The sequence below is a fragment of the Schistocerca nitens genome, chromosome 12, assembly GCF_023898315.1.
Source record: "Schistocerca nitens isolate TAMUIC-IGC-003100 chromosome 12, iqSchNite1.1, whole genome shotgun sequence".
NCBI classification, from domain to species: domain Eukaryota; kingdom Metazoa; phylum Arthropoda; class Insecta; order Orthoptera; family Acrididae; genus Schistocerca; species Schistocerca nitens.
Genome location: NC_064625.1, coordinates 106,725,793 through 106,869,971, shown reverse-complemented (window position 1 = coordinate 106,869,971; position 144,179 = coordinate 106,725,793). Strand labels below are relative to the sequence as shown.

Sequence of the window (144,179 nt, the reverse complement as noted above, 5' to 3'; positions counted from 1 at the left end):
ACACTCATATAAAGACATAGCTGGAGCATAAATATGGTTACAGTTGCTAATAAAACTAAATACATTGGAAACGCCACAGACTTTAAATAAAAGGCATCTAGAGTCCTCCATCAAAATGTCAGAAGCTTAATAAATAAAAAAAGATGAACATCTTATTACCATTCATGAAAATGAACAGAATGATCAGATTTCAACAGACTTCTTGTGCACTCTAGAACATCACAGGCACATTACTGAAATCAGATAGATTCACCTTGATGAATACAAACTAATACAGTAATGTGCTAATAAAAAGAAAGAGCAAGTATATATAAAAAAAGGAGATGAATATGTCCCAGGCCTTTCTGGTTGTGTCAAATAGCTTTCTGAGCTCCATGTTACAATAGTAGGCCTAGAAGCATTAAAGCTAGTAGTAATGACAATTTACAGACCAACAGCAGGAAATATTTCAAGCTTCATGTTGTGTAGAACTAACTAGAAAATTATAGTTTGTAAATACTTTAAATTGATTTTCTGTCAGATTATACTGACAGTTGGCCCCAAGAGTTTTCAGAGTGTTGCTTTGTGTTATTTTCCACAGTAAAATTCCCTACAAGACTTGGACACTGTCCAACAGCCATTGAAAACTTCTTCAACCTTCAATGCTTTAGCTGTAAACTCAATAGTTTATGATTTATCTAGCTGTGAGAGTCAAATGTTAACAATAAAATTTACTACCCATTAGGTAGGGCCTACAGATCACAGAAGAGTACTGCACTGCAAAAATCAAACAATTAAAGGAAGAATACAGGGAAGAAATTTATAAAGCAGATGGAAAATTTAACTCATTCTTAAACACACTCCTGCAACATTTTGAGTCTTCTTTTCCCTTGAAACAAGCAACAGCTAAACTGAATACAAGCAAGGATAAAGGCTGAATAACTTCTGGGATTAAAGTATCTTGTGCTAGGAAGAGAGAGCTCCACATAATTCAGAGAACAACCTGTAGTCGAGATCTGAAACTTCATTATCATCAGTAATGCCAGATCCACCACTCTGCAATTAAAAAAAAACACATACCACTACCATGCCATTAGAAAACATGTATAATACAAAATAAAGCAAAAACTATTTCATATATTATTAAACGAGCTAGTAAACTAGTAATACTATGGAGACTGAGCCATCCGCAAATAGTTCTGACAGAAATGGTGGCACTTTCAAATCATTGGCCACCAAATTCAATGATAATTCCTCATAAGGGCTGCAAACACTGCATGCAGCAATAAACAAGAATACAGATGTATCACATGTATTAGATTCACTTGTGCAGACACTGCAAGCACCATAATTTGACATTAGTATAAAAAATTCAATCAAGGAGATTACACAATTCATCAGGCCTCTAAAAAGTAGCAATTTTGCTGACCATGGTGGTGTTTTTAGCAGTATATTACAATCTTGTGCTTTCATAGGATTACTATTAAGCTATCATTTTAATTAATCGATGACTTGGGCATACTTACTGACAGACTTCGAATGGTATAGTAACACCCATCTATAAAACTGGAGATAGGGGAACTACCACTAATTACAAACTATTCCACTCCTTCCAGGCTTTACAAAAGCGTTTAAGAAAGTGACCTATGATAGAATACTGACTCACTTAACTAGTCAGAACTTGTTAACCAGCTCTCAGTTTAGGTTCTGTAAAGGACTTCCTGCAGAAATGGCAGTAAACAGTAACAAAACACTTAACAAAGAAATACACCATCACAACACTAGAAGTAGATAGAGAGACCCCACATCAACTCTCATAGAACAACACTTTATGAGAAAAGCCCTCACTATGCAGGCATAAAACTGCTGAATTGCTTCCATCCTAATATCTCCAAATTGCCCATTACAAAACTAAAAATGAAATTAAAATTATGGCTCCTAAAAAATCCTGTATATTCAATAGATGAGTTTCTAGATTTAGTACACTCATATGATGGAAGACCATCTATCTAAAAATATATGTAATCTCAGATCTTAGACTGTGTCACAGACTGTAAATATTTGAATCTCAGATCTGAATACTGTGTCACAAACTGTAGATTCCTTAATCTAAGTATTGCAGTAACAAATTGTTTTATGTATAGTCCATATATGTAACATTATTCTCTCAACTAAATTTAGAAAAAGTTGTGTAGATAAAAGTGCCAGGCAATAATATGTAACTCTAGTAAGTATGGCTCTGACTTATCCAGAAGACTGGAACAAAAAAATCCTTTTTTTGTAATCAGTTGATGTTGGATCAAAATAAAATAAATAAATAAGTAGTTGTTCTAAACCAAGAACAGTGTAAAGTCATTACACAAAACAGCATAAACATTTGAGAGACAAATGCACAACTAACTACTGTTGTATTTGCAGGCTGCGTGGTCTCTAGTGGTTGAATAGAGCACAGACTTCATACATGAGCTATGAAGTGGTGATAGTTACTGCACTCCTCTTCCTTTGCAAAGATGTGAGCACTGTGCTCAAACCCATTTCTCCTGCCATCAACACTGGTTCTTGAGTCATGTGACACACAACCACAGGTGCATAGGGTCGGAAGTGGCACGAGTGTGGAGAGCTGCAGCACCTGACCCCTGAGCAGGTGGCAGGACAGGTAACACTGTCACGGCTCCCATTTTGACATCTGAATCCAACCCTGGTCATGGAGGCCACAACATAGGAGGCTGAGCAGGCAGTGCCAGCTGCAACGGAGGTGGCAGTGGCAGAGGTGTCAGCTGTGACAACACGGGAGCAGGGCTCCTCCCTTTTCCCCTGACAGCTGAAGGGGGCACCAACATAAGATGGGACAGTTGTGAAGACATCAGCAGCAGTGGTGGAAATTGAGGGTAGCAGCTGCGATGTGGGAGATGGCCGGGCAGACAGAGAATGCCAGGGCGGTGGAGGTGCTCCTGGTGGGCAGCCACCCACATGAGGTCATGGCTCGTCAAAGTATTGTGAAGCCCTTCTGCCAGCAGTATGGATGACAGAGAGGTATCGGCCACAGTGACTCTCTATGACCGCCGACACCGATTACGGTCAGCAACCAAAACTGCAAGCCCAAACAGCTGTGCCAGAAGTGTTGTGACATCAGTGTCAGCAGATGTCCTGGCATGAGTCAAAGCAGAGTCCAGGACTGATGGCTGTGTGACAACTCTGTCAGACTCTTATCTCCAACAGTGCTAAACCTACAAGAATTGAGGAATCGGTCAAGAGCCACTTCCAGTGACAAATCCCAAACATATTTTTTCACCTGAGTCTTAAATGTTTGAGGGTAGAAAGGAGGAGTCATGACATGGTGAACATAACTTTTTTTACAAAAAGCTTCAAGTTCCTAAGATATGAACAGGAGGGCTAGTCTGTGACATATACACAAGAATTTCCGTTTCAAAAATTTTTGACAGAATCGAAATTGTTGTTGTCACAGATGGAGACAGACAACACACCACATAAAGAAACTTTGAATATTCATCAGCTACAACAAGTCAGTTGAAATCTACATGGATTCATTCCTAAGGCCACCGAGGGCTGGTCATAGTAACAAAGATGCAGGGGGCGAGGGGGTCAGGGGGGGGATGGGGGAGGGGGGAGGGGGGGGGTTTACATGATAGGTGGTATATTGTGGTCAGGCTGCTACAACTCATGCTATTTCCCCATCGACACCTGACCAAAAAACATGGCTCCGTGCTAACACTTTTGCGGGTGGTCCACATGTGGTAAATACATAATCTCATGCCGAAGGGTAGATGGGACTACAACCCAGGGAGCAGTGGGCTCTGTATCTAACAGCAGAACTCCATTGTAAACAAAAAGATGATTTTGTAATCTTTTTCTTAAAGGATCAGAAGCATGGCTTGGAGGTTTGTCCGGTCAGCCATGTTGCACAAAAGAACCAACTTTACTTAAAACAGGATTCATGCCTACTGCAGTTGCAATTTTAGTGCTAGTAATAGTTAAGCAGTAAACAACTTTTTGAGCTTCTGTGTCTGAATGAAAACAAAACAATTCCTCTTTATCAGACTCTGGATACGGACCAATTAGCAAACATGATAAGGCGTCAGCATTTGCATGTTGTGGTGTAGGTCAAAAACCACTGTCTCATAATTGATTGTGACAGGAAAGAAGCTTACCACTGAAAGCAATTTGTGGCAAGGATGCCATAGGGTTATAAAGAGACTCCAGTCGTTTGTGGTCTATGATCAGGTGAAACATAGACCCATACAGGAAAAACATGAATTATTTTTTAGAGTATACATCATTCCTAAAGTTTCTTTCCCCATATGAGGATAATGCTGTTGCACTGAACTTAAGGTTTTAGAGGTGTATGCAATAGGATGTTCTGATCTGTCTGCATGCTTGTGAGCAAGGACAGCAACGAGGCCAAGCTGAGATGTGTCTGCGGCCAACACAAAGTGCTGGCCTCACTAGAAAGTCATCAAACAAGGGGCCAACTGCAGCTTAGGTTTCAACAACTTGAAAGCCTGCTCACAAGCTGGGTCCATTAGAAAGGAACACCTTTATGTAATAATGCATGGAGAGATTGTGCCACAATAGTGGTGTCCGGTATGAATTTGTGATCATACACAATTTTACCTAGAAATGCCTGTAATTCCTTGATGGACCTGGGATGTAGCAACATGGCAATAACATCAATATGCTGGCACAATTATTTAATGCTAGCTAGTGACACTTCAAAACCCAAATAAATAATAGATGATTGAAAAAACTGTGTCATCTAATTGCACTTTAGCCGTGCAGACTGCAAAACAGAAAATAGAGCATGAAGGCTCTGCAAACATTCCGCTGTAGTGGCACCAGACTATACTATGTCATCTAAATAGTTGATGCAGCCTAGAACTGATGCAACGAGTTACTCTAAAAAGCATTCAAAAATAGCTAGTACATGTGCCACACCAAAGGCAAACACTGGTATTGCCCAAATGGTGTACTGATAACTAGAAAGTGTTGAGATTCCACATCCACTGGCAGTGGTGAGTATGCATTTGGTAAGTCAATCTTTGAAAAATAATGGCCCCTGATAATTTTGCTAACAGCTTGTTAGTATGCAGTAAGGTACAGGTATCAATGATAGACTGTGCTTTAACTGATCTTTTAAAATAACCACAGAGATGTAATTTACCTGTAGTTGTTTTTTTTTTTTAATTTTTATTTTTTTTTATTCTGTTACCAGTGGTATCAACCATTTACTGGAAAAAATAGGTTGAACAACCTCAAGGGATTGAAGGCAATATAATTCTGCTTTTACTTGATTGTATAAAGTTACTGTTACTGGGCGGGTCTAGAAAAAATGCAGGCGAGCATCATAATGTGAGCCTGAATTTCTGTTGCACAACCCAGTCCTGGAGAAAATAAAGGGGAAAATTTGACACCAAGAGCATCTAACTGTTGATATGGAACTTGATCAGCAAGCATTATCATCATTGATGGAGAATTGAAAAACCTTAAAAGCATCCAAACCAAACAGACTTTCAGTGCAAGTATTGTCCACAACTAAGAATGTTAATTAACAAACCACAGCCTTGTAAGTGACAGGTGTGGAAAAATGTCCCAATAATGGGAATCTCTGCTTGTGTCTGGATATGTGTGGATGGATATGTGTGTGTGTGCGAGTGTATACCTGTCCTTTTTTCCCCCTAAGGTAAGTCTTTCCGCTCCCGGGATTGGAATGACTCCTTACCCTCTCCCTTAAAACCCACATCCTTTCGTCTTTCCCTCTCCTTCCCCTCTTTCCTGATGAGGCAACAGATTGTTGTGAAAGCTTGAATTTTGTGTGTGTGTTTGTGTTTGTTTGTGTGTCTATCGACCGGCCAGCGCTTTTGTTCGGTAAGTCACATCATCTTTGTTTTTAGATATATTTTTCCCACGTGGAATGTTTCCCCCTATTATATTGAATCTGTTGTTTGTTATAATTCAACAGCCTCCCTGACAATGGAGCCAAAGGGGGATGACCCAAATCGATATAAGTTTTAGAATTCACCAAAGCTGCTGTTGCACCTGTGTCCACCTGTGTTTGTTAAACACACATACACTTCACTGTATAACTTGCTTGGAGACACCGTTACTGCTAACACACTGTTCACATCCACATTCATTTCATCCTCACTCAGGTTCAGCAATGTGTCCTTTTTTATGGCATCTATTAGATGTTGCCCAGGCCTTGAGACCTGCAGTCCATTCATATTGAATGAAACAGTATGGGCATGAAGGCAGCAGAGTAAAAGGCTGTTGTCATGATGCAGACTGTCGTTGTCATGAATGACAATTGCCTACACGATGCTGAGACATCTGTTTGTCTGCTGCAATATCTTATCTGTTCCCTTGTGAACTGACTGGAGATGGGAGGGGTGAGAGGAACTGATTTCCAAAACTTTGGACCAGGCTTCTATCTGACTACCTACAGCTAGTGAAACTTCAAATGACTGAGCTATGTTTAATACTTCTATAGTCTCCCTGTCAGAAGAAAGATGTAGGATTGTGTCTCGAACCATCTGATCTGCACAGAATTCCTTACGAACATATGTCACAAAATTATGATGATGACAAAGTCTGTGTAGTTCTGCTGCCCACACTGTGTATGACTATTTTGGACACTTTTGGCAACAGTAAAACTCCACATGAGCAGAAATAATGCGAGTACATTTGCATATATAGGTAGAAAGTAACTAACCCATCTGATCAAGAGAGAGATTTGAAGGTTCTTGTAAGGGGGCGAGCTGACACACCAACTGATACACTTGAGGTGAGATCTGTTACAGAAAAAGAGTCTTGTACAAGTTTGCAACTGTTACCCCAAATGCCTGTAAATGTTGTTGCAGGCATTTTTGTTGCCAAAGTGTTCAAACCCAAGAACACTGTAATGTCATTATGTGAAAACACAGAAACATATGAGAGACAAAGCACGGACAACACACAAGTGGCCGGCAGAGCCTTGTTCTCCGGCCTATATTAACCCCCAACTTCTGTAGTGCTAGCAGGGAAAGTGTCCTCTAGTGGCTGTATTGAGCACAGTATTCATGTGCAAGCTATGAAGGGATGTACACACAAATTTGGTGGTTACAGCAGTAATGATAGAGCTAAATAAGAAAAATTATCCTGTTGATATAGTCTGTGACCTTGCCAAAGCCTTTGATTGTGTGAATCACAAATTTGTACTTAACGAAGTAAAGTGTCCTGGCATTAATGGCCTCCCTCTTGCACCAATGGAATCTTATCTCCATAACAAAAAGCAGAGGCCTCACTAACAGACCCAAATCTCAGGCACGTACAATGTAATGAGTAAACATAATCCTCCACTATGTGTCGGAAGTTTTACACAATAGGTATAATGTCTTGGCATGCTTTCAGTTCAATGCAGTTTGCATGTGTGTGTGTGTGTGTGTGTGTGTGTGTGTGTGTGTGTGTGTGTGTGTGTGTGCCAAAATAAATAAATAAATAAATAAATAAATAAATTCTGCAGACATCACAAGCATACTAACCAATGACCTAGACTCAACCCTAGCTGGCAACTATATAATAGTTGAACAAGCCTGCAAGTAGTTCACAGCTAACAGTTTTAACTCACAGAAACTCACATTATGCAATTTCAAACAAACAGGAATTACTTTGAAACTTCCTGGCAGATTAAAACTGTGCGCCGGACTGAGACTCGAACTCGGGACCTTTGCCTTTCGCGGGCAAGTGCTCTACCAACTACCAAAGCACGACTCATGCCCTGTCCTCCCAGCTTTACTTCTGCCAGTATCTCATCTCCTACCTTCCAAACTTTACAGAAGCTCTCCTGCAAACCTTGCAAAAAAAATGGCTCTGAGCACTATGGGACTCAACATCTTAGGTCATAAGTCCCCTAGAACTTAGAACTACTTAAACCTAACTAACCTAAGGACATCACACACACCCATGCCCGAGGCAGGATTCGAACCTGCGACCGTAGCAGTCCTGCGGTTCCGGACTGCAGCGCCAGAACTGCTAGACCACCGCGGCCGGCTGCAAACCTTGCAGAACAAGCACTCCTGAAAGAAAGAATCTTGCGGAGACCTGGCTTAGCCACAGCCTGGGGGATGTTTCCAGAATGAGATTTTCACTCTGCGGCGGAGTGTGCACTGATATGAAACTTCCTGGCAGATTAAAACTGTGTGCAGAAATTATGGGGGCCGAACCGCACAATAACCGTGAAGGAGTGGTTTAGTGTGGGGCAGCAGAGGGGTGGACTGTGGTAGTCGTCATGGGGTTGTGGACCACTGTGGCTGCAACGGGGATGGAGCCTCCCCATTGTTTCTAGGCTCCCGATTAACATACAATACAATACACGATAACTGTGATCACGACGATGAAGTCCCATACTCCGTAACAGAGCGTAGGGGTCAATGCAGAGACCTGCACCACTGTACTAGGCAAGGTCCTAGTGGAGGTGGTTTGCCATTGCCTTCCTCCGACCATAATGGGGATGAATGATGATGATGAAGACGACACAACAACACCCAGTCATCTCGAAGCAAGTGAAAATCCCTGACCCCGCCGGGAATCGAAAACCAGGACCCCGGGCTCAGGAAGTGAGAACGCTACCACGAGACCACAAGGTGTGGACAAGATAACTGTATCATCTGTAAAAAGTATGAGGATACTATTAATATTGTCTACAGAGTCATTACAATACAACATGAACAGCAAGGGTCGCAACACACTTCCCTGGGTCACACACAAAGTTACTTCAATATTTGACAATGACTCCCCATCCAAGATATGCTGTGTCCTCCCTAGCAAAAAGTCCTCAGTCCTGTCACAAATTTCCCTTGATACCTGATATGATTGAACGTTTTACAGTAAGTGTAGGTGTGGCATTGAGACAAGTGATTTTTGGAAATCAAGGAATACTGCAGCTACCTGACTGCCTTGACCCAAAGCTTTCAGAATGTCAAGAAAAGTGCAAGTTGGGTTTCACATGACGATGTTCTTGGAAGCCTTGCATGTTGACATGGAGAAGTTTATTCTTTTCAAGGCACTTCATCACCTGAGAACATCATCTGATATTGCATAAATTATTCTTGGCAATTACAGTGTAGAAGAAGATGTTTCGAAGTTTTCCACACTGCCCACCAGTGTTAGTGAATACTCTAATATTATTAGCGATGTGATAAAATTGCTGCATGCCTCTGACAAAGGCAACCTTCCTCCAATGATTAGGAAATTTTCCTAGAACAGCAGATACAGCAAGTGTTTGATTGGTTGGTTGATTTGAGAGACGGGACCAAACAGCAAGTTCACCAGTCACAGCAAGTGATATGTGCAGAAAAACTGGACAGCATAACATCTTCCCAGTTTTGGAGACATGTGAACTGACTGACCCAAAAGACAAGTCAGACAGCATGTTTTGGATACTTTGGCTAAATAAGTTACCACCTTATATTCAACAGTGATGATTTCACATGAAAATGATACATGTATCTTCAGTCCTGAGACTGGTTTGATGCAGCTCTCCATGCTACTCTATCCTGTGCAAGCTTCTTCATCCCCCAGTACCTACTGCAGCCTACATCCTTCTGAATCTGCTTAGTGTATTGATCTCTTGCTCTCCCTCTATGATTTTTACCCTCCATGCTGCACTCCAGTACTAAATTGGTTATCCCTTGATGCCTCAGAACATGTCCTACCAACTGATCCCTTCTTCTAGTCAAGTTGTGCCACAAATTCTTCTTCTCCCCAATTCTATTCAATACCTCATCATTAGTTATGTGATGTACCATCTAATCTTCAGCATTCTTCTGTAGCACCACATTTCAAAAGCTTCTATTCTCTTCTTGTCCAAACTATTTATCGTCCACGTTTCACTCCCATACATGGCTACACTCCATACAAATACTTTCAGAAACGACTTCCTCACACTTAAATCTATACTCGATGTTAACAAATTTCTCTTCTTCAGAAACGCTTTCCTTGCCATTGCCAGTCTACATTTTATATCCTCTCTACTTCGACCATCATCAGTTATTTTGCTCCCCAAATAGCAACACTCCTTTACTACTTTAAGTGTTCATTTCCTAATCTAATTCCCTCAGCATCACCAGACTTAATTCGACTACATTCCATTATCCTCGTTTTGCTTTTGTTGATGTTCATCTTATACCCTCATTTCAAGACACTGTCCATTCCGTTCAACTGCTCTTCCAAGTCCTTTGCTGTCTCTGACAGAATTACAATGTCATCGGCGAACCTCAAAGTTTTTACTTCTTCTCCATGGATTTTAATACCTACTCTGAACTTTTCTTTTGTTTCCTTCACTGCTTGCTCAATATACAGATTGAATAGCATTGGGGAGAGGCTACAACCTTGTCTCACTCCTTTCCCAACCACTGCTTCCCTTTCATGTCCCTCGACTCTTATAACTGCCATCTGCTTTCTGTACAAATTATAAATAGCCTTTCACTCCCTGTATTTTACCCCTGCCATCTTCAGAATTTGAAAGGGAGTATTCCAGTCAACATTGTCAAAAGCTTTCTCTAAGTCTACAAATGCTAGAAATGTAAGTTTGCCTTTCCTTAATCTTTCTTCTAAGATAAGTCATAGGGTCAGTATTGCCTCACGTGTTCTAACATTTCTACGGAATCCAAACTGATCTTCCCCGAGGTCAGCTTCTACCAGTTTTTGCATTCGTTTGTAAAGAATTCACGTTAGTATTTTGCAGCTGTGACTAATTAAACTGATAGTTCAGTAATTTTCACATCTGTCAACACCTGCTTTCTTTGGGATTGGAATTATTATCTTCTTGAAGTCTAAGGGAATTTCACCTGTCTCATACATTTTGCTCACCAGATGGTAGAGTTTTGTCAGGATGGCTCTCCCAAGGCTGTCAGTAGTTCTAATGGAATGTTGTCTACTCCCGGGGCCTTGTTTCAACTCAGATCTTTCAGTGCTCTGTCAAACTCTTCACACAGTGTCATACCTCCTGTTTCATCTTCATCTACCTCCTCTTCCATTCCCATAATATTGTCCTCAAGAACATTGACCCTGTATAGAACCTCCTCCTTCCACCTTTCTGCTTTCCCTTCTTTGGTTAGAACTGGTTTTCCATCTGAGCTCTTGATATTCATGCAAGTGGTTCTCTTTTCTCCAAAGGTCTCTTTAATTTTCCTGTAGTATCTATCTTACCCCTTGCGGGATAAGCCTCTACATCCTTACATTTATCCCTTAGCCATCCCTGCTTAGCCATTTTGCACTTCCTGTCAATCTAATTTTTGAGATACATAGAAAGTCAAATTACAAATAGGGGATAGAATTTTTGCAATTCCACAGCAATGGCAGTAGTGCTGTGAAAGGGACAACAATAAACCATGACAGCAGTTTGAAGGTGACCATATACTCATGGAAATATATGACAGTGACAGCAGACTGAAACAACTAGGAGTACTAGTCACTAGCTGTTTGCACCAGACATACTCTAGCTGATGGTGCTAGGAATACTAGCTATGAGGAAGAAGAGAGAACATTGTGCTGATTTTGTACATCCTTCGAGAAATGAGGATGCAAATGTTCTGTGCCACGCAGTCTCCCAAAATGACAGTCAGAATCTGCAATAGGTGCTATGGCTCAAGGCACATCAGAAATGTGGCTCCAGTGCAGAAACAAGTTTAGGACAACCTACAAAGGATGGCTGCAGGTTTTATTACATCAAACCAGTATTTTCTTACTGACACCAGCTCAGAGATGAGCAGCTTCCTCAAAGAAGCATCTCAGATAGATATTTTGGATACTATTCTCCAGCTGTGTGCCACCAGTGACACACACATCAAACTATACAGAATATTCACATGCTCCGTGGAGCTCTGACTGTGCAAAACTTGGCATTTCACAGCTGTGAATGTAAATGAGCTGATACTGGGGGCAGATTTTTTAAAATAGTTCTACCTGTCTCCTGTCCTTTTCTTTTTTTTTTTTTTCTTTTTTTTTTTCATCAGTCTACTGACTGGTTTGATGCGGCCCACCACGAATTCCTTTCCTGTGCTAACCTCTTCATCTCAGAGTAGCACTTGCAACCTACGTCCTCAATTATTTGCTTGACGTATTCCAATCTCTGTCTTCCTCTACAGTTTTTGCCCTCTACAGCTCCCTCTAGTACCATGGAAGTCATTCCCTCATGTCTTAGCAGATGTCCTATCATCCTGTCCCTTCTCCTCATCAGTGTTTTCCACATATTCCTTTCCTCTCCGATTCTGCGTAGAACCTCCTCATTCCTTACCTTATCAGTCCACCTAATTTTCAACATTCGTCTATAGCACCACACCTCAAATGCTTCGATTCTCTTCTGTTCCGGTTTTCCCACAGTCCATGTTTCACTACCATACAATGCTGTACTCCAGACGTACATCCTCAGAAATTTCTTCCTCAAATTAAGGCCAGTATTTGATATTAGTAGACTTCTCTTGGCCAGAAATGCCTTTTTTGCCATAGCGAGTCTGCTTTTGATGTCCTCCTTGCTCGTCCGTCATTGGTCATTTTACTGCCTAGGTAGCAGAATTCCTTAATTTCATTGACTTCGTGACCATCAATCCTGATGTTAAGTTTCTCGCTGTTCTCATTTCTACTACTTCTCATTACCTTCGTCTTTATCCGATTTACTCTCAAACCATACTGTGTACTCATTAGACTGTTCATTCCGTTCAGCAGATCATTTAATTCTTCTTCACTTTCACTCAGGATAGCAATGTCATCAGCGAATCGTATCATTGATATCCTTTCAGCTTGTATTTTAATTCCACTCCTGAACCTTTCTTTTATTTACATCATTGCTTCCTCGATGTACAGATTGAAGAGTAGGGGCGAAAGGCTACAGCCTTGTCTTACACCCTTCTTAATACGAGCACTTAGTTCTTCATCGTCCACTCTTATTATTCCTTCTTAGTTGTTGTACATATTGTATATGACTCGTCTCTCCATATAGCTTACCCCTACTTTTTTTCAGAATCTCGAACAGCTTGCACCATTTTATATTGTCGAACGCTTTTTCCAGGTCGACAAATCCTATGAAAGTGTCTTGATTTTTCTTTAGCCTTGCTTCCATTATTAGCCGTAACGTCAGAATTGCCTCTCTCGTCTGTCCTAGAAGATGGCAAATTTCAGCACTCCAGTACTGGGGAGTCAGTGGCAGAAGTCATTGGCAGACCTTCTACACATACATGCATGCAGGTTAGTACTGCAAATGTAAACAACGGTGCACATGCTACTCCTGTCAGTGTTACCAGTGTTACAGTGTTCCTAGGACAGATATGTAATGTAGTATAAATACCATGCAAGATCCACCAATTTTTCGCAAGGCTCACTGGCTAACTCTGGAGCAGGCACAGTATGCCCTTCAGGTAGCCTGTGGACATCCCCCATACATTTAGAGATATAAAAAGATGGTTTGTACCTTGTAGTTGTGGATTATAGGGATCATAATTCCAGAGCAGTACCTCACTGTTATACAATACCTAATAGTCTATACGAGATTTGGCACATGTGTTAGCAGCTGCCTCCATATTGTATGTTTTGGACTGTCAGAAAGTTTATTTTCAGATCCCACTAGCCCATACAGACATACCAAAAGTGATGATAATTACACCATTTGGGCTGACTGCACCTTTTTTTTTTTTTTTTTTTTTTTTTTTTTTTTTTTTTTTTTTTTTTTTTTTAAAAAAAAAGTCCTAAGGATTACAAAACACTGCTCAGGCTTCGAAATGTTTTATAGATAAAATCCTCCATAAATTTCCGTTTTGTTTTTCTTACCTGGATGATATCCTAATATTTTTGACATCCATCCAAGAACATGAAAAGCACCTTTGCCTAATTTTCAAAGTCTTGGAACAATTTGGAGCAGTCGTGAATGAGGAAAAATGTCATCTACTTAAACAAGAAGTTATCTATCTGGGACGCTCTGTGACAAAGAAGATTATGACCACCAGCAAAATACAAACCATATCTGTCAGATGCCTTGTATGAACTGAAAAGCTTTCATGGTATGATTAATTTTTACCATCAACACGTACCTCAGTCTTTAGAAATGGAAGTGTCATTAACTGACACATTGGGAGTTATAACGTCAAGTTTAACAAATATATTTCAGAACGACACAACACGTATAAGTCACAGAGTGAGTTGACAAGCAAGACATGTGCACACATTAACATTCGAATGAGCACTGAGTCCCAGTCTAGCGGCCGCTGCTCGGCTGGCCACTTAGGTGGCGCAGCTGCTGCATGGCTGGCAGACAGCGCCGCACGTAGAGGACGCGCGTAATTGCACGGCAGCGCTTTGAATGATCGGCGAGTCACAACATTGGGGAGAAAAAGTGGTGACAGCAAACAATGTCATGGACCAGTAAAATACAGAATGCATTTGACCAAATAAAAATAGATTACACCAAGCCTTATCTAAAGTCTTCAGTGCCTTTATTGAGCACTATTAATGCTATCAAAACTGCTATAGGTGCACACACTGAATGTAGAACAATGAGAATTTTTACAGAGCATTGACTCCTGGACTCTATTCTTAACCCATGCAAGGACACGTCGATTCTGTCACCTCAATTTTATTGGTCAATTCTATGGATGTTTGGCATCTTAAGGGCACATACATTACCGTGGCTGATTTTCTCTGATACATAAATGCAGTAACAGTCAGCATCAACTATGAAGAGCTTGCTGAAGTGCTACAGAAAGACCATCAAGGAATTTCCACAAGATACTGCTACAGAACTTACATCAGAGTGAGTGATGATCCCTGGAACTGCTACACAATCATCGTGTGATGTCTCCCAAAACTGGTTATGTCCAGTAGACCTCCAACAATTTTGGAAGACCATTTTTGACAATCTACACATGTCTTGCACAGGGATTCAACCAACTACAAAATTAGTAATTTTGTCTCATGAAAAGTGACGACTAGTTATGAGTCATTAGTCCAAACTTGCGTTAGTTGCCAATGAAGTGAATTATGATGCCAGACATTCCCCAAGCACAGCAAATATTGAATATCAAAGGAGCAATGAGCTCACCAAACCATCAAGCCAAAAATTATTTGCCACCAGGAGCAATGGACAGGAATCTTACCACAGGTTCTCCCAGGTTTCAGAATAGCTTTCAAGGAACTTAAAAGTGCTATTAGCAGAAATCTTACACGGTGAAGGCCTCAGTCTTCTAGTAGAATTTATTATCCCTGTACCATTGCTGACAGCTAATGCGAGACCTATTTTGGTCCAGCAAGTTGAACAGCAAATCACATATTCACATACTCCACCTCTGCAGCCATGCAGTGAGCAATGTGTCTTCATACACAAAGCATTGGAAGATTTCAGATATGTTATGCTCGTGGATGACATGGTCCACACAGCATTACAACCTCCTTATACAGGACTGCATCCTGTCCTGAACAAGGAGAGTGTACCATTTCCAGCTTGCTACACAGGAAGCCTTCCATGGTCTCCTTACAATGATCAAAACCCTCCCAGTTCTTGTGGAATATGATAATGAAAGATATGAAAAATTCAGTACCTGTTCACCAATAGTTATAAGGGACACCGCAGTCCTGAGCCTCTGTCATCATAGGAGGTTGAAGAAAATCCATGACTTCCCAGACAGGAAGCCACTGACCACAACCATTGCTCAAGTTATGGATGGGTTCACAGCACTCTCCACTATCACTGTTAATGTGAGCTGGAGTAGGGGAACACCAAACTATCTTCTTATCTGTCAGGAATGGCCCAGCTGTTGTTCTGTGCACTACAAGTGGTCAGAAGAGGACATTGAAGAAATGATCCAATGTATCTCTGCTTTGCAACCAGCCACAACACTGCTAGTCACACTCAGGCAGCTGAGCCAAAGAGGAAATGGAGGCTCCAACGCCATCTGTGGGAACTTTGCCCTCTGATTGATAACCTATTGTGTACAAACTCAGTGTGTAATATTCATTGTCGGATGTTCTTCGGAGTGTTGCATGAGAGTTCAGTTTTGTTCTTAGCTGTTAAATAGTCTGAATGTCTTGTTCATGTGCCCCACAATAAATACTATAATTACCTTACCTGCAACAAGCGAGAGTATCATACCTGTTACTTACCTAGCTGGAACCCACATATGTAATATTACTTCAATAAATCTTTGCTGTAATATTTGTTACTTTAAATTATAATGTTTGACATTGGAAATGGAATAATACAAATTTATAAAAATCTGTACAAAGTTTTAACTGAACTATATACATGCCATTGAGTAACCTATTACAGTATTAACAACATCAGGAAAATACAGATTGCTACTCACGATAAAGATGACATGTTGAGTTGCAGATAGGAACACAACAAAAAGACAGTTACACGCGTAGCTTTGGCCAAAGCCCTTCAGAAAAGGAAACACACACACACATTTTGTCATGTGAGGATTATATGTGTGTGACGTGTGCTTGCTCATGTGAATGAATGTGTATGTGTTTCCTTTTCTGAAGAACGCTTTGGCTGAAAGCTAAATGTGTAGCTCCTATTTGATTGTGCCTGTGTCCAACTCAGCATGTTGGCCAAAAGCTGAATGTGTAACTTTATTTTTGTTGTGCCTGTCTGCAACTCACCCTGTCATCTTTATGGTGAGTAGCCATCTATCTTTTCCTTCTATTGTTGATGCACAAAGCTGGAGTTTCCATTGTTTGGTATTACAGTATTAAGTTTACTCTGGATATAATAACACTTTTTTGTACATGAGACATAATAGTATGCACATTAAATCATTGAATAGGGCCTGTGTTAAAAATTACAGCAACAACATGATTTAAGACCAGTTCTCTGCTACTAGAATTAATTAACCTCAAAAGCATTATCTGAAAATATAAAGGGTGTAACTTTTTTATATTACAGCAGTATTCTGCTTCACAGTATTTTGGATGTTCACTTATTGTTACGTCAAACACAGTGTTGCTTATGCCCACTCAAACATGTTTTTATACTGCTGTGTCATCATTAGTGAATTTTCACTGTTTATTCTTTTACATTGTCATGTAATGTGATGAGTATGTTCAGATTTTGTAATTCACATTTGTAGAACAACAGTATATTGTGTTACCGCATACTAGTGTTTGCCAAATTTAGACTGGGAAAGATTGTGATGATTCTCCTAAACAGTAAAATGGAAATTGAACACAGTTATACACACAAAAATTAAAAATGAGAAGGTGCCAATTATACCATGTAATGGTACACTGAACAAATAGGAAGAACTCACTGATGATGTCAGAATGGGTCAACACATGATTGGTAAACATAAACAGTACTGTGTTTTCTAAAAGTGAGATCCTATTTCCAAAATATTTCATATTAGAAATGTAAGAACTGTTTGTAATGTTACAGCTGTTCAGCATAATTCTATATTGACGAATATTCCTCAGGTTTCTGGCTGGGGGAAAGTGTTGAAAAAGTGTAATGTTTTATGAGTGATAGGTTTTCAAACACGTTTTCATAAAAAGTATACAATTTATTTCAGATAAGAAAATTATCTTTGCTTTGTGTACAAATACTCGATTTGATGGTGATATATACTGATAAGAATGTTCTTGAACTCCCAGCCACATTATACTGTAGCAGAATGGGACAGTAGGTAATGAGCAGACTGATGCCAAATATTTCGGAGATTGCGATACCATCACGCAATGTTATGTACATATAAAACTTTTAATTCTATTGTCCTACACTTACCATATTTATAAAAGCTGATTATCTTCTGACAAAATTAGGAATAATATGCAAATTTAAGTAACTAATGCAAATGTTGCTCAGAAAACAGTGTTATTGACATATGTAAATGAGGTGATGACTGTATTGGATCTGAATTAGGTGGTAATTTTGATGTAGAAATGAATGAGAGCTGTGAAATAACTGAGGTTGATAAGTCTGAGACTGGTAGCTTATTGCGAATAAATGTAGGCGAGGTAAGTGACTTTGATGGAGATGAGACCTGTGTCATTAATGATGTTGTTGATGAAGTAATTTTGGAAGAATACGATGATGATGATGATAGTGATGATGATGATGATGATGACAAGTATCAGGCATTTGTGGAGTTTAAGAATAATGAAGTTTCAGAGTTATTTGTTAATGATGTTGACAATACGGATAAGGTAAGTGATGTATGTGATGATGTAAGTGAGAGTTATGGTATACAAGTCCAGTCAAAGCAGTTTTTCATTAATATCATGCAAAGTAATTATCCAAACAGTAAAGGTGAGTTATCTGCCTAGAGAATAAAGGCGAAAACTTTTTGAAGTTTGTTTGGGACCATGGTAACATAGATAAATGTGCACTCTGGAATAAGTTAGCTGTGTATAGTCAAAATTTGTATCCAAATTGGTGGAAAGAAGTGAAAGAAGATCTAAGCTGGAAGTTTAATTTTGACAGTAATAAATTTTGTGTTCCTACTGTAATAAATGATGCTAATTGTGCTATGGAATCCATTCATTGTGTTCAATCTTTACCTGATGACATGAGTAACCAAAGTATTACTATGATACCAGAAAATTTGGTGGAACCATGTACAGATGGTGTGGACATAGCATTTGATGAAATTGAAAGTAATCTTTTACATGATGTGTCTAATAACAGAGATGATGATTCAGTTTTTGGGTGTCCTTACATTAACATTAAGCTTGATCAGTGGGAAGGGAACTGTTTTATTGATAGGTAGCCTGATTTCTGGTATATCTGAACAATTAAGACACAAGATCCAGTACAGTAAGAATTTTGTGGACTTGTCCATTGTATGTGTAAAGATAAGAGGAGCTACTGGTAAGCAAAGCAAGAATGTAAAATGTCATGTACTGTTAACATTTAGTATAGAGAACGAGATCTTTGAACATGGATGTATAATGATCCCTAGTCTAGAAGAAAATATAGACTATGTCTGCATATTCATAAGACTATATAATTGTGTTTTGTTTGTTATGAATTTAGTATGTAAGATGATGTGATTTCTGAGTTTCTGTCTCATCTATTTACTGATTTTAAATCTATTTTCAGATTCATAAGACTATATAAGTGTTTCAAAATTTTAAACATGGCTGAAGCAGCAACTGTTAAAAATCTTCATGGTGAATAGTTGCAGGATAAAGATTTATTGAAATCCTTGACCATGGTTTCAGTATATCTAAATATACCTTCATCAGAAGCAAAAATACTCCTGAACAGGAAAACACCTTCATTAGCAAAAAACTTAGCAACATGACTAAGATAGAAGAAAAAACAAATGCTTATAGCTTTAAGTAACCATGAAAATTATCAAAGAATTACAAGCACAAAAACTTATAGTCACTTACTAAAATCACATCCTGTAGTGGAGATGCATAAAACAATTATGCCAAAGGTGTCACCAGTAGTTAAAATTAAAATATCACTTCCATCTGTACAACATAATTATGAAGAGATGGTCAATGTGAACGCAGCATGCTGTCAGTACTTAGCCTGTGTACTAGCATGAAGAGGGTGTGGAAGCACTAGGGCAGACAGTTTCACCAAGAGAGGGCACTTGTGGTATGCACAAGACACTCACACACATTAAAACCTGGGATACACACTCATGTGCATCAAAAATGTTAAAGGTTGTGCCAATTCAAACCCTCTGTCTTAATAAATAAATCTTTATGATCGTTGTTCATGGTTTTCGACGTGTATGTGTAGTTTAAATGATTCTGTTATGTTTTTTATTTATGATGACAGATAGTTTCAATTTTCTACAACATTGTGTTCCTTTTCATTAGTATGCATCCTAGCCTTTAATTTTGCACGAGATTCTTGCACATAACACTAGTGCCCTCTCTCGATGGATATGTTCATTAGCGCAAGCTTCACCTGCTTGACACTAAGACACAGGCAAATTGGTGTTCATATTTTCTATTGTATGCAGGTGTTTTAAATGGTTCTGACATGTTTTATTTATTAGGACATCATAATTATGTTGTACAGATGGAAGTGAAATTTTAATTTTAACTACTGGTGACACCTTTGGCATGGTTGTTTTATGCATCTCCACTACAGGATGTGATTTTAGCAAGTGACTATAAGTTTTTGTGCTTGTAATACTTTGATAATTTTCATGGTTACTTAAAGCTATAAGCATTTGTTTTTTCTTCTATCTTAGTCATGTTGCTAAGTTTTTTGCTAATGAAGGTGTTTTCCTGTTCAGGAGTATTTTTGCTTCTGATGAAGGTATATTTAGATATACTGAAACTGTGGTCAAGGATTTCAATAAATATGTATCCTACAAGTGTTTGGCTGTTATCATTTACTGTGAAGGGTATATATGTGTGTTTTATCACGAATTTAGTATGTAAGATGATGTGATTTCTAAAGTTTTGTCTTGTCTATTGACAGAGTTAAAATCTGCAATACTCCATAATTATGTTTTGTAATAGATTTGTGCTTTAGAATTTGATACATATGTGCCATGAGACTAAATGAGTAGATCCTTTTACAATTTTTGAAATGGGGCAATGTTCATAAGTTGTACTGTAAAAATTAGGAATAGTATCTTAGTATATCTGTGTGTATCATCTTGTTAGTTCATTTCTTACATCGCATTTAACTCTGTTTATTAAAGTTTTTTATAAGACTGCTTTTAATCCTATCTGATATAAATCCTACATAATTGCTTTTGCAATATAAATAGGGAGAGCATATTCCATGTGATGTGAAGAAGGTCTAAAACAATGTTTCAGGATTTGCTATGAGTGACAGACTGGAAGTTACCTATCCATTGGAGCATGTGATGAGAACTCTAGGAAGGAAACAGAAATGTGGGTGGATACACTCCCACACTGCTGTATGGCTGTACCCTGCTGGACCAGTTGATTTACAAGACTTCATAGGTGCTGGGTAATGTACTGAAGCATCTGTCAGCTACCTCAGTGTTGTGACTGAGCTTTGTAAATTGTTAGCCAAGGCTGCCAAAGACAGTCTTATTCCACATAAATGTGTGTTTTTTTCAAGTAGGAGGACTGACCTCCAAATATATTATATAACTTTAAATCAGTATTTTTTTATCAACTTTAAATTAATCTTCTGGTCTCTATATATGTAGATTAGTTTGTACGGACAATCAGCAAATAGTGTGGAAGACATTTACTAGTACAGACAATATAACAAGATGTACACAAGTTTGCTTTCATACACTGATTTTGGTCCTCAAGTTACTTGAGCTGTTTATGATTCTGTTTATCTTTTATATTTATCCTGAGTACAGCAACATTCTATTTGACTGGAACTTGAATTGTGAGCAAACTTATGCTTAACTCTGTTTTGGGTATGCCTGGTCATTGCTATTGTGTGTGTGTGTACTCAAGGAGAGCATGCAACTATAGATTGAGGCTACATGCTTCTTGTAATTACTCTTCACATATGGTTGAACTTATTGATATGATCATGAACTTTATTCATTTTGTTGTGTCAAAACATTTTTTGCTGGTTTGTACTCGGCGTGGTTTGGATTCATGGGTCGGTCACCACATCATAAGCTTAGGCCCTAATATCTTTTCATCATTTTGTCCTTTCATGAGTCAACGTATCCTTAAATACTATGGTTTATGTGGCTGATTGATTTTGTGCTCATGATTGAGTATATTCTTCTAGTCTGTACCCAGCGTTGTGAGTTTTTTGAATCGGCTCGCTTGTCGTACAGTTAGGCTCTGAATTTCTTCTCTTCTCTTTTGAAGATTTTGAAGGTGTGGTTTAATGAATGTAAACTTACAATTTGTAATTCTAGTAATTTACATTGTCTCTGTAGTTTAGTGTTGCAATGTTGTAGTTTTGACTTTGTATCAATTGTCTTGCAATAGAATGTCCCACAGATCTGAAAATTTAAATGCTATGTTCTGACATATGTACAAATTATGACTTGTATAGTAGATACTTTTCTTATGTTTTCTGTAATTTGTTATGTATCAGATACTTCTATACATCTGTATTCTATTTTTGGCATCATTTTGCACACTGTTTGGCATACCTTATATATTGTCACAAAATATTGTAAATGCATTTTTTCCGAATTTTGTGCATGGTATATTGTAAAGGAACACTCTCTTCAACAGAAGTAGCACACACACACACACACACACACACACACACACACACACACACACACACACAACACACACACACACACAACACACACACACACACACACACACACACACACACACTCACTGATCATACCGGACTCGAGAGTCCATTACCGCAGCAACGTATTTTCACCATCTGTCCCTGTCTATGGCTATTTCCTTCCATTCACTTTCAATACCTAGGCTCCTCAAATCAGCCTTCACATTGTCCTCCCATCTACGCCTTGGTATCCCCACAGGACATTTTCCCTCTAAGTGCCCTACCAGTACTCTGCGCACTGCCCTGCCCTCATGAACAGAAGTAGGTGATACCAAAAAATATTTACGAATTGTTAAAGAGGATAATACTATCTCAACTATTTTTCTACAAGAATTGCATATGATTTTGTACACAATGTATTATATTGAAGGCTGAAATGTATAACAAGAAATTACTTTATTTTTGTTGTTACAATCGATGATTATTAAGGCTGTATGTACAGTTAAAATTACTTTTCTTTTAGAAACATTTGAAATTAAGAAATATCTGGCACACTTAATTCTTTTTTTTATTTTATTTTATTTTATTTTATTTTTTTTATTTTTATTTATTATTTTTTTTTTTTTTTTTATTGTGCGATCAGACGATATTTATTATCTTGACATCTGGATTCATTTATAAAATAGTGATACAAATTAGCGGAAATACATTTTTCAAAAATAATTTGTAATCTCTTTGGAATAATGTTAGTACCACATAATGGAGTTGCAGTGAGCAAGAATCTGATGTGATTGGACATGTTTTCGTGTTTGGCAATAACAAAGTAATTTTCGATTTTGAAGTGAAAATTGTAAAGACAGTATGATATAGAAAAATGTGAAAGAATAAAAATTACAGAAACAAAAATTACTACTTCTCAGGCAATTCTTTCAAAAGTGATCATGTCAATTGGAACCATGAGAAGCTATAACGTTTCAGCTTCAAGAATCAACACCTAAGTGTGAAGAACTGGAGCCAACTATGAGAAATGAAGATAAGTAAAAATTTTATTGTAAATCTTACACCTCTTGAAGCTCATCAAAAGAGTTAATTATGAGGTGAGTGACAATCAACAATGATGTGAGGGAGGGGTAGATTACAATAAGCCTGCAGATTGAGGTATGTTGATAACCATATGAACATCAGAATGAAACAGGAAGGATGGAATAACCACAATATTATGAAAATTATAGATTGGTACTCACCATATTGCAGAGATGTTAAGTCACAAACAGGCACAACAAAAAGACTGCTAAACAAGTAAGCTTTCAGCTATAAGGCCTTCTTCTGAATTTGACAACATACACACACATTCACACAAACATGACTTGTGTACGCGTGAGACAGTGGTCTCCTGTGTATGAGTTGTGCTACAAATGTGACTCATATGCATATAAGACAGTGGTCCTCTGTGTATTAGTTGTGTTTGCATGAATGCTTGAGTGTATGTTGTCTAATTCAGAAGGCCTTTTGGCCGAAAGTTTACTTGTTTAGCTATCATTTTGTAGTGCCTCTCTGTGCCTCAACATTTCCACTCTATGGTGAGTAGCAATCTATCCTTTTCATAATATTGCCTGTATAAAGCGTTTATTTAGCTAGATTGTAACATGTTGCAGGCTGATCTTGTGATATACTTCTGCTGAATTCTTCACTCTTTTTATCAATCCAAGACTGATTATAAGCAGCAGTCTACATATAGTCAGTTGCTTAAGACAGAAGGCTCTTTTCCCATCATAATCTGAATTCTCAGCTAGTAAAAATTGGTTCTGATCTGATAAAACATGCACTTTCATCTACCACATAAATTGCCAAAAATTATATGTCATGTTACCTGTATTTATTCTATCAGCTCTCATCATGTGATTCAAGATTTTTCTTTGTTTTGCCTTTTACAAATTATACCCAGTATCACTAATATTTATTGGAAATCAGAACCATGCTTTATTCACAGTGAAATAATAGATTTTGTATGTGTGGAGAGGTGAGAGTTGGGGATGGCTGTAGCTTCCTTGAATTCATCTTAGCAAGATAGATACAAGAGCACTGTTCAACTTATATTTTCAGCAAAAAAAAAAACTTTTGAAGCATGAGATAAAAATACCTTCATTCTGATAACTATGTTCACCTACAAATGTTGTTTTCATTGACATTATATAAAAAAACCAAAAATGCATTGATAACTTTCAAAATATTTTGTCTTGATAAAACACAACTCCTCTAATAAAATGTAGTCGTTTGATATACAAAACAACATTCCCTTCAATTTTTTATTTTGGCATTTTTGTACTGAGTTTTACTTTTTGTACACTTTCAGGCCTTCTGTGTCATGTCAGCCTGGATCAATCACATTCCATAAAAATTATTTGAGTGCAGACAGAAGCAGCAGAGCTTGTGAGGCTCTGATTTTTATTTTGTCCACTGAATCTTGTATTCAACTGGCCTTCAGCATAATTTGAAGTTATATAAAAGATAATTTGAGTCAAAAGACATTCTGTAATTATAAAGCACTCCGTCTTGAGGCCACAAGTGGCCCAGCGGGACCATCTGACTGCCGCGTCATCCTCAGCTGAGGATGTGGATAGGAGGGGCATGTGGTCAGCAAACTGCTCTCCCGATCGTTATGATGGATTTAATTGAGCAGAGCAGCTACTATTGGGTCGGGTAGAACAAATGGCATCGCGAGGTTGAGTGCACCCCGAAATGTCATGTGACTAGGGCCTCCCGTTGGGTAGACCGTTTGCTGGGTGCAAGTCTTTTGATTTGACACCACTGCGGTGACTTGCACGTCAATGGGGATGAAATAATGATGATTAGGACAACACAACACCCAGTGCCTGAGCGGAGAAAATCTCCGACCCCACCAGGAATCGAACCCGGGCCCTTAGGATTGACATTCTCTCGCGCTGACCACTCAGCTACCCGGGGCGGACTTGTAATTATAACCTACACCAATTCAAGCAATACAAATGACATCACAAGCCACTTTTACAAAAGAATCTGCCTGAGCAGAGAGTATTGGCAATGATGGGCTGCAGTGATCAGTCTGACAGCAAGTGTGAAACTTCAGGTGCCATTGTGGTGCTGTGTTAAGCAATGGTATGCTGGCAATACTCATGGCAACTATACTGGAGTGGTTCAAACATGTGTTTTTGTTTGTGTTGGAAATTAAGAATAAAAAACATTATGTAACTTATGGGATGAACACAGAAAAGTAACTTCTCACACAAAATACAGGCTTACATATGCGAATAATTTTCTCAAGATTCCTATATGTAAAGCTTATGACTATATTTTGACATAAAACCGTATGTTTAAAAAAAAATCTGTAATGTGGACTCTAAAGAAATGTCACCTACGAAATAACTCAGTGGACAGTTTCTTACAGATTTCTCTATTGTGGACTGGAATGTGAATGTGTTGTAGAACACATAATTATTTAGAAAATGAGTTTGTTTTCTGTTCTGTTACGTTAGTATGTGAAAATCTTAAATATTTTGCAAAAAATGTTAATAGCTGATCATTGTGTATTCTTAAGTACCAAAATGTTGTTATTCAGTCATGCCAAAAATCTGTTTGTTTGCTATATAAATGCCGTCACATTTGCAATATTTACATAATTTCAGACAAATGTAGGAACACTACATAAATCAGTCTGACATTAAATTGTGCCACAAATGTCAGTAATTAAAATAATTATATAATTAGTGTGATTCACAATTTGTCATATGTAATTGTTTATAAAATTTATTTTGTTGATTTTCATATTGAAATTAGTAAAACAGACTCTTACAATAGTTAATGTATCAATGAAAAGTATGAAATTTTGAAAATAATCAATTTTTCAATGAAAATAGCCTTACAAAAACTGTAATTATATCAAATATAAATGTGAAAGATGGAAAATATAATGTATCAGGACTAATGTGAACTTGTAATTTGAAATTATCAGTTCTGTAATCATTTAAATAGCGCTTTGAAAATCTTACATTGTTATATTCTTATTTTTACTATGACAGTTGCATTCACCAGTCAGTCATTATGACAGGGAGTTGTGATCCTTTAGTCTGTAAGTCAGCAGTCAATGTCAGTAGTCAAATAGTAAAAATTTTGTGAAAAATTATTTGCTTATCATCAAACTATAATCAGAATTGGAAGTATTGCTTATATTTTTTTATTAGAGTGCTGAATTTAGCTTCCACTGACTTGCACCCGGGGTGAGACAGACTACAGTGACCTGATTTAGACATGTGTTTTCTGTGTGATGATGAGCAGACAAGCTAAAGAATATTCTACAACTTCATAACATTCTACTATCCTCTCACAGAATTTGTGGTATGCTTTTTTGTGTGAAGGAAAGGATCAATTAATAAATAATTATAGTTCATAGAATTTTATTGGTAGCAAGGTAATTACAACCTGTAGATCTGGACAATAAGTATATAAACAGTTTTGGATTTGGGTATGTTCTAATATGGCCATATTACATGCCAGAAATCATACATATGTACGATAAAGTTACCCATTGCAGCCACTTCAGAGTGAGGCAATAGATAGTTCACCATGAGGACAATCAGGACAGTCAAAATCCCATTAACAACATAAATCAGATGTAGGTGCAGTATATTATTATACATCCCTGGAGATTAAAGCAGCTTTATAGTTGTATAAACATCAACATAAAGCACTACAGTAGAGTGCAATTGAACTGACCGCACGGAGACACCTGGAAACTCTGCTGAATATCCCGAGGGAAGGCTGACTTCCAGTTACTGGGCTATGCTGAAAAGAATTCATTTCACACATCTGGGATGGATGATCCTCCATTTCTCCCACGGGGTAGAGCAGATTCTGCAGATGATATGAAACTGGGTAACCTCAAAGCCAACGGCTGCAGGTGTGCAACTTTCCCTGCAATTGCCTGTCACTGGTGCTCTGTGAGAGGCTCAATCTCCAGTGCTAGAGTACGAGTGAGATATCGCATGACTCTCTGCTGGGAGCTGTCTCGCAGGCCCTGACAGGCAGTACCACAATTGATCACAATCACTTTGAGCAACCATCGGGTCAGACTGCTACCGAAGGCCCCTGGCATTTGAGACGTCAACCATCTCCTGGCAGTGTTCCGTGTCTTCACCCTCCTCCTCTCGCATGCGGTGGAAACCTAGCTCCTGGTGGCAGTACAGGCTTCGAGCCCAGAGGCTGAGGGCGAACACCTCCAGCAGTGTCAGCACATTCACCACCACTGCGGACAATACAGAGGAAAACATTGTAGAGTTGGAACAGACATAGTGTTTTTTATTTTTACACATCTAGTTCTATGTCACCAAATTGAGGAGCAAATCTCCAAGATCATGGAACGTGTCAGCACATGAAATCACAACATAAAATATAACAGATAAAATAGAATGCTTATGAATCCAAAAAAAGACAAGCCATAAGATTATGTAAATGCAACAAATTATGTAACACAGGAATAAGCTTTTTTCAAGGAACTCCTCGACAGAACAGAAGGAGTGACCCATGCCGAAACTCTTCAGTTTTGATTTGAAACCATGTGGATTACTGCCTAATTGAATTCTTGTGGTAGCTTATTGAAGAAGGATGCAGCAGTATACTGCACACCTTGTGATGAAGCAAGCTGGAACAATTTTAATTCCCCACTTGTTTTGCCATCTGCCTCCTTAAATTCATTTTGTTACTTTTAACTAATTATCATTAAATACATGAATATAATCTGCATTTCCATAAAAGAGAAAGAGAGGCCCTCATTTTTAAAGTAAATAATGCCAGATATAATTTTGTGCTTTGTTTTATTATTTTCAAATTTTTTTACTATTCCTAGTTAGTATCATTTGTTATAGGGTGAAATCGGTGATTGTTTCCTAGCTTAAATGCCATTGTTGACTTATAAACAAATATACATTCTGTAATAATTGTAAACAAAGTAATAGTAACCTTAATGTATCTATTTAGCTCTATTCAAAAACATGTTAACAAAACCAGCCATTCATTAATTCCAAAGTAATTAACAATTTTGTCAAAAGTATTGTTTATGTAACTATATTTGTTAATTTCACAATTTAGACAAATAATTTGATGTAACCCTTGAAGTAGAAGATACTGCTAAATAATACCATTTTATTGATGTATTCAGTTAATTTAATGAGTTAAGTTTAAATTGTAATTTCTGTAAATTAAACTTTGAACAATGTTTAGTTCCAGCACCTATTATTGTGATGATATATTGTATTGTATCTTAACTGGGGACCTAGAAATGACGGAGAGGCTCCATCCCCGCCGCAGCCGCAGTGGTCCACAACCCCACGACGACTACCGCAGTCCACTTCACCCCTCCGCCGCCCCACACCGAACCCAGGGTTATTGTGCAGTTCAGCCCCCAGTGCACCCCCCAGGGAATGTCTCACACCATACGAGTGTAACCCCTATGTTTGCATGGTAGAGTAATGGTGGTGTACATGTATGTGGAGAACTTGTTTGCTCAGCAATTGCTGACATAGTGAAACTGAGGCGGAATAAGGGGGACCAGCCCACATTCGCCGAGGCAGATGGAAAACCACTTAAAAACCATCCACAGACTGGCTGGTTCTCCGGACCTCGATACAAATCTGCCGGGCCGATTCGTGCCGGGGACCAGGTGCTCCTTCCCGCCCAGAAAGTCGTGTTTTAGACTGCACGGCCAACTGGGCGGGCATGATTATATATAAGGGCCCAATTTTTGGTCATGAGACAGTCAGTCCATGGCTGAGTTTCACACGAGTAACCTGTGGTGGTTACAACAACTAAAATACTTCAAAATAACTGTGGAATAAGTGTTAAACAATTAGGCCATGTGTAAAAACAGTGACAGTGTCTGCACCATATATACCTGATTATTCTTCAAGAACTGTGAACTTTGTGGTTAGGCTTTACTGTTGGTAGATGTTCAACAGTAAACTATTGTAGTAGTATGTGGAGTTTTGCCTGCAAACTATTCATGAGGCTTATCGCGAGTTAAACAATAGTGCACTGGCCATATAACTGCGTATTATTGGGGGGCTGTAAACAGTGAAATTAAAGTACTATGACACACAACTGTTCACCCGTGGCTACATAACTTGAAGTAGGCAGTGTCAGAAACTGCAACCCATTTTTTCAGCTAGTGTAGCAATGCAGTATGTCGACACCAAGGACAACAATCAACAAACAAAGAAATAAAAGCAGGTGGAACTGCCACAACCTTTCTGCACAAGAGTTAAAGAAGTGAAATCCAAATGCAGATTGGATTTCTGCCTAGTATTAACTGAGTGAACGTTGCTAATTCTTGGTAATAAGCTGATATTGTTAACAAGAAATGACAGTAAATAATGTATGTATTGAGAGGCCAATGTCAGAACATCCAGACTAATGAACAGGGGTCGACAAGAGGTTCGAACTTACACCACTTCTTGCCAAAACCACTCATTTCTGACCCAAAAATATCCCTTGAGAATGGAAAGACCTACCCTAAAACATAATCTCACATTTCATAAGCAAAAGAAAATAAGCAAAGGAGACCAATTTTTGTGTTGAAATATCACTTACTTCATATACCATTCAAATAGTGAAAATGGCAGCATTAAGTCTTTGAACAAGATCTTGAACATGGGCTTTCCACAACAGTTTACTATCTATCTGAACACCTAGAAATTTGAACTGTTCCATTTCACTAATCATGCAAGGTGTGTTCCATAAGTAATGCGACCAGATTCATAAAAAATCATATATTGAATACATTTGTACAAATAATGAAACATTTTCAAAATAGCACCCTCTTGCATTGATGTACTTCTGAAGGCAGTGTTTCCATGCCTGAAAGGCATCCTGGAATGTCTTTTCTGGAATGTCCTTTAGAGCTGATGTAACATGCGCCTGGATGCTTTCAATTGTGTCCAATGATTTCCTTTCATGACTCCTTTTAACCGAGGAAACAAAAAAATGTCAGCGGGAGCCAGGTCAGGACTGTAGGGAGGCTGGGGAACCAGTGGGGTCTTGGTCCTGGCCAGGAAGTCATTGACAATGAAGGCGCTGTGACTTCGCGCATTGTCGTGGTGAACTTTCCACATGTCCGTGATGTCGCTTCAGCAGTGCGAGACCCTCCTTTTCAGTCTTTTGAGCACTTCCAAGTGGAAAGCTGAGTTCACTGTAGTCCCAGTATGTATGACTTCGTGGTGCACAATGCCTCTGACTTCAAAGAAGACAATGAGCAAGACCATGAATTCTGGACTTGCTCATGCATGCCTTTTTGGGATGGGGTGACAAAGGGATGTGCCACTCTGCACTCTGCCTTTTTGTCTCAGGGTCATACTCAAAAATCCACAACTCATCACCAGTGATAACTGAGTTTAAAAAATGAGGATCATTTCCGACATTTCTCGGCGCCGAAGCACTCGCCTGTGTTTGTGTTCATGAGTCAACGCTTTTGGAACAAGTTTGGCACACACCTTTCTCATGTTCAAATCTTCAGTTACAATGCGGAAAATGGTTGTTTTTGACATGTTTAGAGTTTGTGTTATCAATTGAAAGCTCAGCCGTCTGTCATAGTTCAAACAATCATGCACACACGTCACATTTTCGTCGACTCGTGCGGTTGATGGCCGTCCACTACAAGGTTCGTCTCCTCTCGGCCCTCCATGAACGACTTGTGCCATTGGAAAACTTGTGATTTGGACAAGCAATCATTCCCAAAGGCATGCTGAAGTAATGGAATCGTTTTGGTGGTGGACTTCCCAAGTTTAATGCAAAATTTGATAGCTCTACAGAATGATCCATTGTGCCGTGTTATATAAACTCAAAATGGGGTTGATGGAAATGCACGTCCTGACTCTCTGGTAGCTTGCAGCTGAATGAGACAAAGAGTGTTTTGAAGCTTCCAGCCCCCTCCACTTAGCCCAGACGGTTACAACATGCTGTGGTTTACTGTTGCGTCAGGAAAAAATTGGTCGCCTTACTTATGGAACGCACTCTGTATGTCCATTCTATAAAATTAAAATGTCAGGTTTTTTTTTTTTTAATTGTGTGTTAGAAACCGTAAAAATTAAGTATTATTGTGAGTTAGCATTAGTTTATTTTCTACAAGCCATGAACTTATGTCTTGAACTGTACAACTTCAAACAGTGCCATTGTTGCACACAACATCCTTCACTACCAAGCTAGTGTCATCAGCAAACAGAAATATTTTAGGATCACCTGTAATACTAGAGAACATATCAGTTATATAAACAAGGAACAGGAGTGGCCCTAGCACTGTTTCTGGGGGCACCACCCATTTAACCATGCCCCACTCAGACCCCACATCATAGCCATTCTTGACACTGTGGAGAATGGCCTCCTGTCATCTGTTATTAATGTAATAGGTGAACCAATGGTGAGCTACTCCATAATGGTCCAACTTCTGGAGCAATATTTTGTGATCAACACAATCAAATGCATTAGTTAAATCAAAAAAGATGCCAAGCATTTGAAACCTTTTGTTTAATCCATCCAGTACATCATAGAGAAAGGCAATTATGAGAATCTCTTCCAAGGCACTAGGAAATGATGGAGTGAGCATTGGCATGATTAAGAACGTCGTAGACACTATTACTCCAGTTATCACAGACATCTTCAACCTGTCTCTTGTCAGTAGTACTTTCGCGAAACAGTCCCTCAAATACTCCTCAATGGTACCCAACTACCATACCAAAAAACAGTAAAAGACCTTGGAATAATCTTGGATGAAAACCTAAACTGGGAAGAACAAACAGTCACAGCTTGCCGGAAATCGCTCTCCTCCCTACATGCAATTCAAAAATTTAGAAAAATATTTCCAACCCATGTTAAACAAAAATTAGTCCAAACACTAGTCTTGCCTAATCTTTACTACTGCGATGTAGTTCAACACGGCACAAATAGTGAAAATTCTAGATGCTTCAAGCTAGTGATGAACGCTTGCGTTAGATATGTGTGCAATATACGGTTGTATGATCATATCAGTCCTTTATACTCCCAGCTAGGTTGGATACGCCCACATAAGGCACGCGATCTCCACACGATGTGCTTACTTCATCGATTTCTTAGCCACTGGTGCCCCCAATACTTATCTTCATTCCACAACCGCAATACCAGATTGGATACGTCTAGCATCTTGACTGTACCTTTACATAACACAAAATCTTTCTCCGTGTCATTCTCCATCTCAGCCATACGACTATGGAACGCGCTCCCCTGTGATCTGCGTCTTATCCGGAACCACTCAACATTCAAGAGGGAACTCAAGACTTACATATTAGGGACAGTACAGCCACCATTGTTGTGCCCCTCTCATCCCTTTCTTTCTCCTCTCCATCATAGCTTCGAATTTTACCATTCTATTTCTCTTCCTCTAACCTATCTACCTCTTCTATATCTCTTTCACTCCATTCTATCGTCTTATGTCTCTGCTCGATGAGAATAACTCACAAGCTGCAAGAATATAACGAGAAAATTCCCAACCAGCAATAGGACTGACATTCATAAAAGAAAAATATGTTTACTTTCATATACATAGTCATTACTATTATTATTATTATTATTGATTGTTATAATTATTTTTTTATTGTTATAATTATCATTGTACTATTGTTATAATCTCTACTTTTTTCTTTAACATTAATACTGTATAACATGTTATATGTCCTTAATGTTCTGTAGAAACTAAAATTTGTTCAATCTGAGTATGCGTGGTTAGGTGTAAGAGAGGGCCTGAAGGCCATAATCTTGCCAGGTAAAATAAATGCATAAATCAAATAAAATACGGCATTTTTAGTTGTTAAACCTATTCTAAAATCAAGCTGCACATTTTATCGAAAATTATGCAAAATAAAATGATCAATTACACTTACATACACAGCCTTTTCAACAACTTTAGCAAACTTTGATGCCATAGACATAGGTCTAAAATTGTCCACATTATCTCTTTTTATAATGCAGCTTTACTACTGAGTACTTAATGGTTCAAGAAATTGACGATTTTTAAAGGAAAAATTACAAATATGGCTAAGTATAGTGCTAACATGGGCGCACAGTACTTTCATATTCTGCTAGGTACTCCATCATATCCATGAGAGTCCGTGGTCTTCAGTGATTTACTTATTAACTCAGTCTCCCCCTTGCCAGTATCACAGAGGAGCATTTCAGGCATCAATATTGGGAAGGCATTTTCCAAGATAGTAATACGATTCTCTATAGAAACTAAGTTTTTATTTAATTTATGCTTAGAAAGTGATTGTTAAATACTGTACACATATATGAATTATCAGTACCAGGAACATTTTCGCTACAAACTGACTTTATATCATCGATCTTGTGCTGCTGACCAGACACTTCCTTCATGACTGACCTTATGGCTTTAATTTTATCCTGTGAATTACCCATTCTATTTGCATGCCACATACTCTTTGCCTTCCTAATAACATTTTTAAGCGCCTTTCAATACTGTTTGTGTTGAGCTTCTGTAGCTCTTTGTGGCTGCTTCTAATATTTCGATATAATGCCCACTTTGTTCTACATTATATCCTTAACCAACTAGTCAGCCACCCAGGCTGCCTTTTACTCCTAGTAGTCTGTTTAGAATGTTCTAATGGAAAGCAACTTTCAAAGAGCATGAGAAATGTGTTAAGGAATATTATGAAAAATGAAATGATTGTATGGCATTGTTGGCCGGGAGGCCCCATTTAGGGGAGTGCAGTCACTGTATTGCAAGTCCTTTTTAGGTGACGCCACATCAGTGACTTGCGGGTCAATGATGATGAAAAAGATGATGAAGGAAACACAACAGCCAGACCCCTGCCGGGAATCAAACCCGGGCACCCTGCATGGTAGGCCATAACACGACCGCTATGCTATCTACATCTACATTTACATCTACATGTATAGTCCGCAAGCCACCCAACGGTGTGTGGCGGAGGGCACTTTACGTGCCACTGTCATTACCTCCCTTTCCTGTTCCAGTCGCTTATGGTTCGCGGGAAGAACGACTGTCTGAAAGCCTCCGTGCGTGCTCTAGTCTCTCTAATTTTACATTCGTGATCTCCTCGGGAGGTATAAGTAGGGGGAAGCAATATATTCGATACCTCATCCAGAAATGCACCCTTCCGAAACCTGGTGAGCAAGCTACACCGCGATGCAGAGCGCCTCTCTTGCAGAGTCTGCCACTTGAGTTTGTTAAACATCTCCATAATGCTATCACGGTTACCAAATAACCCTGTGACGAAACGCGCCGCTCTTCTTTGGATCTTCTCTATCTCCTCCGTCAACCTGATCTGGTACGGATCCCACACTGATGAGCAATACTCAAGTATAGGTCGAACGAGTGCTATGCTATGCTATGGATGCAGACAAGGAATATTATATTAATTATATATACTACATTATATATTATATAATATTAAGAATTATATTTGGCATATATGTTGTCTTCACCCTTGTTCCTTAACGAGGTTTAAAACACTCTCTATTGCCATTGGATTAGCTTTCCTACATAGTTTGTAACTATAAATAACATTTGTTTGAGTACAACAACCTTTTAGTGTTCAAATTTGTGCACCATGGTCTGAAAGGCCATTCATTCTTTTACTAACACAATGCCCATCTAGTAATGAAGAATGAATAAAAATTTTGTCTATGCTTGTGCTAGTGTTACCTTGCACCCTGTTTGGAAAACACTCAGTCTACATCAGACAATATGAATTAGGAGATCTTCCAGCACCCTTTTTGTTACACAATCACATACAAAATTGATACTGAAGTCACCTCAAATAATTAATTTTTCATACCTTCTATCAAGTGAACCAAGAATCCTCTCTAGTTTGAGCAGAAATGCCCTGAAGTCAGAGTTAGGTGACCTATAAATAACAGTAACTAGAAGTTTAGTTTCATTAAATACAACTGCTCCTGCACAACATTCAAATACCTGTTCAGTGTATTGCTGTGATACGTCTACGGACTTGAATGGAATACTATTTTTTACATACATGGCTACTCCCCCAGTTCTCAAAGAACTCCTTAAAAACAGCCAGATAATCTGTATCCTGGTAAAGAAAGCCTCTGAACTGTCATATTATTTAAGTGGTGCTCCAGTATACAAAAAATGTCAGTCACCATCTATAAGCAGTTTGTTGTATGTTTTATGTTAGCCAGAGACCTAGAAACGACGGAGAAGCTCCATCTCCGCTGCAGCCACAGTGATCCACAATCCCACGATGACTACCACAGTCCACTTCACCCCTCTGCTGCCCCACACCAAATCCAGGGTTATTGTGGACCCCCCCCCCCCCCCCAGGGAACGTCTCACACCAGATGAGTGTAACCCCTATTTTTTTGTGGTAGAGTAATGATGGTGTACGCATATGTGGAGAACTTGTTTGCACAGCAGTTGTCGACATAATGTAGCTAAGGGAGAATAAGGGGAACCAGCCCACATTCGCCGAGGCAGATGGAAAACTGCCTAAAAACCATCCACATGCTGGCCGGCTCAGCGGACCTCGAAACAAGTCCGCTGGGCAGTTTCGTGCCGGGGACCAGGCGCTCCTTCCCACTCTGGAAAGCCATGCATTAGACTGCTCGGCTTTATCTATAATGCCTCTTATATTTTGATGAAATATGCTAATTCCTTCACTACTTGGATACCTGGTATCCTTTGAAGGAATCTTCCAAGTGGTAGAGGTGATCTTGGGGATCATGAGCAACAAAGAAAAACATTTTATTAAAAGAATTTATGTTAGATTGGTGCATAAGTTTGTAGCACTTTTCCATATTTAATAAACACAACAGAAAATAATAGAGTCTTTAGTCATCAGTGAAATATTCTCCTTTTTTGTAGGAAAAGACAGATTGCTACTCACCATAAAGATAATGCACTAAGTTGCAGATAGGCACAGTTACACATAAGCTTTCAGCCCCAGCCTTTATCAGAAAAAGAGAAACACACACCATTCATTCACACAGAAAGCATACCTCACACACACATGTTCGTCAACTCTGGCGTCTTGGGCCAGTATTCTGATATACTGTTGATATTGCTACCTGGAGTTTCCATTGTTTGATATATTCTCCTCACTATTTACAACAATCTAGCAACATTAGAGTAACTTTTTGATTCTGCAAAGGTAGAAATCACTTTTTTTTGTTTTTTTTTATTTTTTTTTTTTTGAAGAAAAACTCATTGAGACATGCTCGAAGCGCATTTACATCTGGAGAGGAAGATCCTGGAAGGTTGTCCCATAAACAATGGAAAAGGAGAAAATCTGAGGGTGAGAGATAAGATGAATAAGGTGGGTGTGGAATGACTTCCCAATGTAAGTCCTACATAGTGTTTTCTGTCAGCCAAGCAGAATGCAAACAGGTGTTATCACGGAGTAGCATCACTTCACCCAGTCTTCCTGGCATTTTTTCTGGACTGCATGTGCTAAATGTCTCATTTGTTGACAATAAATGTCAGCAGTGATGATTACACCTCAGGGAAGCAATTTGTGGTACACCATACTTCGCTGTCCCATCAGATGCATTATCTATTGTGGATGAGCAGAGGTATGTACGGGGAGTTGCTGATTTATTTGGGCTCAACCATTCCCTTCTTTCCTGTATTTTAACAAAACAACATTATATCTCTTCACCAATTATGATACAGGATTAGAACAATTCATTTTGTTTATGACCCAAATGATGACAAGCAAGCAGACATGCATAAAAAGCCACCTGCCGATTTTTGCGAGTTCAGCTTAGATCATGCACTACCCATATACTGGATTTTTTAACCTTCTCCATTGCATTCAATTGTCACATAATGGTGGCATGAGCACAGTTCATCACATTTGCCAATTCTCAAGTACAATGATGTTGATCATTGTGGATTAATGTGTTTAAACAATCTTCAGCAAACCCCAAAGGTCTTCCTGAATGTGGAAAGTCACTAAAGTCAAAATCATCACCCTTAAAACGAGAAAACCATTTTCTTGGCATGCTGTGTCCAGTGGCTTTATCCCCATACATGGCACAAATGTTTCTGGCTGCCTCCGCTGCTGTCACTTCTCTATTGAACTCAAACAGAAGAATATGTCAGAACTATTAATCAAATTGCATGCATATGGAGTATCGTCTCAGTTGTATAACTGGATTCATGATTTCCTCTCAGAGAGGTCAGAGTTCGTAGTGATAGATGGTAAATCATCAATTAGAATGAAGTGATATCTGGCATTCTGCATGGTAGTGTCATGGGCCCTCTGTTGTTTCTGATTTACATAAATAATCTAGGTAATAATCTGAGCAGCCCCCTCAGATTGTTTGCCGATGATGCTGTAATTTACCGTCTAGTAAAATCATCAGATGATCAATTCCAGTTACAAAATGATCTAGAGAGAATTTCTGTATGGTGCAAAAAATGGCAATTGGCACTAAACAAAGAAAAGTGCAAGGCCATCCACATGGGTACTAAAAGAAATCTGATAAAATTTGGGTTTACGATAAATTGCACATATCTAAGGGCTGTCAATTCAACTAAATACCTAGGAATTACCATTCCAAGCAACTTAAATTGAAAAGACCACATAGATAATATTGTGGGGAAGGCGAAAGAAAGACTTTGTTTGCAGAACACTTAGAAGATGCGACAAACCCACTAAAGAGACAGCCTACATTACACTTGTCCGTCCTCTACTGGAATACTGCTGCGCGGTATGGGATCCTTACCAGGTAGGACTGACGGAGGACACTGAAAAAGTGGAAATAAGGGCAGCTCGTTTCGTGTTATCGCGCAATAGGGGTGAGAGTGTCACTGATATGATACGTGAGTTGGGTTGCAGTCACTGAAACAAAGGCAGTTTTCTTCACAGCGATATCTACACTCCTGTAAATTGAAATAAGAACACAGAATTCATTGTCCCAGGAAGGGGAAACTTTATTGACACATTCCTGGGGTCAGATACATCACATGATCACACTGACAGAACCACAGGCACATAGACACAGGCAACAGAGCATGCACAATGTCGGCACTAGTACAGTGTATATCCACCTTTCGCAGCAATGCAGGCTGCTATTCTCCCATGGAGACGATCGTAGAGATGCTGGATGTACTCCTGTGGAACGGCTTGCCATGCCATTTCCACCTGGCGCCTCAGTTGGACCAGCGTTCGTGCTGGACGTGCAGACCGCGTGAGACGACGCTTCATCCAGTCCCAAACATGCTCAATGGGGGACAGATCCGGAGATCTTGTTGGCCAGGGTAGTTGACTTATACCTTCTAGAGCACGTTGGGTGGCACGGGATACATGCGGACGTGCATTGTCCTGTTGGAACAGCAAGTTCCCTTGCCGGTCTAGGAATGGTAGAAAGATGGGTTCGATGACGGTTTGGATGTACCGTGCACTATTCAGTGTCCTCTCGACGATCAACAGTGGTGTACGGCCAGTGTAGGAGATCGCTCCCCACACCATGATGCCGGGTGTTGGCCCTGTGTGCCTCGGTCGTATGCAGTCCTGATTGTGGCGCTCACCTGCACGGCGCCAAACACGCATACGACCATCATTGGCACCAAGGCAGAAGCGACTCTCATCGCTGAAGACGACACGTCTCCATTCGTCCCTCCATTCACGCCTGTCGCGACACCACTGGAGGCGGGCTGCACGATGTTGGGGCGTGAGCGGAAGACGGCCTAACGGTGTGCGGGACCGTAGCCCAGCTTCATGGAGACGGTTGCGAATGGTCCTCGCCGATACCCCAGGAGCAACAGTGTCCCTAATTTGCTGGGAAGTGGCGGTGCGGTCCCCTACAGCACTGCGTAGGATCCTACGGCCTCGGCGTGCATCCGTGCGTCGCTGCGGTCCGGTCCCAGGTCGACGGGCACGTGCACCTTCCGCCGACCACTGGCGACAACATCGATGTACTGTGGAGACCGCACGCCCCACGTGTTGAGCAATTCGGCGGTACGTCCACCCGGCCTCCCGCATGCCCACTATACGCCCTCACTCAAAGTCCGTCAACTGCACATACGGTTCACGTCCATGCTGTCGCGGCATGCTACAAGTGTTAAAGACTGCGATGGAGCTCTGTATGCCACGGCAAACTGGCTGACACTGACGGCGGCGGTGCACAAATGCTGCGCAGCTAGCGCCATTCGACGGCCAACACCGCGGTTCCTGGTGTGTCCGCTGTGCCGTGCGTGTGATCATTGCATGTACAGCCCTCTCACAGTGTCCGGAGCAAGTATGGTGGGTCTGACACACCGGTGTCAATGTGTTCTTTTTTCCATTTCCAGGAGTGTATTTACGAAATTTCAATCACCAACATTGTCTTCCAAATGCGAAAATATTATGTTGACACCCACCTACATAGGGAGGAATGATCATCATAATAAAATAAGAGGAATCAGAGCTAAAACGGAGAGATTTAGGTGTTCCTTTTTCCCATGCGCCACTCGAGAGTGGAATGGTAGAGAAGTAGTATGAAAATGGTTCGACAAACCCTCTGCCAGGCACTTAAGTGTGACTTGCAGAGTAACCATGTAGATGTGGATGTAGAACATTCCTATTTCTCCAATTGGTACTCCATTTTCTAGTGTTCACAGACCCACTCACTGTCACCAAATGACAAAATGACAATATGGAAACTCATATAAACAACAATTGATAAATAAATAAACCTGTAGCTACCAGAATATTAACATGCAAAACAAAAACACTACAAACTTACACCTCAACATAATGTATTTACACATAAATTTCCAAATTTCTGAGCTAACTTTTGGAGACTAAAATATTATGAAATGTAAGAGTCTCAAAAATTGCATGGAATTTGCAATGAAATTCATCAGTGCTGCATTCTCACTGTTTATTAAACCACGTGATACATTATTTTAATATACTCGTACAACATGATACATTAATTTTTTCATTTACAGTTACTTTTTACATCTATATTTATGACCTGCGTATAATTTACAGCCTGTTACAATAAGAAGAGTTAATTCTGAGAGGGGTACAGGGACCAGGGTAAGCAAGCTCTGCCTATTGACGCCCAGCACATAGGCTGCTGAGGGGGAGGGGTAGTGCGGAGGAAACGAGCTACACTAATGTCGCACAGTGCTGCCAACATAGTTGCATCTACATACAGTTTGTGCTCCAAGCAGTGCTAATGATGCCATTTATTGGCCACTGCCATAACACCTGTCAACTGCTGTATACTGCGCATCTACAAAAGGAAAAATGGGGACGGAAGTGTAATAAAAGTTTACAGGATTTGTGAAATTGAAGTAGATAGTTTCATGTTGAATGATGGAACTTGTGGCTACTAATTCCTTATCAGTTATCATAGACTGTTTGGAATTAAAAAGAACCAGTGGCAAAGAATGCATTGTGCCAATAAAAAGATAATGCGTAACAACATTTTGAACATTTATTCATATATACTGTATGTATGTAGACAGTACAACCTTCTTTTTAGCAGTGGAAGAACTTTGTATGTTTTCTATCAGAAGTGTGGGCTACACTGGTGTGCAAAAGTCATGGGACAGCGATCTGCACATGTACCGATGGCAATAGCATCGCGTATGCAAGGTACAAAGGGCAGTGCTTTGGCGGAGCTGTCATTTGTGCACAGGTGATTGATATAGAAGGTCTACGAAGCGATTATCCCAGCAGGAGGGTAGATGCATGGGTGACTCCATTTCGGAAATTGTCAGGGAATTCAGTATTCCGAGATCCACGGTGTCAAGAGCGTGCCGAGAATACGAAATCTGAGGCATTACTTTTCACCATGTACAACGCAGTGGCCGACGACCTTCACTTAACGACCGGGACTGGCGTTTTCTAAGAGGTTTCAGAGCTGATAGACAAGCAGCACTACATGGAATAACCACAGAAATGAATGAGGGATGTACGACGAAAGTATCTGTTACGACAGTGCAGTATTGATCACGTGCCTTTGATAACAGCAGGACATTGTCCACAGCGCCTCTCCTGGGTTTGTGGCCACATCAGTTGGACCATAGGCCAAGGAAGGAACCAGTATAGCAGTGAGCTGACAGTGTACGCAGCCCTCAACACTGGACTCATACTCGCTCTGTTTCCAAGCTCTAATGCGCGGTGGACTGACTGTTGCTCCAGAAAAGCGGTGTGAAGGGGCTTGTGACCACATCAGTTGGACCATAGGTCACTGGAAAACTGTGGCCTGGGCAGATTCCAAGAAGCCCACGTTGTCAACAAGGCATTGTGCAAGCTGGCAGTTGCTCCACAATACTGTGGCTGTGTTATCGTAAAATACATTGAGTCCTTGTTATGTTCTGCTAGTTGGAGAACAATTGAAGCCATTCATGGACTTCATGTTCCCAAACAATGATGCAATTTTTATGGACGACAATTCACCATGTCACTGGGCCACAATTGTTTGCGATTGGTTTGAAGAACATTCTGGATAATTCGAGAGAATGTTTTGGCCATCCAAATCGCCTGAAATGAATTCTGTCGAATATTTATTGGACACAATCGAAAGGTCAGTTCGTGCACAATCCTGCACTGGCAACACTTTCGCGATTCTGGATGGCTATAGAGACAACATGGCTCAAGATTTCTGCAGGCCAACAACTTGTTGAGCTCACGCCACGTAGGGCTACTGCACTGCGCTAGTCAAAAGGAGGACCAACACGATGTTATGATGCATCCTACGACGTTTGTCATATCAGTGTACGCTACAATACTTTTCTTAAGCATTGGAGGGACGTTGTATGTATTCCATTTGAAGTGTGGATTACAGTATCGAACTATCTCCAGACCGGCCGTAGTGGCCGAGCGGTTCTAGGCGCCTCAGTCCAGAACAGTGCTGTTGCTACGGTTGCAGGTTTGAATCCTGCCTCGGGCATGGATGTGTGTGATGTCCTTAGGTTAGTTATGTTTAAGAAGTTCAAAGTCTAGGGGACTGATGACCCCAGATGTTAAGTCCCATAGTTCTTACAGCCATTTGAACCATTTTTCTGAAAACAAACTCCTAATCTGGAAAAAATTGGTTTTCAATGGTCAGTTATTTTGCTTGAAGTCATCATCCTCATTGCTTTCTTTTGTAACAAAAGCACATTGTTGCAGCCTGCAGAATGGTCCCACAGTAACAGCCCATAGCTGATGTGACCGTGGAACATTGCACAGTATACTGTTAATAGGTACTGGTGTAGCATGACACGTGAGAGTTTGGTCGAATGTATTTTTATGTAGTGGATGTAGGAGATGGACAGAGACAGGGGAGAGAAGGAGATTAGGAACTAATCCAATTCCTAAGCATATACTATCGGAGATATGTGATTAGGAACATTTACAGGTTTTATTTCTTTAAAATATCAAATTTCCGAAAATTCTTCACGGATTGCTTTGAAATATTGAAACAATATTGCATTTGAATATTCACGTGTTTTTGTATACCTACTGTAACGCCATCTGGTAGATATGTAATAGATATGTAATAAAACTAAAAAGACAGTAAACGAGACAACTAAAGTGACAGTAAACGGTAGCAAATTAAGGAGCTGGAACTTTAATAACTCAAGACCCACAGTTTTTCGATAATCTTAATGGTACCGTAAGGCAACGACTGACTGAAACAGAGGAAGGAATCCACTACAATACCAATGGATATCTTTGAGATAAGAAATGGTGAATACAGCAGAGGATGTGAATGGGAAACAGGTACATTAGAAATCGTTTGATAAAACGTTATATATTAAATTCAATTGACAGCTGGGGAAAATATAAAAATGCAGCAAATGAAATAGGCCATGGGGAATAGAAATGTCTAAAAATGACGTTGACAGAGAGTCCAAAATCGTAACGCGATCTTGCACTTTGAAAACATAGGAGAATTAAAATGAGAAAGAAGAAAGAAAAACTTTGTTCAAAGGAGAAGCAACTATCACGAACTCATTTGGCAAGCCAGAACTAAACAAATAAGAGATGTCTAGAAAGTGGAAGGAATATGTAGAGAGGAGAGGGGGCGGGGCTACACCAATTAACATGAGCACAATGTTAGATTCCTGTGAAATGTCTGAACACGCAAGGCACTACTGATCCTACCACTTAGCTAAGTAGACAGACTGAAAAACTGCAAAACTGTTTGTAACATTTGCATGTTTAGAGAAAGGTTTTAACAATCTTAATTGAAAAACATTCTTTGAAGTTCTGGAGGTATCAGCGATAAAACACAGAGATACAAGATTAACTACAACTTGTACAGAGTTGGCCGCTGTGGCCGAGCAGCTCTAGGCGCTCAGTCTGGAACCGCGCTGTTGCTACATTCCTCGCGAGATATTCACTTCTAAACGCTTACCACGCCTTCACTGCAGAAGCTACGGAAATCTCACAAGTACACAAGTCGCCACTAGGAAATGATCTCCCGCGACCACACGCAAAGCTAGAGCGCTCACGCCATGGCTTCATACCAACGCACAGTCACACAAACATGATGAAACATATTCGAAATACTGGATTTACATTTAAATACCTTGAAATTAAATAAATATTCCTACGGTTGGACCGTAAACACACTCTAACACACATTATTAAATACATAAACAAATTAAATAAACATATATCAAAGGAACAGCAACAAAAGGTAGGTGCTTCTAAACACAGTAAATATTTAACCAGTTTCTTCATGAATAGTATATATCGGATATAAACAAAGACATATATGAATAAATATAATTATAAGCATGCAGCTACTGTTTTATCGTGTAACTGTGGAGTACTTACGGCCTGACACGATCGATAGTTGGTTCAAATGGCCCTGAGCACTATGGGACCCAACCTCTTAGGTCATCAGTCCCCTAGAACTTAGAACTACTTAAACCTAACTAACCTAAGGACATCACACACATCCATGCCCGAGGCAGGATTCGAACCTGCGACCGTAGCAGTCCCGCGGTTCCGGACTGCAGCGCCCAGAACAGCACGGCCACCGCGGCCGGCCGATCGATAGTAATTGGCCACTTTGACCTCCAATAACTCATATACTATTCAAGTTACATGCCCGTAATTCATACCAATTTAGGTTTACACTAATAGCTTTCTAAAGAGACGGCGATTCACAAAATGGGATGAAGCGTTTATAATTTGGAAATTCGTTGCTGGGTGTTACTTGTATAATTTACAATCAGATACTAAACTTTAAACAAGTAAAGATATTGAAAACCTGATTGCACCATCAGAATTGTCCTGCAGATAATAGTACATCTACATCTACATCTACATTTATACTCTGCAAGCCACCCAACGGTGTGTGGTGGAGGGCACTTTACGTGCCACGGTCATTACCTCCCTTTTCTGTTCCAGTCGCGTATGGTTCGCGGGAAGAACGACTGTCTGAAAGCCTCCGTACGGGCTCGAATCCCTCTAATTTTACATTCGTGATCTCCTCGGGAGGTATAAGTAGGGGGAAGCAATATATTCGATACCTCATCCAGAAACGCACCCTCTCGAAACCTGGCGAGCAAACTACACCGCGATGCAGAGCGCCTCTCTTGCAGAGTCGGTCACTTGAGTTTGCTAAACATCTCCGTAACGCTATCACGGTTACCAAATAACCATGTGACGAAACGCGCCGCTCTTCTTTGGAACTTCTCTATCTCCTCCGTCAAATGGCTCTGAGCACTATGGGACTCAACATCTGAGGTCATCAGTCCCCTAGAACTTAGAACTATTAAAACCTAACTAACCTAAGGACATCACACACATCCATGCCCGAGGCAGGATTCGAACCTGCGACCGTAGCGGCCGCGCGGTTCCAGACTGTAGCGCCTAGAACCGCTCGGCCTCTCCTCCGTCAACCGGGTCTGGTACGGATCCACACTGATGAGCAATACTCAAGTATAGGTCGAACGGGTGTTTTGTAAGCCACCTCCTCTGTTGATCGACTACATTTTCTAAGGACTCTCCCAATGAATCTCAACCTGGCACCCGCCTTACCAACAATTAATTTTATATGATCATTCCACTTCAAATCGTTCCGCACGCATACTCCCAGATATTTTACAGAAGTAACTGCTACCAGTGTTTGTTCCGCTATCATGTAATCATACAATAAAGGATCCTTCTTTCTATGTATTCGCAATACATTACATTTGTCTATGTTAAGGGTCAGTTGCCACTCCCTGCACCAAGTGCCTATCCGCTGCAGATATTCCTGCATTTCGCTACAATTTTCTAATGCTGCAACTTCTCTGTATACTACAGCATCATCCGCGAAAAGCCGCATGGAACTTCCGACACTATCTACTAGGTCATTTATATATATTGTGAAAAGCAATGGTCCCATAACACTCCCCTGTGTCACGCCAGAGGTTACTTTAACGTCTGTAGACGTCTCCCCATTGATAACAACATGCTGTGTTCTGTTTGCTAAAAACTCTTCAATCCAGCCACACAGCTGGTCTGATATTCCGTAGGCTCTTACTTTGTTTATCAGGCGACAGTGCGGAACTGTATCGAAAGCCTTCCGGAAGTCAAGGAAAATAGCATCTACCTGGGAGCCTGTATCTAATATTTTCTGGGTCTCATGAACAAATAAAGCGAGTTGGGTCTCACACGATCGCTGTTTTCGGAACCCATGTTGATACCTACAGAGTAGATTCTGGGTTTCCAAAAACGACATGATACGCGAGCAAAAAACATGTTCTAAAATTCTACAACAGATCGACGTCAGAGATCTTCTTGAAGACTGGGACTACCTGTGCTCTTTTCCAATCATTTGGAACCTTCCGTTCCTCTAGAGACTTCCGGTACACGGCTGTTAGATGGGGGGCAAGTTCTTTCGCGTACTCTGTGTAGAATCGAATTGGTATCCCGTCAGGTCCAGTGGACTTTCCTCTGTTGAGTGATTCCAATTGCTTTTCTATTCCTTGGACACTTATTTCGATGTCAGCCATTTTTTCGTTTGTGCGAGGATTTAGAGAAGGAACTGCAGCGCGGTCTTCCTCTGTGAAACAGCTTTGGAAAAAGGTGTTTAGTATTTCAGCTTTACGCGTGTCATCCTCTGTTTCAATGCCATCATCATCTCGTAGTGTCTGGATATGCTGTTTCGAGCCACTTACTGATTTAACGTAAGACCAGAACTTTCTAGGATTTTCTGTCAAGTCGGTACATAGAATTTTACTTTCGAATTCACTGAACGCTTCACGCATAGCCCTCCTTACGCTAACTTTGACATCGTTTAGCTTCTGTTTGTCTGAGAGGTTTTGGCTGCGTTTACACTTTGAGTGAACCTCTCTTTGCTTTCGCAATAGTTTCCTAACTTTGTTGTTGAACCACGGTGGTTTTTCCCGTCCCTCACAGTTTTACTCTGCACGTACCTGTCTAAAACGCATTTTACGATTGCCTTTTTCCATAAACACTCAAGATTGTCAGTGTCGGAACAGAAATTTTCGTTTTGATCTGTTAGGTAGTCTGAAATCTGCCATCTATTACTCTTTCTAAACAGATAAACCTTCCTCTCTTTTTTTATATTCCTATTAACTTCCATATTCAGGGATGCTGCAACGGCCTTATGATCACTGATTCCCTGTTCTGCACTTACAGAGTCGAAAAGTTCGGGTCTGTTTGTTATCAGTAGGTCCAAGATATACCATCTGACTTTCGGAAAAGCATCATCCACACAATTCCGAAGACGGCAAGAGCTGACAAGTGCGAGAATTATCGCACAATCAGCTTAACAGCTCATGCATCGAAGCTGTTTACAAGAATAATATACAGAAGAATGGAAAAGAAAATTGAGAATGCGCTAGGTGACGATCAGTTTGGCTTTAGGAAAAGTAAAGGGACGAGAGAGGCAATTCTGACGTAACGGCTAATAATGGAAGCAAGGCTAAAGAAAAATCAAGACACTTTCATAGGATTTGTCGACCTGGAAAAAGCGTTCGACAATATAAAATGGTGCAAGCTGTTCGAGATTCTGAAAAAAGTAGGGGTAAGCTATAGGGAGAGACGGGTCATATACAATATGTACAACAACCAAGAGGGAATAATAAGAGTGGACGATCAAGAACGAAGTACTCGTATTAAGAAGGGTGTAAGACAAGGCTGTAGCCTTTCGCCCCTACTCTTCAATCTGTACATCGAGGAAGCAATGATAGAAATAAAAGAAAGGTTCAGGAGTGGAATTAAAATGCAAGGTGAAAGGATATCAATGATAGGATTCGCTGATGACATTGCTATCCTGAGTGAAAGTGAAGAAGAATTAAATTATCTGCTGAACGGAATGAACAGTCTAATGAGTACACAGTATGGTTTGAGAGTAAATCGGAGAAAGACGAAGGTAATGAGAAGTAGTAGAAATGAGAACAGCGAGAAACTTAACATCAGGATTGATGGTCACGAAGTCAATGAAGTTAAGGAATTCTGCTACCTAGGCAGTAAAATAACCAATAACGGACGGAGCAAGGAGGACATCAAAAGCAGACTCGCTATGGCAAAAAAGGCATTTCTGGCCAAGAGAAGTCTACTAATATCAAATACCGGCCTTAATTTGAGGAAGAAATTTCTGAGGATGTACGTCTGGAGTATAGCATTGTATGGTAGTGAAACATGGACTGTGGGAAAACCGGAACAGAAGAGAATCGAAGCATTTGAGATGTGGTGCTATAGACGAATGTTGAAAATTAGGTGGACTGATAAGGTAAGGAATGAGGAGGTTCTACGCAGAATCGGAGAGGAAAGGAATATGTGGAAAACACTGATAAGGAGAAGGGACAGGATGATAGGACATCTGCTAAGACATGAGGGAATGACTTCCATGGTACTAGAGGGAGCTGTAGAGGGCAAAAACTGTAGGGGAAGACAGAGATTGGAATACGTCAAGCAAATGATTGAGGATGTAGGTTGCAAGTGCTACTCTGAGATGAAGAGGTTAGCACAGGAAAGGAATTCGTGGCGGGCAGCATCAAACCAGTCAGTAGACTGATGACAAAAAAAAAAAGGTCCAAGATGTTATCTCCACGAGTCGGTTCTCTGTTTAATTGCTCGAGGTAATTTTCGGATTGTGCACTCAGTATAATGTCACTCGATGCTATGTCCCTACCACCCGTCCTAAACATTTGAGTGTCCCAGTCTATATCTGGTAAATTGAAATCTCCACCTAAGACTATAACATGCTGAGAAAATTTATGTGAAATGTATTCCAAATTTACTCTCAGTTGTTCTGCCACTAATGCTGCTGAGTCGGGAGGTCGGTAAAAGGAGCCAACTATTAACCTAGCTCGGTTGTTGAGTGTAACCTCCACCCATAATAATTCACAGGAACTATCCACTTCTACTTCACTACAGGATAAACTACTACTAACAGCGACAAACACGCCACCACCAGTTGCATGCAATCTATCCTTTCTAAACACCGTCTGTGCCTTTGTAAAAATTTCGGGAGAATTTATCTCTGGCTTCAGCCAGCTTTCTGTACCGATAACGATTAATGTACATGTTTCTTTTTGAGGCATCATGATTCATCTGGCTACTATTAATTTCTATAGGAACTGTGAAATGTCTGCCATTAAGGTTTGACAAAGTCCGCCATCTTTGGCACTGCCGGAATAGACATGTCCTTCATCGACACAAAGCACCATCCTCGTCACAGCGGAATTCCCAGCCTTACGGCTGGACCATGCGCTTGGACTACCCTTCTCGTGTTCGCCACCACGTGTTTGCTGCCGGGCCCCGGCTTTGACGAGCGTCCTGTGCGGCCACCCCAACTCCGAACATAAAATACTTCCAGGGCTTCACAACTCGCCCGTTGCCTCACCTGACATCACTTCTCCTATTATGGAGCAAATTTGCAACTATATAGTCTGCACAACACAATTTATTTTCGTGTTATATCCTCCAGGCCGGCCGCTGTGGGCGAGCGGTTTTAGGCGCTTCAGGCCAGAACTGTGCTGCTGCTACGGTCGCAGGTTGGAATCCTGCCTCAGGCATGGATGTGTGGTGTCCTCAGGTTAGTTAGGTTTAAGTCTAGGGTACGAGAGTTGAGGGGCATGAAAGGGAAGCAGTTGTTGGTATGGGAGTGAGACAGGGTTGTAGCCTCTCCCCGATGTTATTCATTCTGTATATTGAGCAAGCAGTGAAGGAAACAAAAGAAAAATTCGAAGTAGGTATTAAAATCCATGGAGAAGAAATAAAAACTTTGAAGTTCGCCGATGACATTGTAATTCTGTCAGAGACAGCAAAGGACTTGTAAGAGCAGTTGAACGAAATGGACAGTGTCTTGATAGGGGGGGATAAGATGAACATCAACAAAAGCAAAACGAGGATAATGGAATGTAGTCGTTTTAAATCGGGTGATGCTGTGGGAATTAGATTAGGAAATGAGACACTTAAAGTAGTAAAGGAGTTTTGCTATTTGGGCAGCAAAATAACTGATGATGGTCAAAGTAGAGAGGATATAAAATGTAGACTGGCAATGGGAAGGAAAGTGTTTGTGAAGAAGAGAAATTTGTTAACATCGAGTATTGATTTAAGTGTCAGGAAGTCGTTTCTGAAAGTATTTGTATGGAGTGTAGCCATGTATGGAAGTGAAACATGGACGATAAATAGTTTAGACAAGAAAAGAATAGAAGCTTTCGAAATGTGGTGCTACGAAGAATGCTGAAGGTTAGATGGGTAGATCACATAACTAAAGGGGGTATTGAATAGAATTGGGGAGAAGAGGAGTTTGTGGCACAGCTTGACCAGAAGAAGGGATCGGTTGGTAGGACATGTTCTGAGGCATCAAGGGATCACCAGTTTAGTATTGGAGGGCAGCGTGGAGGGTAAAAATCGTAGAGGGAGACCAAGAGATGAATACACCAAGCAAATTCAGAAGGGTGTAGGTTGCAGTAGGTACTGGGAGATGAAGAAGCTTGCACAGGGTAGAGTAGCATGGAGAGCTGCATCAAACCAGTCTCAGGACTGAGGACCAAAACAACAACAACGACAAGTCTAGGGGACTGGTGACCCCAGATGTTAAGTCCCATAGTGCTCAGAGCCATTTAAACCATTTGAACATCCTCCAGAGTAGCACAAAAACAGCTTTGTTAGAGATCATCTGACACTGAGAGCCACTGTTTCTCACCCCACCATCGCTACACTACAACTGTAAGAATGTCAACTCAACTTCTGTGCTACGCCACAACTTGGCACTCCTGTATGCCTTACTAAGAGGGAACGAATATACTAGTAGGAAATGACTGCAGTGCTACTGTTCTCAGACACATCTTACTCGCGAAACTGCAGTGGTAAGGAAGGAACCAGTATGGCAGTGAGCTGACAGTGTATGCAACCCTCAGCACTGAACTCATACTCGCTCCGTTTCTGAGCTCTAAAGCGCGATGGACTCACTGTTGCTCCAGAAGATCGGCGTGAAGGGCACGGTGCAGGGGAAGAGGCCGGCGACGCGGTGTGCCAGCAGGCTCTGCACCTCGGGCAGCAGCACGGTGAGCTCGAGGGCGAGGAACTTGTGCGTGGCGCGCACCCCGCCCAGCGCCTCGGACAGCACGTGCGCCGCCATGTTGGTGCCCCAGCCCGCCAGCAGCACCGACCCCACCTGCACCGGCACCAGGAATGGCTGCGCCGCATCCAGCAGCTTCTGCTTGACAACGATGGACACTCTGTTACAGCTCTGAAAGCTACACTAGCGTCTGTGAGGAGGAATACAAGTCCATCGGGTGTACGGAAAAGAGTAGTCGGAGATCTATAGTAATGGCATATCCTCATGTGCGACCAGATAGATCAGTGATACACTAGTGGCCATTGAAACTGCAACACCATGAAAGCCGTGCACAACAAACCTTAAACTGGCTTAATTTCTACTACACTGAGATGATAAAAGTCATGGAATACTTCCTAATATCGTGCCACGCCTCATTTTGCCCAGGGTAGTTCAGCAACTCGACATGACATGGAGTACAGAAATAGTTGGAAGTCCCCTGCAGAAATGTGGGGTGTTCAAAAAGTCTTTCTGCAGTGCCAAATGATTGTTAGCCGCGCATGCCGTATGCCGTATGCCATATACCGAAATGAAACTCAGTGAAATACAAGTTACTAACTTACTGAATATTCATTTTCACTTACAAATTTTCACATTAAATGTTCAAAGTGTCCCCCCTGCTGTTGAATACACAATTCAATTGATCGAATCATGTTTCCAAACACAAGATGTAACATTTCTCCTGTAACAGAAGTAGTGAAAGTGGATATTGCAGTTTTCAATTCATCGATGGATTTTGGACAGTTTTTATAGACTGTTGCTTTCGCTGCACCCCAGAAGAAAAAATCAGGTGGTATTAGGTCACGCGATCGTGGAGGCCAAAGTTCCTGTGAAATTATGCGATCACCAAAAACATCAGCAAGCAGTGACACTGATACGCGAGTTGTATGCGCGGTTGCACCATCTTGTTGAAAATAACCGTTAAATATTTCACTTAACACAAGTTCTCCTATGAATGGGTACGGAATATCGCTGCAGTATCGTTGTTTCGTTGAAAAATATGGGACCCACAATCCGTCGTCTAGAAATTGCAATCCAAATTCGTATTTTCACAGAATGAAGTGGTTCCTCATGAATACACAATGGATTTGCAGTACTCCACATACGACAATTTTGCGAGTTCATGTGCCCGGATAAATGAAACCACACCTCATCAGTGAAAAACGTTTCATTAAGTATATCCCTTCCATTTTGTTGAACGAAATTTTTGAACCATTGACGAAAATGCAGTTTCGTGCCATGATCAGTATTTTTCAGTTCTTGCACGACTGTCACTTTGTATGGGAAAAGTACAAATTTTTGCCTTACAACTGAGTGGCCCGTTCCGACACTAACATCGATTTCCAGGGCGAGTTTTCTTACTGACGTGTTCGGACTCGTGGACATTTTATCGGAAATATCTAGTAGTTTATACTCAGACAAAACGCTAGGACGACTACTTCTCGGTGTAGCTGTCTTTGCACCCGTACTTCGAAATTTGTTAATCAAATCTCGCACAGTATCGAGATGTGGGAGTGTTGTCTCCGGAAAAACTGAATTAAATGTTTGACGAACTGACACTATGTATTTACCGCCGGCTTTGAACACTTGTTCAACTAAAAACACGCGTTCTTCAATGGTTAGCATTTTAACACTGACAAAAACGAAACAAACGAACAAAGGAACTGATTTTAAACGTTCATGTCAACACGTAACGACACACACCAACGATACTACTGACGCTGGCTGAGATAAACGAAACAGTGGAATATTGGGAGAGTCCACTTGAAGCCAGGCAGACGAACAAACATACGGCACACGCGGCTAACAATCATACGGCGGAGAGACTTTTTGAACACTCCGTATTGAACCATGCTGCCTCTATAGCTGTCCATAATTGGAAGTGTTTCTGGTGCAGGATTTTGAGCACAAACTGACCACTCAATACGTCCCGTAAATCTTCAGTGGGATTCACAACAGGCCATCTAGGTGCCCACATAATCGGCTCGAAATGTTTAGAATTTTCTTCAAATCTATCATAAACAACTGTCCCTTTGTGATAAGGTGTGTTGTCAGGCATAAAAATTCCACCATTGTTTGGGAACATCTCAGATGTCTTCAAATGGTCTCCAAGTAACCAAACACGAACATTTCCAATTAATGAACGGTTCAGTTGGACCATATGACCCAGTGCATTCCATGAAAACACAGCCCACACTGTTATGGGGGTGCCAACAGTTTGTGCAGTGCATTGTTGACAATATGGATCCACGGCTTCGTTGGGACTGCACCACACTAGATTCCTACCATCCACTCTCACCAACTGAAATTGGGGACTTTTCTGACCAAGCCACGGTTTTCTAGTCACCTAGGGTCCAACTGATATGCTCACAAGCGCAGAAGAGGCGCCGAGGCGATGTGGTGATAGCAAAGGCACTCGCATTTTGCCGGCACAGCCCATTAACGTCGAATTTCACCATACTTTCATAACGGATATGTTCGTCGTATATCACACGTTGATTTCTGTGGGTATTTCACGCAGCGTTGCTTGTCTATTAGCACTGACACTTCTAGGTAAACACAGCTGCTCTCGGTTGTTAAGTGAAGGCCGTTGGCCATTGCGTTGTCCATGGTGACAGGTAACGCCTCAAATTTCGTGTTCTCAGCACACTCTTGACTCTGTAGATCTCCAAATACTGAATTCGCTAACGATTTCCGAAACAGAATGTCCCCTGCGTCTAGCTCCAAGTACCATTCTACATTCAAAGTCTTTATTCCCGTCCTGTGACCATAATCAGCTTACAAACCTTTCACATGAATGACCCGAGTACAAACGACATCTGCACTAGTACGCTGCTCTTTTATACCTTGCAAACGCGATACTACTGCCATCTGTATATCTGCATATCGCTATCCCATGACTTATCACCTCAGCGCTAATGCACAGACATGCAGATTGTTAGCATTTTATACAAACGCTAAAAGTAAGTAACAGTAATACCATCTAATCCTGCTCTGTAGGAACCAACACGGCTTCTGAAAACAACGATCGTATTAAGTCCAGCTCACTCTGTACGTTCACGAGATCTAGAAAGCATTAGATACAGGCGCCCAGGTAGATGGCACACTCCTTGACTTCTGGAAGCCATTCGATACAGTTCTGTACAAACCACCTAATGAATAAAATACGACTACCAGATCAACTGTGTGACTGGACCGAAGAGTTTCTGGCTAGCAGAGCACCGCATGTCATTATGAATGGAATAAAAGTAAATTCCAGTGTGCGTGTGCCCCAAGCCAGTGTTATAGGGGCATTACTTTTCGCGGTATATATAAATGACCAACACAATAACGCGTAAACCTCTACGAGGCTTTTCGCGGATGGTGGTGTTGTTTACAGAAAGCCGAAACGTAAATGACACTCAACGCGAGCAAATGTGATGTATTGCGAATACACAGGCAGAAAGACTCTTTATTGTATGATTACACGATTGCATAACACTCACTGGAAGCAGTTATTTCCATAAAATAAGCAGGAGTATGCATATGGAGCGATTTGAAATGACACGCCCATATAAAGTTAATCGCGAGTAAGGCAAATGACAGTCTGATTCGTTGGGAGAATACTCAGTAAATTTAGTCCACCCACAAAGAATGTAGATTAAAACACTTGTTCCACCAATGCTAGAATATTGCTCATCAGTGTGGGATTCGTGCCACATACGACTGATAGAGGAAATAAGATCCAAAGAAGAGCAGCACATTTCGTTACACATTCATTTAGTAAGCGCGCAAACGTAAGGGAGATGCTGAGATAACTGTTGTGGCAGACGAGGTATTCTGCATCATGTTATGGCCAATGTTCCAGTTCCGAGAGCGTGCGTTCCTAAGAAGAGTATATCAGTATAATGCTTCCTCGTACGTATATTTCGCAAAAAAGACCATGAAAGTAAAATTAGAGGGCTGCGAGCCCACACGGAGACATAACAGCAATCGTTCTTCCTGCGGACCTTACACGGCTGGAACAGGAAAGGGGGAAGTGACAGAGGTACACAAAGTACCCTCCGCCACACACCACAAGGCGGCATGTGTCGTATAGAAGTACTGTAGACGTAAATTCTGCATACAAGGAAACACTGTGCAGCTTGTTTCTCAATCCGTAACACAACTGGACGTACACTACCTGCTCAGCAATGTCCGGACAATTACACTACTGGCCATTAAAATTGCTACACCAAGAAGAAATGCAGATGATAGACGGGTATTCATTAGACAAATATATTATACTACAACTGACATGTGATTACATTTCCACGCAATTTGGGTGGATATATCCTGAGAAATCAGTACCCAGAACAACCACCTATGGCCGTAATAACGGCCTTGATACGGCTGGGCATTGAGTCAAACAGAGGTTGGATGCCGTATACAGGTACAGCTGCCCATGCAGCTTCAACACCGTACCACAGTTCATCAAGAGTAGTGACTGGCGTATTGTGACGAGCGTTGCTCGGCCACCATTGCCCAGAAGTTTTCAATTGGTGAGAGATCTGGAGAATGTGCTGGTCAGGGCAGCAATTCGAAAATTTTCTGTATCCAGAAAGGCCCGTACAGTACGTGCACCATGTCGTCGTGCATTATCATGCTGGAATGTAGGGTTTCGCAGGGATCATATGGTTCATATGGCTCTGAGCACTATGGGACTTAACTTCTGAGGTCATCAGTCCCCTAGAACTTAGAACTACTTAAACTTAGCTAACCTAAGGACATCACACACATCCATGCTCGAGGCAGTATTCGAACCTGCGACCGTAGCGGTAGCACGGTTCCAGACCATAGCGCCTACAACCGTTCGGCCGCGCCGGCCGGTTCGCAGGGATCGAATGAAGGGTAGAGCCACAGGTCGTAACGCATCTGAAATGTAATGTCCACTGTTCAACGTTCCGTCAATGCTAACAAGAGGTGACCGAGACGTGTAACCAATGGCACCCCATACCATCACGCATGGTGATACGCCAGTATGGCGATGACGAATGCATGCTTCCAATGTGCGTTCACCGCGATGTCGCCAAACACGGATGCGACCATCATTATGCTGTAAACAGAACCTGGATTCATCCGAAAAAATGACGTTTTGCCATTCGTGCACCCAGGTTCGTCGTTGAGTACACCATCGCAGACGCTCCTGTCTGTGATGCAGCGTCAAGGGAAACCGCAGCCACGGTCTCCGAGCTGATAGTCCATGCTGCTGCAAACGTCATCGAACTGGTCTTGCAGATGGTTGTTGTCTTGCAAACGTCCCCATCTGTTGACTCAGGGATCGAGACGTGGCTGCAAGATCCGTTACATCCATGCAGATAAGGTGCCTGTCATCTCGACTGCTAGTGATACGAGGCCTTTGGGTTCCAGCACGGCGTTCCGTATTACCCTCCTGAAGCCACCGATTCCATATTCTGCTAACAGTCATTGGATCTCGACCAACGCGAGCAGCAATGTCGCGATACGATAAACCTCAATCGCGATAGGCTACAATCCGACCTTTATCAAAGTCGGAAACCTGATGTTACGCATTTCTCCTCCTTACACGAGGCATCACAATCACAACAACGTTTACCAGGCAACGCCGGTCAACTGCTGTTTGTGTATGAGAAATTGGTTGGAAACTTTCCTCATGTCAGCACGTTGTAGGTGTCGGCACCGGCGCCAACCTTGTGTGAATGCTCTGGAAAGCTAATCATTTGCATATCACAGCATCTTCTTCCTGTCGGCTAAATTTCGCGTCTGTAGCACGTCATCATCGCGGTGTAGCAATTTTAATGGCCAGTAGTGTATTTATTAGTGGACATTAATACGCAGTGTGTCCTGCTGCATTTGCCTTTATGACTGCTTGAACTCTGATGAGGACAGTTCTTTTCAGGAACTTTATCATCCACAAACCATTGCCTCACAGATGCTGCTTTATACAGCTTCCAATGTCATCCCAATAATCATTCTCCAGACTGTGCGCCGCGCGGGGTAGCCGTGTAGTCTCGGGCGCCTTGCCACGGTTCGTGCAGCTGCCCCCGTCAGTGGTTCAAGTCCTCCTTCAGGCATGGGTGTGTGTTTTGTCCTTAGCGTTGGGTTACTTTAAGTTAGATTAAGTAGTGTGTAAGCCTAGGGACCGATGATCTCAGCAGTTTGGTCCCATAGTAACTTACCACAAATTTCCAAACTGTTCCTTCAATGTATGCAACACACAATTCAGTAAAATGTCCTCATTTTTCTGCATTTAGCGTTATCTTAAGCGAAGTAAGGGCACCACATCCTAACCACGAAAGGCATCTCCATACTGTAACACCACCTTCTCCATATGTTCTTCACTGTTGGCACGACACACAGTGGCAGGCTTTGTTCTCCGGGCATTCGCCAAACCCAGACCTTTTCTACGATAACGTTGGAAGGTGAAGAAGTGAATTAAAATTTGTGCTGCAGGCAAGTCTTGAACCCGCCTCTTCTTGCTTACTTTTTTTTTTAATAACATCAGAGAATTCGCATATATCGTTGATGATTAATTTCTCTCTCATGTTTACTATTGTTTTAACAACACTAAAAAAACATTACGAAAATTGTGCACTGTATTACGCCGGCACGGTAGCTCAGCGGTTCGGTCAGAGGGTTAGCTACCCTCTGTAATAAAAAAAAAAAACTGTGTGTACGGATCAACGACGAACCTGAACGGAGTCATCGGACGTCCGCCCCGAACGAATTCAACGAACAGTATAGAACAAAATGAGACCAACAAAAAGAAAAAAAAAGTTGGTAGAGCACTTGCCCGCGAAAGGCAAAGGTCCCGAGTTCGAGTCTCGGTCCGGCACACAGTTTTAATCTGCCAGGAAGTTTCATATCAGCGCACACTCCGCTGCAGAGTGAGAATTTCATTCTACTTCTCACTTAGATTTCGATTTTTTTTTTTTTTTTTTTTTTGAGAGGCGAACAACGGCAGCGTGCACCTGACAGGCAAGAACGTTGCCTTTTTTTTCTCTACTACGCCCAATTTTTTTTATTTCATTTTTTTCATTTTATTTTTTATAAGGAAGGGAAAATAAACATTTGCTCCAATTTGTAATGAGAATAGAATGAACAAAGTATATATCAATTACTAGGCAGATATGCTGACCATTACACCACCACAGCAACATGGTCAACATGGCTGCACGAACTACCCAAGTCAAATACCCTCCCCAACACGAACTCCACATCTCCCCTTATATCTTCCTAGTAAGCAAGAAGACCCGGGTTCGAGTCCCGGCCTCAGCATAAATTTTAATTCAGTTCTTCAGCTTCCAATGTTATCATAGATAAATTAGAGACTTAAATGTCACAGGCAAAATTTAATTTAAGATACATACCTTTTCATCAGGCTTCCACGGGTTACAGCGGTACTCATAGCTCCAAATCACTCTTCTCCAGTCGTGTCGCTCTTTAGAGCACCTCAAGTATCTCTTATCACTGGTGTTCCAGCGCATCGACAAGCGACGGCATGAAGATGAAGAAAGCGGCGACTGCATCCGTATGGGCGGGTCCAGCTCCATCGGTAGGACGAGAGGAGGCGGAGGAGGTGAAGGCTACACCTCCATGGAGTCGTCCCGCGGTGTCGTGATGACAGCTTCTGTGGCCGTGATGTCCTCTGGATCTGGGAATCTGGGGCGTTTTATCAGAATCTTCAAGCACCAGATTGCCAAACTTCGCTCTGCACACATCAGAGATCAAGCATTGCCACTGTTTCTCTCCTCCCATCATTTGCACCCACGAGATGGTCCATCGCCGGCGGAATTGCTTCACGGCCGCCACCATCGGACATTGCTCCACCCTCCTCAACAACCTGCGCCGAAGGAAAGCCGTAAGTATCGCTTTGCGCCGCGGGTTTTTAGCCTCAGCAGACACTGGGCGCGAGGCGAGATTGTCGTCGACTTGGCGCTTGCATGCATCTTATTTCAGGTCCAGATGGCTTGCAGCACCGCCATCAAAACAACTCCGCCTCTGTCATGTGCACGACGTCTCTTGCCCGAGATTCCCAGATCCAGAGGACAGCACGGCCCCAAGAGCCACCAGAGGGTGTCATCAAGGCACTGCGGGTCGACCCCATGGAGACAGAGCCTTCACCTCCTCTCGTCCAACCAATGGAGCTGGACCTGCCCACACAGCAGTAGTCGCCGCCTTCTTCATCTGGTTAGTGGCATCAGGAGGTGGACGTGTACCCTTCTGGTAGTTTTCCGGGGGACGTTTCCGTCAGAGCACAGGCCGGATGGCGAGGTACGACTGGAAGCTTGACGTCCCCTGCAGCCACAGCCTCCGGTCCCACGATGCGCCCACACTTCTGCCTCCTCCGCCATGGTCACACTCCCTGCACGATGACGGTCCATCGCTTTGGTGGAGGGGAATGTTCTGGCGTATCGACAAGAGACAGCAAGAAGTTGAACATAAGAGCAGAGAAGGCTGTGAGATGACGTCAGCCAATGTCCCGCTGACTAGGACCGCACCACGACAGGAGTGGCCTCTATGCGAAGAGAATACAAGCGCCACTCCTGCCAGCCTCAGGGACAGTAGAAGACGGACACTAGCAGATAGGCCTAGATGAGCGGTGATATTAACGATAAAAAAAAAGCACTCCGTCCTCAGGCCGCGAGTGGCCTACCGGGACCATCCGACCGCCGTGTCATCCTCAGTTGAGGATGCAGATAGGAGGGGTGTGGGGTCAGCACACCGCTCTCCCAGTCGTAAGATGGTATTCTTGACCGAACCCGCTACTGTTCGGTCGAGTAGCCCCTCAATTGGCATCGCGAGGCTGAGTGCACCCCGAAAAATGGCAACAGCGCATGGCGGCCTGGATGGTCACCCATCCAAGTGCCGACCACGCCCGACAGCGCTTAACTTCGGATATTAACGATAGCAGTGACTTATGACCGAGTGTGAATGCTTACATAGTGATTGGTAAAGGATACTGACTTTCTGCATGTCGCCCATCGCTTGTGACAACTCGTTGTAAATCCGTAGTTAAGTATTGTCAATTTTCTTTATTGTATTAAAAACCATTTAATGTGATTTGCTTGAATTGTTATATAGCTATCTGAGAAAGCAGCATCCTTTAGGTACCCTATAAGAGACAAGTGGGCAGGATGACACAACTGGATGCAGAAATATGTAGCTTATGGGGCGCTGTTCAATCACTGACACCCACTCATTTTAACTGCCTACGCACAGTTATGAAGCGCACTTTATGAAGCATGCTATGTTCCTCCCCAGGGTTCAAGCTATCTCCATTAAAAATTGGTTCAGATGGTTGGTCGTGAAGACTTAACAAACGGAATTACTTTCGCATTTACGAGGTGCGACAATAAAGTAATGAGACTGATGTGAAAATAAATGTTGCTTACCGTTTTAGTCAAGTTTAGTAGTTCCAAAGTAGTTCCCTGCTGATTGCACACACTTTTTCCAGCGCTTGTGCCATTGATGGTAACATTTCTGGAACTCATCTTCTGTAATATCCTCCAAGATCCTCGTCACAGCTTTTTGTACATCTTGTGCTGTTTGAAAATGGTGTCCCTTGATCGCCGTTTTTACTCTTGGAAATAGAAAAAAGGCGCACGGGGCGATATCTGGTGAATAAGGTGGTTGTGGTAGTACTGAAATTTGTTTTGAGGTTAAAAATTGCTGTACTGACAGAGCAGTATGGTATGGCACATTATCATGATGCAGAGTCCAATTATTAGCAATGTTGGCACGGACACAAAGATCTCTTTTACGAAGTCTTTATAAAATTTCCTTGTAGTAATATTGTTTAATTGTTTGGCCAGGAGGCACCCACTCTTTATGAACAATTCCCTTGGAATTCCCAGGTTGATGGTCGTCCACTGCGGTCTTCAGCTTCAACATTCGTTCTGCCTTCACTAAACATTTTATGCCAACGAAAAACTTGAGCTCTTGACATAATCTCCTCTCCAAAAGCATTCTGAAGCTTGTCGTCGTGTTTTCACCCAATTTAACGCAAAACGAAAAAACATACTGTTGCGCAATGTTATGCGGTTCCATTTCCGTGATGAGAGACACAAACACGTGTTAACTTATTACAGCACAACTCCACGACTGAACTGTTGCATCGATGTGCTGCTTGGACTAGAAGCAGCATATAGACCAAGGTCAATGATATTGTGCCTAAGCAAGCCTGTAGGGTTGCCACATCTTGCAAGGAAAATTCATTGTCACACCTCATATAATATCAGTATGGATAAATCTTTCATTTACAATAACTTTTTTCCGTTCAAGCAAAGCCTTCAATGTTCCCGAAGCTATGCTCAAGTTACCTGTGAAAACTCCATGAAAGAGAGTAGCATGTTGAATCAGACGAACTGACACAGGCCGGTTTTACATAAAACTTGTTTTTCTGTGATCTTATTTTGATGAGCTAAAGCGTATATGATGGCCCAAGTCGTGCTCAATTTTTCTGTGAAAACCCCATGAAAATTCGTCTATTAGTTTTGGAGAAGCGTGTTCAACCAGAGAAACGGACATGATAATCTTACATATTCAATATTGATATAGTCGTAGAACAGATATAGAAGACATCCAGGCAGCGATTGGCGCAGCAGAAAAAAGACTGGTAGTCCGAGGGTCTGGAATTGGGCTTCTATGCAGAAACACTAGTTTCTTTTTTTGTTTCCGATTTTTACGTTGCTTAAACTTGCAATAAACCGAACTAATGCTCAGTACTGTAAACTCCCGTTTATTCAAAATGACCGGGACATGGGCCGATTCGGGTAACGAAAATTTCGGATAAACCGAAGTCCCCCTGTTTTCACGCGTGAAACACCCAGAATTGCGTCAATACCCCGAAAAATTACTTTGATATATTGAGGCAATATTGCTTTGGAATACTCACGGGTTTTTGTATACCTGCTGTAACGCCATCTGGTAGATATGTAATACATATGTAATAAAATGGGAAACGTTAAAACATGTAACGTTGGTTTGTTCAAAATCTTATGTCTCAAAAAATTCTTCACCGACTGCTTTGAAATTTTGACACAACGTTGAATTCTAATATGAACGTGTTTGTATGTACATAATTCTTTAATATATGTACATTTTTAATACATGTAATATATAAATATATGTATGTAATGTATAACGAGAAAACATTATTACGAAAAATCTGAAAACCTACCCATCCGATTTACTTCAAATTTTTACACGGTACTGTAATAAAGGTATAGACACATACAGACCATATACTTTTTAATATATAAATATGTATATATAACATACACATTAGTGAAACGTTGTTAGCAAACAGGGCAGCGCGGGATTAGCCGAGGGGTCTTCGGCGCTGCAGTCATGGACTGTGCGGCTGGTCCTGGCGGAGGTTCGATTCCTCCCTTGGGCATGGGTGTGTGTGTTTGTCCTTAGGATAATTTAGATTAAGTAGTGTGTAAGCTTAGGGACTGATAACCTTAGCAGTTAAGTACAATAAGATTTCACACACATTTCAACATTTAGCACACAGGGAAGTTGTATTTGTGGCTTAGTGGTTTATGATTAGAATACTACTACAAAATGGTTCAAATGGCTCTGAGCACTATGGGACTCAACTGCTGAGGTCAGTAGTCCCCTAGAACTTAGAACTAGTTAAACCTAACTACCCTAAGGACATCACAAACATCCATGCCCGAGGCAGGATTCGAACCTGCGACCGTAGCGGTCTTGCGGTTCCAGACTGCAGCGCCTTTAACCGCACGGCCACTTCGGCCGGCAGAATACTACTACATAATCTGACTTTGTGATAATAATAAACAAGGCTCAAGGTCGGAGAGTGCGGGGGGGGGGGAGGGAGGAAGGGGGGTGAAGAGGAGATGGACAGAAGTTGGGAGGAAATGGACATAAGAAACGGCAAGGAGGATATGGACAGAAAGATGGGGCGAGAAGAGATGGAGAGAGAGGGGAGGAGAAGATAGATGGGAGAAGATGACTGATAAAGTGGGGACAGGAAGAGGGTTCAAATGGCTCTAAGCCCTATGGGACTTAACATCTGAGGTCATCAGTCCCCTAGACTTAGAACTATTTAAACCTAACTAACCTGAGGACATCACACACATCCATGCCAGAGGCAGGATTCGAACCTGCGTCCGTAGCAGCAGCACAGTTCCGGACTGAAGCGCCTAGAATCGCTCAGCCACAGTGGCTTGCGGGGACAGGAAGAGTGGAGAGATGGAGGGGGTGGGGGAGAAGATGGACAGAGAGAGGGGGAAAGAGAGAGAGGGGGGAAGAGACGATGGACAGAGAAAGAGGGGGACAGGAGGACACAGAGAAAGAGAGGGGGAGGAGAAGACGGACAGAGAGAGAGAGAGGGAGAGGAGGTGATGGGCAGAAAGAGGTTGAAGGCAGAGGAGATGGAGAAAGAGAGGGAGAGGAGGAGATGGACAGACGCAGTGGAGAGAACTAGATTAGGAACTATATCCAGTTCCTAAGCATATTTGAAACGTGTGCTTTTTCTTTTCTTTTTTTCCGTTTACACAGACTGAGCATCAGCAGAGCATGTCAGGGTACAGCTGTTGTTGTTGTGGTCTTCAGTCCTGAGACTGGTTTGATGCAGCTCTCCATGCTACTCTATCCTGTGCAAGCTTCTTCATCTCCCAGTACCTACTGCAACCCACATCCTTCTGAATCTGCTTAGTGTATTCATCTCTCGGTCTCCCTCTACGATTTTTACCCTCCACACTGCCCTCCAGTACTAAATTGGTGATCCCTTGATGCCTCAGAACGTGTCCTACCAACCAGTCCCTTCTTCTAGTCAAGTTGTGCCACGAACTCCTCTTCTCCCCAATTCTATTCAATACCTCATCATTATGTGATCTACCCAGCTAATCTCCAGCATTCTTCTGTAGCACCACATTTCGAAAGCTTCTATTCTCTTCCTGTCCAAACTATTTATCGTCCATGTTTCACTTCCATACATGGCTACACTCCACACGAATACTTTCAGAAACGACTTCCTGACACTTAAATCAATACTCCATGTTAACAAATTTCTCTTCTTCAGAAACGCTTTCCTTGCCATTGCCAGTCTACATTTTATATCCTCTCTACTTCGACCATCATCAGTTATTTTGCTTCCCAAATAGTAAAACTCATTTACTGCTTTAAGTGTCTCATTTCCTAATCTAATTCCTTCATCATCACCCGACAATTCGACTACATTCCATTATCCTCATTTTGCTTTTGTTGATGTTCATCTTATACCCTCCTTTCAAGACACTGTCCAAGCCGTTCAACTGCTCTTCCAAGTCCTTTGCTGTCTCTGACAGAATTACAATGTCATCGGCGAACCTCAAAGATTTTATTTCTTCTCCATGGATTTCAATACGTACACCGAATTTTTCTTTAGTTTCCTTTACTGCTTGCTCAATATACAGATTGAATAACATTGGGGAGAGGCTACAGCCCTGTCTCACTCCCTTCCCAACCACTGCTTCCCTTTCATGTCCCTCGACTCTTATAACTGCCATCTGGTTTCTGTACAAATTGTAAATAGCCTTTCGCTCCCTGTATTTTACCCCTGCCACCTTCAGAATTTGAAAGAGAGTATTCCAGTCAACATTGTCAAAAGCTTTCTCTAAGTCTACAAATGCTACAAACGTAGGTTTGCCTTTCCTTAATCTTTCTTCTAAGGTAAGTCGTAGGGTCAGTATTGCCTCATCTGTTCCAACATTTCTACGGAATCCAAACTGATCTTCCCCAAGGTCGGCTTCTACCAGTTTTTCCATTCGTCTGTAAAGAATTCGCGTTAGTATTTTGCAGCTGTGGCTTATTAAACTGATAGTTCGGTAATTTTCACATCTGTCAACACCTGCTTTCTTTGGGATTGGAATTATTGTATTCTTCTTGAGGTCTGAGGGAATTTCGCCTGTCTCATACATCTTGCTCACCAGATGGTAGAGTTTTGTCAGGACTGGCTGTCCCAAGGGTACAGCTAGTCATCCGTAAATTTCATCATACATTCTTCCTGATACCGTGTACGATCACAGTATATAAAATTTCGTTTTTCGCAGTCTTTCCTGGTGGTGCAGTTTTTATGGCCAGCAGCTTATATTGAGAGCAAGAGTTGCTTGTACCAAAGCACAGAGTAGCTATCCCTGAACAATCTATAAAACGCTGTCAGTGCAGGTCCCCATTACACACACACACTCACCTCGTCCTCTGCCCACAGCACGTAGCACACGCCGTACAGCACCCACAGGACGACCGGCAGCTGCAGCACCAGGATGCGCAGCTTCATCATCGCACTCCTGAAACAACGGCCCACAGCTGTGAGTTCCACACGAGTGTACCGGGGTCAGCAAGTGCCGGAAACCTATGGGGCAGTATTAGAACAGCCTGCTCGGTACGATTTCTAACTTCGTACGCTTTTCTTTCTTCCTGAAGACTGGGAAGAGGTGTACGGACTAGAGATGGGCAAACTCGTTCATCCTTGGGAACTAGTTCACTGTTGATCGTTCTTTTTTTGGGAACCGTTCATTTTTACTCGTTCACCGTTCACCATTCATTTGTGCTTGGTATATGGTTCTTACGAAAAACTGAAAACTAGTAGTGTAGGTGACTGAAGGATGGAGGGCACCAAGAGGGGGCACTTGCCTCCCTCCCTGGAGTACAGAGTTTTTATTCACTACAGATTTCTTACACACTTTTAGAAGTAATTTCTGTGATTCTGCAGAACCTCTCGTTTAGCCAACAGTAGCGTTGTGTGGCTGATCGCAGGGGAATAATATATAGTCCAGTGAAACTGTCAGAAAAAAAGCCTGTACCTTGCAAAAGGTGGGGTGGAAGAGTTTATTTTTTTAACTCGTTCATATTGTTGGAAAGGTTAGAAAACGAAGTTTTGCCAACAAAATTTCTCTTGGGAAAACTTTCTGCAGTCAAAAAACTTCGAAAATTTCGGACTTTTTTCAGTTTTTTCAAAATATCTCAGTTTCATTTGCTCCTATCGCTTTGACGTCTATTTTCTTTTTTAAACAGCACAAAATTCTCTACAAATTTGATTCTTACCATTTTTTTCTACTCCCAGTATCTGAGGCGCTACGGCACGTCAAAAAATACAATTTTTTCAAATTTCGAGCAAAGTGGCAAATTACCTAATTTTTGAACACTGTTATTTCAGTTTCTATTTGTGTAGTATAAACATATTACTCATCATGTTATTCATTGGAATTTACCATCTCACTCTGCTGCAGGGCCAGGAACAACAGCATCATATTCAGTAACTACGAACACATTCACGTCGGACTGCGTGAAGTTTATTTGTGTTACCATATGTGATACGATTGCATGCAGGTGCCGTACATTTTCTACAGTTGATTGACGTTAATGATTAGTTATAAGAAAAAGTATGTAGGAATTGTTCTTTAGCGGACAAAAGCGTATTTATTCCTTGGCCTTCGTTCCAGTGGAAGATGTGAAGTCAGGTGGACCGAGTAAATTTTTTGTCATTGATGGAGGGTACCTTATCCACAAAGTGGCTTGGACTCGAAATGTTTACTTCAAGTCAATAGCCCAAAGCTATGTTTCTTACCTGCAACGTCATTTTGGATCTCAATTTGCTATTGTATTTGATGGGTATCCATGTGAGGGAGACAAATGTAGCACAAAGAGTGCTGAGAGGATTCGTAGGTCCAAACAACATTCTTCGGTTGACGTTGTGGTTGAATCAGAGATGGTGAACAAAGTCCCTGAGGACAAGTTCTTGTAAAACGAACGAAACAAGATGCGTTTGATCACACTTCTTAAAAAGGAATTTCTGGAGTGTAGCATTGAATTGCTCCAGGCACAAGAAGATGCTGACGTTATGATTGTAACATCTGCCATTTCAAGAACCAAAGATTTTGGAAGTGTTGTCATTGTAGGAGAAGATGTTGACCTGCTTGTGCTCATGACCGGTTTGGGGCAAGGCATTGAAAACTTATTTTTCTTAAAGCCAGGAAGAAGAAATGCAGAAGACAAGTGGTTTTCCACTGCAGCGTACAAGTTTGACAGTCAATATATTCTGTTCACTCACGCCTTTAGCGGATGTGATACAACATCCGCTTTTTTTGGTCAAGGAAAAATTAAGTGCTGCAATATTGTTGCGAAAAATGAACACCTAACCTCAGCCCTTTGCACGTTCAATAAACCACATGCTACCCGTGTAGAAATAATAACATCAGGAGAACAGGTTACTATCGCATTGTATTGCAGTTCCCACACACAAGACCATTTGCGGTACCAGCTATTCGCCAAGTCAGCCACAAAAAGCAAACTGAATCTTGCACGGTTGCCACCTACACAAGATGCTGCACATCATTCGTTGCGGACTTAACAACAAGTCCAAAGTTGGATGGGAAACTGGAAAGCTCCTGAGAAATGGGGCTGGAATCACAGTGACCACGGTCCAATACCCGTTATAATGAGCCAAGATCCAGCACCTGAAGCACTTCTTCACATTTTTTCATGCTCATGCAAGCTGAACTGTGGCGGAGCGTGCTCCTGCAGAAAAAGCAAGTTTGAAATGTTCTTCAATTTGTAAGAAATGTATTGGGGTCAACTGTGAAAACGTGCCAAAATTTTTATATGAAGACAGTGAAGAAGATGTTATGGAGGATGTTGAGGAAACCGCTGACGAAATCAACGAACTTGCTGAGGCTGACTCGCTGTTTAAAGAAGAGGTCAATCTGGGATCAATTCTATGTACAGACCCTGAATTCGCAACTGAAGGTATTTCTGGTGACACTGAGGAACCTGGCCCATCAAAACGTTGGAAGTGATGCTCATATCTGTCTCAAGTGCGCTAAAGTGTGATATTACAAGTATTGCACACCCAGAAGTGTCAACATTTTTAGTAACTGACAATGCAAAAAAAATGGTTCAAATGGCTCTGAGCACTATGGGACTCAACTGCTGAGGTCATAAGTCCCATAGAACTTAGAACTACTTAAACCTAACTAACCTAAGGACAACACACACATCCATGCCCGAGGCAGGATTCGAACCTGCGACCGTAGCGGTCGCGCGGTTCCAGACTGTAGCGCCAGAACCGCTCGGCCACCAGCGGCCAACTGACAATGCATTTTAATTGTAATAAAGCTACTTATTTTTAATGTCAACTGCGTGGCTTTTATACACAAGAATAATTACCTATCTAATTAGGTTGCCTATTGCAGCTAATAATAGTTCAGTTTCCTGAGACAAATTATTTTTTGTGTGTATGTGTGTGTGTGTGTGTGTGTGTCTTAATGATGTATTTATATTTATAGTTTTACAAATACCAGGGCAGAGGTGCCCCATAGTGAACTTGAGGTAGTGATGTAAGAATCACAATAGTTGGGTGCCCAGCAATCCTCATGCTGCATACAGAGAAATTGAATACCTGAAAGTGAGGTGGTAAATTCCAACATACAACATGATGTATAATGCATTTATACTACACAAACATAAACAGAAAAAATAGTGTTCAAAAATAAGGTATCTTGACACCATGCTCAAAATTTGAAAAACTGCTATTTTATTTTAGGCGCTGTAGCGCCTTAGATATTGGGAGTAGAAAAAAATGGCAAGAATCAAATTTGTAGAGAATTTTGTGCTCTTTAAAAAAGAAACTAGACTTTAAAGCGATAGGAGCAAATGAAACTGAGATATTTTGAAAAATCTGAAAAAAGTCCGAAATTTTCGAAGTTTTTTGACTGCAGAAAGTTTTCCCAAGAGAAATTTTGTTGGCAAAACTCGGTTTTCTAATCTTTCCAACCATATGAACTACCTTTTGCAAGGTATATCTGCAATTTGACTGGACTAATAGGGTTGTTGTTGTTGTTGTGGTCTTCAGTCCTGAGACTGGTTTGATGCAGCTCTCCATGCTACTCTATCCTGTGCAAGCTTCTTCATCTCCCAGTACCTACTGCAACCTACATCCTTCTGAATCTGCTTAGTATATGCATCTCTTGGTCTCCCCCTACGATTTTTACCCTCCACACTGCCCTCCAATACTAAATTGGTGATCCCTTGATGCCTCAGAACATGTCCTACCAACCGATCCCTTCTTCTGGTCAAGTTGTGCCACAAACTCCTCTTCTCCCCAATCCTATTCAGTACCTCCTCATTAGTTATGTGATCTACCCATCTAATCTTCAGCATTCTTCTGTAGCACCACATTTCGAAAGCTTCTATTCTCTTCTTGTCCAAACTATTTATCGTCCATGTTTCACTTCCATACATGGCTACACTCCATACAAATACTTTCAGAAAAGACTTCCTGACACTTAAATCTATACTCGATGTTAACAAATTTCTCTTCTTACGGAAAACCGGCTCTTGAGTACAGGCTGCTCGCCAATTACGGACGATGTGTTACCCGTTACGAGCAGATACAACAATCAGACAAACATGTAATAATTAGGCAGTGAAGAAATAACAAGCTAATGCAAGCAACAATTGCGAAACAATCGATGACGATGTGTAGAGAGCTGGAGAAGAGAACATGAAAATCTCACGCGACGCGCATGGGCTATAGTCCATGTTGTCTTGTAAACCTGTTGGTGGCTGTTTCCCAACTTAGTAGACCACAAGTCTCTTGTATAAAATTCTTCGTTTCGACTTCCACTACATAGCTATGCTACGTTGTAAACAATAATCGTTTACATCCTATATATACTTCACGTTGTCTCTGAGTTCGTAGGCGAAGTAGAAACTTTATGGAAGCATAAAATAAAATGTGGTTTTCTCATCATACTTGCGTTACACGCTTAGTAAAAATTAGGTTTTTCTGTTGCATTATTATAGGTAATGCAGCGATAATAATAAAGTTCGCGGTGATAAAGTTTTTGGTTTGAAAGCTCCTTCTGAACAAATGTTTCTGAGATAATAAGTAAATACGATTTTATGGCAATCTATGTCTTTTCAAATGGAGGCGATGAAACCAAAAAATATATGAATAACAAAAAATACTTGCCTTGTTATAAGTATGTCTTCTGCTGTTCATCGATATAATGAAATGAGCTGATATGCCCTTTTGTTACTTGAAAAGACGTACCTATTAGATACAACGTAATTTTTGTGTAACTTACGTAACTATAAAATACTTCTTGATTATCGGTCGTGGACGCTGAATAGCCAGAACCAAGTGCAAGAACAGTTTGGAACACATGTAAAATGGACGAGCGCAGTGAACGAAACGAACAACTGGATACTGAACTAACTAGGAGCAGTCGGCAGTGGAACTGAGACAGGCGGCCACGCAAAGAACGAGTGCGGCCGAGGGAGACCGAGACTGACAAGGTAAGGCCGCCAATTGTGAAATTCAGATTCGATTCATACTGCGCATAATAAAAGCTCATGGCCAGAGGTGTAATGTGGCAAAGCACCAAGATGCACTTCTCAGCCGTTGTCGAGAAAATCGACAGTTAAAAGAAACCGTTGCGGTGAAATACTCTCTACGACTAATGATTTTTCTAAAGCGTCGTGGCGCAGTGGTAAGCGCTCGGGTTCGTAATGCGAAAGTCGCCGGATCGAATCTCGCGCCATGGAACATTTTTTTATTGTTAGTTTTTGTATTTAAACTATTAATGAATTGCTTATGCATGTTGGTGAAGGCGGATCGCTCTCCAATTGTACCGCCTCCATTTTTTCCGTTATGTTTAACAGGGTGTACCAAAGCTCTCACGTCCGCACTGATTTTCGACGATGTTATAACTTGCGCTAGGGACCGCATCTACCTTCTTTCGAAGTTAGCAGGCAACTACGCTGTTACGCGGCGGCTCGTTTCGGCCCATCAACATCTGTCCTTCAAGTGTAACGAGCGAGTAACGGAGTTTATATTTCATACCTGCCACAGCAAATTTGTGTTCGTGGGGTTTTCTATTCTAATTCGAAAGTTGGACTTACGCTATACGTATTCGTTTCGGAATATCGTTTCTACGTCTTCCGTTAACTATACGTGGTTAACATTATGAAGACAATTAATAACATTTGTGAAATACAACTTTGTTAGCGGAAAACATAATGATGTTCGAAGACGCCAGTTTTTCCACGACAAACGACTTTCAACAACTTAGTATATGCATAATTGTTGCAACTGATTGCCGGGAATTATATATATATATATATATATATATATATATATATATATATAATCAGCCAATTCAATCATTAGATGATGTGGCCTCTTCGAGTTGTGGATTCAGATAGGCTTTCAGAAGTCTTCTCCAAGTGGGGCGGTCTTGGGCAGTTCTCTGCCAGGTGTTACCAGCGATCTTCTTGATGTCTTTGTCCCATCTGTCTGGTGGTCTTCCTCCGGTGCTCTCTCGGACTCCACTCCAGTACTAGCTTCGTCCATCTGTCGTCTTTTCTTCTTGCAATGTGGTCAGCCCACTGCCATTTCAAGGAACCTACAGTCTCTAAGATGTCATTAACCTTCGTCACAGACCGGATGTCATCTGCCCTTTTCCTGTCCTTTCTTGTATAGCCCTGCACTGATCTCTCCATGGCTCTCTGTGCTGTCCTAAGTTTCCCTTTTGTGAATGAGTTCAGTGTCCATGTCTGGCAGCCATACGTCATCACAGGAAGAATGCATTGATCAAATACTGCTTTCTTCATATTTACTGACATTTTTGATCTGAATACTTTTGAATTCTTCCCAAATGCTTGCCAGCCAATCTTGATGCGTCGATAGATTTCTGGCCTTATGTCTCCCTTCATATTTATAATCTGGCCAAGGTAGACATATTCACTGAACTCTTCTAGTAGACTGTCCTTGACTTTCACATCTCCAGATGGGACCCATTTGTTGGATATTACTTTTGTTTTGGAAAGGTTCATGTTCAAGCCAACCAGCCGACATTCCGATGCAAGATCTGTAACTAAGTGTGTGTGTATGTGTATATATACACACATTTGAATTACAAAAAACAAATACCAAAAAAAATGAGGTTGCATGGCGGGAGATTCGATCCGGTGACCTTCGGATTACGAACCCGAGCGCTTACCGCTGCGCCACGACGCTGTAGAAAATTATTAATCGTAGAGAGTATTTCACCGCAACCGTTTATTTTAACTGTCGATTTTCTCGACAACGGCTGAGAAGTGCATCTTGGTGCTTTGCCACATTACACCTCTGGCCATGAGCTTTTATTATGCGCAGTATGAATCGCATCTGAATTTCACAATTGGCGGCCTCCCCTTGTGAGACGAGCACGGGACCGAGGCTGGAACGAGAACTGCCGAAGTGACCGCCGTGACCGAAGTGAACTATGAACCGATCGTTCTTCGTTCCCGGGAACCATAAATAGACCGCCGCGACCGAAGTGAACTATGAACCGATCGTCCCTTGGAATTCGTTCCTCGGTCCTTTCGTTCATCTTGGTGAACCGTTCCTTTGCACCCGTTCGTTCGCGAACTACCCATCTCTAGTACGCACCTGGTGAGCGGCACGGGCGTGCAGAGGCGTCGGCAGCAGGGCAGGCAGCAACAGGGCCCCGTGCTCAGCCGGATACAGGCGCCCCGCAGCTTGCGCGAGACGCCCTCCTGCTCGTAGTAGGCGGCCAGCAGGCAGAACATCTGGTACACGCAGATGGTGAACAGGTCCTGCACCAGCGCCTCCATCAGGAAGTACGTGCGCGGGATCATCACCGAGATGTACGACGCCACAGCCGCCACCTGCGAACACGAGGCGAAATGAAAGAATGCAGAGTCTCGCGGCAGTATAGTTCAATTCTTTTATCTTGGCGGTTCGCGCATGCCCGCCCAGAGCGCGGGAGATTGCTGCGTTGCCAATTGCACGCGCCAAGAGAAGCAGCGCCATAGTATAGTTCGCAAACTTACGTTTGGGGGGGGAGAGCGCAGTTTATGAAGTAAAGCCACCACTGCCGCATTAACCCTTTCGCTGCTACAGAGACGTGCTCCCCGCATTCCGTGCTGTGTGCGATTTTGTCATCACTGCACTGCTCGCCTGTGCAGACACATGGTGTTTCGACTGCTTTGACACACTTTATCATTCGATTTCATAAAAACAATTTGGCCCAAAAATTAGATTTTTACACATCTGCTTGACTGATACCTTCCCCTCATAAATGACTTAATTTTGTTGCAATTTTCAACGCAGTTATTTTGCAGCATTAGATGCAGTAAACCATTGCACGAAATTTTGAAGAGTTTGCAGAGGTAAAAGTCCATAGCTTATACTTTCCATATGGTCGATTTTAGTTGCCACTGGAAATTTCAAAAAATAACATTCAAACGAATAAAATTCATGAAGTAAGACACTTCGATATTGTTTTTAAATAAATAAAATATTAAACACCGATAAAGGTTTGAATTCAGAACCTTTCACTTAGCAGCCACACACTTTAACCATTACGCTAACGCAGCTTGTCATTCAATGCAACTCCCGGAGGACTTTAAAATTTCACGCAAAATATCGACAAACACTGTTGGTATGATTATCAATTACTCACGTTTCGTCGAAGTACAACAGGAAATAAACAATTATCGCTGTTCTTTATTGCGAAAAAGCGGTTAGTGAGAATGATACAAACACCTTTCCTTGCTATCGCCAGAATTAGGAGGCTTATTGCTTGTTTGTTTTAATTAATAGAATATGAAGCAATTGGTATAAAGAATGCTTTTCCAAACTTCCTAAAAAAGAAAGTCTGCTGTCAAGACATTGATTTTGTTCAGTTACCTTATTTATGACTGAACGTTTCTAAAACTGAAGACACGCGTCCGTGCTCTGCACTGCAGTCGAGCTCTGGCAACTTCGTTCTCTGTTCATTGGCTGACTGTGTTTTGTGACGTCAGATGCGCAGAACGAACCTAAACTCGGCCGCCGTCATAAATGACGCGCACTTTAATACTGCATAAATTACGTGAGCTTTCGGCCAAGCACTTTGGCCATTGTCAAGTGGTCCGACTGCCAGTGGGCTGCTAGTACGCCTGTCTGATGGCTGTGATGTCACAGGTGCTTGCGACATCGCCATATATGGGCACATATTGACACGGCATTTGATGTTCTAACACGCCCGGGAGTACAAATAGCGGGGGTCCCTTAATAGGTGCGGGCCAGTGTAGCCGAGTGGTTCTAGGGGCTTCAGTCTGCAACTGCGCGAAGGCTGCGGTCGAAGGTTCGAATCCTGCCTTCGGCATGGATGTGTGTGATGTCCTTACGCTAGATGGGTTTAAGTAGTTCTAAGTTCTAGGGGACTGATGACCTCTGATGTCAAGTCCCATAGTGCTCAGAGCCATTTGAACCATTTGAAACTTAATTACACTACTGGCCATTAAAACTGCTACACCAAGAAGAAATGCGAATGATAAACGGGTAATCATTGGACAAATATATTATACTACAACTGATATGTGATTACATTTTTACGCAATTTGGGTGCATGGATCCTGAGAAATCAGTACCCAGAACAACCAACTCTGGCCGTAATAACGGGCTTGATACGCCTGGGCGTTGAGTCAAACAGAGCTTGGATGGCGTGTACAGGTACAGCTGCCCATGCAGCTTCAACACAATACCACAGTTCATCAAGAGTAGTGACTGGCGTATTGTGACGAGCCAGTTGCTCGGCCACCATTGACCAGACGTTTTCAGTTGGTGAGAGATCTGGAGAATGTGCTGGCCAGGGCAGCGGTCGAACATTTTCTGTATCCAGAAAGGCTCGTACAGGACCTGCAACATGCGGTCGTGCATTATCCTGCTGAAATGTAGGGTTTCGCTGGGATCGAATGAAGGGTAGAGCCACGGGTCGTAACACATCTGAAATGTAACGTCCACTGTTCAAAGTGCCGTCAATGCGAACAAGAGGTGACCGAGACGTGTAACCAATGGCACCCCATACCATCACGCCGGGTGATAAGCCAGTACGGTGATGACGAATACACGCTTCTAATGTCCGTTGACCGCGATGTCGCCAAAGACGGATGCGACCATCGTGATGCTGTAAACATAATCTGAACTCGTCCGAAAAAATGACGATTTGCCATTCGTACACCCAGGTTCGTCGATGAGTAGGCAGAAAACATCTTCCGAGATTGTCCTAAATGCTTTCTCCGAAAATTATTTCGAGCAGTTAGTCCACGAACCCACGCGAATTGTAAATGGTTACGAAAACACACTTGACCTCTTAGCCACAAACAATCCAGAGCTAATAGAGAGCATCATGACTGATACAGGGATTAGTGATCGCAAGGTCGTTGTAGCTAGGCTCAATACCGTTTCTTCCAAATCCACCAGAAACAAACGCAAAATAATTTTATTTAAAAAAGCGGACAAAGTGTCACTATAAGCCTTCCTAAGAGACAATCTCCACTCCTTCCGAACTATGCAAATGTAGACGAGATGTGGCTCAAATTCAAAGATATAGTAGCAACAGCAATTGAGAGATTCATACCTCATAAATTGGTAAGAGATGGAACTGATCCCCATGGTACACAAAACAGGTCCGAACGCTGTTGCAGAGGCAACGGAAAAAGCATGCGAATTTCAGAAGAACGCGAAATCCCGAAGATTGGCTAAAATTTACAGACGCGCGTAATTTGGCACGGACTTCAATGCGAGATGCCTTTAATAGGTTCCACAACGAAACATTGTCTCGAAATTTGGTAGAAAATCCGAAGAAATTCTGGTCGTATGTATAAAGTACACAAGCGGCAAGACGCAGTCAATACCTTCGCTGCGCAGTGCTGATGGTACTGTTACCGACGACTGTGCCGCTAAAGCGGAGTTATTGAACGCAGTTTTCCGAAATTCCTTCACCAGGGAAGACGAATGGAATATTCCAGAATTTGAAACACGAACAGCTGCTAGCATGAGTTTCTTAGAAGTAGATACCTTAGGGGTTGCGAAGTAACTCAAATCGCTTGATACGGGCAAGTCTGCAGGTCCAGATTGTATACCGATTAGGTTCCTTTCACATTACGCTGATACAATAGCTCCCTACTTAGCAATCATATACAACCGCTCGCTCACCGATAGATCTGTACCTACAGATTGGAAAATTGCGCAGGTCGCACCAGTGTTTAAGAAGGGTAGTAGGAGTAATCCATCGAACTACAGACCTATATCATTGACGTCGGTTTGCATTATGAATCACCTCGAAGGGAACGATCTATTGATACGTAATGAGCATGGTTTCAGAAAACATCGTTCTTGTGCAACGCAGCTAGCTCTTTATTCGCATGAACTAATGGCCGCTATCGACAGGGAATCTCAAGTTGATTCCGTATTTCTAGATTTCCGGAGAGCTTTTGACACCGTTCCTCACAAGCGACTTCTAATCAAGCTGCTGGCCTATGGGGTATCGTCTCAGTTGTGCGACTGTACTCGTGATTTCCTGTCAGGAAGGTCGCAGTTCGTAGTAATAGACGGCAAATTATCGAGTAAAATTGAAGGGAAGTGTCCTGGGACCTCTGCTGTTCCTGATCTATATAAATGACCCGGGTGACAATCTGAGCAGTTCTCTTAGGTTGTTCGCAGATGATGCTGTAATTTACCGTCTAGTAGGGTCATACGAGGACCAGTATCAGTTACAAAGCGATTTAGAAAAGATTGCTGTATGGTGTGGCAGGTGGCAGTTGACGCTAAATAACGAAAAGTATGAGGTGATCCACCTAAGTTCCAAAAGAAATCCGTTGGAATTCGATTACTCGATAAATAGTACAATTCTCAAGGCTGTCAATTCAACTAAGTACCTGGGTATTAAAATTACGAACAACTTCAGTTGGAAAGACCACATAGATAATATTGTGGGGAAGGCGAGCCAAAGGTTGCGTTTCATTGGCAGGACACTTAGAAGATGCAACAAGTCCACTAAAGAGACAGCTTACACTACACTCGTTCGTCCTCTGTTAAAATATTGCTGCGGGGTGTGGGGTCCTTACCAGGTGGGACTGACGGAGGACATCGAAAGGGTGCAAAAATGGGCAGCTCGTTTTGTATTATCACGTAATAGGGGAGAGAGTGTGGCAGATATGATACGCGAGTTGGGCTGGAAGTCATTAAAGCAAAGACGTTTTTCGTCACGGCGAGATCTATTTACGAAATTTCAGTCACCAACTTTCTCTTCCAAATGCGAAAATATTTTGCTGAGCCCAACCTACATAGGTAGGAATGATCACCAAAATAAAATAAGAGAAATCAGAGCTCGAACAGAAAGGTTTAGGCGTTCGTTTTTCCCGCGCGCTGTTCGGGAGTGGAATGGTAGAGAGATAGTATGATTGTGGTTCGATGAACCCTCTGCTAAGCACTTGAATGTGAATTGCAGAGTAATCATGTAGATGTTGATCGCAGGCGCTCCTGTCTGTGATGCAGCGTCAAGGGTAACCACAGCCATGGTCTCCATGTTGGTGCAAACGTCGTGGAACTGTTCGTGCAGATGGTTGTTGTCTTGCAAACGTCCCCATCTGTTAACTCAGGGATCGAGACGTGGCTGCACGATCCGTCACAGCCTTGCAGATAAGATACCTGTCATCTCGACTGTTAGTGATACGAGGTTCTAATAAAACCCCGTGTCATTCCAAGCATGTGTGTCAATTTGTACCTCTCTATCTACATTATTCCGTGATTTACTCAGTTTTCAAATTTATACTGACTTTTTGATCACCCGATAGATAAGGAACAGGAGAGGGCCCGTAATGCTACCTCGGAGAACGTCAGAAATCACTTCTGTTTTACTCGATAACTTTCCGTCAGCTACTACGAACTGTGACCTCTGACAGGAAATCACAAATCCAGTCACATTACTGAGACGATATCCCATAAGCAAGCAATTTCCCTACAAGCCACTTGTGAGGTACAGTGTCAAAAGTCTTCCGGAAATCTAGAAATGCAGAATCAATGTAAAATCTCTGGTCAATAGCACTCAACACTTCGACTGTGTAAAGAGCTAGTTGTGTTTCAAAAGAACGACATTTTCTAAATCTGTGTTGAATGTGTGCCAATAGACCGTTCTCTTCGAGGTAATTCATAATATTCGAACACAATATATGTCCCAGAATCCTGCTGCATATCAAAGTTAATGATATGGGTGTGTAATTTAGTGGATTACTCCTACTACCTTTCTTGAATATTGGTCTGACTTGTGCAAATTTCTAGTCTTTCGGTACGCTTCTTCCGTCGAGTGAGCGGTTGTATATGATTGTTAACTATGGAGCTACTGCATCACTTTACTCTGAAAGGAACCTAATTTGTACACAGTCTGGACCGGAAGGCTTAGTGTTATTAAGTGATTTAAGTTGCTTCTTGTGGACTTCAGGTTGTGCCCACACGCCGCATCCATTTCTCCATCACAACAAGACTTGTGCAGTTAGTAGCCGTGCCCGCCTTTCTTTTTTTTTAAGTTCATATTCTATAGGAATGTACCCTCTCAATTCCCATATCTCTCCAACTCCTGGAATCATTGTATGGAGCCAGAAAGATCGTCGTCTGTCTTTCGTCAGATCCTCTGGTCACGCCCCTTGCCCCAGTTCCTTAATGGTCGCTCAGGCGCAACGTAGGAGAAACACTGCATTTCAAAAACATAATGCTAAGGTGATGATTCTGCTTAGCACATAGGCTGGAAGACACGGTCATAGGCATAGAGTGTGGAAACTTGAGTTGCACTCAGAAATTTTAGATTAACAACAAAAATTCCTGATACATCCTATACTGTGAGGTGGCGTCCACATCATGATGGAAGGGATCATATGGCATTATTGTCTGGGACCCCATCTAGGGTTGTTTGTTCGCCAGGTGCAAGTCTTCCTATTTGACCCTGCGTCAGAGACTTACGTGTCTTTATGATGAAGATCAAATGAAATTATTAGGATAGAAAGAAATTAAAGACACTAGGTACCAGTGGGCATTGACTTATATCAATGGGGCAAGTTGAAAATTTGTACCGGACTGGGCTTCGAACCGTGGTCTCCTGTTTGCTAGGCAGATGTTCTGGCCACTACACTATCCAGACACAGTGGTCACCACAACTTACGCCCGCTCACCCACCGTCGTCGCAACTGCAATGATATCGCTTCGACGTTTCCTCCTTCGGCAGCGGAGCTGATCTCACAAGCGTGTATATATATTGTCCCGGCTAGTTGAGAGCCATTCCCTGCCGTGTGGGTTGGGCATAAAACATCTTTGAATCACGTTGTGAATCTAATTGTGTGAACTAGCACGTGGAAATTGATCTCGTTTTTTATTTCCAGGGATATTTCGTATACTTTCAAAAAAATGGCTCTGAGCACTATGGGACTCAACTGCTGTGGTCATTAGTCCCCTAGAACTTAGAACTACTTAAACCTAACTAACCTAAGGACATCACACACATCCATGCCCGAGGCAGGATTCGAACCTGCGACCGTAGCGGTCTCGCGGTTCCAAACTGTAGCGCCTAGAACCGCGAGACCACCACGGCCGGCCGTATACTTTCAACTACGACGGATCCAAAGAAAGTGATTTTATTTATTACACACCAATCGGGTGCCAATCTATTTTTTTTAAATTTTTGTTCCCCTAATAATTTGATTTAGTTGCCAAATGGTTCAAATGGCTCTAAGCAATATGGGACTTAACATTTCAGGTCATCAGTCCCCTCGACTTAGAACTACTTAAACCTAATTAACTAAGGACATCACACACATCCATGCCCGAGGCAGGATTCGAAGCTGCGACCGTAGCAGCAGCGCGGTTCCGGACTGAAGCGCCTAGAACCGCTCGGCCACAACGGCTGGCGATTCAGTTACCTTCGTAGTCAATATGCCTACTATAAATCCTATCATCTTTTTGTAACAGGTTGATCAGCTTTTCTCAGTAACCCTTGAATATTCGCAGATAAAATTGTCTATGTACTACCTGATTTTTGGGATTTAGAAAACACAGAGAAAGTCTCGTATATATTCTGTTTTATTGACACAATTCGCTTCTTAAATTAATGAGAGATGGTACTGGGGAATCAATGAAGAAGGAGTTGATCCTAGTGTGTATCGTTTCGGTATAATAACAGTCCGTACCACATTCCTTCGCGTTCCTATCACCAAAGATATGATTTCCATGAAACTGTCTTTTACTACTAATATCTGATAAATCATAAATATGTTTCCGGCTTTACAATGTCTAAGCTTCTTAATTCTCCCGACACGATATTAATTATAAGTTCGAGTTCTTTCAGTGTCTGTTCAGCACAAATTTAGCCTTTTCACAGGCACTATATCTCACGTCTCGTTTATTAGCAGAATCGCCTTGACAACGCTCGGCAAAGATATTAGTATGAGAATATCCAACTATTTTCCGTCCCAATATCTCAAAATAATCTATTATCCACCACTCCAATGTCTAACCCAGTTATGAGAATGATATTTAATTAGGCTTATAATCCCTAGCTTCCGACTACCACGGAAGACAGCGAACATGCACCATTGAAAACAAAGACTCAAAGAGAGCTAACAATGCTGCGCATTGGTTTATATATTGTATTCAAAACAAAACGCAGCTCAGTTATGTCTTCCTTGAATTCCCTTTGTACTACTTTGTGTTATTCTATTTCGAATATCCACTCTTTGTAAAATTTTAACTAACTATTTCTTCGAAAGAATACGACCATTTTTTGGCTCTTGGATCATTTCGTATTACAGAATTTAATCTAATATTCGTTTCTGAATACCCACTCTCTAAAGGGCGGTCACAAACTGCATGTACTACCCTAGCACGCCTTCTGTCAGATCCAAATTCTCAACTTACACCGCACACTACCAGTATAGCATTAGCCTCATTACTTGCAGCTTCTGGCCAATTCCTGTAAGAGTCCGAGCTTGGTGTGCGTCTACACTGAAGGGATGACTGAGTGTCATGGCCTTATTTAATTATACATGTGGTGTCTATTCTTTCAGACATGTCTGAAAGTACAGACATCATTGTGATCCTGCAACCACTATGTATGGTACAAGTTTTCAACTTGCCCCATTCATATAGACCAGTGCTCATTGGCAGCTAACATATTTGATCCCTTTGTGTCTTGATTTATAGTGCGTGCAGTATCACAATGGTGTTTGTTCTTCTGGACATACCCAAAAGAACGGACATCGCATATACGAGGTATGGCTAGAAATAAACCGGACTAGTACTGGTGAAACAATAAAACGAATGCAATAAGGCTGAAAGTCGCGTGGCCTGTGACGTGACTCTCGCTCCGCCTACTGCTCGAGTTTCATCTGCCTCCTGCACTCAGTCTGCCCGTGGCGTCTGTTTTAAGTAGTTGACGTTTTGTCTGTGCGTCGGAAAATGTTGAGTGTCCAGAAAGAACAGCGTGTTAACATCAAATTTTGTTTCAAACTAGGAAAATCTGCAAGTGAAACATTTGTAATGTTACAACAAGTGTACGGCGATGATTGTTTATCGCAAACACAAGTGTTTGAGTGGTTTAAACGATTTAAAGATGGCCGCGAAGACACCAGTGATGACACTCGCAGTGGCAGACCATTGTCAGCAAAAACTGATGCAAACATTGAAAAAATCGGTAAACTTGTTCGACAAGATCGCCGTTTAACAATCAGAGCAGTGTCTGAGTTAACAGGAGTTGACAAGGAAAGTGTTAGGCAGATTCTTCATGAAAGTTTCAACATGAACAAAGTGTGTTCAAAAATGGTTCCAAAGTGTCTCACAATTGAACAGAAGGAACGCCGAAGAATGATTTGTTCTGACATCCTGGAAAACATTGAAAGTGGTCCCACCTTCTTACAAAATGATATTACTTGCGATGAATCGTGATTTTTTACTTACGATCGCGAAACTAAACGCCAATCGATGCATTGGAAAACTCCTGGTTCTCCACGACAAAAAAAAGCACGAATGTCAAAATCGAAATTCAAGGCAATGATGATTGTTTTTTTTTTTTTTGACATCAAAGGGATTGTGCACATTGATTGGGTACCAGAGGGACAAACAGTGAATCAGCATTACTACATTAGCGTCCTGGCTACCCTACGTGAGCGAGTACGGAGAAAACGGAACGATTTGTGGAGAAAAAAGTCACGGATCCTTCACCAAGACAATGCCCCAGCTCACAGTGCGTTGTCAGTGAAGACGTTTTTGGCAAAACACAACATTCCCATCTTAGATCATCCACCCTACTCACCTGATTTGGCCCCCTGTGACTTTTTTCTTTTCCCTAAAGTCAAGTCAGCTTTGAAAGGAACTAGATTTGAGACTGTTGAAGCAGTAAAAGAAAAAGCGACGGAAGTAATGTATGGACTTACCGAAAATGATCTGCAGCATTGCTCTGAACAGTGGAAAATTCGTATGGAGCGGTGTAGAGACCGAGGAGGAGAGTACATTGAAGGAGATAACATGAAATTGTAAATAATTGTAAATAAATGTTTTTTCCAGCATCAGTCCGGTTTTTTTCTAGCCGCACCTCGTATAATGAAATGACTAATACGGGGTGTTCAAAAGGTCTCTCCGCAGTGCCGTATGATTGTTAGCCGCGCGTGCAGTATGCCGCAGTGAATATACCGAAATGAAACTCAGTGAAATACAAGTTATTAATTTATTAAATATTCATTATTACTTTCAAATTTTCACATTAAATGTTGAAAGTATCCCCCATGTTCTTGAATACACAATTCAATTCGTCTAACCATGTTCCAAACGCAAGCTGTAACATTTCTTCTGTAACAGAAGCAGTGAAAGTGGATGTCGCAGTTTTCAAATTCATCGATGGATTTTCGACGGTTTTTATAGTCAGTTGCTTTCGCTGCACCCCAGAAGAAAAAGTCAGGTGGTGTTAGGTCAGGCGATCGTGGAGGCCAAACTCCCTGTGAAATCATGCGATCACCAAAAACATCAGCAAGCAATGACATTGAAACGCGGGCTGTATGCTCGGTTGCACCATCTTGCTGAAAATAACCGTTCAGTATTTCACTTAACACAGGTTCTCCTATGAATTGATACAAAATATCACTGCAGTATCGTTCTGCGTTTATTGTTTCATTGAAAAATATGGGACCCACAATCCGACGTCTAGAAATTGCAATCCAAACACAGAATGAAGTGATTCCTCATGAAAACATAAAGGATTAGCGGTACTCCACATACGACAATTTTGTTAGTTCATGTATCCGGATAAATGAGACCACGCCTCATCACTGAAAAACGTTTCATTAAGAATATCCCTTCCATTTTGTTGACCGAAATTTTTGATTCATTGACAATAATGCAGTCTCTTGCCATGATCAGTATTTTTCAGTTCTTGCACGACTGTCACTTTATATGGGAAAAGTTATAATTTCTTCCTTACAGCTGTGTGGGCCGTTCCGAATCTAACATCGATTTCCTGGACCAGTTTTCTTACTGACTTTTCCAGACTTTTGGAAATTTTATCGGAAATATCGAGTAGTTTATCCTCAGACAAAACGCTAGGACGACCACTTCATGGTGGATGTGTCACTGAGCCCGTACTTCGAAATTTCTTAACCAAATCTCGCATAGTATCGCGATGTGGGAGTGTTGTCTTCGGGAAAACTGAATTAAATGTTTGACGAACTGAAACTGTGTATTTTGGACACTTGTTCGACTAAAAACACGCGGTCTTCGATGGTTAGCATTTTAACAGTGACAAAAACGAAACAAACGAACAAAGGAACTAAATTTAAACGTCCACGTCAACACGTAACAACACACACCAACGATACTACTGACGCTGGCTGAGATAAACGAAACAGTGGAATGTTGGGAGAGTCCACTTGAAGGGAAGTAACCCAGGCAGGCCAACAATCATACAGCACTGCGGAGAGACTTTTTGAACATCACTCAATTCCAGAGAGAAAAAAATTCTTACCCGTCCAGGAATCGAATTCGGGATCCCAAAATCGAGAGGCAATAACTTTGACCGCTAGTCCACAAAATGTTGACGACATTAAGGTATTGAGTGTAGACAGCGTGCAGCTACTCACTGGGTGTATGGTGAGCACGTAGCTGGTGGGCGACTTGAGTGTGGGTGCTGCCCTGGTGAGCACGTGCCACAAGCTCATGACGTAGACGGCGCACGTGGACAGGACCGCCACCGTGGAGACGGCGATGACCCACACCAGCACCGGACTCAGCTCTGCAAAGCAGGAAGGGGAACTTACAGGGTGTGCTCCAGCCCTCATAGTCTGTCAACAGTGGAATGCTTCCGAGAATTGCATTCAGGTGAAACATTAGTTGTACGCTGAAGAGAAACTCATATAGCATTGAAACTTCGTGGCAGATTAAAACTGTGTGCCGGACCGAGACTCGAACTCGGGACGTTTGCCTTTCGTGGGCAAGTGCTCTACCAACTGAGCTACCCAAGCACGACTCACGCCCCGTCCTCACAGCTTTACTTCTGCCAGTACCTCGTCTCCTACCTTCCAAACTTTACAGAAGCTCTCCTGCGAACCTTGCAGAACTAGCACTCCTGAAAAAAAGGGTATTGCGGAAACATGGCTTAGCCACAGCCTGAGGGGTGTTTCCAGAATGAGATTTTCACTCTGCAGCGGAGTGTAGGCTGATATGAAACTTCCTGGCAGATTAAAACTGTGTGCCAGACAGAGACTCGAACTCGGTACCTTTGCCTCTCGCGGGCAAGTGCTGTACCAACTGAGCTACCCAAGCACGACTGTAAAGTTTGGAACGTGGGAGACGCGGTACTGGCAGAAGTAAAGCTGTGAGGACGGGGTGTGAGTCGTGCTTGGGTAGCTCAGTTGGTAGAGCACTTGCCCGCGAAAGGCAAAGGTCCCGAGTTCGAGTCTCGGTCTGGCACACAGTTTTAATCTTCCAGGAAGTTTCATATCAGTGCACACTCCGCTGCAGAGTGAAAATCTCATTCAGGAATCATATATCATTGTTGGCTGGGAGGCCCCAATGGGTTGTTCAGCCACCTAATAGGAAACTTCCTCTGTACACAAAGAGCCCTTTCCACAAGATATGGGAGAGCTATAGATGAGACAAAACGGTATGACCACTACCCAACCGGGTATTGATTGCCGCATGATGGCGTTACGGGCTCGTGACACGACAAGGAAAGTACGAGGGCCATCCAGAAAGTAACAGACATTTCGGTCTGTCGCGGCGGTGGGCGGTGCTATAGCGGCCATCTTGGTGTTATAACGGTCCTACATTCAGTACGCAGTGGTAGCGTGTGGACTGCGTTTCCGCTACTTTGCTTTTTGTGACATGTTAATATGTGTGCTGCTACAGGAAATCCCGCCACTTCTGACGTGCGTTTTGTGATTAGGTTTTTGTTGATAAAAAACTGAAAACCGGTTGCAATTTATCGAGACCTTAGTGATGTGTACGGAAGAGGAATAATGAGATAAAGCCGAGGGAGGCTGTGGTGCATTGATTTTAAAAATGGCCGTAGTAGTGTTCACAATGACGACCGCAGTGGTAGACCTAGCATTGTGACTGACTGACTGATGATAGAAATCAGCGACAAAATACGTGAGAATCGTCGTTTCACGATTACGGAACTCACAACGTCTTTCCCAAATATCACTGAGTTTGGTGCGTGACATTGCGGCAGGCAGGCTTGGTTGCCAAAAAATTTGTGCCAGGTGGGTTCCCAAAGTTTTAACGGAAGACCACAAGAAGATTGGCTGCAGCACTGACCTTCCTCGAAAATTACGAGAAAAATAGTAACAAAGTTATCGATCGTATTGTAACTGGGGGTTGATACTTGGGTGAAAAAAAAGGCAGTCAATGGAATGGGGACATAAATTCTTCCCCCCCCCCCCCCAAAAAAAAATGGTTCAAATTCCTCTGAGCACTATGGGGTTTAACATCTGAGATCATCAGTCCCCTAGACCTTGAACTACTTAAACCTAACTAACCTATGGACATCACACACATCCAAGCCAGAGGCAAGATTCGAACCTGCGACCGTAGTGGTCGCGCGGTTCCAGCCTGAAGCGCCGCTTGGACACTTCCAAAAAACCAAAGAAGTGTTTGCAAACGCTGTCAGCAAGAAAAATCATGGCTATTATGTTTTGAGACTCTAAAGAAGTGATTCTCGTTGATTTCCTTAAACGTGAGACAACAATTAGCTCGGAAAGATTTTGTCAGGCACTGACAAAGTTAAGGCGGACGGTGGAAAACAAGCGTCGGGGAATACTTAGCGCAAAAATTTAATTTTTTTCACGACAACGCACTGCACACGTGGCCAATCGTATCCGAGAGCACCTGCGAGGTTGTGGATGGCAGGTGTTTCATCAGCCCAAATATGGCACTGAGCAACTACCACTTCTTCTCAACAATGAAGACATGGCTCGCTACACAACACTTTGATACTGGTGCCGAACTGCTTGCCAGTATAAACCAGTGGTTGCAGTCGCAGGCGGCAGATTTCTACAGAGGTGTTATTCAAAAACTTGTGCACCAATACGACGAGGGGCTCAGTCTGACTGGTGATTATGTAGAAAAATGGCTTAAGAACGCACCTTTAAAATGTATGTAATAAAACGTGGTTTTTCCATATTATTAATTTTTTATTTCTACATCTACATCGACATCTGCAACTACACTCATACTCATAAATTAAGGATGGGTGGTTTGCGGGTTTAAATAACTTCTGGGTACGACCATGTGGTGCATTTGACCTATGGTCGTTGCAAGGTGGCGCTGGAAGCAGTCCACGTAACGCAGAGGTGTGTTGGTGCACGATTGAGTACGGTGCAGCGAGTAAGTGTGCAGACGTTTTCAGATGTGCTAATGATGACTGTGTGTTGAAAATGGCTCAAAGAACACATACTGATGACGTTATGAGGGGTAGAATACTAGGGCGACTGGAGGCTGGTCAAACACGGCAGGTCGTAGCACAGACCCTCCGTGTGCCACAAAGTGTGATTTCAAGATTATGGCAACGATTCCAGCAGACAGGAAACGTGTCCAGGCGCTACAGTACGGGACGTCCACAGTGTACAACACCACAAGAAGACCGATATCTCACCATCAGTGCCCGCAGACGGCCACGGAGTACTGCAGGTAGCCTTGCTCGGGACCTTACCGCAGCCACTGGAATAGTTGTCTCCAGACACACAGTCTACAGACGACTGAACAGGCACGGTTTATTAGCCCGGAGACCTGCAAGGTATATTCCACTGACCTCTGGTCACAGGAGAGCCCGTAAAGCCCGGTGCCAAGTACACAGTGCATGGTCATTGGAACAGTAGTCCGAGGTTATGTTCACGCCCGAGTCTAGGTATAGTGTGAACAGTGATTCTCACCGGGTTTTCATCTGGCGTGAACCAGGAACCAGATACCAACCTCTTGATGTCCTTGAAAGGGACCTCTATGGAAGTCATAGTTTGATGGTGTGGGGTGGGATTATGATTGGCGCATGTACACCCCTGCACGTCTTTAACAGAGGAACTGTAACACGTCGCATGTATTGGGACGTCATTTTGCACCAGTATGTCCGCCTTTTCAGGGATGCGGTGGGTCCCACCTTCCTCCTGATGGATGACAACGCATGGCCCCACCGAGCTGCCATCGTGGAGGAATATATTGAAACAGAAGATATCAGGGAATTGGAGTGGCCTGCCTGTTCTCCAGATCTAAACCCCATCGAGCACATCTGGGATGCTCTCGGTCGATGTATCGATGCACGTCTTCAAACCTCTAGGACATTTCAGGAGATCCGTCAGGCCCTGGTGCAAGAATGGGAGGCTATAACCCAGCAGCTGCTCGACCACCTGATCCAGAGTATGCCAACTCGTTGTGCGGCCTGTATACGTGTGCATGGTGATCGTATCCCATATTGATGTCGGGGTACATGCGCAGGAAACAGTGGTGTTTTGTATCACATGTGTTTCGGTACGGTTTTCTCAACTTATCACCAATACCGTGGACTTACAGATCTGTGTCGTGTGTGTTCCCTATGTGCCTATGCTATTAGCGCTAGTTTTGTGTAGTGCCACGTTGTGTGGCACCACATTCTGCAACTATCCTTCATTTATGAGCACGAGTGTACATCTAAACTCTGCAAACCACCGTGAAGTGCACGGCAGAGGTACATCCCACTGTACCAATTATTAGGATTTCTTACCATTCCAGTTTGGAGCGTGGGAAGAGTAATAGTCTGAATGCCTCTGCGAGTGCTGTAATTATTCTAATCATGTCCTCATGATTCCTATGCGAGTGCTGTAATTATCCTAATCATGTCCTCATGATTCTTATGTGAGTGATACGTAGGAGGTTGTAGTATATTCCTAGAGTCATCATTTAAACTCGAAACTTCATAGTAGACTTTCTCCCGATAGTTGACGTCTACCTTTAAGAGTCTGCCGGTTCAGTTTCTTCAGCATCTCTGTAACACTTTCCCACCGGTCAAATAAACCTGTGACAATTCGTGCTTTCCTTCTCTGTACACATTCAATATCCTCTGTTAGTCCTATCTGGTACAGGTCCGACACACTTCAGCACTATTCCAGAACCAGTCGCACGAGTGATTTGTAGACTGATTGCACTTCCCCAGTGTTCTATCAAAAAACCGAAGTCTGCCATCTGCTCTACCCACGACTGAGCCTATGTGATGATTCCATTTCACATCAAAAAGTGGTTCAAATGGCTCTGAGCATCATGGGACTTAACATCTGAGATCATCAGTCCCCTAGAACTTAGAACTACTTAAACCTAACTAACCTAAGGATATCACACACATCCATGCCCGAGACAGGATTCGAACCTGCGTCCGTAGCGGTCGCGCGGTTCCAGACTGTAGCGTCTAGACCCGCTCGGCCACCCCGGCCGTCCCATTTCACATCCCTACAATATGTTGCACCCAGCTATTTGTATGAGATGGCCGATTCAAGCTGTGACTCACTGATATTATATTCATAGGATACAATGTTTTCTGTTTTGTGAAGTGCACAATTTTACATTTTTGAACATTTAAAGCAAGTTGCCGACCTTCGTACCACTTATAAATCTTATCAAGATCTGATTGAATACTTACGCAGCTTGTTTCAGACACTACTTCATCAAGTACAACTGTATGAGCTGCAAAAAGCCTGAGGTTACTATTAATACTGTCTTCAAGGTCATTAATATACAAGATGACAGCAAGGGTCCCAACACACTTCCCTGGGCACACCCGAAATTATTTATAGATCTGACGATGACTATTAATATACCACGCTGCGTCTTCCCTGCAAAAACGTTCTCAGTCCAACGACAAATTTCACTTGATACCCTATATGATGGTACTTTTGACAATAAATGGTGTGGTACTGAGTCAAATGTTTTTTTTCTGAAATCAAGAAATACAGCATCTATCTGCCTGGTTTGATCCAGTGTAAGAAAAATGGGAATTGGGTTTCACATGATAGATGTTTTCAGAATCCATGCTGGTTGGCATGGAGGAGGTCTTTCTGTTCGATATACCTCATATTTGTGCTTAGAATATGTTCCAAAATTCTGCAACAAACCGATGTCAAGGATATTGGACAGTAGTTTTGTGGATCACTTCTGTTACCCTTCTTGTGGACGTATGTGACTTCAGCCTTTTTCCAGGAACTGGGGACAGTTTTTTGTTTGAGGGATATAAAATAGATTTTAGTTAGAAGAGGGGCTAACTCAGCTGCAAATTCAGTATAGAATCTGACAGGGATTCCATCGGGCCGAGGTACTTTGGTCAATTTTAATAATTTCACCTGTTTTCAGTTTTCCTAGGTTTTCTTTGTAAAGGAACATTCGAAAACGGACTTAAGAATTTCAGCTTTTGCTTTCCTACCCTCAGTTTCAGGTCCTGTCACATTCGCTAAGGACTGGACACTAACTTCAGTGCCACTAACAGCCTTACACATGAACAGAATTCCTTTGGGTTTTGTGAAAGTTCACTTGACAATATGCTGCTATGGTAGTCACGGAAGGCATCACACATTGCTCTCTTGACAGCTAAACGCGTTTCATTCATCATCTCTCTGTCTATAGCCCAATGCTTTGTTTTCCACATACACTCCTGGAAATTGAAATAAGAACACCGTGAATTCATTGTCCCAGGAAGGGGAAACTTTATTGACACATTCCTGGGGTCAGATACATCACATGATCACACTGACAGAACCACAGGCAAATAGACACAGGCAACAGAGCATGCACAATGTTGGCACTAGTACAGTGTATATCCACCTTTCGCAGCAATGCAGGCTGCTATTCTCCCATGGAGACGATCGTAGAGATGCTGGATGTAGTCCTGTGGAACGGCTTGCCATGCCATTTCCACCTGGCGCCTCAGTTGGACCAGCGTTCGTGCTGGACGTGCAGACCGCGTGAGACGACGCTTCATCCAGTCCCAAACATGCTCAATGGGGGACAGATCCGGAGATCTTGCTGGCCAGGGTAGTTGACTTACACCTTCTACAGCACGTTGGGTGGCACGGGATACATGCGGACGTGCATTGTCCTGTTGGAACAGCAAGTTCCCTTGCCGGTCTAGGAATGGTAGAACGATGGGTTCGATGACGGTTTGGATGTACCGTGCACTATTCAGTGTCCCCTCGACGATCACCAGTGGTGTACGGCCAGTGTAGGAGATCGCTCCCCACACCATGATGCCGGGTGTTGGCCCTGTGTGCCTCGGTCGTATGCAGTCCTGATTGTGGCGCTCACCTGCACGGCGCCAAACACGCATACGACCATCATTGGCACCAAGGCAGAAGTGACTCTCATCGCTGAAGACGACACGTCTCCATGCGTCCCTCCATTCACGCCTGTCGCGACACCATTGGAGGCGGGCTGCACGATGTTGGGGCGTGAGCGGAAGACGGCCTAACGGTGTGCGGGACCGTAGCCCAGCTTCATGGAGACGGTTGCGAATGGTCCTCGCCGATACCCCAGGAGCAACAGTGTCCCTAATTTGCTGGGAAGTGGCGGTGCGGTCCCCTACGGCACTGCGTAGGATCCTACGGTCTTGGCGTGCATCCGTGCGTCGCTGCGATCCGGTCCCAGGTCGACGGGCACGTGCACCTTCCGCCGACCACTGGCGACAACATCGATGTACTGTGGAGACCTCACGCCCCACGTGTTGAGCAATTCGGCGGTACGTCCACCCGGCCTCCCGCATGCCCACTATACGCCCTCGCTCAAAGTCCGTCAACTGCACATACGGTTCACGTCCACGCTGTCGCGGCATGCTACCAGTGTTAAAGACTGCGATGGAGCTCCGTATGCCACGGCAAACTGGCTGACACTGACGGCGGCGGTGCACAAATGCTGCGCAGCTAGCGCCATTCGACGGCCAACACCGCGGTTCCTGGTGTGTCCGCTGTGCCGTGCGTGTGATCATTGCTTGTACAGCCCTCTCGCAGTGTCCGGAGCAAGTATGGTGGGTCTGACACACCGGTGTCAATGTGTTCTTTTTTCCATTTCCAGGAGTGTATTATACAATTATCTCTGTGTCTATAGAAGTTCCTTTACAGTGATTGTATACCCTGAAGTGTCCCTCCCAGTATGGACTGTTCTACTGGGCACATATGTATCCAATGCATGGTCAATTATTCTTTTAAACTTCAACCATAGTTCCTGTACATGCACTGCCATGTGCTGAAAATTTCAAGTTCCTCATTTATATATGACACTACTGATCATTTAACTAATTTACTGAACATATATATATATATATATATATATATATATATATATATATATATATATATATTTCTGCTTGTTTTAGTTGTCCTTTCTATTTTGGTAATCATTGTTGCCACAACAATGTCATGATTACTGATATCATTTGCGATGTAACATCCTCAAAGAGTTCGTATCAATTTCTTGCCATTGGAGCCAATAACTTTCCGTCATGGGTGGGGTTCCAAACTAACTGCTCAAGGTAGTTTTAAGAGAAGGCATTTAGTAATGTTTCAGAGGATGTCTTATCACTCCAACTCGTTCAAATGGTTGAAATGGCTCTGAACACTAGGGGATTTAACATCTGAGGTCATCAGCCCCATAGAACGTAGAACTACTTACACCTATCAAACCTAAGGACATCACACACATCCATGCCCGAGGCAGGATTCGAAACTGACTGTAGCAGTCGCGCGGTTCCAGACTGAAGCGTCTAGAACCGCTCGGCCACCGCGGCCGGCTTTATCACACCCGCCACTAACGAAATTGTTATTCTCCCAATTGATTGTTGGATGATTAAAGTCTCCAACAATGATTACGGTATGACTGGGGAACATGTACAAGCATACTGTGCTTTTCTCTAAAGTTTTTGCTTACATCAGGAAATGAGTATGGTGAGCGATTGAAGAACACAATTATCATTTACGCAGAACCTTGATACTGGGTCTCAGCCAAACAACCTCACACGCGACTTCATTTTCTGTCTCGGTGGATTTGGGTTTCTTGTCTACTGTGACAAATACACCACCCCCATTTCCCATTTGCCTATCTTTTCGATATACACGTAAATTTTCCCCAAAAATCTACTGTCATCAATTTCAGGTTTCAACCAGCCTTCTGTACCTAGTATTATGTGAGCTTCACTGCTTTCAGGAGCGCTTCCAACTATAGCACTTTATTATGAATGCTTTAGCAGCTAACAACTAGGATTTTAATACTCCCACCTGTGCGAGGTATTTCTTTTTATCTTACACTGACACTGCTGGGTTTCCTACAGCTATCGTTATCTGAATTGGATGGACAGTTGCCTAATCCAAAAAACCCTGGTGTGTATTCCACACAGAGTCAGCTACCTGAATAGCAGCGTCTAATGTGTAGTGCACATCTGACCCTTATAGGAGGACCCTACAGTTCTCAACCTGATGGTGCAAGTCCAGGAGGTCACAGCCTGACTCGTCACAGAACCTTCAAAGTCTCTGGTTCAGTCCTTCCACTCAACTCAGAACCAAAGGACGACGATCAGCTTCAGGGACAATCCTGAATATTGTGAGCTTCATTGAAACTCCATGCACAAGAATGGTCTTCACACCCCTCTGTTCCAGTCACTGGAATGACCCAACCATGACCCTGGAGCCCAGACAACAGACATTACTTGTTCCTACATGCGACACAATCTGCAGTTGATTGCGCCCTGTTCCCCCAATGGCTACCAGAATAGCCTCTTCTACGTGTTGAATAAGGCCTTGTAACGCCGGAAATGCATATCCTCCTATTTCCATCTATTGTACCATAACTTTTTCCTTATTTTGTTACCTGAAGATATAACATTCCTGTCTTTATATATTGTAACAGTTTTACTATATATATATATATATATATATATATATATATATATATATATATATATATATATATGCATTTATGTCGATGTATAATTGATTTGTTATGTAAATATTATTTGTATTTTTACGCTGGGTCTTGCCTAGGGAAAACTTTGCTATCGAACGAATACATCGATAGGTCGTGTGAAGAACGAAAGTGTTTAGAATCTTTGGTGTAGTGTTAACTCTGCCGCGTGGAGCGCGGGCAGAGCAGGAGAGTCTGGCCGGAGTAGTGCGGTTGAGCAGGTGTGTTGTGTGACGCTCCCGCGAGTTGCCGCGCTTTCGGGGTTTGGCAGCATGTAATTGCACTCGACTTGCTATGTTAGTTTCTGACACGGTGTCGCGGACGGGAAGCATCAGCAGGCGCACATCAAGAGCCCGTTTCGCATGGTGACCGTGTCGAGAAGAAGGCGCGCCAGCATCCAGCTTCTGCAACAGCGACGGCCGACAATGAGTGACTGTCACCACCTCCTCGATCGACGACTTCAAACCTTCAATCAACCAACAAGGAAGACTAAAAGCACGTAGAGTTTCAGAACTGTATGGCAGACCTCAGCTTTTCAAACTGTTCAAATCACAAAATTACAGCAACGTAGCATGAACCTTTGTTGCTCATTGTCCCAATTGCATTGCCAAGCAGGGTCCCTTCCTTTTCCGAAATGAACCCGAGTGTCGTTGAAATTCAAACGCCAGCATTAAAGTACAATCATTGCATTTCACTGCTTTAATTTCAAATTTCAGTTAAAGTATTCATAGCTGGCTACAATATTTAGATTACACAAGCACAAATTAAGAGTGCGAGTTTTGTTACCGTATTTTAGCTTACCTGTGACTGCAGCTCAGCTTGGTACGTACTAAATTTTACTATTGTTAGTTGTTCCGAGTCATTTAATTTAAGTTCAAAGTTAAATCTCTTATTTCTAAATTGCGTAGATTCAAGTAGCTTTTGAAATGATTGTTGAGGTAGTCCAAGACTAACCGTATTTTACTGAATTTCGATGTGCTTCAGAAACAAAGCTCACTATTAATTTCAGTCACTAAATTAACTTTCAATTTTCCGGTTTTATAAATTCTTTTGCTAAATTAAGTCAGAGTGTAGCGAAGTTTATTACTTCTGACAAACTTTCAGTTTTCACACTACACGTGTCAACCTTCAGTTGCCACACTTCTAGTGCCAATTATATGTGTAATAACCTTTCTTTTTCAGTTACTATAGTAATTGTCCATAGGAATGGCGACCGTAATTTCCCCCAAATCTCAAATATCTAATTACCGCTAGTTAATTGTTAACGTAACGGCCGCACCTTTACTTCCTTTATTAACTTTACCCCTTTTCAAAATTAATTTCCACCAGTTTCATTGGCATTTTTCCTTTCAAAAAGATGTAACCCCTTCCTCCCTCTTTACCGACGGATTAACTTCGGTGACGATTGCTTTTATCCAAATTTCCATTAGGTACACGCGGTTTAATTTTTCACTGTTATTAAGGTCGATAAGTGAGGGGGAGGTTACAGCCTCCAGGCATACACACTGAGTGCACCTTGCTGCCATATCCCTAAGGGGTAGCATCATTCTCTGTATGTTTGAACTGTCGACGATTAATGGACCCCTACCATTTTGTGTTTGCCTCCTTTTTGACACTGGACAAAACAGGTTTCCCCAAAACAGTTGAAGGGAGGCCTACAGACTCAGTTTCAGTTGCAGTGAAAGATAGCACCTCAAACTTGTTTGTTAGGGAGATCGGTACAACACCCTGGCCCAGTTCATCCAGTACAGGATTCCAAGCTCTACCATTGAAACGCCACTCGCAGTCAAATGGATGAGTTATGACATCCTGTACTTTCTACAGAAATCACAGGGTTCACAGGAGGTGACAGTACTTAAAGTACCTTTGGTACCGGTACCATAGGTACATGACTATTGGGAGCTCTGCCAACATAACACGTAGCACCAGCTGTCAATCGTTTGACAGTATCCAGGGCGATTTTCGGCTGTTTACAAATGTCATTCCGTGTTGAAAACGGCATCAACAGTGGGGGTGCAGTTAGGGCATTGAACAAATAACATTAAACTAAGCCCGCTGCTTATCTTTTCATCTCTTGAACTATTTCAAAACGTGTGTTACTTTCTGGACAGCCCTCATATAAAAGGAGCGCACAGATAAATGGGGACTCATTCAAGCAATAATACATGCTGCAAAATGGGAAATTAACAGAAGTGAGTTTGACAATTGGCATGTTACTATGACCCCCGCATGGGAACTAGTATTTCGGAAATGGCGAAGTTGATCGGCTGTTGGCATACTACTGTCGTGAGCATGTATGAAAAGTGGTCAATGAACGAAGAAACCATGAGTAGGTGACAAGGTGTTAGACGTCTACGCCTCATCAAATAACATGGAGGTCGGCCTCTCGGCTGCTCAATAGAGCAGCTTAGGCGACAATCATTGGCAGGTCTGATGCCATAGTTTTGGAGCAGGCACAAGTGTTAAGGCCGGTTCCCACTAAGGCTGCCGTGCGGCAAAACCGCGCGGCAGGCCTGTGGTTGCCATGGAGACGCCGTCAGCGGCGCGGCATAGCGGCCTCTGCGTCGCGCCGCTGCCATTTCCACGTGCCGCGCTGCAGGTCCGCGCCGCCAATCACAGAACGCACTGAGCGTGACGTCAGGTATGGAACGCAGGGCCACAAGAACTTTCGCCGAACCGCTGGCGCGGACGCGGCGGCAGCTGTGAAATATTTATCATCCGATTTCAAGGAAACTATTCAGTAGAAAAATTTGATTCTTCTGCACGTTACAACCTGATATCTTCTCTCGATGAAGGACTGAAAGTCTTTTCGTTATTCGTCGTGGTTACTTGCATTTATGTAAAACATTACACGAAATTTTAATGAGTGTGTAGAGGTAACCCCGTATTGCGTGGACTTCGCGTGTAGTTCATTTTAGGCAATACATTATTGCGTATCAAATTTAGTCAACATTCCGAAACTGTTTTTAAAGCTGAGAGTGGAATGTTAGCTGTCACTGTTCTCGAGACGATATATCAGCGGACGGGCTGTGCGGTGGCCGTGCGCAGGTCACTCGCGATGCGACCGATACTTTGTCCTGCTCATCGTAAACCACATGGGTGTATCAGCCCCAAATTTCGTAAACGGTTCAAGAAATCGAAACGTGTTTTTTTGCAAATGATAACTTGAAAAAAGTCATGTATTTCGTCGCATGATAAATATCCAAATCTATTTATCTAGCGATATATGAAAGTAATTACAGTTTTTCAGAATGGATCGATGAATATTTTTAAACGGCATTTGATAGCATGTGAAATGAGAACTACAGTGATATGGAACACGTTAATATTTGCAGTATTCTATATAGACTTACAGAAGTTTAACCGAAACTAATTTGTATGTATGTGATAAGATGTAATTTGGTAAGTATCTACAGATATTGATTACTTCCTTTGGTAAGTAACAAACACTGTTTCTTTTGCTAAAGTGTGCTTTATTTGTTCAAGATACTTTTCGCCTTTTACTTTAAGGCATCTTCGGTGGAATCTAGAATGATTCAATTTTGTTTTCATATGTGGTACTTGCAGATTATAAAACAGTTCATATCTCTTTTTATGTGAATAAGTCATTACTTACAATTAATCGAGTTCTTGGCGGACATCTGAGTTTCGCCTCACCTTGCCTCATGCTGGAGGTTGAACTAAAACTTAGCTTACGGAACATAAGCACATTTTCGTGTTCACTCTTTTTCTTCTGTCACTAGCTGTACACATTTCACCGAAAACTCTGATTTGGAAGTCATAACTGCTTGGTTTCTTATGTACCGGTTGCCAACCTAAAGGATTATATGCTGAAAACTAACGTTTATTTCTGTTCTCCTTATATCTGTATGTGTGTGTGGCTAGTCAGTGATACTTATAGGAAGTTGAAAGTGAATGCAGTAGTTGTCAGACAGTGGTTGAAACGTTTGGTACTCAGCTGACTTCAGTTTTGGTTTAAATGTTTTGTGGAGGAGTTCAAAAATGGTTCAAATGGCTCTGAGCACTATGGGACTCAACTTCTGACGTCATTAGTCCCCTAGAACTTAGAACTAGTTAAACCTAACTAACCTAAGGACATCACAAACATCCATGCCCGAGGCAGGATTCGAACCTGCGACCGTAGCGGTCTTGCGGTTCCAGACTGCAGCGCCTTTAACCGCACGGCCACTTCGGCCGGCGTGGAGGAGTTCATGTAAGAGTAAGCTCACTGCTTACGTTAATAGTTAAAATAGCAGAATAACATTTCAACAGATGATTATTATCAGAATCTCTCTCTCTCTCTCTCTCTCTCTCTCTCTCTCTCTCTCTCTCTCTCTCTCACCCTTCTCAGCGATCACCGGCCCTGTAGACCACGTGCTGCATCAGCGATGTGCTTCCACCGCCTTCTATCTCTCGCAGCCTCTCTCCACCCTGCGGAAATTCCTAATGCCGCGACGTCCTTCTCTATGTCATCTTTCCACCTTGTACGAGGTCGGCCCAATGGTCTTGTTGTCTGGAGAGTTCCTTCAAACACTTTCTTGGTGATTCTGTTGTTTTCCATTCTAGCCACATGTCCAGCCCATTGCAGTCTCCTACTTTTTAATTTCTGGATGATAGTGGGTTGCTTCACTAACTGATAAATTTCATTGTTCTTTCGAGTTCTCCATACGCCATTCTCCAACACAGATCCCCAGATTTTTCTCATTACTTTTCTTTCGAAAACATTCAGTTTTTCTCTTTCATTCTTTGTAAGTGTCCAGCTTTCTGATCTGTACAGTACTATGGGGCATATAATAATGTTGTATATCTTCATCTTTGTGGTGATTGACAAAGCTTTACTTTTGAGTGAGTTGCTTAGTGAGTACAGACATCTTGACCCTGAGGCTAATCTTACAAAAAAATGGTTCAAATGGCTCTGAGCACTATGGGACTTAACTTCTCTGGTCATCAGTCCCTTAGAACTTAGAACTACTTAAACCTAACTAACCTAAGGACATCACACACATCCATGCCCGAGGCAGGATTCGAACCTGCGACCGTAGTGGTCGCGCGGTTCCAGACTGTAGCGCCTAGAACCGCTCCGCCACTCCGGCCGGCAGGCTATTATTAAATTTAGATCCATTGTTATGATATTTTTACTGTTAAAACGTGATCCAAGGTATTTAAACTGGAGAACTTTTCTGAATTTAGAATGTTGGTCATTGGTATTATCAGAATACTAGCACCCAACACCTTTCTCCACAAGATATGCAAATCAAAACTCGAATCAGCTGAACACCAAAACTTTCAAGTACGCTCTGGTATATATTACATTCACATTCAATTTCTACAACTCAGCCTGATTAACTACACACACACAGAAACAGATATACAGAGTATAGAATGAACAGACTTTAGTTTTCAGCATATACTTCGTTAAGGTGGCAACGTGTACATAAATGAACCAAAGAAGAGACATAAACTGAACAAAGAGTAGTTACGACTCTAAATCAGTTTTTGGTAAAATATTAGTAGCTAGTGACAGAAGAATAATTGTGTTCCACACCAATTAGAGCAAAGAAAATAGAAATTGTGAAGGAAAAAAGTTTTTAACGTGAAAATGTGCTTATGTCCTGTAAGTGATTTTATAGTGCGATCTACAGTCTGCGACCAAATGAGAGGAAACGCAGATGCCAGCCAAAAATTCGATTAACTGTCAGTAATCACTTATTCACGTAAAAAAATAAGACCTGAACTGTTTCATAATCTACAAATATCACGAAGATTCCACTGAAAGTGCTTTAAAGTAAAAGGCGAAAAGCGTATAGAACAAATAAAATAAGTCACAGTAAGAAAATGGCGTTTGTTATTTACTAAACGAACATTTCTCTGCTTGTTGCAGGTGATGGCCACGGAAACAAATTTCTTATTGATTATTTCATTTTGCCTTATGATATTTTGTTTATCTGTAACGTTTAGAATAAGTTGTAATTATATGTAATAACACCAGATTGCCAATTACTCTTTCCAGCATCGCTAAAATAGTCTTTACAGTCAGGATGTATAGCCTTTGATAAGTCGATTTCTTTTAGCGAAAGATTTTACGAGGGCTATTCCGAAAGTAAGATCCGATAGGTCGCGAAATGGAAACCACGGTAAAAATCAAAAATGTTTTATTTGCAACAGTTAGATACACCTTGCAGCTACTTATCTCCATAGTCGCCGACCCGACTTAGACGTGTATCGTAGCGTTGTACCAACTTTCCCATACCCTCGCTATAGAAGGCAGCCGCCAGTGCTCTCCGCCAATTCTCTACGCTGGCCTACGGCTCGTTGTCTTGTGCCGAAATGTTGTCTTCATAACCAGCGGTTCATGTGACCTGAGCTGAAACTCAGAGGGAGACAATTACGGGCTGTAGTGTGGGTAATCTCACATTTCCATTTGAAAACGATGCAGGAGCATCTTCATTGCCCCTGCAGAATGCGGCTGAGAATTGTCTTGAAGACGAAACAGCACGACAGTTATGTAATGTTAGCTGCATAGCTTCAGGCGAAATTTCTCACCAGGCCCCCGTACTTGGCGGCAGACACTATTTTCTAGACATCTTTACGCACTCACTGCGAGCTCAGAAATGAGAAGAGCGACGTGATGCTAACTGGGGTTATACTAGAGACACTACCCAACACATCTGTGCAAAGCTTTATCGGATTTTCATAGTCGTTTCCATTTCGTGACCGATCGGACCTTACTTTCGGAATAGCCCTCGTACATCCCTGATCGGATCGTTGTGTCAAACATCTTGGTTTAAAGTACCAAATATAATACTATGTGAATCGTTTTCAATATCCAAAAAGTCTCACTGAATACAGTCTTGCAAATAGTTATGAAGGACCAGTCATAATAATAGCTTTCACTGTTACCGCTTTATGCGTTATAACCCAATTGTCGATTCCATATTTGGTTGCGACAATACCGTATTTATTTATTGATTAACTTGCTTTCCCCGACAAAAACGGTAATTAAAAATAGTTTCATACGACGTTCGTGCATCCTTTAATGACTGAGAATGGTCACATGATATCTGAAGTCAGTGGAAAAGCCTCAACTGTACAAAAAACGTATGGCAGCATACGTAAAAGTGCATTCCGATACATTTGCCACTGATGGCTTCTGCACAGGTTGAGAACTGCCTGTGCATTCGAAAGTCATGGATAATGTTTCATGAAGGAATACCCGTCTTATGGAAAATGCTACAAATGGCAGAGTGGCCGTAACAGTAATTAAACTTCATCATTTGCTGACAGTCGCGATAAGAAAACTGCAATCAAGTTGTAACTTTTCCCTAACCTAAACCTAATTGCAGAGACTAATACATCACAAATATACAGGGTGTTTCAAAAATGACCGGTATATTTGAAACGGCAATAAAAACTAAACGAGCAGCGATAGAAATACACCGTTTGTTGCAATATGCTTGGGACAACAGTACATTTTCAGGCGGACAAACTTTCGAAATTACAGTAGTTACAATTTTCAACAACAGATGGCGCTGCAAGTGATGTGAAAGACAACGCAGTCTGTGGGTGCGCCATTCTGTACGTCGTCTTTCTGCTGTAAGCGTGTGCTGTTCACAACGTGCAAGTGTGCTGTGGACAACATGGTTTATTCCTTAGAACAGAGGATTTTTCTGGTGTTGGAATTCCACCGCCTAGAACACAGTGTTGTTGCAACAAGACGAAGTTTTCAACGGAGGTTTAATGTAACCAAAGGACCGAAAAGCGATACAATAAAGGATCTGTTTGAAAAATTTCAACGGACTGGGAACGTGACGGATGAACGTGCTGGAAAGGTAGGGCGACCGCGTACAGCAACCACAGAGGGCAACGCGCAGCTAGTGCAGCAGGTGATCCAACAGCGGCCTCGGGTTTCCATTCGCCGTGTTGCAGCTGCGGTCCAAATGACGCCAACGTCCACGTATCGTCTCATGCGCCAGAGTTTACACCTCTATCCATACAAAATTCAAACGCGGCAACCCCTCAGCGCTGCTACCATTGCTGCACGAGAGACATTCGCTAACGATATAGTGCACAGGATTGATGACGGCGATATGCATGTGGGCAGCATTTGGTTTACTGACGAAGCTTATTTTTACCTGGACGGCTTTGTCAATAAACAGAACTGGCGCATATGGGGAACCGAAAAGCCCCATGTTGCAGTCCCATCGTCCCTGCATCCTCAAAAAGTACTGGTCTGGGCCGCCATGTCTTCCAAAGGAATCATTGGCCCATTTTTCAGATCCGAAACGATTACTGCATCACGCTATCTGGACATTCTTCGTGAATTTGTGGCGGTACAAACTGCCTTAGACGACACTGCGAACACCTCGTGGTTTATGCAAGATGGTGCCCGGCCACATCGCACGGCCGACATCTTTAATTTCCTCAATGAATATTTCGATGATCGTGTGATTGCTTTGGGCTATCCGAAACATACAGGAGGCGGCGTGGATTGGCCTCCCTATTCGCCAGACATGAACCCCTGTGACTTCTTTCTGTGGGGACACTTGAAAGACCAGGTGTACCGCCAGAATCCAGAAACAATTGAACAGCTGAAGCAGTACATCTCATCTGCATGTGAAGCCGTTCCGCCAGACACGTTGTCAAAGGTTTCGGGTAATTTCATTCAGAGACTACGCCATATTATTGCTACGCATGGTGGATATGTGGAATATATCGTACTATAGAGTTCCCCAGACCGCAGCGCCATCTGTTGTTGAAAATTGTAACTACTGTAATTTCGAAAGTTTGTCTGCCTGAAAATGTACTGTTGTCCCAAGCATATTGCAACAAACGGTGTATTTCTATCGCTGCTCGTTTAGTTTTTATTGCCGTTTCAAATATACCGGTCATTTTTGAAACACCCTGTATGTGCTGGAGGCTACATTAAACAAATATTCTGGCAATAAATACGCAGCTGACCTACCTAATGAAAAGTGATGTTATTTGCTGTTGGGCTGCATTAACAAAAAATACGATTCGTCTGTGTGTTGATACGGCGGTCCACAGTAGTGTATCCTCTGTAGGCCTCTTCATCTCTACATAACTACTGCATCTTACATCCATTCTAACCCGCTTATCGTTGGCAAGCCTTGGTCTCACTCCACCATTCAGCCTCCATTACCAAACTGACGATTCTTTGATGCCTCATACGAGTAATACGTCCTGTCAACTAACTCCTCTTGTAGACAAGTTGTGCCATAATTTCCCCTTCCTCCTCTATTTAATTCAGTAGCTCTGCTTTAGTTATACGATCGACGTATCTAATCTTCAGCATTCGTATTTATCACCATGTTTTGAAAGCGTCCATTGTCTTCTTGACAGAACTGTTCATCGTCCACGTTTCACTTACATACAAGGCTACACTCCACACAAATATCTTTGTAAAATAGTACCCAACCATTAAAATTTATATTCGATGTGAACAAATTTTCTTTTTCAGAAACACTTTTTTTGCTTTTGACAGTCTTCATTTTATATTCTCTGTACTTCTGCCTTCTCAGTTGCTGCTTCCCTTTCAAGTCACGGAAGTCTTAGAAATGCAGTTTGGTTTCTGTACAAGTTGTAGATAATCTTGTGTCCCTGTGTTTTATCGATGATGCCTCCAGAGCTTCAAAGAATGTTTTTCAATTAAGAATGTCAAAATCTTTCTCTAAACATGCAAATGCTATAAACACATCTTTGCCATTCTTCAGTCTGTCTACTTAGCTAAGTGGTAGGATTGGTACTGCATTGCGTTTTCAGACATTTCACAGTAATCTAACATTGTGCTCATGTTAGTTTGTGTAATCCCTCCCCCTCTCTACATATTCCTTCCACTTTCTAGCCTTCTCTTATCCGCTTATTTCTGGCTTGCGCTGTACAGTCAAGTCATACTGATACTGTCGTACAGGGTGATTCAAAAAGAATACCACAACTTTAAAAATGTGTATTTAATGAAAGAAACATAATATAACCTTCTGTTATACATCATTACAAAGAGTATTTAAAAAGGTTTTTTTTTCACTCGAAAACAAGTTCAGAGATGTTCAATATGGCCCCCTCCAGACACACGACCAATATCAACCCGATACTCCAACTCGTTCCACACTCTCTGTAGCATATCAGGCGTAACAGTTTGGATAGCTACTGTTATTTCTCGTTTCAAATCATCAATGGTGGCTGGGAGCGGTAGCCGAAACACCATATCCTTAACATACCCCCATAAGAAAAAATCGCAGGGGGTAAGATCAGGGCTTCTTGGAGGCCAGTGATGAAGTGCTCTGTCACGGGCTGCCTGGCGGCTGATCCATCGCCTCGGGTAGTTGACGTTCACGTTTCATAACTAACCTTTTTCGTAGGACTCTCCATACAGTTGATTGTGGAATTTGCAGCTCTCTGCTAGCTCTGCGAATCGATTTTCCTGGGCTGCGAACAAATGCTTGCTGGATGCGTGTTACTTTTTCATCACTCATTCTCGGCCGTCCAGAACTTTTCCCTTTGCACAGACACCCATTCTCTGTAAACTGTTTATACCAACGTTTAATACACCACCTATCAGGAGGTTTAACACCATACTTCGTTCGAAATGCACGCTGAACAACTGTCGTCGATTCACTTCTGCCATACTCAATAACACAAAAAGCTTTCTGTTGAGCGGTCGCCATCTTAGCATCAACTGACGCTGACGCCTAGTCAACAGCGCCTCAAGCGAACAAATGTACAACTAAATGAAACTTTATAGCTCCCTTAATTCGCCGACAGATAGTGCTTAGCTCTGCCTTTTGTCGTTGCAGAGTTTTAAATTCCTAAAGTTGTGGTATTCTTTTTGAATCACCCTGTATATTACAACTGATGCGTATCCTTGGCGACTGCTGAAATGTACAGCTATCGCGGAAATATACATTATCGCAGAGTACGCTCATTTGAGAAGTGTTAATAAATAACGTAGATCAGTAATGTCGATAGATACGTAAAAGCTTAGCTAACACCGTTAGAAAGAGGTGTGGTGAGGGCAGTAGCTGCAGTACAAAACTATTCAGCCCTTACATGGATTAAAGATATTGTGTACACTTATTACGCAGCATCTAGCTACACAGACCCTAATGCTTTACACTTTAACTATTAGATTGTAACACAAATTTGATTTTTCCGTACTATTCTGTAACATTGTGTAATAGCAAATCCAGTTCTAGGTTTGTTCGTCTGTATTTAGTTGTTAGTTCGTGCACCGAAATCTCTTTTTCATTTTCATTTCTTACGAAAATTTAATAGTCATGGGTGACTGGAATTCGTCAGTAGGTAAAGGAAACATAGTAGGTGAATATGGACTGGGGGGAAGAAATGAAAGAGGAAGCCGCCTTGTAGAATTTTGCACAGAGCATAACATAATCATAGCTAACACTTGGTTCAAGAATCATAAAAGAAGGTTGTATAACTGGAAGAATCCTGGAGATACTAAAAGGTATCAGATAGATTATATAATGGTAAGACAGAGATTTAGGAACCAGGTTTTAAATTGTAAGACATTTCCAGGGGCAGATGTGGATTCTGATCACAATCTATTGGTTATGAACTGCAGATTGAAACTGAAGAAACTGAAAAGTGGTGGGAATTTAAGGAGATGGGACCTGGATAAACTGAAAAAACCAGAGGTTGTAGAGAGTTTCAGGAAGAGCATAAGGGAACAATTGACAGGAATGGGGGAAAGAAATACAGTAGAAGAAGAATGGGTAGCTCTGAGGGATGAAGTAGTGAGGGCAGCAGAGGATCAAGTAGGTAAAAAGACGAGGGCTAATAGAAATCCTTGGGTAACAGAAGAAATATTGAATTTAATTGATGAAAGGAGAAAATATAAAAATGCAGTAAATGAAGCAGGCAAAAAGGAATACAAACGTCTCAAAAATGAGATCGACAGGAAGTGCAAAATGGCTAAGCAGGGATGGCTAGAGGACAAATGTAAGGATGTAGAGGCTTGTCTCACTAGGGGTAAGATAGATACTGCCTACAGGAAAATTAAAGAGACCTTTGGAGAGAAGAGAACCACTTGTATGAATATCAAGAGCTCAGATGGCAACCCAGTTTTAACCCTGCTGTTCTGTTCACTTTTACTTGACATATATACTGTTCGGGTCAATATGACCCGACATATCAAAATGCTTTAGAAACATAAATTTTGGTACAGTTTTAGCTATCGACATTGTTGTTCTATTCCAGTACCTTGTTAGTAATAATAATAATAATAATAATAATAATAATAATGGTAATAATAATAATAATAACAATGCATACAACTTTATTGAGGGATATTTTTCATTTAAATATGCACATAAATTTGAAACAACAGACAGTTTCCATTACAGGCATTCAACTTAGAAAGCACTACAGTTTTTCCATACTTCTATTCTTATTGTTGACAGTTTAGACGTAAGTATTGACATTTTCTAACAACAGACAGTTGTCATTACAGATATTCATCTTAGAGCACACTACAGTACAGAACACACTACAGTTTTTTTATTACATTCCAACATAGAAAGCACTACAACTTTAGAATCCTCTCTTCTTACTGATTGTAGTTTAGGCACAAGTATTCACATAAATTTGAAACAACAGAATTTTCAATACAATCATCTTATAAAATACTACAGTTCTTTTCTTACTGCTTGCACTGTGGACACAAGTAGGTTACATGTTTCTTGCAAATATGTTTACTACATTTTCCACACACCATGTTTGTTTTATTGTCATTACTTGATGGACAGAACTTACAGCGTGCACGTTTTGTAGATTTTCTTGTTGTTACCGATTCTGACACACCACCCACATCATTCGGGTTTTGGATGCTTGTGACCATTCTCAAAGAATCTTCTGTTCTTGGGAAATGCGTTCTTGATGCAATATGTTCTTTTATCAGTGACTTTCCAAGTTCCTCCAAGAATATTCTCCTTCTAGTCAATTTGCTTGCATTCCAATTAGGGTCAACCGAAATCCACAAAACGTATGCATTATAAGCAGAAACATCAAGAATATTGTAGAAAACTATCATTGGCCACCTATTACTTTTTCGTTTGCATGTATATGTACCTAATAACTGATCAAGCGTGTCTACAGCACCTTTGGTTGAATTATAGTCCAAAATCATTTTTGGCTTCTTATCAGCCCTGTCACTGATTTCCGCATCATGGTGGAGAGTGCTCATAAGTACAACATTCTTGTGTCTCTTAGGAATATAATTAACCACAGTAGTGTCATTTGTGAAGTAAAATGAAGAGCTGTGTACCTCCTTGTTGGTCATTTTGTGTGGAAGCTCCGGCTTATTTTTCCGTATAGTTCCCAACATAGTCAATTTCCTTTTCAGAAGCAGCTGCCCCAAATTGTACGACGTAAAAAAGTTGTCACACGTGATATTCTGACCACGTAACTCAGAAGTGAGATCAGATACCACCCTCATTCCCTGATTTCTTTCTGGTGCCGCTCCACTCACCTTTCCTGTATAAATTTGGGCTTTCAGTACGTATGAAGTTTTGCTGTCACACATGGTCCATATTTTGATCCCATATTTTGCCGGTTTACTTGGGATATACTGCTTGAATGGACAGCGACCTCTAAATGCTACTAACTGCTCGTCAACAGTAACATTTTCTCCTGGATTATACAGTTTAGGAAGGACCTCTACCCACTTCTCCCAAATACTACGAATTGCGGCAAGTTTGTCAGTACGTCGTCTTTCCTCTCTAGTAGATTTCTTGTCAAATCGCAGGACACGTGATATCTTACAGAATGTTTCATGAGACATGGTTGCTCGAAATATGTTTCGCCCAGTATCTTTATCCCACAAACTTTTTGTAGACTCCCCATGAGATCGATATACACCCGCTAGGAGTAAGAGTCCTAAGTATGCATGGAAAACAGAACCATCAATATCTGTCCACTGTTCACCATAAACTCGCTGCCCTTCAATATTTGTCATCTCTATTATTTCATTTTGAAGCGCTGTGTGAAATACTGCTTCAAATGAACATTTTACATCAGATATTCTGCTGACTGCATACCTGGTAACTCCTGGGGTACTCTTGATGATGTTCGAAGCTGGTAGGCGACCATGTTGTGCTGGTGGATGCAACTGCCATTCTATATTCCCATTTTTAGAAAGAAAAGTCTCTACACTATTTTGTATGGGCTGTGGACTGTCGTAACTGTCATCGGAACACTCGCTTTCAGATGCATTGCTGATGTGATCTTCAAACTCAGAAAGTGATCCTTCATCTGGTGAGGCATTTACTATTTCTTCCAACTCACGATCATTCAATGGTCTCATCGCCATGGTGTCACAAGTCAAACTGGGCAGAAACAAAGCATTCCAATTATTGAGAACTGCCAATTATTATTTCCTGGGGAAAGCAACAAACAAGCCCATTGTTGTGAACGCATGGAGCTTTAGGTGATTGTTGAGAGTAAGTTGGAATGATGCAGTCACTATTCCCACACAACACAACAAAAATAATTTTCGCCATTTCCAGATTTTAGAAATAAATACGAGTTACACTAAACATATTTGTGTCGGGTCATTATGACCCGAACATTACATATGCAACTATTACAGTTGAAGCCCAAACTTCTTAAACTTTTTTAAAACCTTTTAAAACACATGCTGCTCATCCATTTTCAGACAAAGTCACAAAGTTTCATAAATATATATTGGTATTTACATAATGTAAAATAACGTTCATATTCGTTTCGGGTCATATAGACCCGAACAGAACAGCAGGGTTAAACAAAGAAGGGAAGGCAGAAACGTGGAAGGAGTATATAGAGGGTTTATACAAGGGCGATGTACTTGAGGACAATAATATGGAAATGGAAGAGGATGTAGATGAAGATGAAATGGGAGATAAGATATTGCGTGAAGAGTTTGACAGAGCACTGAAAGACATGAGTCGAAACAAGTCCCGGGGAGTAGACAACATTCCATTAGAACTACTGATGGCCTTGGGAGAGCCAGTCATGACAAAACTCTACCATCTGGTGAGCAAGATGTATGAGACAGACGAAATACCCACAGACTTCAAGAAGAATATAATAATTCTAATCCCAAAGAAAGCAGGTGTTGACAGATGTGAAAATTACCCCACTATCAGTTTAATAAGTCACAGCTGCAAAATACTAACGCGAATTCTTTACAGACGAATGGAAAAACTGGTAGAAGCGGACCTCGGGGAAGATCAGTTTGGATTCCGTAGAAATGTTGGAACACGTGAGGCAATACTAACCTTACGATTTATCTTAGAAGAAAGATTAAGAAAAGGCAAACCTACGTTTCTAGCATTTATAGACTTAGAGAAAGCTTTTGACAACGTGTAAGTAGGCTGTTTAGGTTTTTTATTGGTAACGCCACCTCTGTATGAAAATCACTGGCTGTGCTGTGTGCAGTCTGTGGCTGTTATGCATTGTTGTAATACTCGCCATTGTAGTGTTAGGCAGCTGGCTGTGAACAGCGCGTAGCGTTGCGCAGTTGGAGGTGAGCCGCCAGCAGTGGTGGATGTGGGGAGAGAGATGGCGGAGTTTTGAAATTTGTCATGAACTGCTATATTTATATATGATGATATCAAGGTAAATACATTGTTTGTTCTCTATTAATATCTTTCATTTGCTAACTATCCCTATCAGTAGTTAGTGCCCTCCATAGTTTGAATCTTTTATTTAGCTGGCAGTAGTGGCGCTTGCTGTATTGCAGTAGTGGGAGAAACGAAGATTATTGTGAGGTAAGTGATTTAGTTATTTGTGAAAGGTATAGTTTAATGTTAGTCATGGCCATTCTTTTGTAGGGATTTTTGAAAGTCAGATTGCGTTGCGCTAAAAAAAATATTGTGTGTCAGGATAAGCACAGTCCTGTAAAAACTGTTCAAAGGGGAAGTTTCAAACGTTAACTGGAATACTCTCTTTCAAATTCTGAAGGTGGCAGGGGTAAACTACAGGGAGCGAAAGGCTATTTACAATTTGTACAGAAACCAGATGGCAGTTATAAGAGTCGAGGGTCATGAAAGGGAAGCAGTGGTTGGGAAGGGAGCGAGACAGGGTTGTAGCCTCTCCCCGATGTTATTCAATCTGTATATTGAGCAAGCAGTAAAGGAAACAAAAGAAAAATTCGGAATAGGTATTAAAATCCATGGAGAAGAAGTAAAGACTTTGAGGTTCGCCGATGACATTGTAATTCTGTCAGAGACAGCAAAGGACTTGGAAGAGCAGTTGAACGGAATGGACAGTGTCTTGAAAGGAGGATATAAGATGAACATCAACAAAAGCAAAACGAGGATAATGGAATGTAGTCAAATTAAATCGGGTGATGCTGAGGGGAATTAGATTAGGAAATGAGACACTTAAAGTAGTAAAGGAGTTTTGCTATTTAGGGAGTAAAATAACTGATGATGGTCGAAGTAGAGAGGATATAAAATGTAGACTGGCAATGGCAAGGAAATCGTTTCTGAAGAAGAGAAATTTGTTAACATCGAGTATAGATTTAAGTGTCAGGAAGTCGTTTCTGAAAGTATTTGTATGGAGTGTAGCCATGTATGGAAGTGAAACATGGACGATAAATAGTTTGGACAAGAAGAGAATAGAAGCTTTCGAAATGTGGTGCTACAGAAGAATGCTGAAGATAAGGTGGGTAGATCACGTAACTAATGAGGAGGTATTGAATAGGATTGGGGAGAAGTTTGTGGCACAACTTGACTAGAAGAAGGGATCGGTTGGTAGGACATGTTCTGAGGCATCAAGGGATCACAAATTTAGCATTGGAGGGCAGCGTGGAGGGTAAAAATCGTAGAGGGAGACCAAGAGATGAATACACTAAGCAGATTCAGAAGGATGTAGGTTGCAGTAGGTACTGGGAGATGAAGAAGCTTGCACAGGATAGAGAAGCATGGAGAGCTGCATCAAACCAGTCTCAGGACTGAAGACCACAACAACAACAATAACGCTTTCCTATAGATTCACGTATTAATACCGAACGAGTCTTTTTTTTTATCTGCTACACATTCAAGTTGTTAGATCGTAAAACGAAAGTTTAATTTTAATATTTAACGCATCTCTGTAAAAATATGTATTAATTTCTAATGTATGATACGCTCACTTCAATTTTTAGACCGTAACACAACTTTTTTATTTTCACTTTCAACGGTTTCGTGTAGAAGAACATATTAAAAGTGAATGTATAACATAAATCCGTTGTCTCCAACACACTCTGCTGAATTTTTAAGGCCATAAAAGATAGGTTATTTTCCTTGTGTCTGTTTCTGTTGTCTTTCGACAGAAGAATGTGTTAACACAGTGCAGTTTTAGGGTTTTTTTATCCGCTGTCGTACACCAAGTACAGTTCAGTTGATTGAGTTTGATTGAGCGAGACTAGACCGCTGACGCGTCCTTGAGAACAACGAATAGCAGAGTACGGAAACAGCACACAGCGCTCCCACCCAAAACGGCAATTGTGAAGTGATCGGGTAATAGTTATTATTTAAAACTTTTTTTTGGGGGGGGGGGGTGCGTATAATATGGTGTGCCTAGGGTCGGAAAATTTTTAAATCCGCCACTGATGTAAACACGATTCACACGGTGGGCACGGCTGACGAGGTGACGCTTTAGAAATAGCGTCAGTGGTGTCGTCGGCCTGCCAATCACAGGTTTGGAAATGATCACGTGAGGGCCGTGGAGTGGACTGGTAAGCGCAGTCAAGCAGGTCTGTCGTCCTGCCTTGACAACCAGCTCCCGTCCCAGTCACACGCATCTTCCCAGTCGTCATGGACGCCATGTTCACTCACTCTGTCGCTGAACTCTCCAGATTCTGATGTGTAGCGTATTTTTAAATCACAACCAGGCAGTCTTCTATTTGCAACCATGCTTTGGATATATAACCACCCACTAAATCCTGACCGCCTTCACAGGCCATTCTGAACAAACAGCGTCAGAAGTGGGATTCGAAACCGTAATCTCAAGTTCGACATGTTACTTTCTTTACTTTTTCGTGTCATAAGCTGTCAGTTTTTCAGCTTAGTACTGGGTTAATTCAAAAGCTCCAGGCTTGCTTAGCCAGAGGTCGTCTAGGGAGCAACACAGAGGAGAGTTTCCCCATGTTAGAAGATGTTCCATGTTTTGTATTTCTCCACAATCGCGCTTATTGTCATCAGATTCTAATACGAGGGCGGTTCAGAAAGTAACCTCCGATTGGCCACAGTGCGGGTTGTGGGGGGAGTAGCGACGCCATCTGTGCGTTCACACACTCAACAGGTCAGTCGGCATCAAACCGTGGTCGAGTGAACGTCGTACCTGCGCTAGTTTAGTTTTTGTGGCAGTTTGAAATGTGTGCTGCAATAGAAAACCCCGCCAAATGTGAAGTGCGTGCTGTCATAAGGTTTTTTACAGCCAAAGGATATTCTGCAGCAGCTATTCATCGTGAGCTTTGTCCGTGTACGGACCGAGAGTTATGAGTGAAGGAGTTGTCCGTGAATGGGTACGTTTATTTAAAAGTGGACGAGAAAACGTTCATGATGAAGAGAGGAGTGGTAGACCATCATTGGTGACTGACGAACTCGTTCAGACAGTTGATGCAAAAGTTCGTGAAAATCGACGTTTCTCAATGTCGGAGTTGTCTACTGGTTTTCCACAGATTTCTAAGACTCTCTTGTACGAGATAGTGACAGCAAGATTGGGTTACCGTAAGTTCTGTGCACGATGGGTGCCCAAAATTCTTACCGACCACCACAAAACTCAAAGAATGGCCTCTGCATTAGACTTTCTGTCACGTTATGAGGACGAAGGAGAACCATTGTTAAACAGAATCGTGACCGGTGACGAAACCTGGATTAAGTACGTGAACCCTGAGACAAAAGAACAATCAAAGATGTGGGCACATTCAAATTCGCCTACCAAACCAAGAAAAGCCTCGCAAGATTTTTCTGCCAGAAAACTGATAGCAACGGTGTTTTGAGATGCCAAAGGGGTGTTGTTGGTTGAATTCATGGAACGTGGTACGACCATTAATCAAGACGTGTACTGTGAAACAATAAAAAAGTTACGACGGGCTATACAGAACAAACGCCGTGGTATGCTGACTTCCGGTATCGTTTTTTTGCACGATAACGCCCGTCCTCACTCTGCTCGCAGAACAACGGCCCTTCTTGAGTCCTTCAAGTGGGACGTTATCAACCATCCACCTTACAGCCCAGACCTGGCGCCAAGTGATTATCACCTCTTCATGCATTTGAAGAAATGGCTCGGGTCACAGCGGTTTGATGATGACGAAGAGCTCAAAGATGCGGTCACAGGCTGGCTCCAGGCACAAGCGGGTGATTTTTATGCAGAAGGAATTTCAAAGCTTGTGAAGAGATACGATAAGTGCCTCAATCGCTATGGAGACTATGTAGAAAAATAGTGCAAAGATGTAGTTGTAAGATGTACATATTAAAATATTTTTATTTAACTTGGTGTATTTTTTTAAATCAACCGGAGGTTACTTTCTGAACGGCCCTCGTAGATTCCATTTTATCAGGTTGTTTTTGACAAGGGGTACACCAATTCTGAGACGGTTTAGCATTTTCTGTGATCCATAGTTCAACTGAACACCACTTGGTGGATGTTCTGAAATAGGGTAGCCGACAGGGAGTTCATCCAAAGCGTAACTCAGGAACTGATATATTGATTGTAGGCTTTTTAATCCACAAAGGCTGTCGTATAGTGGATGGCGGTCATTAAATGTCTTTTTGAACTGCTCGTAAATTCATGAGCTACCATATGAGACTTGGGATGCTGAAACCTGAAGCTTGGTAGAGCTTTCCCTGTAGAGTGGGTTTCATGCTTTCTGTAACTAAAATACAGGTTTTGTTAAGGCTTATGTCGATCTTCTTTGCATGTACCGATCTAGAACAGACAGGGCACGTGAACTCAGATCCGCAAAAGCAAACTGCTAAAGCGGTGCTTCTAAACACAGTAGCTTTGGCGCCCCCATTTACCGCCAGTTAGCTCTCTGAGGTGGCTGGTGTTGATTGTGTGTGTGTGTGTGGAACAGGTAAAGCATTTCGAACCAAATGCCAAAAATTATGTGTTAAGCTTATTTAACCACTGCTCAGAAACCTTCAAAATCTCTAAACTATGGAGGAAGTCCAACTTTTTTCGAATTTCACGCAGTTTCTTACTTCCATGTGCGAGGGGCGTTTGAAAAGTCCGTGCAAAAATAAAAACTACTTACGTGTTTGGGGTAAACTTTTTTATTTTTCGACATAGTCTCCTTTTACACTTATACACTTCGTCCAACACAGTTCTAATTTGTTGATCCCTTCCGAATTGTCCAAGTCTGCAAAATAGCTATTAGTTGCTGCAATCACCTCCTCGTTTGAATAAAATCTTTGTCCCGCCAGCCGTTTCTTCAAATTGGGGAACAAATAGTAGTCCGAGGGAGCCAAATCTGGAGAATAGGGAGGATTTGAAACGAGTTGAAATCCTATTTCCGCTAATTTTGCGACCACAACTGCTGAGGTGTGTGCTAGTGCGTTGTCGTGATGGAAAAGGACATTTTTGCGGTCCAATCGCCGAAGTTTTTCTAGCAGCACGGTTTTCAAAAGGTCCAATAACGATGAATAATATGCACCTGTAATAGTTTTACCCTTTTCCAGATAGTCAATGAGGATTATCCCTTGTGAATGCCAAAAGACAGTCGCCATAACCTTCCCGGCCGAAGGAATAGTCTTCGCCTTTTTTGGTGCAGATTCTCCCTTGGTAACCCATGTTTGGATTGTTGTTTGGTCTCAGGAGTGTAGTAATGTATCCATGTTTCATCCACAGAGAAGAAACGACGCTTAAAGTCCTGTGGATTCTTCCTGAACAGCTGCAAACCATCCTTGCAACACTTCACACAATTCCGTTTTTGGTCACGCGTGAACAATCACGGAACCCATCTTGCGGATAGCTTTCTCATGTCCAAATGTTTATGCGAAATATTATGTACCCGTTCATTCGAGATGCCCACGGCACTAGCAATCTCATGCACCTTAACTCTTCTGTCATCCATCATCATATCATGGATTTTTTGAATGATTTCTGGAGTCGTAACCTCCACAGGGCGTCCAGAATGTTCAGCATCACTTGTGCCCATATGGCCACTCCGAACATTTTGAAACCACATTCAAACTGTTCTAATCGAATGTGCAGAGTCACCGTAATGTTTATCAATCTTCTGTTTAGTCTCCTGAGGCGTTTTGCCTTTCATAAAGTAATGTTTAATCGCCACACGAAATTCTTTTTCGTCCATTTTTTTACAATCACTCGGCTTCCTTGATTCACACGAATCCCAAACACAAAGAGATAGACCAATATGACTGAAACTTGGTGTGCGTTGTTTCCAAAGATGCTACTAACTAAACATGACGTCCATACGCGTCGATGGTGCCATCTCTCGGACTTTGCACGGACTTTTCAAACGCCCCTCGTAAATAGCACAATAACTATGACCATTATCGAAGTGATGGGCAATCATCACGAAACTGACATACAAAGATATAAGTACCACAGAAATTAAATTTTTTTACCACATAATTTCTGTAAAATCGTTTGAGAAAGATTGGAGGTCGGGCGCCTCGATTTTGTCATCGGCGACCGACTGAAAGCTGGTAAACACTGTCGTCCTCCCGAACAAGCGAATGAACTCGCCCAGCGCGTTGGACGGAACTTGGTCACTGTGCATCGGCGACCGTATCCTGGCGAGGACTTCACGATACTGTAGGGCCTATGTTCTTCAGAAGCACGCTGCAATGCTCTTTCGGAGATGCATGCGAAAGGAACACCAACGTACTTCTGAAGAATACAGGCACTGCTTTATCGTAACAAAAACTCAGTTGTACGAGGGCGGTTCAGAAAGTAACCTCCGATTGGTCACAGTGCGGGTTGTGGGGGGAGTAGCGACGCCATCTGTGCGTTCACACACTCAACAGGTCAGTCGGCATCAAACCGTGGTCGAGTGAACGTCGTACCTGCGCTAGTTTAGTTTTTGTGGCAGTTTGAAATGTGTGCTGCAATAGAAAACCCCGCCAAATGTGAAGTGCGTGCTGTCATAAGGTTTTTTACAGCCAAAGGATATTCTGCAGCAGCTATTCATCGTGAGCTTTGTCCGTGTACGGACCGAGAGTTATGAGTGAAGGAGTTGTCCGTGAATGGGTACGTTTATTTAAAAGTGGACGAGAAAACGTTCATGATGAAGAGAGGAGTGGTAGACCATCATTGGTGACTGACGAACTCGTTCAGACAGTTGATGCAAAAGTTCGTGAAAATCGACGTTTCTCAATGTCGGAGTCGTCTACTGGTTTTCCACAGATTTCTAAGACTCTCTTGTACGAGATAGTGACAGCAAGATTGGGTTACCGTAAGTTCAGTGCACGATGGGTGCCCAAAATTCTTACCGACCACCACAAAACTCAAAGAATGGCCTCTGCATTAGACTTTCTGTCACGTTATGAGGACGAAGGAGAACCATTGTTAAACAGAATCGTGACCGGTGACGAAACCTGGATTAAGTACGTGAACCCTGAGACAAAAGAACAATCAAAGATGTGGGCACATTCAAATTCGCCTACCAAACCAAGAAAAGCCTCGCAAGATTTTTCTGCCAGAAAACTGATGGCAACGGTGTTTTGGGATGCCAAAGGGGTGTTGTTGGTTGAATTCATGGAACGTGGTACGACCATTAATCAAGACGTGTACTGTGAAACAATAAAAAAGTTACGACGGGCTATACAGAACAAACGCCGTGGCATGCTGACTTCCGGTATCGTTTTTTTGCACGATAACGCCCGTCCTCACTCTGCTCGCAGAACAACGGCCCTTCTTGAGTCCTTCAAGTGGGACGTTATCAACCATCCACCTTACAGCCCAGACCTGGCGCCAAGTGATTATCACCTCTTCATGCATTTGAAGAAATGGCTCGGCTCACAGCGGTTTGATGACGACGAAGAGCTCAAAGATGCGGTCACAGGCTGGCTCCAGGCACAAGCGGGTGATTTTTATGCAGAAGGAATTTCAAAGCTTGTGAAGAGATACGATAAGTGCCTCAATCGCTATGGAGACTATGTAGAAACATAGTGCAAAGATGTAGTTGTAAGATGTATATATTAAAATATTTTTATTTAACTTGGTGTATTTTTTTAAATCAACCGGAGGTTACTTTCTGAACGGCCCTCGTATAAGGCCAGTAACAGTTATAATTATCGACAAAAAACAACACAGGTGTAGCAAATGAAGGAAGAATGGCTGCAAGTACGAGGCGTGTTTTTTAAGTAAGGTCCGTTTTGTTGTAGAGACTAGTAGTTCGGGCGCATTACGCAACGAGCGCGTGCGTCGTGAACCGGCGTGCCTCGGGAACAACTGTGCTCAGTTTCAACTCTGTAGCTAACCTGTACAGTTCTGTTCTGTACTCTCAAAATGTTTAAGACTATTAACTCGTCCCCCGCTTGTGAGGTTCGTTCCGTGATACGGTTTTTGTCAGCAAGGAGCCTGTCTGCTGCAGAAAGTCATCGACGGATTTGCGAAGTGCACGGTGATACTGTTATGAGTGAAAGCAAAGTGCGTAAGTGGGTACGAGAATTCAAAGATGGCCGTGACAACGTCCATGATGAGGACCGCTCCGGTCGCCCTTCTTTGATTCCACACGTTTTGGTGGCTTCAGTTGAAGCGAGGATTCGTGAGAACAGGCGCTTCACAATAACAGGTCTCTCAAACGAATTTCCTGTCGTGTCAAGATAAGTGCTTTACTACATTGTTTCTGAACACCTAAAGTTTAGGAAACTGTGCTCCCATTGGGTCCCGAAACTCCTAACAGAGGACCACAAAAACCAAAGAGTTGAGTGTGCAATGAAGTTCTTGACTCGTTATCACAAAGGAGACGGTTTCTTAAGTCAGATCGTAACTGGAGACGAAACATGGATTTCGCATATCATGCCCGAATCGAATCAACAGAGCTTGGAATGGCGACATGCACACTCGCCTCTAAAGGTGAAAGCCAAACAGGCTCTATCCCAGTGCAAATTCATGGCATCGCTGTTTTGGGATAGGCATGGTGTTTTGTTGGTCGACTTCATGCAACAAGGAACCACTATCAATGCAGAAGCATACTGCAAAACCCTGAGAAAGCTACGCAGAGCGATTCAAAGCGGAACATGCGGCATGCTGACAAAGGGAATTGTCCTTCTCCATGACAATGCAAGGCCTCACACTGCAGGTGAGACCTGCAATTTATTGGACAGTTTTGGCTGGGAACTTTTAGGCCACCCACCCTACGGTCCTGATCTTGCGCCGAGCGATTACCATCTGTTCCTCCACCTCAAGCAACACCTCAGTGGCAACCGTTACAATGATGACGACGACGTGAAAACGGCAGTGAACCCTTGGTTATCGGAGCAGGCGGCAAGTTTTTATGAAGAGTGTGTTTTAAAATTGGTTGAGAGGTATGATAAGTGTTTCAACAAACTTAGCAACTATGTCGAGAAATAGAGTGAAGTATGTACTTCCTGAAAGTAAATTTACTTATTTGAAATAACCTTTCGTTGTGTACTTACATTCAAATGGACCTTACTTAAAAAGCACGCCTCCTATAAACAATATAAACACTCATATACGAGGGCAGTTCAATAAGTAATGCAACACATTTTTTTTCTCGGCCAATTTTGGTTGAAAAAACCGGAAATTTCTTGTGGAATATTTTCAAACATTCCCGCTTCGTCTCGAATAGTTTCATTGACTTCCGACAGGTGGCAGCGCTGTACGGAGCTGTTAAAATGGCGTCTGTAATGGATGTGCGTTGCAAACAACGGGCAGTGATCGAGTTTCTTTTGGCGGAAAACCAGGGCATCTCAGATATTCATAGGCGCTTGCAGAATGTCTACGGTGATCTGGCAGTGGACAAAAGCACGGTGAGTCGTTGGGCAAAGCATGTGTCATCATCGCCGCAAGGTCAAGCAAGACTGTCTGATCTCCCGCGTGCGGGCCGGCCGTGCACAGCTGTGACTCCTGCAATGGCGGAGTGTGCGAACACACTCGTTCGAGATGATCGACGGATCACCATCAAACAACTCAGTGCTCAACTTGACATCTCTGTTGGTAGTGCTGTCACAATTGTTCACCAGTTGGGATATTCAAAGGTTTGTTCCCGCTGGGTCCCTCGTTGTCTAACCGAACACCATAAAGAGCAAAGGAGAACCATCTGTGCGGAATTGCTTGCTCGTCATGTGGCTGAGGGTGACAATTTCTTGTCAAAGATTGTTACAGGCGATGAAACATGGGTTCATCACTTCGAACCTGAAACAAAACGGCAATCAATGGAGTGGCGCCACACCCACTCCCCTACCAAGAAAAAGTTTAAAGCCATACCCTCAGCCGGTAAAGTCACGGTTACAGTCTTCCGGGACGCTGAAGGGGTTATTCTGTTCGATGTCCTTCCCCATGGTCAAACGATCAACTCTGAAGTGTATTGTGCTACTCTTCAGAAATTGAAGAAACGACTTCAGCGTGTTCGTAGGCACAAAAATCAGAACGAACTTCTCCTTCTTCATGACAACGCAAGACCTCACACAAGTCTTCGCACCCGAGAGGAGCTCACAAAACTTCAGTGGACTGTTCTTCCTCATGCACCCTACAGCCCCGATCTCGCACCGTCGGATTTCCATATGTTTGGCCCAATGAAGGACGCGATCCGTGGGACGCACTACGCGGATGATGAAGAAGTTATTGATGCAGTACGACGTTGGCTCCGACATCGACCAGTGGAATGGTACCGTGCAGGCATACAGGCCCTCATTTCAAGGTGGCGTAAGGCCGTAGCGTTGAATGGAGATTCCGTTGAAAAATAGTGTTGTGTAGCTAAAAGATTGGGGAGTAACCTGGTGTATTTCAATGCTGAATAAAACAACCCCTGTTTCAGAAAAAAAAATGTGTTGCATTACTTATTGAACTGCCCTCGTACAATACATGCCTAAAGTCTTTGTACAATTATGAATATTTGTTTTACGAAAATTATCAAACTTACAAATTTTTGGTATGTGACATATGAAAGAATAAGCCGTCAGCTTTGTTTGCATATCTTTATTGCAGACAGAAGCTGAATAGAGAGCACTACAATCACTGTTGTAAAATGGTGTCATGCGAGGTGCGCAGTGTACTTCATGATATCATGAGACAAAAATCTCCTATTACTGTGTAGTGATATTTTCGATAAAGGGAAGAGAAGTACTGTTGCGTGCTATGTTAAGTTTAAACAGAGTGGCAGTGTGTTGGATCTCCCATGAACAGTGTGGCCATCAGGCTCATAGCTGTGCAACAGGCGTTCATATGAAGCCCTTCCAAATCTACTTGTGGCGCACTCGTGAATTAGGGGTTCATAGGTCCACAGAGCGAAGAGGTAAGACAAGTGTTACGACCAGCTGATGGAACTTTTTCCAACTGAGAAACTGGCACAGATCGAGACCAGCAATGAGTGTCCTCAACGAATTTGTTTTTCAGATGAGCCCACTTTCTACACATCACGTCAAGTTAACAAGCACTATGTGGGGAATGGGGTTCATAAGGTATACACCTTGCCTTAGGTCACGTTAAGGATTCCCCAAAAATGAATGTGTGGTGCGCTTTTGATGCACAACAGAGTCAATGCCCCATTCTTTTTTAAAAAATCGTTAGATGGTAGAGACACTGAATAATACACTCCTGGAAATTGAAATAAGAACACCGTGAATTCATTGTCCCAGGAAGGGGAAACTTTATTGACACATTCCTGGGGTCAGATACATCACATGATCACACTGACAGAACCACAGGCACATAGACACAGGCAACAGAGCATGCACAATGTCGGCACTAGTACAGTGTATATCCACCTTTCCCAGCAATGCAGGCTGCTATTCTCCCATGGAGACGATCGTAGAGATGCTGGATGTAGTCCTGTGGAACGGCTTGCCATGCCATTTCCACCTGGCGCCTCAGTTGGACCAGCGTTCGTGCTGGACGTGCAGACCGCGTGAGACGACGCTTCATCCAGTCCCAAACATGCTCAATGGGGGACAGATCCGGAGATCTTGCTGGCCAGGGTAGCTGACTTACACCTTCTAGAGCACTTTGGGTGGCACGGGATACATGCGGACGTGCATTGTCCTGTTGGAACAGCAAGTTCCCTTGCCGGTCTAGGAATGGTAGAACGATGGGTTCGATGACGGTTTGGATGTACCGTGCACTATTCAGTGTCCCCTCGACGATCACCAGTGGTGTACGGCCAGTGTAGGAGATCGCTCTCCACACCATGATGCCGGGTGTTGGCCCTGTGTGCCTCGGTCGTATGCAGTCCTGATTGTGGCGCTCACCTGCACGGCGCCAAACACGCATACGACCATCATTGGCACCAAGGCAGAAGCGACTCTCATCGCTGAAGACGACACGTCTCCATTCGTCCCTCCATTCACGCCTGTCGCGACACCACTGGAGGCGGGCTGCACGATGTTGGGGCGTGAGCGGAAGACGGCCTAACGGTGTGTGGGACCGTAGCCCAGCTTCATGGAGACGGTTGCGAATGGTCCTCGCCGATACCCCAGGAGCAACAGTGTCCCTAATTTGCTGGGAAGTGGCGGTGCGGTCCCCTACGGCACTGCGTAGGATCCTACGGTCTTGGCGTGCATCTGTGCGTCGCTGCGGTCCGGTCCCAGGTCGACGGGCACGTGCACCTTCCGCCGACCACTGGCGACAACATCGATGTACTGTGGAGACCTCATGCCCCACGTGTTGAGGAATTCGGCGGTACGTCCACCCGGCCTCCCGCATGCCCACTATACGCCCTCGCTCAAAGTCCGTCAACTGCACATACGGTTCACGTCCACGCTGTCGCGGCATGCTACCAGTGTTAAAGACTGCGATGGAGCTCAGTATGCCACGGCAAACTGGCTGACACTGACGGCGGCGGTGCACAAATGCTGCGCAGCTAGCGCCATTCGACGGCCAACACCGCGGTTCCTGGTGTGTCCGCTGTGCCGTGCGTGTGATCATTGCTTGTACAGCCCTCTCGCAGTGTCCAGAGCAAGTATGGTGGGTCTGACACACCGGTGTCAATGTGTTCTTTTTTCCATTTCCAGGAGTGTAGTTACTACAAGTCAGCCTGTCTTGTTTGTCAAAAAATCACCAACAGATACGTGTATGTGAATATGCTAGAACAGTCTGCAGGACTGCAAATGAGAGATTTGCCGCGTGATGTGACTTTCCAACACAATGGTTCACCACCGCATTGGGAATCATATTGTAGAAATTTTATTATTGAAACATTTCCTGACGGGTGGCTTGGGCGTCCTGGTCCTACCGCTTGGCCAGCAAGATCAGCAGACATAACGGCTTTAGACTTCTTTTTGGCGTGTCTCTGTGGCCGAGCGGTTCTAGGCACTTCAGGCTGGAACCGCGCGACCGCTACGGTCGCAGGTTCGAATCCTGCCTCGGGCATGGATGTGTGTGATGTCCTTAGAATAGTTAGGTTTAAGTAGTTCTAAGTTCTAGGGGACTGATGACCTCAGACGTTAAGTGCCATAGTGGTCAGAGCCATTTGAACAATTTGAACTTCTTTTTGTGGGGCTACATAAAGGACAAAGTTTCCGCTACGGCAGTAGCTGCTCTGGATACATTAAGAAGAAAGATATCAAATGCTGTTACTGGTGTTAGCAATGAATGGTGTCCAGCGTATGGTGTGTGATCGAAAATCACTAGACATTCTTCGAGCAACAAACGGCGCACATGTTGAAGTTTATTGACACCGTAATAAATCTTGCTGATTCATTCTTTCATTTGCCACAAAACACAAATTTGTAATTACTGTGGCCGGTCGGAGTGGCCGAGCGGTTCTAGGCGCTACAGTCTGGAACTGCGCGACCGCTTCGGTCGCAGGTTCGAATCCTGCCTCGGGCATGGATGTAGGTGATGTCCTTAGATTGGTTAGGTTTAAGTACACTCCTGGAAATGGAAAAAAGAACACATTGACACCGGTGTGTCAGACCCACCATACTTGCTCCGGACACTGCGAGAGGACTGTACAAGCAATGATCACACGCACGGCACAGCGGACACACCAGGAACCGCGGTGTTGGCCGTCGAATGGCGCTAGCTGCGCAGCATTTGTGCACCGCCGCCGTCAGTGTCAGCCAGTTTGCCGTGGCATACGGAGCTCCATCGCAGTCTTTAACACTGGTAGCATGCCGCGACAGGGTGGACGTGAACCGTATGTGCAGTTGACGGACTTTGAGCGAGGGCGTATAGCGGGCATGCGGGAGGCCGGGTGGACGTACCGCCGAATTGCTCAACACGTGGGGCGTGAGGTGTCCACAGTACATCGATGTTGTCGCCAGTGGTCGGCGGAAGGTGCACGTGCCCGTCGACCTGGGACCGGACCGCAGCGCGCACGGATGCACGCCAAGACCGTAGGATCCTACGCAGTGCCGTAGGGGACCGCACCGCCACTTCCCAGAAAATTAGGGACACTGTTGCTCCTGGGGTATCGGCGAGGACCATTCGCAACCGTCTCCATGAAGCTGGGCTACGGTCCCGCAAACCGTTAGGCCGTCTTCCGCTCACGCCCCAACATCGTGCAGCCCGCCTCCAGTGGTGTCGCGACAGGCGTGAATGAATGGAGACGTGTCGTCTTCAGCGATGAGAGTCGCTTCTGCCTTGGTGCCAATGATGGTCGTATGCGTGTTTGGCGCCGTGCAGGTGAGCGCCACAATCAGGACTGCATACGACCGAGGCACACAGGGCCAACACCCGGCATCATGGTGTGGAGAGCGATCTCCTACACTGGCCGTACACCACTGGTGATCGTCGAGGGGACACTGAATAGTGCACGGTACATCCAAACCGTCATCGAACCCATCGTTCTACCATTCCTAGACCGGCAAGGGAACTTGCTGTACCAACAGGACAATGCACGTCCGCATGTATCCCGTGCCACCCAACGTGCTCTAGAAGGTGTAAGTCAACTACCCTGGCCAGCAAGATCTCCGGATCTGTCCCCCATTGAGCATGTTTGGGACTGGATGAAGCGTCGTCTCACGCGGTCTGCACGTCCAGCACGAACGCTGGTCCAACTGAGGCGCCAGGTGGAAATGGCATGGCAAGCCGTTCCACAGGACGACATCCAGCATCTCTACGATCGTCTCCATGGGAGAATAGCAGCCTGCATTGCTGCGAAAGGTGGATATACACTGTACTAGTGCCGACATTGTGCATGCTCTGTTGCCTGTGTCTATGTGCCTGTGGTTCTGTCAGTGTGATCATGTGATTTATCTGACCCCAGGAATGTGTCAATAAAGTTTCCCCTTCCTGGGACAATGAATTCACGGTGTTCTTATTTAAATTTCCAGGAGTGTAGTTCTAAGTTCTAGGGGACTTATGACCTCAGCAGTTGAGTCCCATAGTGCTCAGAGCCATTTGGACCATTTTTTGTAATTACTGTAGCTTTTGTAAAATAAAATTGATAATTGTATAAAGTCTTCAGGCCCACCATCGCTCATTCCGAGCTTTACGTCTTTGAAATTTCTAAGCTACGTGGAGGTGCTTACCTGTGTAGTAGTCCTTGACAGAGGGCAGTTGGCTGTGGGCACAGTCGGTGTCATTATCAGTAGGGCCTCCCAGCAGCGCGTCCCTCCGGACGCTCCAGGCCACCTCGCTCACCGACTGGAAGTCTCTGCTCATGTTGGACAGATCTCGACCGGATCTTGGACAACAGCATCCGCGTTTCCAGTCGCCACTTCTGTTACTCACTTCATTACACTACACACGCACGTTGAGATAGCTTCGTGACACTTTACACTTACGTCTTAGGTAGCCGTCCTGAGTATTTTCCATTCAGGGATAACTGGAATAACGAGACCAAAACTGCTCCAGAATCTGTAATGTTAAAGAGTGTTTCCCGAGTACGATTCGGGACATGTTCTCGTGAAGAACGGATGATAATGAGATTCCTTTGAGGTAATATGCACTGGGGAGATAGCTATATGATTCTTATCACTCACACGTCGACGCTTCACGTAGATAAGTAGAATAGTTCCAGCACCAGTGATCACTGATGACACACGCTTAGTCACACACAAACAGATGAGAATATATTTTACACGTACTTGAATCTCTCCAAAGATACGTTAACGGCTGCATGTTGGCAGTGAGCTGTTCAGTTTTTAAACGTACCACCGTTTGTCATCCTCTCTGCCTGCTGGAATAACGTCATACCCTTCAGCTGCCAGCTCTGTTAGCAGCGTCTGAATTTGGCGTCTCTAAAATGAGGACAGGAGAAGTCGATATGCCGACAGCACAGCCGGCGCACTTGTACTTCACGTCGGCTGTCGCTGGTGTCTGATGTCGCGTTTCTCGAGAAACCCAGTTCCAAAGTACTTTCGGATTTCCCGCTTTTAGGGAACGCCATACTGGACGTTTACTGCACCAAACGCTCCTGTCTGCAACAGAGAAACAGGTGAGGAGACCGTCGTATGATTATCTACGAGTATTTACTTGTCCACAAAATGAAACGATGAGTGAACAAGCAAGGAAAAACTTTTTGTACAGAAGACTTCCTTTATATTCCCCCAAGGCTTCGCTTGCATACACATCTGATACATGCATGGTCACAGCTCCTCCTCCTCGCGTCTCTCTATCCATCTCATCCGCCCACCTCTACCTGTCAAAAAAAAATGGCTCTGAGCACTATGGGACTCAACTGCTGTGGTTACCAGTCCCATAGAACTTAGAACTACTTAAACCTAACTAACCTAAGGACATCACACACATCCATGCCCGAGGCAGGATTCGAACCTGCGACCGTAGCAGTCGCACGGTTCCGGACTGCGCGCCTAGAACCGCGAGACCACCGCGGCCGGCTCTATCTGTCAATCTTCTCCTCAACATTCTCTCTGTTTATTCACCTCCTCCCTCTCTCTTTTTCCACCTCCTCCGCCCCCTTTCTGACCTTATCTTCCTCCCCTTTTCCTCTCTCCAAACTTCCCTCCCCCCTCTTTCTATCCATCTTCAGTTTGTTTATTTAATCGTCCATAGACACTGCCTTTGTACGCTTTATCCATGTCGTACTTGCTACCTAACTTTTAATATTATTGTCGTTTACACACTACGGTTTTCCTAGTATGTGCAGTAGCGTCACTGTATTGCACGTGGCTTGGATGGCTCATATTACGTCTTCAATAATTTTAATTTTTATTATATCTTAATTTTAATCTTATTTTTTCCTTCTTTTTAAGTATAGGTTTATCAGTCCCTTATTAGCCTTTTTGTAACTTAAGGAGAGGCATTGGTGACATTTAAACCCTGCCGTAAAAAAAATTGAGGGAGCTGACAATTTGATTCATAACATATTTTGGCATCCTGAATTCAATGGGTAAATCCAGTTTCCTAAGCAATATTTTTCGATCATTTCGAATTTTTTAGTTTTGAAAAAAATCATTATTTTTTCAAACCCATATGTACAGTTGCTTCGTTATCACGGAATGTATTCACAATAAAAGTGTGAGGCAAAAATGTTTAAAATTGGCGGACGAGAAGCATTTTTTTTTTTTAAATGGTGGGCTCTATGTGGTTCCCAAGTCGTGCAGCGACCGTAAACCATGAAATTACCAAATATGCAGCAACCAGTCGCAAAATCATGTTTTATTTATTCACTTTTGCTAATCGATTTCAACTGATTAACAGCCGTCAACGGTGCTTTCAACCAACCAATATGTGCCCTGAGTAGTAATACTGTCTTAAGCAGAGGTCAACTTTATATGAAATCGATTTGCAAAAGTGAATAAATAAAACATGAATTTGCGACTGGTTGGTAATTTTAAGCATTTTTTATTGTGGTCATTTCGATTTTTTCAGAAAAGTCGAAGTATGGTTAGTTTTCTTTCATTAGATATACACAAAAAAAGTTTTGCATCACCCCGGTTCCCAGAACTCCTGAAGATAGACGTTGACTGTGGATATCGTATCACAGACACAGTCCCTTTGACTGTTCAGAGATGTCACTAAACCCGCCCAAAGATGTAAACAACCATGCGTGACCAGCGCCTATTAGACGGAGGGGGTCCGGCAGCCGATCAGTTCCAGTCAGTTCACCAGGAAGGAGGTACACGGCTCGTGTTGTCTGTAGTTCAACCGTGCCTAGACGGTCAATATCGCGGTCCTATCGTGTCCGCATTGTTACTTTGTCCCAGGAAGGGCTCTTAACAAGGAAAGTGTCTAGGCGTCTCGGAGTGAACGAAAGCGATGTTGTTCGGACATGTAGGAGATACAAGAGACAGGAACTGTCGATGACATGCCTCACTCAGGCTACCCAAGGGCTACTACTGCTGTGGATGACCGCAACCTACGGATTATGGCTCGGAGGAACCCTGACAGCAACGCCAATACGTTGAATAATGTTTTTCGTGAAGCCACAGGACGTCGTGTTACGACTCAAACTGTGCGCAATAGCCTGCATGATGCGCAACTTCTCTCCCTACGTCCATGGCGAGGTCCATCTTTGCAACAACGACACCGTGCAGTGCAGTACAGATGGGCCCAGCAACATGCCGAATGGACTGCACATGATTGGCATCACGTTCTCTTCACCGATAAGTGTCGCATATGCCTTCAACCAGACAATCGTTGGAGACGTGTTTGGAGGAAACCCGGTTGGGCTGAACGCCTTAGACACACTGTCCAGCGAGTGCAGCAAGGTGGAGGTTCCCTGACGTTTCGGGGCGGCATTATGTGGGGCCGACGTACGCCGCTGGTCGTCATGGAAGGCGCCGTAACGGCTGTACGATACGTGAATACCATCCACCGACCGATAGTGCAACCATATCGGCAGAATATTTTCGCAGCATTCGTCTTCACGAACGACAATTCGCGCTCCCATCGTGCACATCTTTTGAAAGATTTCCTTCAGGATAACGACATTGCTCGACTAGAGTGGCCAGCATGTTCTCCAGACATGAAACCTATCGAACATGCCTGGGATGGATTGAGAAGGGCTGTTTATGGACGACGTGACCCACCAACCACTCTGAGTGATCTACGCCGAATTGTCGTCGCGGAGTGGTACAATCTAGACCAACAGTACCTTAATGAAATTGTGGATAGTATGCCACGACGAATATAGGCATGCATCAGTACTAGAGGACGTGCTAATGGGTGTCAGAGGTGCCGGTGTGTACAGCAATCTGGATCACCACCTTTGAAGGTCTCGCTGTATGGTGGTACAACATGCAATGTGTGGTTTTCATGAGCAATAAAATAGGCGGAAATGATGTTTATGTTGATCTCTATTCCAGATTCCCGGAACCGAGGTGATGCAGGCCTTTTTTGATGCGTAAATGTACAATGCAGAAATTTAATTGAAATAGTAATTTTCTATGAATATGTCTGTATATGTGCGTCAATTTTACGTATATCCGTAATCGTGTATATAAGTGTGCCTAATATATATATATATATATATATATATATATATATATATATATATATTAGGCACACTTATATACACGATTACGGATATATATATATATATATATATATATACTCCTGGAAATTGAAATAAGAACACCGTGAATTCATTGTCCCAGGAAGGGGAAACTTTATTGACACATTCCTGGGGTCAGATACATCACATGATCACACTGACAGAACCACAGGCACATAGACACAGGCAACAGAGCATGCACAATGTCGGCACTAGTACAGTGTATATCCACCTTTCGCAGCAATGCAGGCTGCTATTCTCCCATGGAGACGATCGTAGAGATGCTGGATGTAGTCCTGTGGAACGGCTTGCCATGCCATTTCCACCTGGCGCCTCAGTTGGACCAGCGTTCGTGCTGGACGTGCAGACCGCGTGAGACGACGCTTCATCCAGTCCCAAACATGCTCAATGGGGGACAGATCCGGAGATCTTGCTGGCCAGGGTAGTTGACGTACACCTTCTAGAGCACGTTGGGTGGCATGGGATACATGCGGACGTGCATTGTCCTGTTGGAACAGCAAGTTCCCTTGCCGGTCTAGGAATGGTAGAACGATGGGTTCGATGACGGTTTGGATGTACCGTGCACTATTCAGTGTCCCCTCGACGATCACCAGTGGTGTACGGCCAGTGTAGGAGATCGCTCCCCACACCATGATGCCGGGTGTTGGCCCTGTGTGCCTCGGTCGTATGCAGTCCTGATTGTGGCGCTCACCTGCACGGCGCCAAACACGCATACGACCATCATTGGCACCAAGGCAGAAGCGACTCTCATCGCTGAAGACGACACGTCTCCATTCGTCCCTCCATTCACGCCTGTCGCGACACCACTGGAGGCGGGCTGCACGATGTTGGGGCGTGAGCGGAAGACGGCCTAACGGTGTGCGGGACCGTAGCCCAGCTTCATGGAGACGGTTGCGAATGGTCCTCGCCGATACCCCAGGAGCAACAGTGTCCCTAATTTGCTGGGAAGTGGCGGTGCGGTCCCCTACGGCACTGCGTAGGATCCTACGGTCTTGGCGTGCATCCGTGCGTCGCTGCGGTCCGGTCCCAGGTCGACGGGCACGTGTCCGCTGTGCCGTGCGTGTGATCATTGCTTGTACAGCCCACTCGCAGTGTCTGGAGCAAGTATGGTGGGTCTGACACACCGGTGTCAATGTGTTCTTTTTTCAATTTCCAGGAGTATATATATATATATATATATATATATATATATATATATATATATATATATATTGAAATCAAAGTAAATAAATAAGTGCAACTATAATTTACTTTTTTTAGGAATTTCCAGACATGCGGATAAACGTTCACTGCGGACTCAGTTGTGAACTGTAAAGTAAATATTTCTAAAGATTTCTAATACAGAATGGATGGCGGTGGGGTATGGGGTCTCAGATCGAACAGGTGATCAATATTGGAAAACAGTTCATATACTTTTCATAAAACGATACGTACATACATACACTGTGCCAGTAACGCCCATGCAGTCTATCAACTCTAATGCGTCGCCGAAATCCTGCACGACACCTGGCGTCTAGGAGAGATTCACTTTCATTTCGCGTGGCCTGCAGCTATATCCCGTACGGACGCAGTGAAGATGGGAATGTGTGATATGATGCGTAAGTTGAAAATAAAGAATACAGTTTTGAAACTATCAAGTCGTCTTCTATTTAGTTTTCCTTCATACTGGGCCGTTCATTGTATAATATCGTAGTAATTCTATTTTATGCTAATTCCTTGTCCTGTATTAAGAATACAAATTTTTATCCAGAATGAGATTTTCACTCTGCAGCGGAGTGTGCGCTGATATGAAACTTCCTGGCAGATTAAAACTTTGTACTGCCAGAAGTGAAGGTGTGAGAAGGGGGCACGAGTCGTGGTTGGGTAGCTCAGTTAGTAGAGCACTTGCCCGCGAAAGGCAACGGTCCCGAGTTCGAGTCTCGGTCCGTCACACAGTTTTAATCTGCCAGGAATTTCACAAAATTTTTATTATTGATTTACACTTTTCGTATATATGTAGCGTTGAAAAGGTAACTACACTTGAATGGCCAAAACGAAAAAATTGCTGCTCCTCTGTCAATTTTTTTTTCTCAAAACATTTTTGTGAATACATTCCGTAGTAGCCAACTGCACGTATGGATTTGGAAAAATAACGACTTTTTTCAAAACTCAATAATTCAAAAGTGATGAAATAAACTTTATTTAGCAAATTGGATGTTTCCGCTGAATTCGGTTCATCTAGATATGTTGTTGTTGTGGTCTTCAGTCCTGAGACTGGTTTGATGCAGCTCTCCATGCTACTCTATCCTGTGCAAGCTTCTTCATCTCCCAGTACCTACTGCAACCTACATCCTTCTGAATCTGCTTAGTGCATTGATCTCTTGGTCTCCCTCTACGATTTTTACCCTCCACGCTGCCCTCCACTGCTAAATTTGTGATCCCTTGATGCCTCAAAACATGTCCTACCAACCGATCCCTTCTTCTACTCAAGTTGTGCCACAAACTTCTCTTCTCCCAGATCCTATTCAATACCTCCTCATTAGTTACGTGATCCACCCACCTTATCTTCAGCATTCTTCTGTAGCACCACATTTCGAAAGCTTCTATTCTCTTCTTGTCCAAACTGGTTATCGTCCATGTTTCACTTCCATACGTGGCTACACTCCATACAAATACTTTCAGAAACGACTTCCTGACACGTAAATCTATACTCGATGTTAACAAATTTTTCTTCTTCAGAAACGATTTACTTGCCATTGCCAGTCTACATTTTATATCCTCTCTACTTCGACCATCATCAGTTATTTTACTCCCCAAATAGCAAAACTCCTTTACTACTTTAAGTGTCTCATTTCCTAATCTAATCCCCTCAGCATCACCCGATTTAATTTGACTACAATCCATTATCCTCGTTTTGCTTTTGTTGATGTTCATCTTATATCCTCCTTTCAAGACACTGTCCATTCCGTTCAACTGCTCTTCCAAGTACTTTGCTGTCTCTGACAGAATTACAATGTCATCGGCAAACCTCAAAGTTTTTACTTCTTCTCCATGAATTTTAATACCTACTCCGAATTATTCTTTTGTTTCCTTTACTGCTTGCTCAATATACAGATTGAATAACATCGGGGAGAGGCTACAACCCTGTCTCACTCCTTTCCCAACCACTGCTTCCCTTTCATGCCCCTCGACTCTTATAACTGCCATCTGGTTTCTGTACAAATTGTAAATAGCGTTTCGCTCCCTGTATTTTACCCCTGCCACCTTCAGAATTTGAAAGAGAGTATTCCAGTTAACGTTGTCAAAAGCTTTCTCTAAGTCTACAAATGCTAGATACGTAGGTTTGCCTTTTCTTAATCTTTCTTCTAAGATAAGTCGTAAGGTTAGTATTGCCTCACGTGTTCCAACATTTCTACGGAATCCAAACTGATCTTCCCCGAGGTCCGCTTCTACCAGTTTTTCCATTCGTCTGTAAAGAATTCGCGATAGTATTTTGCAGCTGTGACTTATTAAACTGATAGTTCGGTAATTTTCACATCTGTCAATACCTGCTTTCTTTGGTATTGGAATTAGTATATTCTTCTTGAAGTCTGTGGGTATTTCGCCTGTCTCATGATATGTTATGAAATAAATTTTCAGAGCCCTGCGATTTTTTGGCGACCGTGATGAAATTTCAGCGCTCTCTCCCCTTAAGTTGCCAGCGCCATCGATCGTGCTTTCGCTGTATTAGCGCGGCTGTATGCGGCCATCTGCCGTTTAGTAATTCTAGTGCAGCTGCCGGTAAGAGAGCTCAACTGTTTGGCATCTAGGCCAACACTTATGCGTGGTTCTGCGCTGTGCTCTCCTTCATGTCGTAACAGTTTAAACGTATTTGTAATTCTTCGGTGGTTTTCTTTGTTAGTTGGTCCGATGTCTTTTCCATTGTGGCTGTGAGTTGGTTTCCGAAACTTTCTGCCTAGGTTCCCAAAGTTCCTTTTAGTTATTCTGACGAACGGATTTTCATCTAGACGGTTTTATGTGTATGTGGCTGATGTAGAGTTTTGTTAGCAGGCTAAGTGAACTCAAAAATGGCTCTGAGCACTATGGGACTTCACTTCTGAGGTCATCAGTCCCCTAGAACTTATAACTACTTAAACCTAAGGACATCACACACATCCATGCCCGAGGCAGGATTCGAACCTGCGACCGTAGCAGCAGCGCGGTTCCGGACTGAAGATTCTAGAACCGCTCGGCCACAGCGGCCGGTGCGCACTGAACTTCATTTCACAGTTTTACGTGAGCGTTGTCTGCGGATTTCATTAAATGCTTGGCGCAGGTTACAGGGCAAACTTCCTATCGCACCCCCCCCCCCCGCCCTCCCCCTCAGATTTAGTGGTAAGATGACCCTGTGGATTCCTGTCAAAAACCGAACACAGATCGAGCATGAAAAGAGGAAGAAGATGTACTGAACTAGTTCAATCTGCTCTTTTTTCCACAAAATTATGAATTGGCCATGCGGTCGTTGACCAATCTGCTCGCGGTATTCAGATTTGTGTCCGTGTCGTGGGGTAACGTCCTTTTGCAACACTGAGGTGTGAGGAAGGGACCTTCACATGTACGTGGCTCCTGTTTGTTCTACACAAGTACCACATGTTAGCAGTCTTGCGTTCCGTTTTGGAAGTTTTGACTCTAGAATTCCTTCGTTGTAACTCAGTTCACATCAGTTTATTTCTCGTTTTCATCTCTGTCGGAGGTCTATGCGGCATCTCGCCTGCTGTCTCTATTCATCACATTTACGAGGGTCACTCCAAAAGAAATGCACACTATTTTTGTAAAAATGCAGTTTTCATTATGCATGTGTGAAAGTTTTACAGTGCGTAGATACATCCTTTCAAACTTTCAACCTGTTCCCGTGAGTGGCGCCGTCACAGCATGTCTTCAAGATGGCTACTACAGTTGACGTTCGTCAGAAGCGACGTGCTGTCATAGAATTCCTGTGCTGTGAAAACGAGACAGTGGGAAACATCCACAAGAGGTTGAAAAAGGTGTATGGAGATGCTGCTGTCGATCGCAGTACAGTTAGTCGGTGGGCAAGCAGGTTACGTGATGAAAGCGGGCACGGCAATATTGAGGATTGTCCTCGCAGCGGCAGATCTCGTACTGCACACACTCCAGACAATGTGCAGAGAGTTAACGAATTGGTGACTGCTGACAGACGCATCACAGTGAACGAATTGTGCCGCTACGTTGGGATTAGGGAAGGAAGTGTTTGCAGAATACTGAAAGTGTTGGCGTTAAAAAAGGTTTGTGCCAGGTGGGTTCCCAGGATGTTGACAGTGGCTCACAAAGAAACAAGAAAAACAGTATGCAACGAACCTTTGGAACAGTACGAGAATGGTGGAGATGAATTTCTTGGAAGAACTGCGACAAGTGATGAAACATGGCTCCATCATTTTTCACCAGAGACGTAGACGCAATCAGTGGAGTGGCATCATGCAAATTCACCCAAGGAAAAAAGATTCAAAACCACACCTTCTGCTGGAAAAGTTATGGCTACGGTGTTTTTCGATTCCAAAGGGTTCTTGCTTGTGGACGTCATGTCAAGTGGAACCACCATAAATTCTGATGCATATGTGACGACACTGAAGAAACTTCAAGTTCGACTGAGTCGTGTTCGACCACATCGGCAGAAGCAGGATGTTTTACTGTTGCACGACAATGCACGGCCACATGTCAGTCAGAAAACCATGGAAGCGATCACAAAACTCGGATGGACAACACTGAAACACCCGCCTTACAGTCCTGACCTGGCTCCATGTGACTATCATCTCTTTGGGAAACTGAAAGACACTCTTCGTGGAACAAGGTTTGAAGATGATGACTCCCTTGTGCACGCTCCAAACAGTGGCTCCAACAGGTTGGTCCAGAATTTTACCGCGCGGGTATACAGGCGCTGGTTCCAAGGTGGCGAAAGGCAGTTGAGAGGGATGGAAATTATGTGGAGAAATGAAAATATTGTTCCTAAAGGATGAATCTCCACACTGAAACTTTCAAACATGTAGAATAAAAGATGGATTTTTTAAAAAAAATAGTGTGCATTTCTTTTGGAGTGACGCTCGTACTTGCGACGGTAATATATTCTTACCACATGACTCATGCTCTATAACCAGTGTCTAGTATGACAACTGCCAAGAATACAGAAGGAGAACAGACTCGTCAATGGCCAGACGGAAGGCACACAATTTTGACCATATGGACAATCTTCAGCTGTATAACGGAATGACGACAATGAAAATTTGTGCAGCACGGGGAATCGAACCTAAATTTCCCACTTATTGCGAGCCGTCGCCTTACCATTGGGCTCTCCGTGCGCGACTACCTAAACTTACACAGCCTGTACTCGCACATCTATTATGTAGGAGGGGCGTTTGAAAAGTCCGTGCAAATATAGAAACTACTTACGTGTTTGGGATAAACCTTTTTTATTTTTCGACGTAGCCTCCTTTTAGACCTATACACTTCGTCCAGTGCTGTTCTAATTTGTTGATCCCTTTCCAATAATAGGAATTGTCCAAGTCTGCAAAATAGCTATTAGTTGCATCAATCACCTCCTCGTTTGAATAAAATCTTTGTGCTGCCAGCCATTTCTTGAAATTTGAGAACAAATAGTAGTCCGAGAGAGCCAAGTCTGGAGAATAGGGGGTATGTGAAACGAGTTGGAATCCTATTTCCATTAACTGAGGTGTGTTTTGGTGCATTGTCGTGATAGAAAAGGACACTTTTGCGGTCCAATCGCCGGCGTTTTTCTTGCAGCTTGGTTTTCAAACAGTCCGATAACAATGAATAATATTCACCTGCAACAGTTTTACCCTTTTCCAGATAGTCGATGAGGATTATCCCTTGCAAATCCCAAAAGACAGTCGTCATAACCTTTCCGGCAGAAGGAATGATCTTTGCCTTTTTTGGTGCAGATTCTCCCTTGGTAAGCTATTGTTTAGATTGTTGTTCGGTCTCAGAAGTATCGTAATGTATCCATGTTTCATGCTCAGTGACGAAAGGATGTTTAAAGTCCTGCAGATTCTACCTGAACAGCTGCAGACCATCCTTGCAACACTTTACACGATTCCGTTTTTGGTCAAGCGTGGGCAGTCGCGGAACCCATCTTGCGGATAGCTTTCTCATGTCCAAATGTTTATGCGAAATATTATGTACCTGTTCATTCGAGATGCCCACAGCACTAGCAATCTCATGCACTTTAACTCTTCTGTCATCCATCACCATATGATGGATTTTATCAATGATTTCTGGAGTCGTAACCTCCACACGGCGTCCAGAACGTTCAGCATCACTTGTGCCCAATGGCCACTCCGAAAATTTTGAAACCACTTATAAACTGTTCTAATCGAAGGTGCAGTGACCGTAATGTTTATCAATCTTCTGTTTAGTCTCCTGAGGCGTTTTGCCTTTCATAAAGTAATGTTTAATCGCCACACGAAATTCTTTTTCGTCCATATTTGGACAGTCACTCGACTTCCTTGATTCACACGAATGCCAAACACAAAGAAATAGCCCAATATGGCTGAAACTTGGTGTGCGTTCTTTCCAAAGATGCTACTAACTAAAGATGACCTCGATACGCGCCGCTGGTGCCATCTCTCGGACTTTGCACGGACTTTTCAAACGCTCATCGCATATTCCCGCACAGGGAAGATGCATCCTTCGGATATGCACCCATGCATCCAGACAGGCATTGGGGCGACTATAAAAAGCACTCTGTCTTCAAGCCAAAAGTGGCCCATCGTAACCATCCGAACGTCGTGTCATCCTCATTGAGGATGCGGATAGGAGGGGCGTGTGGTCAGCACACCGCTCTCCCAGTCGTTACGATGGTTTTCTTTGACCGGAGCCGCTAGTATTCGGTCGAGTAGCTCCTCAATTGGCTTCACGAGGCTGAGTGCACCCCGAAAAATGGCAACAGCGCATGGCGGCTGGATGGTCACACATCCAACTGCCCGCCACGCCCGGCAGCGCTTAACTTCGGTGATCTCACGGGAACCGGTGTATGCACTGCGGCAAGGCCGCTGCCCAGGGCGACTATAACCATTATGAAATACCATAAGTGTATTCACAGTTGCGAATATGGACAAGCTTCATCTGTATAACTGAATGACGTCAGTGAAAATTTGAGTATCGTAATTCGTAATAACACAGGCACTGCAATATTGTAATTGTCCCCCGATACCACGCAAGCGACTTTCAAGTAAAACGTCTTCCCCACGCGGGAATGTACACAATGGATGTACGAGTACAGGCTGTAGACCCTTGATTGACGACATACTGAAGTTTCGCTCTGGTGGTGAGTTGTGTTCGGATAGCCAAATGGTGCTGGCACGGTAGCTCAGCGTGTTCGGTCAGAGGGTTTAGCTGCCCTCTGTAATAAAAAACTGAGAGAACGGATCAACGAACATGCTGAACGGGTGTCATCGGATGTCCGACATGAAAAAAGTCAACAAACAATATAAAACAAAATGAAAAAAAAGGCGTCACGGCAGCTCAGCGTGTTCCGTCAGAGGGTTTAGCTACCCTCTGTAATAAAAAACTGAAGGAATGGATCAACAAACATCCTGAACGAGTGTCTTCGGACGTCCGCCACGAACAAAGTCAACAAACAATATAGAAAAAATGAAAATAAAAATAGTTGGCATTCTAGCTCAGCGTGTACGGCCAGAGGATTTAGCTACCCTCTGTAATAAAAAACTGAGTGAACGGATCAACGAACATCCTGAACGAGTGTCATCGGACGTCCGCCATGAACAAAGTCTACCAACACTATAGAACAAAATAAAAAAAAGAAAGCTGGCACAGTAGTCAGCGTGTTTGGTCAGAGGGTTTAGCTACCCTCTGTAATAAAAAACTGAGTGAACGGATCAACGAACATCCTGAACGAGTGTCATCGGACGTCTGTCACGAACAAAGGTGACGACCAAAATAGAACAAAATGTGAAAAAAGAAAATGGTGAGGCGAACGCTCGCGATAAGCAGGATATTGGGGTTCGATTCACGGTCCGGCATAAATTTTCACTGTCGTCATTCCGTTACACAGCTGACGATTGTCCTTATTCGCAACTGCGAGTACTTTTTCGTAATAACACAGGCACAGCAATATCGTACTTATTTAATTAGTCACCTTTTTGAGTTTAGATAATCCGATGATATTGCAAACGGCTGAAAGCAAGGGAAACTACAGCCGTAATTTTTCCCGAGGGCATGCAGCTTTATCCCCGATGTTATTCAATTTGTATATTGAGCAAAAGAAAAATTCGGAGGAGGAATTAAAATCCATGGGAAAGAAATAACAACTTTGAGGTTCGCCGATGACATTGTAATTCTGTCAGAGACAGCAAAGGCCCTGGAAGAGCAGTTGAACGGAATGGACAGTGTCCTGAAAGGAGGATATAAGATGAACATCAACAAAAGCAAAACGAGGATAATGGAACGTAGTCGAATTAAATCGGGTGATGCTGAGGGAATTAGATTAGGAAATGCGACGTTTAAAGTAGGAATGGAGTTTTGCTATTTGGGGAGCAAAATAACTGATGATGGTCGAAGTAGGATATAAAATGTAGACCGGCAATGGCAAGGAAAGCGTTTCTGCAGAAGAGAAATTTGTTAACATCGAGTATAGATTTACGTGTCAGGGAGTCGTTTCTGAAAGTATTTGTATGGAGTGTAGCCATGTATGGAAGTGAAACGTGGACGATAAATAGTTTAGAAAAGAAGAGAATAGAAGCTTTCGAAATGTGACGCTAGAGAAGAATGCTGAAGATTAGATGGGTAGATCACGTAAGTGATGAAGAGGTATTGAATAGAATTGGGGAGAAGAGAAATTTGTGGCACAGCTTGACTAGAAGAAGGGATCGCTTGGTAGGACATATTCTGAGGCATCAAGGGATCACCAATTTAGCATTGGAGGGCAGCGTGGAGGGTAAAAATCGTAGAGGGAGACCAAGAGATGAATGCACTAAATAGATTCAGAAGGATGTAGGTTGCAGCAGGTACTGGGAGATGAAGAAGCTTGCACAGGATAGGGTAACATGGAGAGCTGCATCAAACCAGTCTCAGGACTGAAGACCACAACAACAATGCGATGATGCCTTGTCATGGCGAAACGCTTTATTTTTAAAGTAACTTTGCAACCGTGACTGTTTTGCTATCAATATATAGATATCCTATAGCTTTGATTGCGCTCCGCTCAAACATTTGACAAGAAACAGAAAAGTTAACTCACCTATTAGTCTAATACGGTACTCATCCAAGTCTAGTCTAATTCGGTACCCATCCAAGTCAAAGACGGGTGGTGACGTTTGAGCGCCATAGGTGGTACCAGTGGTGAGGTTCCTTCAGTGCACTTCGCGACGGTGGAGACGTATAAGCGCCAGACACACGCGGACATGACAACCGGCGCGGCTACTAGTGTCTCTGTGTGGTTGCGTTTCATCTGGCGGTAATACCGCGTTATCAGCGAGGCCGTCTCTCCAAGGCGAACTGATAGCGGGCCTTAGCCTTTTGTCTCCACCGCGTACCCCTCAGCATACGAGACCGTGGAAGTTTCGCGATGTCGCCGGCGTGTCGAATTTATCCATCTAACTATCGACAACAAGGGCAAGATGTATGAGACAGGCGAAATACCCACAGACTTCAAGAAGAATAGAATAATTCCAATCCCAAAGAAAGCAAGTGTTGACAGATGTGAAAATTACCGAACTATCAGTTTAATAAGTCACAACTGCAAAATACTAACGCGAATTCTTTACAGACGAATGGAAAAACTGGTAGAAGCGGACCTCGGGGAAGATCAGTTTGGATTCCGTAGAAATGTTGGAACACGTGAGGCAATACTAACCTTACGACTTATCTTAGAAGAAACATTAAGAAAAGGCAAACCTACGTTTCTAGCATTTGTAGACTTAGAGAAAGCTTTTGACAACGTTAACTGGAATACTCTCTTTCAAATTCTGAAGGTGGCATGGGTAAAATACAGGGAGCGAAAGGCTATTTACAATTTGTACAGAAACCAGATGGCAGTTATAAGAGTCGAGGGGCATGAAAGGGAAGCAGTGGTTGGGAAAGGAGTGAGACAGGGTTGTAGCCTCTCCCCGATGTTATTCAATCTGTATATTGAGCAAGCAGTAAAGGAAACAAAAGAAAAATTCGGAGTAGGTATTAAAATTCATGGAGAACAAGTAAAAACTTTGAGGTTCGCCGATGACATTGTAATTCTGTCAGAGACAGCAAAGGACTTGGAAGAGCAGTTGAACGGAATGGACAGTGTCTTGAAAGGAAGATATAAGATGAACATCAACAAAAGCAAAACGAGGATAATGGAATGTAGTCAAATTAAATCGGGTGATGCTGAGGGGATAAGATTAGGAAATGAGACACTTAAAGTAGTAAAGGAGTTTTGCTATTTGGGGAGCAAAATAACTGATGATGGTCGAAGTAGAGAGGATATAAAATGTAGACTGGCAATGGAAAGGAAATCGTTTCTGAAGAAGAGAAATTAGTTAACATCGAGTATAGATTTAAGTGTCAGGAAGTCGTTTCTGAAAGTATTTGTATGGAGTGTAGCCATGTATGGAAGTGAAACATGGACGATAACCAGTTTGGACAAGAAGAGAATAGAAGCTTTTGAAATGTGGTGCTACAGAAGAATGCTGAAGATAAGGTGGGTAGATCACGTAACTAATGAGGAGGTATTGAATAGGATTGGGGAGAAGAGAAGTTTGTGGCACAACTTGACTAGAAGAAGGGATCGGTTGGTAGGACACGTTTTGAGGCATAAAGGGATCACAAATTTAGCATTGGAGGGCAGCGTGGAGGGTAAAAATCGTAGAGGGAGACCAAGAGATGAATACACTAAGCAGATTCAGAAGGATGTAGGTTGCAGTAGGTACTGGGAGATGAAGAAGCTTGCACAGGATAAGCATGGAGAGCTGCATCAAACCAGTCTCAGGACTGAAGACCACAACAACAACAACAACATCGACAACAAATTGTCAAAGTCACTTCTTGGGTTTCTAAGGCTTTCCGATATTGACAACGCTATTTACACACATAGCGAGAATTTTCTTTATTCGATACACAACAATTTTTTTAAAATACACACATGCTCATTGAGGATAATGCTGATACATGCTGAAACAACGCTCTGGTGGGCGGTTTGCGGGTTTAAATCACCTCTGGGTATGACCTTGCGGTGCATTTGATCTGCAGTCGTCCCGCGGTGGCGCTGGCGGCAGTCCACATACGCAGGGGTGTGTTGGTGCTGCGAGTAAGTGTGCAGAAATTTACCGACGTGCTAATAGTGTGTGTTAAAATTGGCTCAAAGAACACATATTGATGACGTTATGAGGGGTAGAATACTAGGGTGACTGAAGGATGGTTAAACACAGCAGGTCGTAGCACGGGTCCTTCGTGTGTCACAAAGTGTGATCTCAAGATTATGGCAACGATTCCAGCAGACAGGAAACGTGTCCAGGTGCTACAGTACGGGACGTCTACAGTGTACAACACCACAAGAAGACCGATATCTCACCATCAGTGCCCGCAGACGGCCACGGAGTACTGCAGGTAGCCTTGCTCGGGACCTTACCCCAGTTACTGGAACAGTTGTCTCCAGACACGCAGTCTACAGACGACTGAACAGACATGGTTTATTAGCCCGGAGACCTGCAAGGTGCATTCCACTGAGCCCTGATCACAGGAGAGCCCGTAAAGCCTGGTGTCAAGAACACAGTACATGGTCACTGGAACAGTGGTCCCAGGTTATGTTCACGGACGAGTCCAGATATAGTCTGAATAGTGATTCTCGTCGAAATTTCATGTGGCGTGAACCAGGAACCAGATACCAACCCCTTAATGTCCATGAAAGGGACCTGTATGGAGGTCATGGTTTGATGGTGTGGGGTGGGATTATGACTGGTGCACGTACACCCCTGCATCTCTTTGACAGAGGGACTGTAACAGGGCAGGTCTATTGGGACGTCATTTTGCACCAGTATGTCCGCCTTTTCAGGGCTGCAGTGGGTCCCACATTCCTCCTGATGGATGAGAACGCACGGCCCTACGGAGCTGCCATCGTGGAGGAGTACCTTGAACCAGAAGATATCAGGCGAATGGAGCGGCCTGCCTGTTCTCCAGACCTAAACACCATCAAAAACGTCTGGGATGCTCTCGGTCGACGTATCGCTGCACGTCTTCAAACCCCTACGACACTTCAGGAGCTCCGACAGGCACTGGTACGAGAATGGGAAGCTATACCCCGGCAGCTGTTCGACCACCTGGTCCAGGGTATGCCAACCACCTGATCCAGGGTATGCCAACCCGCTGTGCCGTCTGAGTACGTGTGCATGGTGATCACATCCCACATTGATGTTGGGGTACATGTGCAGGAAACAGTGGCGTTTTGTAGCACATGTGTTTCGGTCCTGTTTCTCGACTTATCACCTATGCCGTGGACTTACAGATCTGTGTCGTGTGTGTTCCCTGTGTGCCTATGCTATTTTTGTGGAGTGCCACGTTGTGTGGCACCACATTCTGCAATTATCCTTAATTTATAAGCATGAGTGTATTATGTGTTGGTCTCACTACGTGCCACCTTAGGGACCTTATTTTTTCTTGAGTATATTAATCATCTTTCTTCAGTAACATTATCAGATGCCAAATTTGTTTCCTTTGGAGATGATAAAATATTACAATATGAGTAAATAACAAATTAGGTATGGTCTGACACACAGTGGTTAGTGCAATTTCAATGGGCTAAAAATGGTTCGCCGGCCTTGGTGGCTGTGCGGTTCTAGGCGCTTGAGTCTGGAACCGCGAGACTGCTACGGTCGCAGGTTCGAATTCTGCCTCGGGCATGGATGTGTGTGATGTCCTTAGGTTAGTTAGGTTTAAGTAATTCTAAGTTCTAGGGGACTGATGACCTCAGGTGTTAAGTCCTGTAGTGCTCAGAGCCAATTGAACCATTTTTTGAAGTTGAGTTGTGGTTCGAAAGAATTTGGACTGAGGAGGTAAGGAATGATGAGATTCTCCGCAGGGTAGGCGAAGAAAGGAATGGGGGAAAACAGTAACAAGAAGAAGGGAGAGAATGATAGGACATGTATTAAGACATCAAGGATTAACTTCCATGGTGCTAGAGGGAGAGCCGGCCGCTGTGGCCGAATGGTTCTAGGCGCTTCAATCCGGTACCGCGCTGCTGCTACGGTCGCAGGTTCGAATCCTGCCTCGGGCATGGATGTGTGTGATGTCCTTAGGTTAGGTGGGTTTAAGTAGTTCTAAGTTCTAGGGGACTGATGGCCTCAGATGTTGAGTCCCATAGTGCTTAGAGCCATTTGAACTAGAGTGAGATATAGAGGGGAAAAATGGAAGGCAAACAGAGATTGGAATATATCCGGCAAGTAGTTGAGGAGTAGAATGCAAGTGCTACTCTGACGTGATGAGGTTGGCACAAGAAAGGAACCAGTCAGAAGAATTACGACTAAAAGGAAAAAAAGCGAAAATCTGGCTTCATGACTCAACAAGTTTGTACGTTAGTCACATATTTGGCAAGGTACATATCTCTGTTATCTGTCTTTTACGGGTTCGATCGCCTTTCAGGAATCCATGATTATGGATCCCACCGATTCGCCTGTATTAGAGCAGAGCGAAATGTTCGTGAAACGTGACTCTTTGCAAACACCCTGTGGTTTTGGAACTGAAGCTACTATTTACCGACGAGCGTTGTTATATTCGTAACTGAGATCCTGCCTAATAACGGACGCCATTCATAGGCATTCATGAATTACGCCGTAAATGTTAAGCCTTCTCCCTCATACTGTTAACATCTATTCTATGTCACGAAATCGCTAAAGGGATGCACGGCGCACACTCGAAGTGCAGGTCATCTATCTAACGGCTTCCAGGGGCAACAAAAATTTAATCTTCAGTATTCCGTGTAATTACTGACAAACTTTAAAACGCCGCCATCACCCGTTCATTAAGCGGTATAATCTTACGTTAATATTTAACATAATTAAGTCATACATAAACAGTGTTTGTATCTTGAGACAGGGCGTCCAAATTACACAGATATATTGATCTAGTATTTCGAAACCTTTTATCGTTGACAGCAACCACTAAAATAGAAAAACATATCTTACTGCATTTTCACTGTTCACACACTAAAACTTCAGCAGCAGGCATGATTTTTTCGATTATTATCCTTTAAGAGAATGATTGAACTTGAGTAGTCATGATTTCTTCTTCTCCCCAAATTCTTTTCATGCGCTCGCTGTGCTCTCTCTAGCATTCTTCCTAACATTTATTCCCTGTTCTTTTCTCGGAGATTCTTTATGATGTTTCTGAACTGTTCTTGATTGTTTGCTGTCTTGTGTGATTCCCAGTTCCTTAATGTCTTCTCCTGTTCCACTGATCCACTTTATCTTGTTCGTACTACTGTTCGCTAGGTCAAAGATTTGCGTTGTGAGCCTGTTCTTATTCATCCTGCTGATATGTCCACAAAATTACATCTTTCTCTTTCTAAAGGTGTCCGTCACTGTTTCTATCTCTGTGTAGATCTCTCTTGATGGCCTCTTTATCCAGATTCCTTCACAAAACACTGGTCCAAGTATTTTCCTCAGAATTTTTCTTTCTTGCTTTTCAATTTCTCTGATTTTGCTTTGACCATGAATCATTGTAGTTTCTGCAGTATAGAGTGCTTCTGGTAGACCCACTGTGTTGTAATGCCGTAGTTTTGCATTGACAGAAATAGATTTTTTTATTGTAGTGATTCCAAGTGATCCTATATGCATTCTGTGATTTGGCATTCTTTCTGATTGGCTATGGAGTTCACTCCTGCTGGCTGGATTATCTCTCCTGGATATTTGAAGTGTGCAACTCGTGAGTTGTAATGGGGAGATTATTTCCAGGCTTGCTTTCTATGTATTGAGTCTTCTCGTAGGGGATTTGTAGACCAGTCTTCTGTGAGATTTTGTGAAGCTTGTCCAGTGCAAGTTTGGCTTCTTCTCTGTTGTTGGTAAGAATGGCAAGCTCGCTTCACACTGATTCTCTGCTCTTTCTTAAACCCAAGTTGAATTCCCTTTGTTTCCTTTTCCCATGTCTTCACAATAAAACACGATGTTTTAATATATTACTTCCTTAATACTAAGGATATAAAACGTAGACCGGCAATGGCAAGGAAAGCGTTTCTGAAGAAGGGAAATTTGTTAACATCGAGTACAGATTTAAATGTCAGGAAGTCGTTTCTGAAAGTATTTGTATGGAGTGTAGCCATGTATGGAAGTGAAACATGGGCGATAAATAGTTTCGACAAGAAGAGAATAGAAGCTTTCGAAATGTGGTGCTACAGAAGAATGCTGAAGATTAGATGGGTAGATCACATAACTAATGAGGAGGTAATAAATAGAACTGGGGAGAAGAGAAATTTGTGGCCCAACTTGACTAGAAGAAGGGATCGGTTGGTAGGACATATTCTGAGACATCGAGAGATCACCAATTTAGTATTGGAGGGTAAAGACCGAAGAGGGAGAGCAAGAGATGAATACACTATGCAAATTCAGAAGGATGTAGGTTGCAGTAGGTACTGGGAGATGAAGAAGCTTGGACAGGGTAGA

The 144,179-nt window shown here is 42.7% G+C and overlaps 1 protein-coding gene across 1 annotated transcript; it reads right to left on the bottom strand.

Moving 5' to 3' along the window:
- Positions 1–26,572: 26,572 nt before the first annotated feature.
- LOC126215090 (organic solute transporter alpha-like protein) lies at positions 26,573–137,982 on the bottom strand. The gene is made up of 7 exons (XM_049941736.1): positions 137,795–137,982; positions 123,599–124,489; positions 83,657–83,808; positions 72,147–72,385; positions 64,902–64,998; positions 50,554–50,800; positions 26,573–27,407 (listed from the first exon to the last, which is right to left on the bottom strand). Exons 2-7 carry the CDS (start codon positions 123,729–123,731, stop codon positions 27,238–27,240), a joined length of 1,038 nt encoding a protein of 345 aa, XP_049797693.1. The 5' UTR covers positions 123,732–124,489; positions 137,795–137,982; the 3' UTR covers positions 26,573–27,237.
- Between the last annotated feature and the right edge of the window lie 6,197 nt (positions 137,983–144,179).

Excerpts from the sequence above, each read along its gene's own strand:
- LOC126215090 (XM_049941736.1), bottom strand. The coding sequence starts at position 123,731 with ATGAGCAGAGACTTCCAGTCGGTGAGCGAGGTGGCCTGGAGCGTCCGG. Across the intron at positions 64,999-72,146 it reads ACGCCCGTGCCGCTCACCAG|GAGTGCGATGATGAAGCTGC; the intron begins GTGCGTACTAGA and ends CCGTTGTTTCAG. Across the intron at positions 50,801-64,901 it reads TGCTGTGGGCAGAGGACGAG|AAGCTGCTGGATGCGGCGCA; the intron begins GTGAGTGTGTGT and ends GTTGTCAAGCAG.